General features: G+C 35.3%; 15 protein-coding genes and 1 pseudogene across 33 annotated transcripts; 5 read left to right on the top strand and 11 right to left on the bottom strand.

Annotated features, from left to right (window-relative positions):
* Window positions 1–2,180: 2,180 nt before the first annotated feature.
* Window positions 2,181–3,313, bottom strand: LOC113705465 (probable CCR4-associated factor 1 homolog 11). Its single transcript, XM_027227318.2, has one exon. The coding sequence runs from the start codon at window positions 3,121–3,123 to the stop codon at window positions 2,257–2,259; it is 867 nt and encodes a 288-aa protein (XP_027083119.1). The 5' UTR covers window positions 3,124–3,313; the 3' UTR covers window positions 2,181–2,256.
* A 6,923-nt stretch (window positions 3,314–10,236) lies between these two features.
* LOC113705470 (ubiquitin-conjugating enzyme E2 variant 1C) lies at window positions 10,237–14,843 on the bottom strand. 2 transcript variants are annotated; one of them, XM_072057176.1, is made up of 5 exons: window positions 14,657–14,813; window positions 13,678–13,839; window positions 12,520–12,659; window positions 11,059–11,184; window positions 10,237–10,500 (listed from the first exon to the last, which is right to left on the bottom strand). In XM_072057176.1, exons 2-5 carry the CDS (start codon window positions 13,694–13,696, stop codon window positions 10,360–10,362), a joined length of 426 nt encoding a protein of 141 aa, XP_071913277.1. In that variant the 5' UTR covers window positions 13,697–13,839; window positions 14,657–14,813; the 3' UTR covers window positions 10,237–10,359. The 2 variants fall into 2 exon arrangements, with proteins under 2 accessions (XP_071913277.1, XP_027083131.1); XM_027227330.2 differs by lacking the exon at window positions 13,678–13,839 and having other exon boundaries at window positions 14,657–14,843.
* Window positions 14,844–17,449: 2,606 nt separating this feature from the next.
* LOC113705483 (uncharacterized) lies at window positions 17,450–21,496 on the bottom strand. 2 transcript variants are annotated; one of them, XM_027227355.2, is made up of 3 exons: window positions 21,103–21,496; window positions 20,343–20,525; window positions 17,450–17,732 (listed from the first exon to the last, which is right to left on the bottom strand). In XM_027227355.2, exons 2-3 carry the CDS (start codon window positions 20,499–20,501, stop codon window positions 17,601–17,603), a joined length of 291 nt encoding a protein of 96 aa, XP_027083156.1. In that variant the 5' UTR covers window positions 20,502–20,525; window positions 21,103–21,496; the 3' UTR covers window positions 17,450–17,600. The 2 variants fall into 2 exon arrangements, with proteins under 2 accessions (XP_027083156.1, XP_027083148.1); XM_027227347.2 differs by having other exon boundaries at window positions 17,450–17,747; window positions 21,103–21,492.
* Window positions 21,497–28,200: 6,704 nt separating this feature from the next.
* Window positions 28,201–29,579, bottom strand: LOC113689426 (borneol dehydrogenase, mitochondrial). Its single transcript, XM_027207199.2, has 2 exons — window positions 29,401–29,579; window positions 28,201–29,241 (listed from the first exon to the last, which is right to left on the bottom strand). Exons 1-2 carry the CDS (start codon window positions 29,436–29,438, stop codon window positions 28,461–28,463), a joined length of 819 nt encoding a protein of 272 aa, XP_027063000.2. The 5' UTR covers window positions 29,439–29,579; the 3' UTR covers window positions 28,201–28,460.
* A 292-nt stretch (window positions 29,580–29,871) lies between these two features.
* LOC113695052 (uncharacterized) lies at window positions 29,872–30,603 on the top strand. Its single transcript, XM_027214012.1, has one exon. The coding sequence runs from the start codon at window positions 29,872–29,874 to the stop codon at window positions 30,601–30,603; it is 732 nt and encodes a 243-aa protein (XP_027069813.1).
* An 8,936-nt stretch (window positions 30,604–39,539) lies between these two features.
* On the bottom strand, window positions 39,540–40,936 carry LOC113689436 (borneol dehydrogenase, mitochondrial-like). Its single transcript, XM_027207209.2, has 2 exons — window positions 40,695–40,936; window positions 39,540–40,554 (listed from the first exon to the last, which is right to left on the bottom strand). Exons 1-2 carry the CDS (start codon window positions 40,730–40,732, stop codon window positions 39,774–39,776), a joined length of 819 nt encoding a protein of 272 aa, XP_027063010.1. The 5' UTR covers window positions 40,733–40,936; the 3' UTR covers window positions 39,540–39,773.
* A 2,834-nt stretch (window positions 40,937–43,770) lies between these two features.
* On the bottom strand, window positions 43,771–45,083 carry LOC113705498 (borneol dehydrogenase, mitochondrial-like). The gene is made up of 2 exons (XM_027227366.2): window positions 44,946–45,083; window positions 43,771–44,786 (listed from the first exon to the last, which is right to left on the bottom strand). Exons 1-2 carry the CDS (start codon window positions 44,981–44,983, stop codon window positions 44,006–44,008), a joined length of 819 nt encoding a protein of 272 aa, XP_027083167.1. The 5' UTR covers window positions 44,984–45,083; the 3' UTR covers window positions 43,771–44,005.
* Window positions 45,084–48,423: 3,340 nt separating this feature from the next.
* On the bottom strand, window positions 48,424–52,136 carry LOC113705503 (NAC domain-containing protein 60). Its single transcript, XM_027227380.2, has 4 exons — window positions 51,663–52,136; window positions 49,797–50,050; window positions 49,398–49,691; window positions 48,424–49,119 (listed from the first exon to the last, which is right to left on the bottom strand). The coding sequence occupies exons 1-4, from the start codon at window positions 51,886–51,888 to the stop codon at window positions 48,691–48,693; spliced, it is 1,203 nt and encodes a 400-aa protein (XP_027083181.1). The 5' UTR covers window positions 51,889–52,136; the 3' UTR covers window positions 48,424–48,690.
* Window positions 52,137–53,309: 1,173 nt separating this feature from the next.
* LOC140021510 (protein disulfide isomerase-like 2-1) lies at window positions 53,310–56,993 on the top strand. 4 transcript variants are annotated; one of them, XR_011825340.1, is made up of 6 exons: window positions 53,310–54,030; window positions 54,460–54,544; window positions 55,241–55,370; window positions 55,497–55,552; window positions 55,983–56,054; window positions 56,788–56,993. XR_011825340.1 is itself a non-coding variant. In XM_072072515.1 (5 exons), exons 1-4 carry the CDS (start codon window positions 54,008–54,010, stop codon window positions 55,538–55,540), a joined length of 282 nt encoding a protein of 93 aa, XP_071928616.1. In that variant the 5' UTR covers window positions 53,310–54,007; the 3' UTR covers window positions 55,541–55,552; window positions 56,788–56,993. The 4 variants fall into 4 exon arrangements, 1 of the variants encoding a protein (XP_071928616.1); XM_072072515.1 differs by lacking the exon at window positions 55,983–56,054; XR_011825341.1 differs by lacking the exon at window positions 55,241–55,370 and having other exon boundaries at window positions 53,311–54,030.
* Window positions 56,994–67,990: 10,997 nt separating this feature from the next.
* LOC113705511 (methyl-CpG-binding domain-containing protein 5-like) lies at window positions 67,991–73,408 on the bottom strand. 5 transcript variants are annotated; one of them, XM_072057223.1, is made up of 4 exons: window positions 72,973–73,403; window positions 70,057–70,236; window positions 68,601–68,729; window positions 67,991–68,466 (listed from the first exon to the last, which is right to left on the bottom strand). In XM_072057223.1, exons 1-4 carry the CDS (start codon window positions 73,336–73,338, stop codon window positions 68,179–68,181), a joined length of 963 nt encoding a protein of 320 aa, XP_071913324.1. In that variant the 5' UTR covers window positions 73,339–73,403; the 3' UTR covers window positions 67,991–68,178. The 5 variants fall into 5 exon arrangements, with proteins under 5 accessions (XP_071913324.1, XP_027083191.1, XP_071913331.1 ...); XM_027227390.2 differs by having other exon boundaries at window positions 68,619–68,729; window positions 72,973–73,395; XM_072057227.1 differs by having other exon boundaries at window positions 68,228–68,466; window positions 68,596–68,729; window positions 72,973–73,408.
* Window positions 73,409–75,681: 2,273 nt separating this feature from the next.
* On the top strand, window positions 75,682–78,278 carry LOC113705527 (uncharacterized). 3 transcript variants are annotated; one of them, XM_072057247.1, is made up of 2 exons: window positions 75,685–75,847; window positions 76,370–78,278. In XM_072057247.1, the coding sequence occupies exon 2, from the start codon at window positions 76,403–76,405 to the stop codon at window positions 78,068–78,070; it is 1,668 nt and encodes a 555-aa protein (XP_071913348.1). In that variant the 5' UTR covers window positions 75,685–75,847; window positions 76,370–76,402; the 3' UTR covers window positions 78,071–78,278. The 3 variants fall into 3 exon arrangements, with proteins under 3 accessions (XP_027083207.1, XP_071913348.1, XP_071913343.1); XM_072057242.1 differs by having other exon boundaries at window positions 75,686–75,847; window positions 76,295–78,278; XM_027227406.2 differs by having other exon boundaries at window positions 75,682–78,278.
* Window positions 78,279–80,638: 2,360 nt separating this feature from the next.
* On the top strand, window positions 80,639–86,486 carry LOC113705531 (bifunctional nitrilase/nitrile hydratase NIT4B). 4 transcript variants are annotated; one of them, XR_011817678.1, is made up of 6 exons: window positions 80,639–81,016; window positions 82,290–82,469; window positions 83,777–84,070; window positions 85,116–85,391; window positions 85,580–85,738; window positions 85,888–86,033. XR_011817678.1 is itself a non-coding variant. In XM_072057256.1 (5 exons), the coding sequence occupies exons 1-5, from the start codon at window positions 80,866–80,868 to the stop codon at window positions 85,645–85,647; spliced, it is 969 nt and encodes a 322-aa protein (XP_071913357.1). In that variant the 5' UTR covers window positions 80,639–80,865; the 3' UTR covers window positions 85,648–86,033. The 4 variants fall into 4 exon arrangements, 3 of the variants coding, with proteins under 3 accessions (XP_071913357.1, XP_027083222.1, XP_071913362.1); XM_072057256.1 differs by having other exon boundaries at window positions 85,580–86,033; XM_027227421.2 differs by lacking the exon at window positions 85,580–85,738 and having other exon boundaries at window positions 80,647–81,016; window positions 86,009–86,486.
* Window positions 86,487–88,170: 1,684 nt separating this feature from the next.
* On the bottom strand, window positions 88,171–91,961 carry LOC113705538 (uncharacterized). Of its 4 annotated transcripts, XM_072057273.1 has the most exons (4): window positions 91,452–91,959; window positions 90,621–91,278; window positions 90,368–90,490; window positions 88,171–89,814 (listed from the first exon to the last, which is right to left on the bottom strand). In XM_072057273.1, exons 2-4 carry the CDS (start codon window positions 91,095–91,097, stop codon window positions 88,456–88,458), a joined length of 1,959 nt encoding a protein of 652 aa, XP_071913374.1. In that variant the 5' UTR covers window positions 91,098–91,278; window positions 91,452–91,959; the 3' UTR covers window positions 88,171–88,455. The 4 variants fall into 4 exon arrangements, with proteins under 4 accessions (XP_071913374.1, XP_071913392.1, XP_027083235.1 ...); XM_072057291.1 differs by having other exon boundaries at window positions 88,171–89,796; window positions 90,621–91,961; XM_027227434.2 differs by having other exon boundaries at window positions 90,621–91,960.
* Window positions 91,962–96,209: 4,248 nt separating this feature from the next.
* LOC113705554 (photosystem I subunit O-like) lies at window positions 96,210–98,767 on the bottom strand. Its single transcript, XM_027227449.2, has 4 exons — window positions 98,596–98,767; window positions 98,401–98,473; window positions 98,086–98,265; window positions 96,210–96,443 (listed from the first exon to the last, which is right to left on the bottom strand). Exons 1-4 carry the CDS (start codon window positions 98,699–98,701, stop codon window positions 96,347–96,349), a joined length of 456 nt encoding a protein of 151 aa, XP_027083250.1. The 5' UTR covers window positions 98,702–98,767; the 3' UTR covers window positions 96,210–96,346.
* Window positions 98,768–101,802: 3,035 nt separating this feature from the next.
* On the bottom strand, window positions 101,803–103,840 carry LOC113705563 (F-box protein At2g27310-like). 2 transcript variants are annotated; one of them, XM_027227468.2, is made up of 2 exons: window positions 102,498–103,840; window positions 101,803–102,098 (listed from the first exon to the last, which is right to left on the bottom strand). In XM_027227468.2, the coding sequence occupies exons 1-2, from the start codon at window positions 103,506–103,508 to the stop codon at window positions 102,093–102,095; spliced, it is 1,017 nt and encodes a 338-aa protein (XP_027083269.1). In that variant the 5' UTR covers window positions 103,509–103,840; the 3' UTR covers window positions 101,803–102,092. The 2 variants fall into 2 exon arrangements, with proteins under 2 accessions (XP_027083269.1, XP_027083262.1); XM_027227461.2 differs by having other exon boundaries at window positions 101,803–102,106; window positions 102,498–103,839.
* Window positions 103,841–117,101: 13,261 nt separating this feature from the next.
* On the top strand, window positions 117,102–119,848 carry LOC113705574 (glucan endo-1,3-beta-glucosidase-like; annotated as a pseudogene).
* The last annotated feature ends 2,048 nt before the right edge of the window (window positions 119,849–121,896 follow it).

Here is a 121,896-nt window from a genome sequence, read left to right on the forward strand (position 1 = left end):
CAGAGCAAGACATCCTGAGCATTCATATACATGTGGGGCAACACACTGAAGAACTTAATATGGGAATTGGCATCACAGTAACAAATGCAATGAACCAGCTTGGTGCAGGGTGGATGCTCAGAGAAAGAAGTACTGGATCGCCTGTCCTGGACAAATTGGTGGCGATACAGCTGGCTCTTTGTAAGCTAAAGAAACGGGACTTGCAAAACATACAGGTTCATATTTCATGTAACCAGATTTTAAAGATGATACGCTGCCAAGGCCCAAGCAACATCCTTATAGCAGGCCATCTCGAATGTATCAATGATCTCAGCTTAATGTTTAGGACATGCTCATTTGTTTGCCAGCCTAGTAATGTTAGTACTAATACACTCAGTTATCAACCGAGTAAGCAAGCAATGCACATCTATTTTAATGAGGAGTTCGTTGATTCTCGGTGTCTTAGTACACCTTTGTAAACCAAAACTTGAGCCCTTGCTCATAAATTGTAATTTCTCTATTAGTAGAAATATATTAATCTATCGTTTCTGAAAAAAAAAAAAATAAGTTACTTCATATACCGGTTCCCTTGAGCCTAGCCTTCTGTGCTAATTAATTGAACGTGACAGCCAAAAGATACCGGCTATTACACAAAATACGATCCATGGATGTGCATTTATAGTTCACTAATTGGACACAATTAACTAAGCAACCAAAGAGACTTTGTCATTACTAATGATCAATACAAACTAACACTACTGTTTTAAAATCACTTATTGCCATTGTTGGAAAGGGGAAAAGAAAGGTGTAAACCTTTGTTTTGTCAACTCAACTAGAAAAGTCAACACAATTTTCATCACACCATCAGAAAAATTTCCTAAGGTTTCAAGTTCTACAACATCTACCGAAACTAAAACTAAGGATTTGTTTGGCACTCCTTTTTTTTTTGCGTGTTTTTAATAGAAAAAGTTTTATTATAATTAAGGACAGTCATGCACGATTCAGTTTGAATTGGGATCAAACTAAAATCGGACCGATCGAATTTAGAATTGGATTTTACAAACCAAAAGTGGGACCATAACCATGATTAAAGGTTCAAACTCAAGTTCACTAAAATTTTGTAACAGAATTGAAATTGGCAGTTTAGAATCAATTCAAACCATCTCAAAAACAACCCCATCTATACCTATTTGACCAGTTTATAGTTCAATATCAATAATCAGCACCTAACACTAACAACTCCAATTCTAACCCAACAACTCATTGTTCCATCTAATTAGTAAGACTGAACCTCACGACTAATATATATCCAAAACCAATCTAATCTAATCAATATTGAGATTTTTTTTTCATAAAATTAGATCGGTTTTTCTTTTGTCTTGTGCATGGTAATACAATAAAGTTTTTTTCTATATTCATTATCATATTTTCTTAGAATCAATTTTATAACAACAAGTATTTAAACATAATTAAAAGAATCGAAACTGTATTCGGAAGCAACCGGAGCTGTAATCAAAATAAAATCGAAACCGAAATCAGATCAAAATCGAAGGTTCAAGAACCGTAACCGCAACCATCCTTATAAGAGCTAATTTAGGCTCTACTTTTCAAAAGTTTTTAAACTTGATTCTAAGGTTTTAAACAGAAACTAACGATTCTGGAAATCAGGAAATGTTGCCTTGTCTAATTTCAAATTTAGCTATAATAACTTACTAACACATCTCAAATTTTATGAAAAAAAATACCATAAAATATCAAAAACATACCCAAAATACCAAAAACACACTTTCCTTTCCCTCTTCCATAACTACCCTCCCTCACTATAAACATACCCAACATACCAAACACGCACTTTCCTTTCCCTATTCCACCACGATCCTCCCTCACCATATCACCTCCCCATCTCCACCGCCACCTCTCCCCCTCACTTTTGCTGCCATCGCGCCACCCTTTCATCCACTCCGCCACCTTTCCTCGAAGTTCTACAACTATCCTACAAATAAACAAAAAGATTTTCTAAAAATTCTATAATAAACTACAATAAAATATTTCAGACAAACATCCAAAAAAAAAAAACATACTAGCCAACTGAATGCTAAAAGTTTACTTGACACTTTCAGAGTTAAGATGCTAATTTGAGTAGATTTAAAATTCCCGTACCTTGAAAACAAATAATTAAGCAAAGAATATTGTTTGAACCGTTATATTTCTAAAAAGAATCCACTAAATAATTGTCATTAAAATAATGATCAGCAAAACTAATTAACACATCCATGTTTAATACACCTCTAATCCATACAAGACACCGGCATATTTTTCCGGCCCTCCATCCTTTACAAAATATACATCTCTAATTTTTTGAAAAGCATGCCAAGTCAGCAAGCTATCGGACCCTGCTTGATGGCACCTTCCAACCGCCCGGTTCACTTCTAAAGTTTTAGCTACCCGGTCCAACCCACCGTACAAACTAGCACAAAACCGCATCAAATGCTTCACATCATACACCTTATTTCCAAAAAAGACCCTCATGTATTCCAAAAACTCATCCAAGTCCTCCGGCAACGCGCAGCGCGTGATGACCTTCACCAAGTACGCGAAGTCGTAAGCACTGTGAAACGTCACCCAACTCACCGAGTCATTGCACACCAAGCCCGAGCCCATCATCAACTCGGCGAACCGGGCCGAGTCAATCCCAAAATCCCGGTTTTTCTCGAAGTCAATGCCGTGGCGCGTGAGCAGGTCTATGGAGTCCGGGGCGTGAGCGTCACGCTCGTAGTCAAAATCGGAAAAGTTGAACTGCCAGATGAACTGACAATTCTCGTCGCAGCCCAGATCCGGCAAGTTGCCGTTCTCGTCAGAGAGAGTAAGACCCAACTGAATAAGCTCCAAAACGTCGACGTTCCTCTTCAAGAACTTGTAGTGATCGGAAGGCAGAAGCTTTTTCCGGTAACCAAAAGAAGCCTTTTCCGGCTTGAAGATCACGCCTGGAAATTCAGTATCCATTGAGATAAATGGGTATTTATCCACAACCCCACGGATTAATTCGAATTCGGACTCAAGGTTATCCGCCCAAACTTCTCTGATTTTTATCGGCTTATCAGGCTGGGTTAAGCCCACGTCATCGTTTTCCTGGATCAGCAGCATATTTCTGATAACAAGAATTAGTAATTTGAATTTTGAAGAGGAGAGAGACAGAGAGAGAGAGAGAAGAGAACTTCAAGAGAGAGAACTTGATGAATTTTTGGTGTGATTGAAGATAAATGCCATGGGTTTTTATAAAGGGGTTGTGGGATAAAAAGATGTTGCGTCGAAGGAGAGCAATGAATATGAAGGGAAAGTAGATAAATAACAAGGCAAGTTGGAGGTGCACGGTATCAGAGTTGTCCTCCAAATTCAACACGGGTTTAGGACTTGAGGAAGTCGACTGGGAGGGATGTTTCCAAATCCTACAGTTTTGACTCGCGTTTTCCTTCTGGGAAATACCGGCAGCTTGTACGTGGGTTGTATTATTATCACAAGCAGACCCCTTTGATTTGAAGAAATTTTTTGATTACCCCTCGAATTAGGAGGGGTGTAAATCAAATTGAGCATTCCAATTCGGTTCATTTGTGAGGTTGAAGATTGTGTTCAAACTTGATTAGATTGTTGTATGAGTTGTATTATGATGAGTTTTTGTAATGTCAAAAATCGAGTCAAAGCCAAATTATTTATTTCCTTACGTAGTTTGGCTATTTATAAAGTTCGGTTTTAGATCGAATTTTATTGGTTGGTGAGGAATCCAAATATGATTTATAGATGAATCACAAAGTATAAGGGGTATGGAATCGTGTTCAAACTTGATTTTGTCACTAGGTAACGTTTTGACGGTGAAATTTGATTTATTTGCGAGCCATTTTGACGGTGAAATGAGTCTGAAGATTGTATTCACACTTGACTTGATTATTATACGAGTTGGAATTACATGAGTTTTGTAGCATCAAAACCGACTCAAACCTAAATAATTCATTTCCTAACATGTAACTTGGCTATTTATTGAACTAGGTTTACATTTTATTTGTCCATAGAAAATCAAAACAACCTTTTGAAATAAGTCGTGACATACAAGGGATATTAAATTTTGTTTAAATTTGATTTGATTAATTGAGAATCAAATTCAATTCATTACCTCATATTTGTATGAGTTAAGGCGAGTATCAAATTTCTTAGTTGATCTTAATGCCCTTCTATGAGCAGACAATAAGATGTATTATGTGCTTTGTCTTAGTAGGTGATTTACATCAAGTTAATATAATTTTTCTAGTTAATAATTTGCAGACATGTACACTTTTCAAGATATCCTTAAGCCAAGTTACATATAGTACTTATTATTTTGTATCTCTTTTAACCAAAACAAAAAATTTAGTTGACCAAAATAAAGCAACACTAACACTAGCCCATCGACAAACCAACATATTTGACTTAATGTCACAATTCAATTCATACATTATCAACTAATTTGGTTTTTCTTTTCAATATTTTTGTCTTTTTGGTAGACAAATTAAAATTAGGTAAAGCCAAATACTTTGACATTTAGAAATAAGTTAGAGAGTAACATTATTTGGAATTAATCGAATCTAATATGAAAATATTGAAACTCACCTAAATAGTATGCAAAAGCATGAAAACTTCTGCTGCAAATTTAAGCTCATTCTACTTGTTGCAAAGAGCAAAGAGCAAAAAGAAATCTAGAAAATAAGTGTGGACAAAAAAGCAAGAAAGAATATGGTACAATAATGTTGTTTGGTCTTTTGGGAGAGGGATTGGGAAACTGAGAGAAAATACAAAAATCTATAACGATTCTATTAGTAACGGAGTTCTTTTATTTGTATCATCTTTAGCATTCTTTTCCTTTTCCTTGATGTAAATATTTTGTTATTGTTCAATTTCATGTAAAATTAATCCAATGTAGGTGGCGCAATATCATATGTATGAAGGTCTTAAACCTGTATGGGGCCAAAATGTTCATTTTATTAAATGCCGGGGACTAGCACAATTTTCCCTACTAATGAAGCGTAGTAAATTTTGTATACTGAGAAAACTCTCATCAACAAAAGGACTACGGACTTGGTCAAACTGTGAGTGCTGACCAGAGAATGGCCAAATTCAATGATTGCCACTTAGTAGTAGTAGTAGTAGTAGTAGTAGTAGAAGAGCACTAAAGCTTTCCTCTCTTTTTTTTTTTTTTGGGTTGGATGGTTAGTGGACCCAGGACTTTTTTATGTTTTTGTTTTTGTATTTGTTTTTTTTGAGGGTGGTAGGATTAGGCCTGTCAATCGGGCCTAATGAACCAGGCTTTTATAAGTTCAAACTCAACTCATTTAATTTGGAACAATTTCAGGTTTCGAGCTATGAGTTTCGGGTACATAAATGTGAAGCTTATACTCAACTTACATAATATTCGGGTTGTGAGTCTTAATCGGGTTTAGCCCTCCCTTATTACTCATTAATATTCTTAATATAATTACTATAACTATTAAGTTGTAAAACTAATTTAACATTTACAAGACTATAATATTAAAACTAAATATGAACAAATAATAGTTCTTAAAAAGTATACAAACCAAAATTTGTTCAACAATATTTATATTTAATTCGTTCAAAATGCATGAAAAATAGTAATAAAACATGCGATCATAAGTCAATACATCTTTATAAGTTGAAACTTTTTTTTATAATCTTGTGAGTTGAATCCAAACATGTTTGATGATTTGTGTTTGTAAATAAAAAAGAAATCAACCGATATTATGCCAACACAAAAATTTATTCAACCACTAAGAAAAGTTAGAGATTCAGTTATGCATAACTAATATTGGCTCTTAAGAAAGCTCATGGAAGAGTCTTTAGATGTATTTTTATATTTTGTAATATATATATATATATATATTTAGTATTAATAATAATATATTTGGATATATAATTATACATAATATCAAAATATAAATATTATATATATATACGGATAATTAAAGGGCCGGACCTATATCGGGTTTGAGCCTAATAGGGCTCAAGCTCGGCTCATATTTAATTCGGACTTAATATTTAGGCTCAATCTCAGACCGGCTCACTAAAATGTCGAGTTCATTGGGTTTTTTGTCGGGTCGAACGAGCCGAGTTCGAGCTGGCCCAACCCCATTGACAGTCCTAGGTGGGATGATGTGTATAGGAGAATTGTGGTCAATTTTTCTATCAAGTTGAGGTCCAAAGTGACCAATTTGTTGATGTTTATGCCTTGTGTGGGTGGATGAGGCTGATGATTCATTATCTCCGACAAGGACAGATTCATTCATAATTTCATATGTCCAGATTGGGAGGAAGATAATGAAGTGAGAAGGGATAAGTTCCCAGCACTGGTTTTGCTTTTTAGTTGGTTATTGGTCTACTTTGTACCTAAAGAAAAAAATTGAATTAATCTTGTTTACACTGTCAGTGTATATACTATTATCGTTAAATATATGACACGTGTTTACACAGGTGTCATTCATTCAACCGTGAAAGTATATACAATGACAATGTATATAAGATTTACTCAAAAAGAAATAAAGGAGAGTGATAGCCAAAAATTTTAGTTGATACATTTTTTGCGTTTAATACGATTTTCAAGAATTGATTCTTTTATTCCGTGTCCTAAGGACATAAAATAACGTGGGCTTTATTTAATTGCACTTACATAGGTATTTTCAATTGTAACGTAGTTGATAATGGTAGAATTTAACAGTGGGATCAATCCTCCTTTTTGGATGCTTATCATGCGCCTTTTGGAGATAGAACCAAAAAACCTGTCAAGAATCATTTTCTATTGTTCAACATTCTGAAACTAATTTGGTCAAAACAAAAGAAAAAGAACATTCTGAAACTAATAATATGGCATAATCTAGATAATTGACCCATAGATGGCCAAATTGTGATTGCTAATGTCACAGTTTCTATTTTATTTTTTTTGTGTTTTTTTAATATATATTTTGGAGGTTGGGCTTCTGATTGTAGTTGCATGCAACAGGTTCATGTTCCCTAATGTTGGTCTCCTACTTTCATGGGACAAATCCAACAAGAAAATTTGCCGACAAACCCAAAAAAAAAAAAAAAAAAAAAAAACAAAGAAACTAATCAAAACCCATGTTTTGATAAGCCGCAGATCAACTCAATGGAATCAAATGTACTTATAGTAGTTCTGAAAAACCAATACGACTTTCATAATGTATTGATAATTCCCCACGCGTGATTATTATACTGATTTTGATTAGAAAGTAATTAGCAGTATAATTCAAGACTGGAGAGTGAAGACCGGGTGGCAGCCGCCATGTTGAGCTGTTAAGACCAGTAATAACTAATAAGTCATATTATCAAAATTATAGTAAACTAAAATATTAGGTCTGGTTTGGATTACTATTTTCTAAAATTTTTATATAAAAAAAATATTATAACGATTTGATATATACGAGATAAAAAAATAATTAAAAAATTTATTCACAAAAAACTCAAAAAAAAAATTTTAAATGAAAATGGCTTTTTTTTTTTGTCAAACAACAAACTTTTTGTTATTAAAGAAACAACGCGCAAATTCTGCGTTCCTTCATTTGCAACTTTGCCGGCGGTGGCCTGTTTTCGTATTAGACTGGCTACATATGAGCGTGACTTCTTTACGTTGACGCATGAGTTAGTTAAGGCATTATTTGAGATTTGACCGGGTCTTCAACGTTGTACACAACCTTTGACCTGGTACAGTAGTGGACTGTCCCAAAAGTCTTTCCTTTTTAATTTTAAGGGGTTTTATTTTTTCACCCCTAAAAAAATCACTCGTATGAAGACCAAATAAATTGTTTTTGGCCAATCTGCATGTATATGAACGGTGGACTAACCGATCATTTTGTCTCGTAAAAACCATGCCCAAATTTCTATGAAAATGGTAGTAATTAGGTTGTGAATATATCACAAGAGACTAAAGTTGAAATTTATATTTAAATTTTTGAAAACCCGAATAATGTTATTCTAGAGAGGATAATTTAAAGGAAAAATCGTTTAAAACGTCCATTACATTTAATTAAATGAATCTTTCTGTCATTCATTTTTAAAATATTAACTTTATATCTCTTATAAATTCAAGTTGGTAAAAACTCATTCCAACATAAGTTTTTGACCACTTTTAGTTTGAAATTACTATGTGATATACATGCAATCATTTATATATATATATAAGGGTTGGATCTCACTTTTTCAGTGACAAAAGTAAATATAAATTTGATCAAATTTCACTTTCTTTTTATGAAAAAACGAATATGGTTTGAATCAGATCCTACTTTTTAAAGAAAAAAATGAATGTGGGAGCTAACATTTTTGTCCCTAAGAAATGATTTTTGTCCCTAACAAAAGTAAGCTGTTTTAAATGATTTTCTCTAATTTAAATTCGTAGGAGCCGCCACTACTAGCTTAGACCAGCGTGAGATGCATTTCTTTGCTTATGTTTACATTCAAGATTCTTGAGATGAAAAGGAACAAAGAAAAAAATTCAAGTCTCAACCACACAAAGATGAGACACATGGCAATTCAATGTCAACCTTGCAAAACATCAATCCCTTGAGAATTTTCCTCGCTTTTGATTCAGACAAACCGCCCAGTCAGTCGTGGTTTATCTTTTATGCCCAACTGTAGAAACATAGCCATGCCTTAGGCCATTGATAAATGATGGGGATAATTTTAGAAACCTCCCTTGAGGTTCATCATAATATTACTCGACTTTCTTCAAGTTTTTAAAATTTTACTTACCTCACTTATCAACTTGATAAGCTAAATATTCATATCAAAGATTACAAATTGATAACATTACTCTTGATCTTAATAACTATTTAACTAAAAAACCAAAACAAAATAAAATTTTAAAACAAAAAAATGTAAATTAAAAAAATAAATTGCTAGTTAATAATGGTCCATATTTCTTTACGTTAGGGTCGTAGTAGGATAGCAAAGGACGTGGATAAATTAAATCTAATCAAGGTCAACTACTTAAAGAAATTTGGTGAGTAATTAATATCTTAAAAAATTTTGTGCACAGTTAAATTACAATTAAGAAAGTCAGATATTTTTTTGGAGAAATATGTTTTAATTCATGGTATAGTTTAAATTGTATTGAAAACTAAAATAATCTTTTCATACATGTGAATTTTTCAAGGTGTAAATTTTGCTTTTATTCCAATACAATTAAAATAAATAGTTATGTAAAGAAATTTACACCTTCAAAAAATTTAACCTTATTTTATTTTTTTTATTGTTATAAATTTCATGAGTAGGATAACATAAGGGCAGTATTGGAACAAAAGTTTTATCTTTCTTGTATTTCTTCCAAAGGGGTTAAAATATTACAAGAAATGTCAATCCAAAGGAGGTAAGTGATATTTTAAAACCTCAGAGGAATTGAGTAATATTATGAGAAATCTCGAGAAAGGTTTCTGAAATTATCCCTAAATGATGTCCATAATCGGCCTATAACACTTCACATAGTCAGATAACAAGAAGGATAAACTACAAAACTAGAGGCTAATTGTGGCTCATTGTGAAGTACATTTCTCATAAACCTAGTTATGTTTATTTGCATTATATCTGTGAGCCTGGATATAGAGGTCAACATAGATTGAGTGTAGTACCTTTTGCAATTTGATATATAAAAGGTTGTTTGAAAAAGTTAAAAAGTGATTGAATATTATGCTTATGATGGAACAATTTTTTTTTCCTCACTTTGCTCCCACACTCAAATTAACTTCTTTCTGCAAAATGCTCCTAGCTAGTAAAGGGCACAAAACAGAACACATCTTGTATTTTTCTTCTCTCTTGTTGTTCCGTTAATTATTTGTCCAACAACTTTGCAACCCTTTTTTTTTATTCTGTCAATAGATTTGGTTGTTGTTTGAGTGAAGCAAAGAAATATGAGCAAAACAGTTTTGTTTCTCTTGAAAAAGATTTTAATGCTAGGTCTAGTAAATGAAGCACATGTATACAACGTTTTATATATATAATTTCTATCTTGTATGCGCAAGATTTATCACACAAAGACCAATTACACTGGCATATAACACAGCAGTTAAATTCTACTTTTTAGCCACTCTCAACCGCATCATCCTTAGAACTGAAGGCACATTTGACTTTCACGTATCACTTAGCAAAGGAAGCATGCATGGATGATCAATCAGAGGAATATGCAGAAATCAAGGCAGTCAAGCAGAGACAAGATTCACTCAGTCAAGATAACTGTCCATTGACATAAACAAGTTGGATACATTTACTCACATATCAGAAATATATAAGTTTACATGTCCTTTCCTTCTATTACAAGTCTTATTATGACACATCCAATTAGAAGAAGGTACCCTCAGGAGGTTGAACAAGCTTGCGGTTATGTGGAGCTGCCATTTCCTTCCTCAGCTGAGTCAGTATGTCTTCCATAGTGAACTCCCGCTGCCAATTTGTCAGCATGCCAAACTTCTTCCCTTCAACCTGTTACAGATTAATCTGTCAAAATCATGGTAATTACACATCATAGCTCCCTTTCACAACCACACAAACAGACCAATAAATTTGCTAAACAGACTTCTATGCAATGCGCCAATGCTTCTAATCACAGCAAGGATCTGTAAAATGATAGTCCAAGGAAAAGTTTGACTTGCACCCAAGTAGTGATGATAGATCCTCCTTTTGGGACGCTCCAACATTCAATTCTGAATCTAAACGGATAATAGTTTCTACTTACCAAATCATCTAAATTGTCCAAACACATTAAGCACAAGATCTAAATCTCTAAAGGACCTCTTGTCTAGAAACATATCAAGGGACAATTAAGCTATCTTTTCAGGATTGTAAGCATTCCATTGAGCCTAAGATCACTATCCCTCTACACAGGGAATCACTTCGTTAAACATAGAAGATTCCCAGGGCTATAATGGGGCTCTGGTCTGTATCATCTTATGAAACTTTTAGCTCAAACAGAAGTTTATCAAAGAATGTAAAAAGGCAAAATGGTAATGAACCAATACTGTCACACAATGCTAGCATTACCACTCCCGTCTCAGGATTTACACAAGTCATGTTGACGCGGGAATGGAAACGAACACTTGGAGGCTTGTCCGGATAGTCTTTGTCACAGAAGAGTTTCAGTTGATAAATACGGCCTTCATGCACAGTCTGGAAAATGACAAAGCATATAGTTGAGACAAATTAACATCAAAAAGTGCATAAAGATCTAAACTCTAATACTTTGTATATTGAGCTTTAGACTTTCGACTCCTTGCATCCACGCTTCTGGATATAGTGTTTAAACTGTGTAGATCTATATTACATACAGTTGTGGACAAAGTACATTTTCTCCAGTTTGTACATGGACAAATCTGTACCCTCTTCTCCTATATTGTATTAACATGACAACAGTTAACACTAACTACCATGCAGAAATGGAAGCTACCCGCCACCAACAATTTAATGTGTCACCCACCCCAAACTACGTTATTTGATAAACTAGAAGCACACATCACCAAAACTTGTAATGATCACCCATGTTTCACAGACTCAGCCTCAGGGTGTTGAGTGCAAACACGTATGATAGCATTAGAATTGGAAGTATGGTTATGGCACATCATCCAAAAATCAAATTACACATAAGTTTGCAAGATCTGTGAGTCAATGCCCACTTGCCACAAAGATAATTTCAAGGAATGAGTTATTCAACAACTACAGTTTATGTATCTGACAGCTGACAAGTTAAGCACAATTTGAAAATATGGTTCTGGGTCTCCTAAAAAGTTTGGCGAATTAAGGCTCTCAGATTTGATGTTGTCTGGAAAATGTAACAGGAGTAGCTCTTGCTGCTTCACGGAGCACTACTTCACATCTCATAGACAAAATGTCCTATTCTCTACTCTTTGGTTACTTTCACCAAATGAAACGCCAGCAGTTGCTAAATAGTTACTTGGTCCAGAATGTTCCATGCAACAAAAAGTGAAATAATGTCAAATTTACTTTACTTTCTCCTTGATATACAAGCCAAGATGTTGTCTAGTTTCTCCTTTGCCTATTACTGTTTTCAAGTCTCCTTTAATAATGCTAAGTCAAATTTGGGCATTCAATTTGAAAAGGCAGAAGGATATCTTTAGGGCACATCAAAACTGCAACATTTGGCCTTCTGCTTTAACAACCCACAGCTTTAATGCATATAATCTGCTTTTCCCTCTTTTCACTGTTATCAACAGGCTGCAACATAATTCCTCAAAGCAGCAATGTAGCAGAAGGATTTAATGACTAACACTGAAAATACATGATCAAGTAAGTGAAGTCACGATTCATGGTCCATTGCTATCAAACAAATCTAAAATAAAAAATAAAAAGAGGATACCCACACTACAAAATTGAGTGGTAGACAATCAAGGTGCATAACAGTAAAGAAGATTGGTTGACAGGAAGTCATACTTTTATCCCCGACCTTTATTGCCATTGATGATACAACAAGCTACACAATGCACTTACATTATGTGGACCAATTATGGTGCCGGTCCAAGAACGCATATATATGTCATCAGCATCATCCATTCCATAGCTGACAGAACCATCTCCAATACCCTTCTCCCCACGTTCAAGTTCCTCCAACAGCCTGAAGTTTCGAGGAACTGTAGACAAATAAAAAGGTGTCATACCATAAAAGCAACAAATTGACATAGTCCTGAAAAAGCAGTATCATCTTTCAAAACCAGCAAAAAACACACATCAGTCCTAAAGCCACGAAGACGTCAAACTTTATCCAATGCATAGCAACCATCCCTCTATTCATTAAGCAAGCGACTTATGGAAATTTCAGCAAAGATCTGTTGGATCTGACTCTAGTAAGTATGTAATACCACAAACCTGGACACTTTATCCAAACAACGAAGTAAACCCAAATAACCTCAAGCCTACATCAACTTTGTTTCTACCAGCAAATAGAATTCAACAGTTCTAATTCAACTAAAGATGTTGATGCAACTAAACAAATCTCACAGATGTTTAAATAGAAGCATGTTATATAATATTCATGGCAAAAAATGAGTTCAATCCAAAAGAACTGTGAGACAATCCAAATACATCAGTAGGATGAAACATGTATTTTAAACATAGAACACAGAGTATTTCTTGAACAGGTACTATCTTATGAGTGTTCTGTGCAGTACCTAAAAGACATTATCCTTAATCGTAATGGACCAAACTAGATTCTTCTCTTTATGCACACTAGGTTGTCGATGTGCTAGTTTTATATAGGTAAGTTTGCCATGAAAATGCAAATGGACATTCAAATCCCAATGGACCCCACAAAATTTATCTCTCTCACTTTGCATAGGTAATATCCAGCAAAAGAATCATATGCATCTAGCAAGTTATTCAAAAAAATTTACTGAGCTGATCAAACCGTAGTTAGAATAGAAATTCAAAAAATGAAAATTGTATACTTTGTAGAATGCACATATTTATATACGAGACTCGGACAGTTTACCTAGACAAGACTGAATCAAAATAGGGAGATTTCAAAATTGTTTCACACTTTTCAGTATTACCTAACTATCCCAAATAGGCCCCTCTCCCAAATATATCTCAACTGTATCCACGTCATTGCCAACAGACAAAAACATAAAAGCTCGCCATGTGAAGTCTTACGTGCAATTATATGACACATACGACAAATTTGCTCTACGCATTCATTAACCAGCCAATCCCTAAAAGGTCAGACGTCGTTCCAAGTCCCAACTTTTATTGAGCAAATCACTTCTTAGACACATAACTTGTCCGCAATCTCTTCCAATTCTCGCTTTCAGTTAACTGTTACATCATACAAAAATGCCATGTTGTTTGGCCAATTGAGCTCACTACAATATACATATCTATTATTGAGTCTAAAAACAATTGAACATGAGCTCAAATTCAGTTTCAGTTTGCTAACTATTGAATCTTTGCTATTTCGAAAACTACAAACTAACTCAAATAATCACATGAGAAACAATTTCTCCATACAACAAACAAAATTTGCGCTTCCTGTCACACATATTGAACGTATTAGCCATGCATCAGAATCCAGCCAGCACATACATCTAAACAGCTCATTTCAGATTCTCTATGACCTATCACTTTTAATTTACTCCCAAAATTGAAAAAAAGATCTTCAAAATTTTCCAATTATAAAAAGACCAACTTTGCAATACCACTTTAACATGTGACAAGCAAGAAAACAATAGTCAAACCAGGTAGAAAAATTACATAAAATGCTTCACAAAATTAAACTTACGCGCAACATGCAGGCACTAGATACATACAAACTACAGGAAGCCAAAGTCAGATAACAACTAACAATCAGTAACAAACAAAACCCATTTCAACAACTAACAAAAAGGGAAAAAAACAACTAACAATCAGTAACAAACAAAACCCATTTCAACATACTCAATTCAAATCAAATTCAGATAACTCTTAAAGAAGTCCAAGTCAAAATTTTGAAGAGGGTCACTAGAATAACTCAATCTAGGAACAATATATTTGCAAGATCCACCGACCCCGTAAAAAAATTTTTTTTTTTTAAGCAAACCCATCAAAATTTAGAGCACAATATAGATTAAAAAGTATGTGGAACAAGAAATTATACCAACAACGCTGGATCCTCCTGAGGCACCTAGAGCCATTGTTGTAGTTGTTGCTTTTGTCGGGGGGTGGCTTTGGGTTTTTGATGGAAGATTAGAACCGACCAAAGGTTAAAACGGTGGGCTTATTCAGCACATGAGCACAAGGGGAACTTTTGTAGCGGTATGACGAAAGAAGACCACGAAATAGAGGAATATTTTCTTGTTTGGTAATTGAAATAGAGGAATATATAAAAGGGGTAAATGGATAGGGAAAGGCAATAATTATTGTACAAGAGTTAAAAATTTTATAATACTTTTATTTAGTGGATGCTTTTGGAAAAATATTACTAAAACAAAAAAATATAACATAATAATTTTAATGCACTTTCTTTATTAAATTAGAGTACAAGGATAAAAGACAAAGAAAAGCAACTTTCGTGTAGAATAAAAAGAAAAGATAAAAAAGATAAATGAATGAATTTATTTCCTTCTACACGCATTGCGTTTATTCTATATATTCACTTAGATATTTGAATATAGTTATATAGATACTTAGATCTATATTAAGAATTTAAAATTGAATTAAATTAATAATAAAATATAAATTTAAAATTCATAAGAATTCAAGTTCTTTGTTATAATTATTATAAGATATTTTTATTTATAAATAATAATAACAGGTACAAATAATAAATCGAGACATCCATTCTATGATAAATTTTAGCTTTAGTGTATACAGGGTATAGATGCAACAATATAATCCAATTTCAAAATTGAAAATTCACTTTTTGTATATATAACATACATCTATACCTGCTATTGTAAAATGTTTTCTATTACACCAATAGTGGATAAAAAAACTTAATCCTTTATAGTTATGAATACTTTTACACTCTCTTTGTTTTTCTTTTTATTTTTTGGATTTTTGCCTTTTTTTTTTTTGCTTTCTTTTTGGGAAACAAATATCCAAGCTTCTTACTTTTTTCTCATAAACTAGTTTTTCATTTTCTATAAGGGGAAAAAAAAAAGGAGGCGTGGGTTTTTTTTTTTTGTTTTATTTGGCTTCTAATTTGTAGTAGCTAGATAGATTTTGCGCCTATAGACAAACATACCAAATATTGACATAAATATGAAGTATTTGCGTGCTCCTGCATTAACAGCCATCACTTATCTTCCCAATTACCCAAAAAAAAAAAAAATTATCTTCCCATACATAAAAGGTAAAGAAATTAACCCTTAGAAAAATGCTTTTACATTTGGAACATTCCTGAACGGTGCATAGGTAAAAAATCTCTCTGTTTGGTTTGCATTATTGCAAAAAGAATTTTATATCATATTTACAAAAGATTCTTTTAATTTAGGGAAAATCGTTCAAAATGTCACTTTCATTTTTAATCAAATGAATTTTTTTTTGTCCTTCACTTTTAAAATGTTAACTTTGTATTCTTTACAAGTTCAAGTTAACAAATTTTGATCTCAACCTAAGTTTTCAACCATTTTTAGCCTGAAATCATAATATTACCCACATACAATCATTTTTTTTTATATACAAAAAAGTCAGAACTCACTTTTTTAATGATAAAATGAATATGAATTGAATCAGATCTCACTTCTTTAGGAGAAAAATGAATATGATTCAGATCAGATTCTACTTTTTTTGGAAACAAAAATGAATATGGATCGGGTCATTTGTTCTAGTACAATTGACATTTGATCTTTTTGTCCTTCCAAAAAAATCATGTGCACGTCATGTGATGGATTCAGTGTAAAAAAGTGATAAAAAATTTAGGTTGTGACCAAGTTTTACCAATTTGATTTTGTAAAGAACATAAAATTACTATTTTAGAAGTAAATGATGAAAAAATTCATTTGATAAAATGTGAAGAAAATTTGAACGATTTTCCCTCTAATTTATTCTCCAACCACTTTTTGAATATAGTGTTACATTAATTTTTTTTATTAAAAAGTGAAGTTTAAAATGGTTATCATTAAACTCTATCCTAATACAGGTGGTGATGAGAAGCTAGGATAGTGAAAACTCAATTGCCAGAGGTTTTCGCTATCAAATTGTCATTTTCAAGGGGAGCGGACGTGACATATTAAGAGAACGAAAGATAGGATAAGAAAGTAGGCAAGAACATTATTGTCTATGGGTACAGGGTCAGTAACCTTATGATCATCAAATTTTGGACTGTTTGTACTTGGTGATATTTTGATCCAAAATACCTGCTGAACTATTAGAAGATAGGCATTAGTCTTCAGATATACCAAAATTGGATATTTCTTTAGAATATAAACGAAAGGGTCGGCAGATCAAGAACTGTTGATATAACAAATAAAATTGATGAATCTAATAACACATGCTTTACTCCCTCTCAATTTTTCCTAATTTAGTGCTGCAAAAATGAAGTTAGTGGCTGCAGACAACAGTTTCAAGTTGATCAGAACTTAAAAAGATTGAGGACAGTTGAAAGGGCTGCACCCCAGCACCCGGGAAATGGGAAAGAATTGCCAGATTTCAAAGGAGATCATGAGGAATTTGAAGTTCTTCCTCTCACATTCCATCCTCATGTAGCAATTACAAAACATAACTTCCTAATTTGCCCACAAAACAAGAGTGATGCATCCAACAGTCTTGAAAGAATCACCAATCTCATGTTCGTGCATTCTAAAGTACCTAATTTGTTCTGATGATTCAGGGTTTGCTGTCAAAGCGAATAGGAAATTTCGCAAGGACAAAGATGATGCCATCTTGATGGTGCAATCCATTACACTTAAATAGCTAATGACCTACTGCAATTATCAACAAAGAACAGTTAGAGATGAGACCACATGTTTGATTATCATGACAGAGTTTGCAAGTGTAAAAATTAGTGGGGAAACAGAAACAGATTTCAATAACTATTGCACAAATAATACATGCTGATATTCTTCAGAAGCCAGTGCCTAATCCTCCAGAATCGTGTGTCAGTCAAATTCAATAACATTCTCATTCAATGAACTTAGACTGCCATTTGTAGTCTCATTAGTACTCGTGCACTGTCGCAGTTGTTCCCTAAGACTTCTCACAAGCTCATTAAGTTTCTGAATGCTCTTCTCCTGAGATAAGATAATCTGCATTAAGCAATGGCATCTGTTACAAGAAACAATTTTTTGAAATGTACATTATATACACACAAAATTGTAGTAACTCTCGCGATAGATCTCATTTGGTATGTTCGAAAGACAGTATATGACCTTTGTCAATAATAAAGGCAGAATCAAATGGAAAACACATAAAAATCATAAACACCAGGGGATCGCTGATGTATAGAAGTAAAAGAAGATTAAACTAAATCAAACACCATGTCCATGACAAAAAAATGCATAACCAATAATCAAATTCGTGATTCACCGAAGACCATAAACACTCAAAACTGTAGGAAACATGCGACTAGTACTCCCTCCCCCTCTCCCAAAATAGAAATTTTTATTCTGTGACTGGAGTAGTACTACTGGTTGTTTTATATCAATCAATATTTGACTAAGCGCAGTCTTCAGCCATCAACATTTGGTGGTATCATCAACTGTAGTAGCTCTATAGAACCAAATGCAAGTTAATAATTATCCTGATACAATATCATGTGAGATGTTTATTTTTGTCTTCAGGATAATCCACAAAATGCTATTGTGTGTTAAACTAAGACATTCTATATGAACTGGATAGAGTAAATCAAGATAAATGGCTGATACAAGTGATGCTACAGCAATTATGTAAAGAAACCTAAGCCCTTTTAAAAGACCAACATTCAAAATCCCATAAACAACATCATCAATGAGCAGAATATCGCTGAAACAATCCCAACCTCCAACAAAAGTGAAAAAAGACATTGTCCAAAGATTAGTATAGCATTGGAAACCAGCTTCCATGTCAGTGGGTGATGAAAAGAGGCAGGCTTCATATATGGCAGGTGGCAAGGGGACAGGGCTCTGAAAGATGCATTGGGTTTGCCAGTAAATTTGGTTGCTTATATTACAGTAGTTTGTTGGATGAGTATAGCATCAAAACCATTTCAGGAAGACAGAGAACTTCAAAGTGGAGGCAGTGGACTATAGCTGCACAATTTTTGAACTTAAAGGAGAAGGTGATAACCTGACATCCTAATGGGGACAACACAGAAAACTCCCTCTCACATTGAATATCTAACAACAGCAGCGACCAGCAGAGTCACTTCCTCTTGATTTGAGAAAAGTACAAAAATTTAGCTGTTGTTTATGTAATTGGGGCCACCTATTATATGAAAATTTAGGTGGTGCTACAGGAAGTGAAAGAGCTGAAACTGTGAAAAGCTAGGAAAACTCAGCAAAAACAGTGAAGTTTAACATACTCCTTTTGTCAACCAAAAAGATTCCATCTTTCAGTATAGGTCTTACGTTTTTGCACTTTGAGCACCACATTTACAGGTAAAATAGTCATCCCACAATTCCAATGAGGGGCACATCTTGAGATACTAAGTGCCTGTTTGGGAGTACAGTGACTTCTGGTGAAATGCTCCTAAAATCTAAAAGGTCCGAATTTAAGCTTTAAAACAAGTACAACCAATTCCAGAAGTATTTACAAAATGTGACAGGACACCTTTTAAGGGTACTTTTTCTCAAACTAAAAATACTACCTAGAAGCACCACCTGCCAAAAGGGAACTTAGAATAAAGGAAAGCTGTAATACAACAAATCAACTTATCTTTAACCTAAAGATACCAAACTTAGAAGGAGTATACAACATGTTCTTCTAGACATGCACAGAAATTAACAATGCACCACTGCACGCTAATGTAGAAAATATCAGATAACCAAGGGGCACCACATGATCATCAATATTGCAGGTATGCGCCAAATTTCAATCTTAAATGTGGACTTTTAAATTGAGGTTTGACAACGCGCAAGAAAAGAGGCCATAGCCAGGAAGCTGGTTTTGAAGATAAAAGTAAGGTGCTTATGACCCCAATATATATATTTCCACCAAGGATCTCCAGAAGTACAAGCTTATGACTATCAACAATTTGTTTAAGCAATAGACTGGTGATTAATAATGTCAGCAGAGAAATTCTTACTGCAATGCTTTCAACAACCCAAACATATGATGCAGCTGAGTGGAAAACTATTTAACATAGACCTCTCTTCTTCTCCCAGTTCTCCAAACCACAGCCTAGAAAATTGTTTGGTTGGAAATTTAGAGACAGATTCCCAATGCAGATATCCTACCGATTAACCAAGGCACCTGCATCATCTTTCCACCAGAAGTAAATCACACTCTTTAAGATATATTTGCCCAAATAGGTACATAGTACAGTGTAACTCAATGTCTTCCTGAGCAATTCCAGTATCCAAATTGTACTTCATAATCTAATACAAACATTTTTGGTTCAGTATTGGTGATTCTTACCGAAGGACACGTCAAACATTCCTTAACGTTGTGATTCAGAAAATGAAAATCTCAACTTTTGACAATAGAATTTCTGCATAGTTAAAAAAAGGGAAATCCCATTGTGTTGAAGTTCAAAAAAAATACAAAGGAATCATGAACACCACACCGAGAATTCACTAACCGGTGGATAACGTAACTATGACTATGAGAGCAACAAACAGAAAGTCCAAACAAGAGCAAATTGAAGTAGCTCCTCAATGATCAAAAACAGCACACCAGAAATAGCAAAAAGAGATATCCATTACCTTCTCTTTTACAGCTTCTTCCCTTTTTGAAATCTGCTGCTGCTTCTGCGATATATTTGGACTCAACTCAACCTCACTCTTTACTTGTTCTCTCCATTCAAATTGGGATGTAATTATCAAAATAAGCAACAGAAACACAAGCAACATTGGTCTTGACATCTTTACTCTCTCCTCCTATAATCCCTGTACACATTCAGATCTTAAGCAAGGCTCATACTTACATCTTCAAATAACCAGCTCCAGTACAATCTAACTAACTTATACATGCATCACAAAACACAAACAAACGGAATTTAAATGCACATTTCACTCATACAACCTTAGAGACAAGAATTCTCTCTAAAGCTAATCCTTGTCTACATGAAATTCAGGGCTACAATTCAATAGGGTCTCCAAAATTCAAAAGCCAAAATTCAATGCCAAGCAATTCAATTTCAATGCTACTCTGCCCGAATCCCAACTTTAAAAGTCCAAAATGCCAAGCAATGAGAATAGGGTCTCCGTTTATACAGGTAATCCAAGTGTTTAGTGCATAAAACTAAACATTTAACTGATAAAGCAACAAACTTTATAACTATTTCTCTACAACACCTAAATGAGAAAGAACCACAACAAAAGTACATCAATAAAACCCCCATCTTAAAACCTCAACTGAAAGCATAGAATTGAAGTTAAAATAGCTAAAGTAAGAATCTTTTACTGAATAAATTAGCCCTTTTCCTTTTGGGCAGCCAAAAACTGTAAAGAAGAACGAACTTACAGATCAGACCGGATGATAACTCCACAAACACAAAATTTACGGATTGGAATCCTCTCCCATGTGGGTCCTGAAAAAAAATCAAGCGCTCTTTCAAACCACTCCTTTTTTCGTTTTTTCCTTCTGGTTAATTTTGGGTTGGACTCTGAGCAATTGAAGAAAGACCCAGTAATAGTAGATTGTACTGGTAGTGAAGGTAGCAGAAGTAGAATCCCAAAAAAGGGTAGTGGGAGAAGAAAATCAAGAAATGGTAAGCAGTAATAGGATTCTGGGAAAGAGGTGTGAAACTGGGAAAGTGAGAGTTTACTAATGGATGATGATTTTGATGTTTGATGACGATGATGGAAACTAATTTTGGGTTAACTTAGCAGGGAATCATGAATTATGCCTGCTAGGCTTCTGTGGTATTGTTTGTATTATTGAAATTTAATTACTATTTTATTTTTGGGATAATTTCAGAAATCTCCCTGAGGTTTCTAACAATTGCAAATTTGCAACCACTGCCCTAATATTTGAAAATGTATGGAAACCCCCGATAGAAAATCCATCTTGGTAACATTGATGATATAAATAAAAAATTTCAATATATATCCAATATTACCCTCTCTGTATGTAAACAAATTGAATGCTAAAAAGTCAGCTATCATCATTATTTGTTTGGTGAAAATTTTAAGTTGGTTTTTTTGTACGAAAATTTAAGCCATGTTTTGAAGGCTAATTTCTTAGATTATACGTTAAAAAAAAACAATCCGCCAAATGTACCTCTGACAGGTTGGTTTTCTGAAACTATACGGGCCGTGCTGAGTCAGCACGGCCGCATGATAATTTTTTTTTTTTTAAAAGCAGTCAGCTGGGTCAAAAAGCCTGTTGCAGCCGTGCTGATTGGGCACGGCTGCAGACAGCTTTTTGAAAAAAAAAAAGCGTCAGGCACCTAATAGTCAAAAGGCGTCAGGTGCCTGACATTTGACTGTCAGGCGCCTGACCAAGGCCGGCAAGGCCACGTGAAAAATTGAAAGTAGTACGTAAATTATTGAAAGCGTGGGAATCTATTGGTCGATGAGTACCGCGGCCGTATCCAATCAGCCCGGCCGCAGTGAGATTTTTCCAAAAAAAAATGCTAACCATTTTTGTAGCATAGGTGCTCAATATTGATTATTCCTAACAACTGCGCGATCATTTTTTTGTTCCAGATGGGTGCTATGCAACGTATTGGTCAGCAGACACAGGATATTTTGAATATTGATGATATCGCAGAAAGAGCACATCCACATATCTGGACCATCATGGATGGTGCATATGGTTCGATGCAATTCCTTAGACGGTTTGATCGTATGGTTGTAGGATAGTCCGATCCATTCGATTCTGGGCATCCTAGGACATCAAAGTCCCATTCCAGACACCTGGTCGACGAGTTCCATCTCATACAGGACCTTCGTCTAGTCGTGGTAGACAGAGGAGGCATGATCAGCACGATGGATCGACCGTTGTTGAACCTAGCGTTCAAGTCACGGGAATGGATACTGGTCATCCGCACACGCCTCCGATTCAGCAATTCACCACATTCGAACCTTCACCAGTGTCGGGAGTAGATCGGGGGATGGCTGCACAGCATCATGTATCTGGGGACATGTTTATTCCACAGCCAGCGTCGATGACCATTGGTGCACAAGCAACACCGTCGCAACAATTTCCTCCATTTGCTGCACCACCGATGCCAGTTGCTGACATGTATGGATTTGATCCACGATTTCCTTCTTCATCACAATTACCTCCGTATGAGCATGTCCCCATGACATGAGATTTTTCTTCCCATGCGGCATTACATCCTATATTCACTCTTCTCAGTGGAACGGGAGGCACTTCTTCATCGTTGGAGCTTCCAGATTATTACAGTCTCGGACAGCCATTGGTCTTCCCGTCTACCGACCAGCCGAGTTATGCATCCGGTCATGTATCGACAGGAGATTTTGTCACCTATCGTTCCACGAACGATTCTGAGAGCAGCGATACTTCTGATGCGTTAGAGACGGATGACGTTGACCCTGATAGTGGTTCCAGGGATGATCCATCGTCTCGTGATTATTCCAATCATCCTGGTGTCGTTATTGGCGAGTGTCAGAGACGACGACCGACGAGATTCTGCTGCCCTTCCACAACGCCGCAAAATGTTGGTAAGGGTAAGGGAAAGAGTAAAGGCAACATGCGCCCTAAGCATTGATCACGTGTAAATAATGGCTGTGTTAGGTAGTTATCTAATGAATGTTAATTTTCTAAAATGTATAATTTCATCTAGATTAATTTTATTTTTCCCCAAATCCTAATTACTTAAACCTTAAACCCTAAATACAAAAGTGTAACCCTACATACTTGATCGGATGTCATTAAAAAGAAACCCACTAACGTTGCAAAACAAATAATAAATTAAAGTTACAAACACGAATGATGGATTAAATAGTTTAGAACAATGTTATTGATAAGGGCAACAAAGATCCATGGGGGCTAAACTTAAAAATAAAAAATTGTGGGTAAAACCATGTATTTAAAAATCTAAGGGACCAAATGCAAATTCTTAAAACATCACTTTTTTTTACTAACCTTTTATTCATAATCTACTCAAATTTAGGTTAATTAGACTACAAAGTGATTAACAAATCTACAAACAAAAGATTATTCAGTCTAGTTTCTGAAGTTGTTAAATTAAAATCCTAAACTTAATAAATTTACTAAAACCCCTAATTATACCTAAAAGTCAGAATTAATTCACAAAAATACGCATTAACATCATAAAGAAAGGCCAGAACTCCAAACATGAGAAATTTATCCATTTTTGGCAAATGTTGAGACCCTAGCACTATCCAAGCAAAAGTTAGGGGACAAATTATAAATATAAATTATGGACTTAGATCAAAATCAGTGAACATAAGAATACATTGTATAATTTTCAGAAAATTATACAATGCCTAAAACATATAAAATATCTAAAGTTACATATTAAAAGAAAAACAAAGAAAAAATATTTTCAGAAAATTATACAATGCCTAAAACATATAAAATATCTAAAGCTACATATTAAAAGAAAAACAAAGGAAAAATAAAAATAAATATTATGGTCCACATTGTTTAACCCAACCTTTAACATAACAAATTTGGATATTTGGATGAGGCGTCTGATCCAAACAGAAATTACCTACATGACTTTAATACAATGAATGTAAGCCCAAATGAAATATACGAGTTAGTCCAACTCAAAACTAAAGTAATTAAATTTAAAATTTAAATTAAGTGTTGGCTTTTGTTCTTAATTTGAAATACTAAAAATTAGTCATTTTTTATTATAAACTTCGTATGTCTTGAAGGAAACATACAAAATCACATAATTCATAACTTAAATCCAATTATATTGCCCGCACAAAACCCTAAAATCTAAAACCCTAATTCTAAAACCTTAACGCAAAAACCCTAATGCTAAAAACCTAAAACCCTAATTCTAAAACATTAACTCAAAAACCGTAACACAAAAATCCCAAAACCTAACGCTAAAAACCAATATTCGTTGATTTTTTGCGTTAATGTCCGCGACTGACACAACAGACAGCATTGATTTTTTGTCGGCCGCGGACGTGCCCAGTCAGCACGTCCGCGCCTGACAGATGCGCAGACCAGCAGTGTGTTTCCTCAGGTGCGGACGTGCCCAGTCAGCACGTCCGCGCCTGACATTTGCGCAGACCAGCAGTCTGTTTGCTCAGGTGCGGATGTGCTGACTGGGCACGTCCGCACCTGACACTGCTGCGCAACTGAATTTTTTGCAGACGGTGGAATTTTTTATTCCAGCACGGCCGCTATAGAACAAGAAACACCCAATGTCAGAGGCGCATTTGGTGGATACTTTTTTTAAATACAAATATTCTAAGAAATTAGCCTGTTTTGAAAGCATTCGTTTTTGGTATTTTGGACTTTGTTTTTGGTTAAGCAATTTTTTGAGGATAATTATTGTAACAAATGCCTCCTTAATTAATTGGTCGACCTTTTGTAAATTGATTAATAGATCTAGTCAGAAAAATTGGGAATGAAGCATTATGTACTAGATTAGATGACGTTAAGAGTTTTAAAATAAAGAACTATTAATAAAAAGAATTTCTATTTTTCTCTTTTAAACCCATTTTCACTTAAAATCCATAAAAATTTGTGATGGCTATCATATTCTTTTTATAGTATCAAGGGAGGTAAGAGTAAATTTTTAAACTTTAGGGGAAGTGGCCACAATTGTCAGAAATCTAAGAGGAGGTTTCTCAAATTATCCCTTTATTTATTTTTATATTATGAGCCGACATTCCTCATGGCAGACAAATCTAGAGTAAACAACTACGTGTAAATTTCAACTAATCATGAGTGTTGAACCTTGGCACAAAAAAAATTTCTTGCAAAATTTTCCAAGCTCTCTATTTCTTTATTTTTCTATAAATACAATCTAAGACTCAAATCTTGCACTCAATTACCTAGAATTTGTAGTATTTAAATATCACTTTTTTTTTTTGGATAGTTGAATTGTCGTGAAGAGTTGGCAAAGAATAGAATTGGTCTAAAGAGTGTTTGGTGGCTTTTGCTAGGTTAGCTTTTTGTTTATTGTTTCTTTGTTGTCGATACTTTGTTTGGTTGCTGGTTAGTAGGAGATGTATATAAATATTTAAACTGTTCGAGACTAGCATTTGTCTATCGTCTAATTAGACGCATGCAGAAAATACACTTGCAGTAAATGAACTATCTATGCTAGAACATACACTTGCTGTATTTATTATGCTGCCACAGGGATTAGGCCAGCAAGGTTTACACTGATTATGCGTTCAAAATCGGATTATACCAGCATTGTTGAACATGATGTCTAGGTTCTCATACTTGGATTTTGTATATCAGATTCTTGAGTCATCACAACGAATAAATGAAGTTGAAGAAGGATCCAAATCTTGGCATACTTTTATCAGCCAAATCACCTCGAATGTCAGCAATGTCTACTTCTGCTCCGTGTTTAGCAGAAAGTCCAAGCAGCGGACTTGCCAATTCCACTAGCTGCACCAGTGACCAAAGCGACCTTGTCTTCAAGCAGGGAGCAAGAAATACAAGTTATCACTATCTGCAGATATCTAACCCCAGAAAATATAACAGAAAACAGAGAGCAGAAGAAATTTCATGTTGAATTGGTTGTAAGTAAAACTTAGCAAAGATGATCAGATGCAATCACTATTTAACGATGGGTAAGTGCTTTACCTTCTCAAAATACTTGAGGCCATTGACATGCCTGCCATGGTACTAATGCTAGTGCTGTCTGTGTAGTAGCACTACTAGTTCTCATGTGAGCCATGATTAGGCTTATATATATAGTTGCAAAATAATTGCAAGAATTATGTAAGTGGTCTCAAGATGGTAAAGAAGTAGGGTCTAAATCAAGTCCTGAAGTGATTATTGCTTGGACAGTCAAAGCTAAACTAATTGGAGAACAACAAATTCAAATACTTTCTCAGTAATCCAAACAACCTAGAGGAATTTAAGAGGATTTCAAATCTTTCGTTAAATTCCTCAATCCGATAGTAACCTCAGCAAATTTCAACCAAAAGAGTTGGCATCTGATCAAGGTAACTACTTACTAGTTACCAACCAAAATCAGGACATTTGCCAGAAACAGCAATCGTTATCTACTTTCTGTCAATATTCTTGAACAATCCACTCACTTGTCTTCTTCCTTCCTTTGTTCCTTTTTCACTCTATTTCATGTCATTTGGCCATTTCCTACTTCAGAAACTCCAAAGCTTAATAATTCACCTTCACTACCAAAGCTGCTAATAATGTTCAATCGAAAAATGCTCTCCCATATTATTACCTGAAAAGTAAGTTCAATTTATCCTGGCAATAGACAAGTACTTGTTTATTCCTCGGCTGTTGCAGCTCACTAGAACCTCAAAACCCAAGATCTGATTCTTTGCAAGAACTTAGTATTCACTCTTTTGAGCCAAGAAAGCTACAGCCTATGTGGAAGCTGACAAAATTAAGGGCTTGAGTTTTTAGCACAGTTTGTCTCTTACCAGTTTTTTAACAACTTTAATTACAATAATTTCAAAAAACTTCTCAAAAATTTTAAATTACACACTTTAAAATACCCAAAACACACAAAAAATTTCCCTTCCCCTTTTTTTCTTCCACCTCAAACAACCACCACCTCAACAGCCGGTCGGCGCCGGAGAGGGAGATGGAGAGGGAGAAGAGAAAGAAGGCACTAGCCACCTCTTTTTTTTGTACGTTTTATTTAATTACATGTTTTATAATAATAAGGAAAATTTAGCATATGTTTACACCCTCTTCTCGAGACCAGATCGGGTAGAGGGAGAGGGGGAGGGGGAGGGGGAGGGAGAGGGGGAGTGGGGAGGAAAGCGGGAGAAGAGGGGGAGAGAGAAAAAAGCAAAAAAAAAAAAAAAGTTTTTGTTGCTTGGTTCTAGCGGGAGGGAGAGGGGAGGGGGAAGGGAGAAGAAGAAGAGAGAAAAGAAAAAAAAAAGAAAAAGAAAAAAAAAGTTTTCATCAATTAAATGGATTTAATTGAGCACTCATTTAGACTCAATCAAAATTAATGAACGGGTTTGGACGAATTATTAATAGAAGAATTTGGAAGAGTCAACCTAGTTAGATTGGATTGTAATTAATACCCCCACTTAAAATATGCACCACATCGTACGTTTGTTTCAGATTTAGACCCATTCAAAATTAATGAACGAGTTTGGACCAATTATTCATAGAAGAATTTGGAAGAGTCAACCTAGTTAGATTGGATTGTAATTAATACGTCCACTTAATATATGCACCACATCGTACATTTGTTTCAGACTTCAGCCAATCTATGATTTCCTTTTTTGCCAATAAGAATGGAAATAGACATCAAAGAAAGTCATGTTTTCAAGACTTGCTAAAGGGACCATTGGCAACCAATGGAATGAGAATTTGTTGCAAATCAAACATTGGCAGGGGTTCTGGACTAACATTTAATCTCACGCTGAATCATCAAGCTTTGGAGGTGCAAATATTGAACCCATAGAGCAGGTTTTAAGATAAGAAAACAGATTTAAGGTCAAATCAGAGAGGGTATCTCTGTAATAAGACTAGAAATTTCCTTCTTCTTCACTTGTGAAAGTACAGAGCATATTGCTTCTGAGCATAGATTTTTTCTCAATCTAGTTACATCTTTGACTAATCGAATATCGTGACTGGAAATTCTTTAGTGGTACATGAGAAATTCAGAAGTACATATTTCAGACTTTTGCATAGATAAAGGATTCTTAGATCATTTCTCTGCATCCATTCTGCTAAATAATGAAAACTCCTCATTTTTGTGAGTTCTGAAACATACAGGTAGCTGAATTAACAATACTGTAGCCTCCATCAACCACAAGGTTGTGCCCACTGACATATTTGGAGTCATCACTTGCCAAGTAAAGAGCTGCATCAGCTACATCTTCTGCCTTCAGCACTGCACCATCCAGATACGTATATACTTTAGAAACTCCACCATAGATTCTTTCTATGAAATCCGCCGCCAAAGGCGTGGGAACATAGTAGGGCGACAGACAGTTCACGCGAATGCCATATCGTCCGAGATCAATAGCAGTATTTCTTGTTAGGCCTACCACAGCATGCTTTGAACTCACGTAAGCATGAGGAGCACCTCCGCCTAGGGTAGAACATACACTTGCTGTATTTATTATACTGCCACAGCGATTAGGAATCATCACTCTTGCAGCATGTTTTGCGCCTAAAAATACACCTACAAGGTTTACGCTGATTACGCGTTCAAAATCAGATTTTTTATCGTCAAGAATGTTGGATGTGCCTGATCCCGCTATACCAGCATTGTTGAACATGATGTCTAGCTTCCCATACTTAGAAACAGCAGTGTTCACTGCATTTTCTATATCAGATTCTTGAGTTGTATCACAGTGAACATGTGAAGCTGATGAAGGATCCAAATCTTGGCATACTTTCTTGGCCAAATCATCTTGAATGTCAGCAATGACTACTTTCGCTCCATGTTTGACAAAAAGTCTAGCGGTGGACTCGCCAATACCGCTAGCACCACCAGTTATCAGTGCAACCTTTCCTTGAAGCCTAGAGCAAGAAATACATGTCACTATTTGCAAATATCTTTAAAAACCCAGAAAATATTACAGAAAACAGAAAGAAGAAATTTCATGTTGGATTGATTATAAGTAAAACTTTACAAAGATGATCAAATTCAATTACTAGAAATGATTTGTAAGTGCTTACCTTTTCATAATATTTGAGGCGATTGCCATGTTTGCCATGGTACTAATGTCAGTGTTTGTCTATGTAGTACTAGTAATTCCCATATGAGCCACGATGATGAGGCTTATATAGTCACAAAACAATTGCAAGAGGTATGTAAGTAGTCAGGAGATGACAAAGAAGTGGTCTAAATCAAGTACTAAAGTGGTTATGGATTGGACAGCAAAAGGCTAAATCAATTTATAAGCGTGCTAGATGTGTTCACTTTCAAATCTTCAACAGAAAGATGAATGTAGAAGTGTATTACTATTGCATGGATCGTACTGAATTAACTGTGGACATGCATTCATAGTTTTCCTACATCCCCTTTAGTCGAATGAAGTCAAATCAAACACGTTTTAGTCTATGTGAAATGAACATGAACGTACGTATACTAATCGAACATGTTCCTTGTTTCTCTAGTTCAAGTAAATAAGAGCAGCCTTTAAAGCTATGGTGGGAGGAAGCCATAAAGCTACTTTAAAGGAATGTGGACCTGACCGAGTGAACCTCACCATTAATCTGTTTTGGCAAATCTGGAAAGCACGAAACAGAAGAGTTTTTGACAATGAAATCCAGAATTCACCCAACATTGTCTCCAAGGCGCAAGTGGAATGGCTGGAATATGAGCATGCAAGGGAGGAAGAAAAGGAGCAGACTGCAACGGCAAACATCAAGGAGCATCAAATGCGTGGCCAAACAGCAGGGGATGATGACGTTTGCTTATTCACGGATGCGGCGATATCATCAAGGATGATCAGGACGGGTCAAGGCATTGTTGCAAGGAAGTGGAACGGAATGATCATGAAAGCGAAGGCAATAGTCAATCAATATAAGGGGGAACCAAGTAAAGAAGAAGCTTTAGCAATTAGGAATGCAATGCTGATGGCTAAACAGGTAGGATGGACTAAAATTACAATCCATTCGGATAGCAAATCAGTTATTGACCAGATACATAGTGGCCATGAGTATGATAGTACCATTGCAACTATTCTGGAAGATGTGCAGGATTTGACTTCACATTTTGTAAGTAGTAGGTTTGTGTGCATATCTAGATCAGAAAATGAAATTAGCCATGCTCTAGCTCAGTTTGCTATTCAGCTAGTGAATGATATTGAATTCCCAGTTTGGCTGATGGATTTAGTGAGGAAGCAAATGAGGGTAGTTGCCCCTTTTTGTAATTAATTCTTGTATTTATCAAGGGTTTATCAAATATATATAACTGTTAACGTTTGTGGAAAAAAAAAAAGTAAATAAGAGCAGCCTTTCCCGATCTGGCAAGTTTCTCTGAGCTGGAGACACGAGGAAAACACGGAGAGGGAAGGTACAACTGAGTTGAAGTATGATTAACGCAACTGTGAGTTTCTCCTTTTACTGAAGCCGATGTACAAATTTTAACTCGACAGATTTAGTTTCTCACGTGAAAAGGGTCAAAAAAAGGGGAAAAAAAAAATACTATAAAGAGTTTCTTTTTTATGGGTTCTAGATATTGATAGAAATTGAACAAGGGTGTGAAAGTCGTGAGAATAAAATATGACATTGTGAGTGTGTCTCTGCATGAATGTATGTTGTAAAGTAGGAGTCTTGAAGGAGAAAGAGATCCTAGGGAAAGATTTTCTTTTGAAGAAAATGAAATACTAAATAAATAGATAGTTTTCAATTCTAGACAAGCTGACGTACTAGATCAAGTGGTTGAAAAAGAAAATACTATGTGGACAAATAGTTGTTTAATTCTAAAGTGGTTCAATATTACTCTATAATAACAAAGGAATACAAATCTAATTGTAATTCAAAGCTAGAATGTTGCGTTAGGTTCAATTCAATTTGTATCCAATTAAGGTGACTTCTCCACTTGTGCATTGTGTTAGTAAGGATTTGTAGGACAGTTTGTTTTTCCTCTGCTAAAAAATTAAAAAATATTTGGTTCTCAAAATTAGTTTGTTAAGTAAACCAATTTATATTAACCGAAGAAATACAAGTCTGTGTTAAACTTTACCATGACCTGCAATGCATGTGCTTTTTTCTAGTCAAATACAAATGTCTTAGTCTACGCCAAATGAACATGATGTTAGGCTAATTTAACGTGTTCCTTAATGCCTTTGCCGATCTGGTCAGTGTCTCTGGGCTGCTGATGCGAGGAAAACACAAAGAAGAAAGGTACAAATAAGACTGAAAAATGAACCCATAATACTCGAATTGATTTTGCCTTGATAAGAGCTCGTTTGAGTTTGATTCATCAAATCAAAATTGAACAGCGTTTTATACTTGATAACATTCAAACTCAATATAAAAGGGCGTTCAAATTCGGTTCGATAAATAAATAAGACAAGTTTGAATAAAATTTCAAATTTGTTAAATTAGCTGAACAAGTTTGAACACTTGAGCATTCGATTTGATTAGATTCATTTATACGCCTACAATTAAGAAAAGGTATGGTTAGTGCAATTGATATTTGCTTTCAGCCTGTTAGCGAATCTGATGTACTTATCAGTGCAATTTGAAAATTTTCTTTTGCGGAGTTTGATGCATAATTTTAAGGTAGCATTGGTCTCATACTCACATACAAAGTTAGTGTACATGAACAAAACTCACAAGTGCCATAAGATAAAATTCACCACTACCATATCGCGTAATTAGACATCAAAGCACAACCCGCAAGTGGAAAGTTTTTGCAGTTATTTTCACCCCTTTTGGTCATATTACGACAAGAATATTTGACCTTGTGAGCCAAGTCGATGGTCAAAAGTCAGAGTTTATCATATCTATACTCTCTATAATAGTATGAATAGTTGAAAGCAATTTTTGTCTTAGTTTTGACTATGCCCAGAGCACTATTTTCTCAAATAATTAAGGTTATTTCATTTTAGTTATGGTACTAATTAAATGGATGAAACGTCACAAATTGATTCGATAATATTAGTAATTAAAATGAAAATTGAAACATTACCAATTGATTAAATAACTTTTGTAATTAAGATGAGAATTTTTGTCATTCAAAACTATTTATCAACCTTTACACTCCATTTTCAATTATCTCTTGTGCCTAAAATTTATTGTTTAAAGCAAATGAGAAAATGTTAAATAGACACAGTTTAAGATTGTCGTCTATTAATGCCGAAATACACAAGCTCTTAGCACAAACCAAAAACATGCAAGGAAAAAAATCCTTTATTGACTTGAAAAATCTTTATAAGAAGATCATGAGTCGTGTACTTTATATAAATACGAAAAAAAGTACAACAGAAATCCCACGGATTATTTACACCCTTATCAACCGTAATAGTACTCAAATAAAGAGCAAATAGGAGGGCATGGAAGGATGGACTAGATGATTTGGAAGAAGGGAGTGTAAATGAGAAATTTAGATTCGAGTCCTCCCACTTATATTAAAAAAAATTAACAAAAAAAAATTGCAAATAGTCCAAGCTCTACAAACATTGCCTCTCAATTATTTTGATTTAAGTTCATCACAAGAAAGAAAAATTGACATGACAAACAACAAAAGGAAAACAAATGAAAAAAATAATTTAGTTTTAATTGAGATTATGGTTGAGCTTAGCCATATCCAATCAAATAACAAAAACTGTTCATATACTTCACTAGTAAACAAGTAACCAATTCTATTTCAATGCCATATTTCTTTTTCCTTTGAGAAAAAAAAAGATAAATTAGATGTATATGTATTAAAAATAAAAATATATAAAAATAAATTAAATTAAATAAAAAAAAGAAAATATAAACAATCACTCTAAATTTTTTTTTTTTATAATTTAAGTCTTTACTTTACTAATGTTTATCAATTTTGTTTGTCACTCCCAACTCGACATGTGCATGTACATTTCTCGTGGAGAATCAGTACTTTGTATGTTAAAGTATGAGACATGACTTATCTGGAAAAGAAGTAAAAAAAAAAAGTTCAAAAAAATTCCCACATAAGATTTCAAAATTTTAATATTTTTTTACAATAATTGAATAAATGAACTGAGATGTATAAGAATTACTAGGGAGGAGTGCCCACGCATCGCGCGGGTGTTTGGTGCCTATGGTTAAAGAGAATTATTCGGTAGGTGAAAAATAATAGCCAACTTAGATTAATAAAAAGTTATGTGCATTCAATATTTTTTGCAAGGTGAGAAAGTGAATGAAGATAATAGTAGGATAACAACGCATATTAAATAATATTAATAAAAGGAAAATGTTATTTACACTCTCTTTTTGTTATTTGCACTCCCATTATCATTTTTATTATATAGTTTTCATTTATTAGACTATATGATATAACAAATTATGGGAGTGTAAATAACAAAATATGGAGTACAAATAACATTTCCCTTAATAAAATTATTACAGATAATAATGCATATTAACCGAATCCTACTTAATATGAGTAGCAGGAAATGCATAGATAATAGAGTAGTCTAGAGGACATTAAGTGTGTCTATTTATTTAGAGATATTAATAGTAGAATATTTAGCCCCAGCAACAATCATCCATAGGCCCATTACAGGAAGAAACTCCTTGTACACTCAAGGAATACCTTATGCTAAACTATTATTACTATCCCATTACTACGAGTCGAAGCACACAAATCGAACAAAAAGAAGAACCTCCGATCACTGCAGGGAGATCACAACCCATATAGTGCTTTATAATATTTTAATATACCATATAGTTGTATTTCTTCCTCTTTCATATACCATTGGCTCCAATCTAGGGATCCACTATTTATTGGTGCTTGGTCTTTTTCTTTTGGTAGCCTCTGTAGCTACTATCCATTAGTATTGTTCGTTTCCTATCACATCATAAGCACACAAGTCAAATTACCCAGATAGCATAAAGAGGAAGTTAATTAAGATGAACAATGAAAAAGAAACCCAAAAAATAGCAAGTAAACTGGCAAATTTAGAAATCTCTCCCAAGGTTTCTAACAATTGCAAATTTGCAACCACCTCCCTAATATTTGAAAATGTATGGAAACCCTGTTAGAAATTATGTCTTGGTAACAATTGATGATATAAATAAAAAAATTCAATAAATATCCAATATTACCCTCTTTGATATGTAAACAAATTGAATGCTAAAAAGTCAGCTATCATCATTATTTGTTAGGTGAAAATTTTAAGATGATTTTTTTTGCACGAAAATTTATGCCATGTTTTGAAAGCATTCTTTTTTGGTACTTAGGACTTTGTTTTTGGTTAAGCAATTTTTTGAGGGTAATTATTTTAACAAATGCCTCCCTAATTAATTGGTCGACCTTTTGTAAATTGATTAATAGATCTAGTCAAAAAAAGAGAAAAATGCAGTTTTAGTACCTAAACTTTGACGCACGAGCGGTTTTAGTCCCCAAATTTTGGACGAAAGCAAATTTGGTACCCGAACTTTTAAATTTTGAGCACATTAAGTACCCTTGATGATTTTTTCCCAAATTGCTACCGGAAAAAGCCATGTGACAGTCTCGTGTCCAGCCAAAATGGAATAAAAAAAGACCAAAAATGCAGTTTTGGTACCTAAACTTTGACGCATGAGCGATTTTAGTCCCCAAATTTTGGACGAAAACAAATTTGGTACCGGGACTTTCAAATTTTGATCACATTAAGTACCCTTGATGAATTTTTCCCAAATTGTTACTGAAAAAACCCATATGACAGTCACGTGTCCAGCCACAATTGTATAAAAAAAAGGCCAAAAAAATGTCAAATGCCATTCTAATACTAAGTATTAAATTTAAGGACTAATAGCATAACAAAGAAAAAATCCAAGGACTAAATAACATCACATGAGTCAACAAAACCCAAGAACCGATACAAATGAGCTCCAATTCCCAATCTAAGAATCAAGTCACAAAGGTGTAAATAATGATGCGTAATCCTTTATTTCTCTTGCCTAAGTTGACTTGAAGAAACTTGAACTGGTAATGTATTCTGCTACCTAACTTGATACAAGAAACTTGAACTAGTCCTCGGGACAAAGCAGCAAGCAGCTGATTCGGAAAAATTTACAGAAGAACAATTACAAATGGGTCATCCAATAGGGAAGCGATCAAAGGTGTATGATGATCATTTGGAACTCAAGTATGGACCAAAAATAGATGTTTGGTCTCAAATTAATGCCTTGAGGTGCTTTTACTTCGGCTCATCTTCTCTATGACATTGTGTAATAACGGGACACAAAGCCCCTGAGATGTTTCTACCCCAGGATTTCTAGAGACCTCTACATTTGATCTTCCACTAGATAAACTCCTATGCTGTCTGAAGTCATTTGTACTCGGGAACTGCAAACTTCCTCGGCTCGCAGGTCTTATTCCTATAAGCCGTCCCAGCGGCACACTCCGATCTTGGAAGAATGATGCTGTGGACTAGTTTATATTGAGAAAAGAAACAATACCAGCCAAGAAACTACAAAATGAGAAGGGGATACTGACACAATGAAAAAACAGTTGGGATTAATGTACTGGAATTGGAGCTCATTTGTATGGGTTCTTGGGTTTTTTTGACTCATGTGATGTTATTTAGTCCTTGGATTTTTTCTTTATTACGCTATTAGTCCTTAAATTTAATACTTAGTATTAGAATGGCATTTGACATTTTTTTTATACAATTGTGGCCGGACACGTAACGGTCATATGGTTTTTTTCGGTAACAATTTGGGAAAAAATCGTCAAGGGTACTTAATGTGCTCAAAATTTGAAAGTTCGGGTACCAAATTTGTTTTCGTCCAAAATTTGGAGATTAAAACCGCTCGTGCGTCAAAGTTTAGGTACCAAAACTGCTTTTTTGGCCTTTTTTTATTCCATTTTGGCCAGACACGAGACTGTCACATGGCTTTTTCCAGTAGCAATTTGGAAAAAAATCATCAAGGGTACTTAATGTTCTCAAAATTTGAAAGTTCGGGTATCAAATTTACTTTCGTCCAACATTTGGGGACTAAAATTGCTCGTGCGTCAAAGTTTAGGTACCAAAACTGCATTTTTCTCTCAAAAAAATTGGGAATGAAGTATAATGTACTAAGTTAGATAACGTTAAGAGTTTTAAAATAAAGAAGTATTAACAAAAAAGAATTTCTATTTTTCTCTTTTAAACTCATTTTCACTTAAAATTTGTAAAAATTTGTGTTGGCTATCATTGTGTCTTTATTGCATCAAGGGAGGTAAGCATAATTTTTTTAAACCTTAGGGAAAGTGGCCACAATTGTTAGAAATCTAAGAGGAGGTTTCTCAAATTATCCCTTTATTTATTTTTATATTATGAGCCCACATTCCTCATGGCAGACAAATCTAGAGTAAACAACTACGTGTAAATTTCCACTAATCATGAGTGTTGAACCTTAAGAATGGGCACACAAAAAAATATCTTGCAAAATTTTCTAAGCTCTCTATTTCTTTATTTTTCTATCAATACAGTCGAAAACTCAAATCTAGCACTCAATCACCCAGAATTTGTAGTATTTAAATATCATTTTTTTTTGGATAGTTGAATTGTTGTGAAGAGTTGGCAAAGAATAGAATTGGTCTAAAGAGTGTTTGGTGGCTTTTGCTAGGTTAGCTTTTTATTTATTGTTTCTTTGTCGTCGATACTTTGTTTGGTTGCTGGTTAGTAGGAGATGTACATAAATATTTAAACTGTTCAAGACTAGCATTTGGCTATCGTCTAATTAGACGCAAGCAGAAAATACACTTGCCATAAATGAACTATCTATGCTAGAACATACGCTTGCTGTATTTATTATGCTGCCACAGGGATTAGGCCCGCAAGGTTTACACTGATTATGCGTTCAAATTCGGATTATACCAAGCGTTGTTGAACATGATGTCTAGGTTCTCATACTTGGATTTTGTATATCAGATTCTTGAGTTACATCACAACGAATAAATGAAGTTGAAGAAGGATCCAAATCTTGGCATACTTTATCAGTCAAATCACCACAACGAATAAATGTCTAAGTATGAGAAGGATAAATGAAGTTGAAGAAGGATCCAAATCTTGGCATACTTTATCAGTCAAATCACCTCGAATATCAGCAATGTCTACTTCTGCTCCATGTGTAGCAGAAAGTCTAGCAGCGGACTTGCCAATTCCACTAGCTGCACCAGTGACCAAACCAACCCTATCTTCAAGCCTGGAGCAAGAAATACAAGTTATCACTATATGCAGATATCTAACCCCAGAAAATATAACAGAAAACAGAGCAGAAGAAATTTCATGTTGAATTGGTTGTAAGTAAAACTTAGCAAAGATGATCAGATGCTATCACTATTTAACGATGGGTAAGGGCTTTACCTTCTCAAAATATTTGAGGCCATTGGCATGCCTGCCATGGTACTAATGCTAGTGCTGTCTATGTAGAAGCACTACTAGTTCTCATGTGAGCCATGTTTAGGCTTATATATATAGTTGCAAAATAATTGCGAGAATTATGTAAGTGGTCTGAAGATGGTAAAGAAGTAGGGTCTGAATCAAGTCCTAAAGTGATTATTGATTGGACGGCCAAAGCTAAACTAATTCAAATACTTTCTCAGTAATCCAAACAATCTAGGAATTTAAGAGAATTTCAAGTCCTTCGTTAAATTCCTCAATCCGATCGTAACCTCGGCAAATTTCAACCAAAGAGTTGGCATCTGATCAAGGTAACTACTTACTAGTTACCAACCAAAATCAGGACATTTGCCAGAAACAGCAATCGTTATCTATTTTCTGTCAATATTTTTGAACAATCCACTCACTTGTCTTCTTCCTTCCTTTGTTCCTTCTTCACTCCATTTCATGTCATTTGGCCATTTCCTACTTCAGAAACTCCAAAGCTTAATAATTCACCTTCACTACCAAAGCTGCCAATAATGTTCAATCGAAAAATGGTCTCCCATATTATTACCTGAAAAGTAAGTTCAATTTATGCTGGCAATAGACAAGCACTTATTTATTCCTCAGCTGTTGCAGCTCACTAGAACCTCAAAACCCAAGATCTGATTCTTTGCAAGAACTTAGTATTCACTCTTTTGAGCCAAGTTGTGATTTAATTGTAAAAGCTACAGCCTATGTGGAAGCTGACAAAATTAAGGGCCTAAGTTTTTAGCACAGTTTGTCCTTTACTAGTTTTTTAACAACTTTAACTACAATAATTTCAAAAAACTCCTAAAAATTTTTAAATTACACATTTTAAAATACCCAAAACACACAAAAATTTTTTTCCTTCCCCCTGTTTTCTTCCACCTCAATAGCTAGTCGGCGTAGGAGAGGGAGAGGGAGGAGAAAGAAGGCGCTGGTGCCGGCCACCTCTTTTTTTTTTTTGGACGTTTTAAAAAAATTTCCCTTCCCCCTTTTTTCTTCCACCTCAAACCACCACCACCTCAACAGCCGGTCGGCGTCGGAGAGGGAGATGGAGAAGAGAAAGAAGGTGCTGGCCACCTCTTCCGGTGGCCGGCGGTGCCAGTTTTGGTGCCAGCCACCTCTTTTTTTTGGACGTTTTACTTTATTTATATGTTTTATAATAATAAGGAAAATTTAGCATATGTTTACACTCTCTTCTTGAGACCAGATCAGGTAGAGGGGGAGGGAGAGGGGGAGTAGGGAGGAGAGCAGGAGAAGAGGGGGAGAGAGAAAAAAGCGAAAAAAAAAAGTTTTTGTTGCTTGGTTCCGGCAGGAGGGAGAGAGGGAGGGGGAAGGGAGAAGAAGAAGAGAGGAAAGAAAAAAAAAAGTTTTCCATCAATTAAATGGATTTAATTGAGCACCCATTTAGACTCATTGAAAATTAATGAATGGACATATTATTCATGGACGGATTTGAAAGAGTCAACATAATTGGATTGGATTGTGATTGATACCTCCACTTAAAAAATGCACCACATCGTACATTTGTTTCAGACTTCAGCCAATCTATGATTTCCTTTTTTGCCAATAAGAATGGAAATAGACATCAAAGAAAGTCACGTTTTCAAGACTTGCTAAAGGGACCATTGGCAACCAATGGAATGAGAATTTATTGCAAATCAAACATTGGCAGGGGTTCTGGACTAACATTTAATCTCACGCAGAATCAAGAAGCTTTGGAGGTGCAAATATTGGACCCATAGGGCAGGTTTTAAGATAAGAAAACAGATTTAAGGTCAAATCAGAGAGGATATCTTTGAAATAAAACTAGAAATTTCCTTCTTATTCACTTGTGAAAGTACAGAGCATATTGCTTCTGAACATAGATTTTTTCTCAATCTAGTTACATCTTTGACTAATCGAATATCGTGACTGGAAATTCTTTATTGGTTCATGAGAAATTCAGAAGTACATATTTCAGACTTTTGCATAGATAAAGGATTCTTAGATCATTTCTCTGCATCCATTCTGCTAAATAATGAAAACTCCTCATTTTTGTGAGTTCTGAAACATACACATAGCTGAATTAACAATACTGTAGCCTCCATCAACCACAAGGTTGTGCCCACTGACATATTTGGAGTCATCACTTGCCAAGTAAAGAGCTGCATCAGCTACATCTTCTGCCTTCAGTTCTGCACCATCCAGATACGTATATATTTTAGAAACTCCACCATAGATTCTTTCGACGAAATCCGCGGCTGCAGGCGTGGAAACAAAGTAGGGCGACAGACAGTTCACGCGAATGCCATATCGTCCGAAATCAACAGCAGTATTTCTTGTTAGGCCTACCACAGCATGCTTTGAACTCACGTAAGCATGAGGAGCAGATCCAACTATGGTAGAACATGAACTTGCTGTATTTATTATACAGCCACAGCGATTAGGAATCATCACTCTTGCAGCATGTTTTGCGCCTAAAAATACACCTACAAGGTTTACGCTGATTACGCGTTCAAAATCAGATTTTTTATCGTCAAGAATGTTGGATGTGCCTGATCCCCCTATACCAGCATTGTTGAACATGATGTCTAGCTTCCCATACTTAGAAACAGCAATGTTCACTGCATTTTCTATATCAGATTCTTGAGCTGCATCACAGTGAACATGTGAAGCTGATGAAGGATCCAAATCTTGGCATACTTTCTTGGCCAAATCATCTTGAATGTCAGCAATGACTACTTTCGCTCCATGTTTGACAAAAAGTCTAGCGGTGGACTCACCAATACCACTAGCAGCACCAGTTATCAGTGCAACCTTGCCTTGAAGCCTAAGGCCAGAAAATATCTTTAAAAACCCAGAAAATATTACAGAAGACAGAAAGAAGAAATTTCATGTTGGATTGATTATAAGTAAAACTTTACAAAGATGATCAAATTCAATTACTAGAAATGATTTGTAAGTGATTACCTTTTCATAATATTTGAGGCGACTGCCATGTTTGCCATGGTACTAATGTCAGTAGTGTTTGTCTATGTAGTGCTAGTAATTCCCATATGAGCCAAGATGATGAGGCTTATATAGTCACAAAACAATTGCAACAGGTATGTAAGTAATCAGGAGATGACAAAGAAGTGGTCAAAAAAAGTGGTTATGGATTGGACAGCAAAGGCTAGTTAAATTAATTTATAAGCGTTCTAGAAGTGTTCATTTTCAAATCTTCAACAGAAAGATGTGTATTACGATTGGATGGATCGTACTGAATTGACCGTGGATATGTCATTCATAGTTTTCCTCGTAGTTTTTAGTCTATGCCAAATGAACATGAACGTATACTAATTTAACATGTTCCTTGTTTCATTAGTTCAAGTAATTAAGAGCAGCCTTTCCCGATCTGGCAAGTTTTTCTGAGCTGCAGACACGAGGAAAACACGAAGAAGGAAGGTACGACCGAGTTGAAGTATGATTAACGCAATTGGCATGCTTTTACTGAAGCTGATGTACAAATTTTAACTCAACAGAGTTTCTCAAGTGAAAAGGGTAAAAAAAAAAGGAAAAAAAATACTATGGAGAGTTTCTTTTTTATGGGTTCTGGATATTGATAGGAATTGAATAAGGGTGTGGAAAGTCGTGAGAATAAAATATGAGTGTGTCTCTGCATGAATATATGCTGCAAAGTAGAAGTCTTGAAGGAGAAGGAGATCCTAGGGAAAGATTTTCTTTTGAAGAAAATGAAATACTAAATGAATAGATAGTTTTCAATTCTAGACAAGAAAGAGATGTATATCAGATTCTTGAGTTACATCACAATGAATAAATGAAGTTGAAGAAGGATCCAAATCTTGGCATACTTTTATCAGCCAAATCACCTCGAATGTCAGCAAGGACTACTTCTGCTCCATGTTTAGCAAAAAGTCTAGCAGCGGACTTGCCAATTCCACTAGCTGCACCAGTGACCAAACCAACCTTGTCTTCAAGCCTGGAGCAAGAAATACATGTTATCACTATATGCAGATATCTAACCCCAGAAAATATAACAGAAAACAGAGAGCAGAAGAAATTTCATGTTGAATTGGTTGTAAGTAAAACTTAGGAAAGATGATCAGATGCAATCACTATTTAACGATGGGTAAGTGCTTACCTTCTCAAAATATTTGAGGCCATTGACATGCCTGCCATGGTACGAATGCTATGCTGTCTATGTAGTACTACTAGTTCTCATGTGAGCCATGATTAGGCTTATATATATATATAGTTAACACAAGGAGTATTCCAACTTTGTCGAACTAATTTTCATGTTCTTGTGCACCCCGCCCTTTAAGAATACACAAGCGGTAGAGAGGTGATTCGAACTCGAGACCTAAAGAGGTTACTCCGAGATCATTCGAGCCAACCCGAAGAGGCTGATTAGGCTTATATAGTAGCAAAATAATTGCAAGAAGTATGTAAGTGGTCTCAAGATGGTAAAGAAGTAGGGTCCAAATCAAGTCCTAAAGTGATTATTGGTTGGACAGCCAAATCTAAACTAATTGGAGAACAACAAATTCAAATACTTTTTCAGTAATCCAAACAACCTAGAGGAATTTAAGAGGATTTCAAATCCTTCGTTAAATTCCTCAATCCGATCGTAACCTCGGCAAATTTCAACCAAAAGAGTTGGCATCTGATCAAGGTAACTACTTACTTGTTACCAACCAAAATCAGGACATTCGCCAGAAACAGCAATCGTTGTCTACTTTCTGTCAATATTCTTGAACAATCCACTCACTTGTCTTCTTCCTTCCTTTGTTCCTTTTTCATTCTATTTCATGTCATTTGGCCATTTCCTACTTCAGAAACTCCAAAGCTTAATAATTCACCTTCACTACCAAAGCTGCCAATAATGTTCAATCAAAAAATGCTCTCCCATATTATTACCTGAAAAGTAAAGTTCAATTTATGCTGGCAATAGACAAGTACTTATTTATTCCTCAGCTGTTGCAGCTCACTAGAACCTCAAAACCCAAGATCCGATTCTTTGCAAGAACTTAGTATTGAGCCAAGTTATGATTTAATAGTAAAAGCTACAGCCTATGTGGAAGCTGACAAAATTAAGGGCCTGAGTTTTTAGCACAGTTTGTCTCTTACCAGTTTTTTAACAACTTTAACTACAGTAATATAAAAAAACTCCTCAAAATTTTTAAATTACACACTTTAAAATATTCAAAACACAAAAAAAAAAAAAAAAAATTTCCCCTTCCCCCTTTTTTCTTCCACCACCACCTTAACAGCCGGTCGGTGCCAGAGAGGGAGAGGGAGAAGAGAAAGAAGGCGCTGGCCACCTCTTCCGGTGGCCAGCGGTGCCAGTTCGGTGCCGGCAACCTCTTTTTTTTTTGGACGTTTTATTTTATTTACATGTTTTATAAAAATAAGGAAAATTTAGCACATCGGGTAGAGGGGGAGGGGGAGTGGGGAGGAGAGCAGGAGAAGATGGGAAGAGAGAAAAAAGCAAAAAAAAAAAAAAAAATTTCTGTTGCTTGGTTTCGGCAGGAGGGAGAGGGGGAGGGGGAAGGGAGAAGAAGAAGAAAGGTAAGAAAAGAAAAAAGAAAGAAAGAAAATGAAAAGAAAAAAAGTTTTTCATCAATATATGGATTTAATTGAGCATCCATTTAGACTCATTCAAAATTAATGAACGGATGTGGACAGATTTTTAATAGACGGATTTGAAAGAGTCAACATAGTTGGATTAGATTGTGATCGATACCTCCACTTAAAATATGCACCACATCTTACATTTGTTTCAGATTTCAGCCAATCTATGATTTCCTTTGTTGCCAATAAGAATGGAAATAGACATCAAAGAAAGTCACGTTTTCAAGACTTGCTAAAGGAACCATTGGCAACCAATGGAATGAGAATTGTTGCAAATCAAACATTGGCAGGGGTTCTGGACTAACATCTAATCTCACTCTGAATGAATCATCAAGCTCTGGAGGTGCAGATATCGGGCCCATAGAGCAGGTTTAAGATGAGAAAACAGATTTAAGGTCAAATCAGAGAGGATAGCTTTGTAATAAAACTAGAAATTTCCTTCTTATTCACTTGTGAAAGTACAGAGCATATTGCTTCTGAGCATAGATTTTTTTCTCAATCTAGTTACATCTTTGACTAATCGAATATCGTGACTGGAAATTCTTCAGTGGTTCATCAGAAATTCAGAAGTACATATTTCTGACTTTTGCATAGATAAAGGATTCTTAAATCATTTCTTTGTATCCATTCTGCAAAATAATGAAAACTCCTCATTTTTTTGAGTTCTCATACATACACATAGCTGAATTAACAATACTGTGGCCTCCATCAACCACAAGGTTGTGCCCACTGACATATTTGGAGTCATCACTTGCCAAGTAAAGGGCTGCATCAGCTACATCTTCTGCCTTCAGTTCTGCACCATCCAGATACGTATATACTTTAGAAACTCCACCATAGATTCTTTCGACGAAATCCGCTGCCGAAGGCGTGGAAACAAAGTAGGGCGACAGACAGTTCACGCGAATGCCATATCGTCCGAGATCAACCGCAGTATTTCTTGTTAGGCCTACCACAGCATGTTTTGAACTCACGTAAGCATGAGGAGCACCTCCGCCTAGGGTAGAACATACACTTGCTGTATTTATTATACTGCCACAGCGATTAGGAATCATCACTCTTGCAGCATGTTTTGCGCCTAAAAATATACCTACAAGGTTTACACTGATTACGCGTTCAAAATCAGATTTTTTATCGTCAAGAATGTTGGATGTGGCTGATCCCCCTATACCAGCATTGTTGAACATGATGTCTAGCTTCCCATACTTAGAAACAGCAGTGTTCACTGCATTTTCTATATCAGATTCTTCAGTTACATCACAGTGAACATGTGAAGCTGATGAAGGATCCAAATCTTGGCATACTTTCTTGGCCGAATCATCTTGAATGTCAGCAATGACTACTTTCGCTCCATGTTTGACAAAAAGTCTAGCGGTGGACTCACCAATACCACTAGCAGCACCAGTTATCAGTGCAACCTTGCCTTGAAGCCTAGAGCAAGAAATACATGTTACTATTTGCAAATATCTTTAAAAACCCAGAAAATATCACAGAAAACAGAAAGAAGAAGTTTCATGTTGGATTGATTAGAAGTAAAACTTTAGAAAGATGATCAAATTCAATTACTAGAAATGACTTGTAAGTGCTTACCTTTTCATAACATTTGAGGCGACTGCCATGTTTGCCATGGTACTAATGTCAGTGTTTGTCTATGTAGTACTATTAATTCCCATATGAGCCATGATGATGAGGCTTATATAGTCACAAAACAATTGGTCAAAGAAGTGGTTATGGATTGGACGGCAAAAGCTAATTAAATTAATTTATAAGCGTGCTAGATGTGTTCATTTTCAAATCTTCAACAGCTATTACGATTGCATGGATCGTACTGAATTGACTTGTACTAATTTAAGAGCAGCCTTTTACGACCTGGCCAGTTTCTCTGAGATGCAGACACGAGATAAAGACGAAGAGGGAAGGTACGACTGAGCTGAAGTATGATTAACGCAATTGACGTACTTTTACTGAAGCTGATGTACAAATTTTAACTCAACAGATTTAGGCCCCGTTTGGTAAGTGAGTCTTTTATGTGTTTGTCTAAAATTTTACTGTAATTTATTGTAGAAGTTTTTTAAAAAATTTTTGAAGTGTGTAAATTTTTGAATATTTTGAAATGTATAGTTTAAAAATTTTGAGAGATTTTTTGAGGTTACTATAGTTAAAATTTTTAAAAAACTGGTTGCAGATAAACTTGGCAAAAAACTTGTCTGTCAAATAAGGCTTTAGTTTCTCAAGTGAAAAGGGTCAAAAAAAAAAAAGGAAAAAAAACACTGTACAGAGTTTCTTTTTTATGGGTTCTAGATATTGATAGAAATTGAATAAGGATGTGGAAAGTCGTGAGAATAAAATATGACATTGTGAGTGTGTCTCTGCATGAATATATGCTGCAAAGTAGAAGTCTTGAAGGAGATCCTAGGGAAAGATTTTCTTTTGAAGAAAATGTGATACCAAATGAATAGGTAGTTTTTAATTCTAGACAAGCTGACGTACTAGATCGAGTGGTTGAAAAAGAAAAATACTATGTAAACAAATAGTTGTTTAATTCTAAAGTGGTTCAATATTACTCTATAATAACAAAGGAATACAAATCTAATTGTAATTCAAAGCTAGAATTTTGCGTTAGGTTCAGTTAAATTTGTATCCAATTAAGATGACTTCTCTACTTGTGCATTGTGTTAGTAAGGATTTGTAGGACAGTTTGTTTTTCCTCTGCTAAAAAATTAAAAAATATTTGGTTCTCAAAATTAGTTTGTTAAGTAAACCAATTTATATTAACCGAAGAAATACAAGTCTGTGTTAAACTTTACCATGACCTGCAATGCATGTGCTTTTTTCTAGTCAAATACAAATGTCTTAGTCTACGCCAAATGAACATGATGTTAGGCTAATTTAACGTGTTCCTTAATGCCTTTGCCGATCTGGTCAGTGTCTCTGGGCTGCTGATGCGAGGAAAACACAAAGAAGAAAGGTACAAATAAGACTAAAAGCTAAAAAGTGAACCCAATTATTCGATTTTTGAATTGACTTTGCCTTGATAAGAGTTTGTTCGAGTTTAGTTCACCAATTAATCAAACTAAAATTGAACAGCGTTTTATGTTTGAAAACATTCAAATTCAATATAAAAGGTCATTCAAATTTGGTTCGATAAATAAGTAAGACAAGTTTGAATAAAATTTTAAATTCGTTAAATTAACTGAACAAGTTTGAACACATGAGTGTTCGATTTGATTAGACTCATTTACACGCCTACAATTAAGAAAAGATATGATTAGTGCAATTGATATTTGCTTTTAGCCTATTAGCGAACCTGATAGTGCAATTTGAAATTTTTTTTTTTACAGATTTTGATGCATAATTTTAACGTAGCGTTGGTCTCATACTCACATGAACAAAATTCACAAGTGCCATAAGATAAAATTCACCACTACCATATCGCATAATTGGACATCAAAGCACAAACCGCAAGTGGCAAGTTTTTGAAGTCATTTTCACCCATTTCGGTCCTATTACGACAAGAATGTTTGACCTTTTGAGCCAAGTCGATAGTCAAAAGTCAGAGTTTATATCTATAAAAGTATGAATAGTCTATAGGTATGTCGAATCCAAACAAATTTTGTCTTAGTTTTGACCATGCCCAAATCAGTCTTTTCTCAAATAATTAGGGTTATTTCATTTTAGTTATGGTACTAATTAAATGGATGAAACATCAGAAATTGATTCGATAATATTAGTAATTAAAATGAAAATGGAAACATTACCAATTGATTAAATAACTTTATTAATTAAGATGAGAATTTTTGTCATTTAAAACAATTTATCAACTTTTACACTCCATTTTCAATTATCTCTTGTGCCTAAAATTTATTGTTTAAAGCAAATGAGAAAATCTTAAATAACCACAATTTAATATTGTCGTATATTAATGCCAAAATACACAAACTCATAGCACAAATAAAAACCATGCAAGGAAAAGAAATCCTTTATTGTCTTGAAAAATCTTTATAAAAAGATCATGAGTCGTGTACTTTTATATAAATGTGAAAAAAAGCACAACAGAAATCCCACGGACTATTTACATCCTTATCAACCATAATAGTACTCAAATAAAGAGCAAATAGGAGGGTGTGGAAGGATGGGTTAGATGATTTGGGAGAAGAGAGTATAAGTGAGAAATTCATATTCGAGTCCTCCACTTACATTAAAAAAAAGCAAATAGTCCGTGCTCTATGAACATTGCCTCTCAATTATTGTGATTTAAGTTCATCATAAGAAAAGAAAAATTGACATGACAAACAACAAAAAGAAAAACAAAACAAATGAAAAAATGATTTAGTTTTAATTGAGATTATGGTTGAGCTTAGCCATATCCAATCAAATAACGAAAAATGTTCATATACTTCACCAGTAAACAAGTAACCAATTCTATTTCATTGCCATAATTCTTTTTCCTTGGAGAACAAAAAGGATAAATTAGATGTATATGTATTCAAAATAAAAATATATATGACAATTAATTAAACCAAATTAAATAAGAAAATAATTCCACAGTTAAAAAGAAAATATGAACAATTAGCTAGAAATAATTAAATGTGGTACATCATCAACACCCCTCTAAAAATTATTTTTATAATTGAAGTCTTTACTTTACTATGTTTATCAATTTTGTTTGTCACTCCCAACTCCACATGTGCATGTACATTTCTCGTGGAGAATCAATACTTGTACGTTAAAGTATGAGTCATGATTTATCTGGAAAACAAGTAAAAAAAAAAGGTTCAAAAAAATTCCGATATAAGAGTTCAAAATTTTAAAATGTTTTTACAATAATTGATTAAATGAACTGAAATGTATAAGAATTATTCTTTCTAAAACTAATAATCGAAATTTCACAAAGAATTTTAATATCTCAAAAGTGCTATACTTTGAATTAATACAATCATCACGTACAAAGCGCATGAGATATTACCAGCGATCATAAGTTGCCTGCGAATGTGCACCACACATTCTCATTTGATATCCGAAAGTGAGGCAATCATAAAATTGTCATTGTCACATGGAAAATAAGGGATTAATAAACAAAGATATATTTTTTCAAAGGAGCTATCTGTTGTTTTACATCTACTACAATTCTGTACAGCCCTGTACATTTGTCTATATAGACAGCTGAGAATATACGCTAGTAGGAATCTATTCTAATGGTAATGCAAGCTTCTTGATCTATCTATTGCCTCCATAAAGTGGAAGGACATGTACGTACATGCATCCCAGTTTCTATACAGACTATTTTACAGGAGCTCCTTTGTACAAAGAAAGTGCTGCAATTGCTTTTCAGGAACTATCCAACTTGCACATACATGAAGAGCGCAGCCAGGATTATGAGAGCGATGAAGAATATGGATAAACGCTCAGACCCCACGTTAGAGAATAATCTAACCAACAATTTTGGCGGCTGCTGCAAATCTGGGTGACTGACGAGCTTGGGAGGGAGGTTAGCTTTGTCGACTCTGTACCTGTTAAGTGGATGAGCTTCATTGTATTCAAGTTTTTGCCTTCCCAATCTGAGCCTTCGATTTGCTGTGCCCTGGAAAGGAAGGCTGCAGGATGGGGTATCTTCGGCTGGCTGCTTAGACTTATTCTGCGACTCAGGTTCTGGTGCAACCGTTTGCAGGTGTTGTGGACTCGCGTAGATTGCAGAATCATCTAGCTGGATGATATCATCTTTCATAATGTCAGCAAAATAATCCTCTTCAATGCTGTCACAATCCTGGATCTCAAAGACACAGATAGCTAATAAGGGTATTGAAGACTGAATAAGCATCTGGGCACCAATTAAAATAAAAATAAACATACTGCTAATGGAATAGCTCTTTTTTCTACTGCTTTATCAGCACATGACACCAACTGAAATTTCGACCAGTTAAACAATGATATTATAGGAACCCGAGAGTAGGGTATATTATGTAACACAGAACAAACAACCCATTTATTGTGGTATAAATCATTAGATGCATCCCTCGGCAAAAAAGACACGCAACAGCATACCTTCTGGTGGCTGGAAGACGCGTAAGGAGACAATTCGTTGGGTACTTTATCATCACATTCAAATCCAGATTCAATCTGCTCAGTTGAATGCGAATTGTTGCTGCTACTACATTCCTTTGACCAGCAGTCGCCTAACAGGGCTCCTTCAGAAGCATCAGTTTGCTCAATTCCGGATGAAGCAGCAGCATTGTTGTTTGCAGCTGATGGATGTCTGCCTTCTTGAGGTTTCCTTCGTGGTGAGTCATCTAAATGGAACTCAGTGTTCTTTCTAAGGCGGCACACAACCATGAAATCCTGCACCAAGAAAGAAGAAACCCATAGAGTATTTAAGGTGCTTCATCCTATAAAAGGTACTTAAGGCAATCAGGAAAAAATGCTACATCAAAAGCACCATTTAACCTGTGACTTTCCACTCATGCAATATTCGTGCATTATCCATTCGGTCCTTTGTCCTTTTGGTGCCCTACCAGTGTGAAACACCAAAGTTCTCTTTGTGCCAATTATAGTCGAACCTGACTTTATATTACGTTCTTTTCCAGTGGCTTTCCAGTATCCAAGATCAGTTGCCCTCTTACTTTGGGAGCCATTCGGGTATTTTCTTCCACGAGGAGAAAAAAAGAACCACTCTTTATCTGATTGAATGACAGATTTACCTACAGAGGCAAGCATGAGAAGCAATCAACTATAAAAACCATGCTAATAAAAATAAAAGGACTTTGAAAGAACTACTGCATAGAGCAATTAGTCACATCAATTACCCGTTAGCAGTTAATAAATTCATTTGAGATGAAGTACTAACCAAATGTCAGGTGGCCTCAGATTTTTATGGACATTGTGTTTCCATTTGACAAGAAGTTCACCTTGTTATGCTCTTTGTTTCATCTCTGTTTCTCCATTCACTCTAAACAGCTTAGACTTACGCCAATGGATCATCAATATCCACTTAATCCTTCACTTTGCACAGGTGACAAATCAGAATGTTCTGACATAGTTTTCTTGAAGTTGCTCTGATTTTGGCTTATTTAGCAATTTGGAAGTTTTCTACAACTGATAATGCCTCCAGCTGATTCATATTAGGGTACTTATAAGACTTGAAACTAATTCAAATTATGTGGTGCTCCAGCTACCTTCCTGCCTTAGAAATCACCTGTACTAGACACTAAAGTTATTCCTGAAAGCAGCTACTCAAAGTCCAGCTGATACTTTCTTTTCAACTCCTAGGAGCCTTAATCTTCGAAGTCCAGCTCATACTTTCATTTCAACCCTAGTAACCTCAATTTTCCATATCAAGAAGAAAAGGCTTGTGTTTTTTGACTCTTTGGTTCCATGAACTTCTCTTTACTAAACTAAAATTAGGGGAGCAAAAAAAGGTAATTTGGGCATAGGAAAGCCTGAAACGAGCAATTTTTGAACAGGTTATGCTAAACAGGACTTCCAAGATTTCAACAAACTTCACGCATCAGCCATATCTGACCTTCATAGCAAGGAATTAAACTCATCAAATGAAGAAACCGTACCGATACCTAAGTATCCAAATTCTCAAAAAAAAGATTTACAATGCTTTTCCAAGTAAGGAACTCGTTCCTTTGGTTTATACTTACTCCTTCCTTTTCCTTTCCCTTCCCCTGCAAGGATTTAATCAACAGCATTCGTCTTCAAGAGTATTCAGGCCAAATAATGGCCATATCACATCCAGATCCAATATCTTACAAACATGCCAATGCATTTTTCCAATTGACTCTCCTCTGCTGTCTCATGTCCTTCATAAGGAATTTCACAATTTCTAAAGCCCCCTCCCTTCAAAAAAGCGCTTTCAGAACCGAATTTTTACCACAATAACAGAGTAACTAGACCAATGGTCCAACAAAAACGAGGGACCTATCTAGCTAAATAATTCCCACTAACCCCCCCCCCCCAAAACAAAAAAAGGAAATATAAAGGAAGAGAAAACATTTGTAAGGTTACAAGTCCAAATATTATAAGCATTCATAATTTATGTCATCTCTCTAAACAATTGAAATTTAGAGAGGAAAGGCGCAAATTATGTAAATGAAATCTACCTACACACAAATTACAAAATCATCCCAACTTATGTTCTAATGATGCTTGCTAATAGAAACATTTATATGCTTAATTCTTTACAGCATTGCAAACCATTTACCCCTTCATTCTTCTTCTCCAAATAATGGGAAACAATAGGACAAAGTGGAAGAGAAACAAATAAATCAACTAGCTATCATACGATTGTAACTGAAAAACAAGAACCTGGTAAGTCCCAGGGCTCGAATCTACAAATATCAACTTCGGGAATGACATCAACAGAGTTATCTAGCCCTTCAACCTTCTTCTTCAAGTAAAAACATATTAACTCTTCATCTGTAGGAGAAAACCGAAACCCGGGAAACATAGATGATGCTTCAGCCATTGAAATCTCCATATTCTTCTTTGTCGAAGAAGAACTAGTAATCTCATTTTCCTGTTGGTCCCCCATATCGTCTGAACCCCACGTACATTTAAAAAACCATAGAAAACATAATTTATATGCTAATAGGAAAAGATACCAATTTAGAAGTCTTGGAGAGAAGGAACAGAATCTGTTGATCAGAAGATGAACAAGTTTTCTAGGATTCTGATTCTCCTTTTTCTTGCTGGAAATCTCTACTTTTCCTTTTTCTTTTTCTTTTTTTTTCTAGTGTCAATGTGCTTTTGGTTGCTTTAACGTTGGAAAAGTGGTTTAATTAAAATGCATATTGACTCAGCGTTTTGGCAGCCATTTGCAGCCGGGAGGCAATGCTACGTGGCAATGCTTTTTCCTAGTTGTGGTATACAATTCAGCGGACAATTATTTTATTCATTCATCGGTTTAGAGACATTAGTCAAAGTTAAGTCAAAGCAAAAGTATTAGTAAATGTTTATGATTCTTTTCTGTAGAAGTGTTGTTGGTGATTTCAGCATGGCCGAAAGCTAATCCACTTGCTTGTCTTGATTCGTCGTTTTGACGTTCATTTTTTTTTTTTTTTTTTTGTGAGTGGAAGGCCTTGGAGGCTTTTTACTTGCACCCCCAGCTCCCGTGATTTTGACATTTGAATGCTCGATCGATCGGGTTGTTTCTCGGTTACAATCTCATCTTCCGTGCACATCACACAAGAAATATTGTTCTTTTTTATTTTTTAAAGATTTAAAAACTTTTGAATACTAGATCGAGGGTTTAATTTCAGTACACCTCTTTCTCCTGTCATTTTGACTTTTGAATACTAGGCTTGGGGTTCAACCCACCGCCTAATGCATCACACAAAAAACATAGCGTTTCTTATTTTTTGAAAATCCAAAGGGGTTTTGAATACTAAATCGGGGGTTCAATCCCATCCATCCAGTGCATCACAAAAAAAAAAAATAGTGCTTCTTATTTTTAAAAAAAATTCAAAGAGTGGAATAGTGCATTTATTTAATTTATTTAATCTGATGATTTACTTCCCAACTTTCATTGAAACCCCTTAGGGTGCGTTTGGTATCCCATAGAATTGGGGTTTAGAATTGGAATTGGAACCCCAATTCTAATTCTTGTGTTTGGACGCTGCATTTTCCATAGAATTAGCATTGAATTCTAATTCCAAGAGATTCCAATTCCACAATCTCAATTCTTTGTCGGACCAAAAGAATTCTAATTTCAATTCCACAGCTGAATTCCTAATCGGGTCGACACGCGGGTCTTGTACGAGTAAAAACTCAAAAATGGGTCAACTATAAAACGGATGGAAAAAACGCAAACCTCTCTCCTTCCCTTTCAACATAAGTAGAATAAGAGCCGAAGAGTGTTGATGACCTGGATGGTTTTCGTCGTCCTCTCACGTGCGCTGTGCGTGGTTCGTGACGACGTCGTTTTGTGTTGTTTGCTAATGTGTTCCTCGCGCATGACTCTTCGAACTCTAACCCTAGGTCAGACCAAAACGCCGCCTCTCTTCCCTTCCCTTTCTTCTCCCCGTCTCTCTCCTCAACCTTTCTCTCTGATCATTCTTCTTCCTCTCTCTCTCTCACTCGATCTTGACCTCTTTATTTTCTCCTCTGACTTTCTCCACCACACCGTCTCCCTCTCCTCTAAGAGCTCCTGCTACCCCCAACATCACGAGTCCCCCTTCTCCCACCTCCCTGTGATTTCCTTTCCACCTCCCTGCGCTTCAAGTTCATCGTCGTTGGATCCTCTTCCAGCCTTTGGGAGGACTTTCGATCCCACCACAAGATCCTCGCAGTCATCAGCATTTTTTACTACTCTTCCTCCCTCAATCACCATTCTCTCGCCCTTCAATTTTATTTTTAAATTTTTTGCTCCTCATTTTTTTTGCAGCCTGAATATCAATATTGGGCAGTATTTCGGTGTTTTTGGCTTTTCGATTATTTTCCTGTTTCCCAGTCTACATGCGAAGATGCCTTTGCTTTTTTGTGATGTTTTGCTTTGGTTTTCCAAAACATCTTGAAATTCTATGGCTTAAGAGATGGTCATTTAGTGGTTTTTTTTTTGTATCTTGGCTGATTGTATTCTTTTTATTTTTCAGGGGATTTTTCTTCAACAGCTTCAACAACAGGGTGCAACACCATCTGGGACGAACAACCCTATGAAGAGAATTTTGAGAAAGAGGTGGGTCAAGATGATTGCCCGTGATTTCATTCATTTGTTATTTTTTAGAGGTTTTTTTTGGTCATGGTGAATTGGATGTAAGTTTTTTGATGGTTTTGATGAATTGGAGTCCTATGTGTTTAATTGCTTTTAGATCCGTGACTTTTCTTTTCTTTTGGTTGTAATAGTCGAATTCGGATCTTTGTTGTGCTTTTGCTCTATTGTATATTTGTGTATGGATTCGTGTGCACTGTCAGTTTTTCGTCTATTGCCGTGTATGCTATTTAGGAGATAGGTGGACTAGCATGGAAAACTACTATGTTGGAATGCGAAATTGATTTTTGACATCATTATGTTTGCTGATTTGAAGTGATTTTGAGCTATTCTTGTAAGGGAAGATGTAAAGAAGTTTTTTTTTTTCTTTTTCTTTTCCCCATGATGAATTTGTAGGTGTGGGCACTGTAAGAAGCTTGCTCCAGAGTACGAGAAGGTTGGTGCAAGTTTCACGAAAGTTAAATCTGTTTTGATTGGAAAGGTTAGCCTTTCAGCTCTTTTATGATCCATTGACCCTTTCAGATATGGTAGGAAAAGTCTCATTTTTACTCTAGGTTCGTAGTGTTGCTATATCAATTAGGACATTTGCCATGGGTTATTAAGTAGTTTAGCTAAAGTTGGTACAATCTAAAGCTTGAAACTTCTGGGAATGTTACTATTGCATTGCTGTAGAGAACTCATATATGATACAAAATTCATGGTTTTTGCCATGCTATCGTGGTGGGCTTGTTTTAATGAATTTTGGAGTTGTACATTATTAAGGGTTTTGTCATTGTTTGAATCATCTATCTTTGTGCTTTTTCTGATCACCTTAGGAGTTGCCATCCTTGGAAGTTACATTAATATAGAGCAAGATGCTACGGCAAAACTCTCTCAGACAAACTATACGGTTATTTCGTGTTGAAAAAGTGCTTACATTTTTCTTTTTATCCTTGCAAACTGGATATGCTCTATTTGATTTCCATCACTGAAATCTTGAGAAAGTGGAACCTGAGGTCCATTGCTATCTGGTTGCTTGTTGGCATCAACATCAGTTTAACTGTCTTAGCTATTGTGAATCTTCTATTTTGCATCTGATTTAATGTCAATACTTAAAAGATTAATCAACGATTTAGCTGTGAATTATAGCAAAATAAGTTTAATTTTTGAACTTATTATCAAATTATATTTGTTGTAGGTGAACTGCAATGAGCATAAGAGCGTTGCAGCAAATATAGTGTTTGTGGTTACCCTATATCCAATGGTTTCCAAAAGGTTCTTTGGAGCCCAAAAAGTTAGTTTATGTGAAATGCTGGAGTTTTCAAAAGGTCTTTGTTTTTCCGTACTTGCTCTGTTGAAATGATATCTATCCTGGTGTTGACTCTATGTAAATATAACTTACATGCCTTCAGTTCATACAATTGTATTCCTCATGAATCTATTTTTATTCTCAGGTATGAAGGTGCACGACCTGCAGAAGCCCTTACTGAGTTTGTGAATAGTGAAGGAGGTAATGTTATTGTCTAGCTGGCTTGTGTTTTGTGGTCCATAAGTGTAATCCATGCTAACAAGTTTGGTAGATTTATGTTAAACTATATTTTGGTAGAAGTGTTGAATAATCCACAAGGTTGTTAAAATCCAATCCATATTACTTACGAAGATTAGAAATTTACTTCACCTTAAGATATCACCAAACTCTTTTGGATTCATTGTGCTGAAATATCACCTTAAATACTTGATACTGGAACTTTGGCGTTAATTCTTCTTGATCTTGAGCATACATGAACTGTACACTTCCATCCATTGTTGAAGACCTGACCTTACTTGGTTTCATTTCCAATGAGGTTTCTTCTCCATCATTTTTCATTATGAAAAATTTTTATTTTCCAAAGATTAGATTTAATCTTAATGAATTTGTTGCTTTTTCCTATTTGAATCAGATGAGATGAGCTTTGCAAGACATTTCTTATCATTTTGCCATTGCAATAGTTTCTGGAAAATGCAGAGCCAAGGTACATTCATGTAAAAAAAAAAATGAATATTCTGGAATATTTTCAAAGTGAGACTCATTTTGGCTAATGAATACTTATTAGCAGGTTTACAATGTTGTTAAGTTACCAGAACTTTATTGTGCCAGCAATACACTATATAATCTGCCTACCCTACCGCCAAAGGTGTTTCTATTACATTTTAGGCAAGAATAATGAGTGTTCTGGTAAATGGTGAGGTTGAGTATGATAAAATTCAGCCCTTGAGAAAAAATGCCACATTCACATTTTTACATGAAAAATGCAAGTTTTTCGTTTTGTTAGTTGTGTACATTGATGGCCTATATCTGGTACCATGAAATAATTGCTTAGAATAATGGTTTATGCAAATTGATGGGGTCTGATGCCAAGTTTAAGAGGGATAGAGTAGTGTAATGCAAGTGTTTGTTCCTCAAGTGAGCTGACTTCAATTAATGAGCTATTTTTATTTACTTGATGATAATGTAAACAGTGAGTTACATAATGCTATAGGGGTTGGTTAAAGGGGAAAGGAATTATATTATAATGAGGTGTATGTTTGGTAACGGTAGATTTTTGGATATGAAAATGATAATAATGCATAATGTTTTTGCCCGAAAAGGTGATAGTAGTTATTATTTTTTTGTTAAGTTTGGTGCATGATGACATGTAGTCCTTAGTTTGCTTTAATTATGGTTGATTCCATTCAAATTTGAGATTGTTTGTATGTAATTTGCAGGTTGATGGCGCTAAAATTTTCTTGTGGATTTGAACAAGGTGCTTAAATGAGCTGACTTTTCTTCAAATTGGGAATGGTTTATGGATGGTAGTTTTCATAGTCATGTCATAATGGAATCCAATAATAATGCTTAGTTCATAATTACCAAAATATGTAGTTTGTACGAGTGTAGATTCTATTTTTTCACAATCTATTTTTGGTTCATATATTGTTTCCACTTACTTTTTTTAAGCTGTACATGAATACACATTTTTTCCATATATCATTGTCGGCTATTGAGCGAATTGTTGAATGTTATCGGGAAGTTGGGTTCCATGAAATTGCCAAATTGTGCCATGCAGAAATTGAATTGAAGTTGATTTTGGCATATTCATATTTTGCTTTCATGTACATTTCCAAATTTGTAATCTGCTACCGCCTACAATTCTGGAATTACGTCCGAAGATGATATTTTGGATTATGTTATGACGTTGATTATAACATTCTATTGAATTCAAGACCAAGTTTCTGCCTGCCAAGTCACCTGCACAAGCAGGTTGATTATAACATTCTATTGAATTCAAGACCAAGTTTCTGCCTGCCAAGTCACCTGCACAAGCAGGCCGTTGGCTCTGAGTTCTGCAAAAATCTTAAAACCTCTTATAGAGAGCATACTCTCTCTCTCTCTCCAATGACCAACTTAAGATTTGAATATTCCTTTCGATGAATGCTTTATCCTTGTAAGTTCTATGTGTTGAACATAGATGATCTAGATTATTCCTCCTCCCAAAATTGCTGTATTCTTGGTGTAATAAAAAAATTTAATTCTAATTCAATTGAAATGTATTCTTTTGAATTTATATATAATAGAAGTAACAAAGAGACACCCATCATCTCTCACACACAGATATGCAAGGCAAAAATCACACTGTAGTATTCTAACCAAAAAAATATTAAACCGATTTTCACTGTTATTGGATTCCGCACTTCAGTTTTAGCATTAGTTCAGCTTATGAAACTGTTTCCTTGCAAATGCCGTTTCTCCCTCTCATTAACAGCTTCTTTAGCAATCCTCCACTTCCCCTTTTTTCAACGGTACTTTTTTTCTCTTATAACGTACGACTTATGACGTACGATATATGCAAATCATCATGTTCTATGCTTCTACATGTCATGAAAAATGCTGAACTTTATTCTCATGCTAAACGAGCAATAGAGTAAAGATAAGACAAGAATTCACTTTCAAGCTAAAAAAATATTAGCTTTAAATCTCAGCAGTACCTTTATCTAAATCTAAATAAATATTCATACTATTTTCGTGAAGCGATTGTACCTTTTATTTATTCATGTATATTTATGTTTAACTGCGTACATAAAATTATTAACCGATAAATATTTTTGTTCTATGACTCCATATATTTAAGAGGGCATGTTTTATATTTATCCCAACGCGCAACGCGCGTTTTATGCCTCCTAGTCAATTATCGATCGCCATATCAGAAGCTCTGATGGAGCATTCTTCGTCGCCGCCGCCTCCTCCTCCAATTACGTTGATAGAGGCACTTTTGCTGCCGCCTCCACCCTTCCATGCCCCACTCCCTGCCTTTTGCACAACTCAAGTTGAAATTATGGGGTTCCAATTAGTTTCTATCAGTTTTTTCCTTCCCCTCTTTGTGTTGACTTGTGCCTCCACCTCCGCTGGCCTGGTGTTGCCCACATTTGTCGTCACCGTGCATTCTCTCATGCTTCCTCTCCTGGATCGCTAATTACTCTCTCCCTACTATTCCAGATTTTCCAGATAGATTTAGAGCTTACGAAGGTAACATCAAAATTTAATTTTTGCCAATTAAACATTTTTTTAGGGGTTTTTTTTTTATAATTTGTGGTATTGATTCTATACGGTTATTATTATTATATTAAGCTTATAATTTACACTGTTATGTGAACAAAAGAACAAGTTGGTCTTTGGTTTCGAGTGTCTTGTTTGTTTGAGTCTTAGTTAATTAGTCAAAGTTTGGCTTGGAACCTTTTCGGAATAATGCCTGAATGTTTAGGATTTGAGGGTACTTATGTACAAGTTAGCTGCTAAAATTTGTCAGTTTACCTTGCAATTAAATAAATGTAGAAAGTAGAAGGTGATGCTGATGTTGTGGAAAAAATCTATTATAGTGAATTATATCTCATCCAATATATTTGTGTGTTTACGTCTTTCAATTTGATTATTGTTGCTCTAAACATTTCTTTCTTTCTCTTACATGTGGAGTTGCAGAAGAAATTTATATTGATGTTTGTACTTCTAAGAATCAAGATTGCTTCTTTGAACTGTAAAATGATCTGCTTACCGCATTTCTTTGGGTACTTGGGCATTTTTTTATTGATTATGAGGCTTTTGGAAAAACCACCTTTGGTTGGAAGTAAACTAATAATACTACTAGTACTATCATTTTATTCATCTCTTGATTTTCTATCTCTTGCTTTTAGCTTGATTCCCAATACTAACTAGTAGTACTCCTTAATTGCCTCTGCTTCTGGCGTTTAAACATCTCCTATCCCAGTAATTCCTCAGCCTATCATGTTTAATTACAGGTTAGTGCCATCTTCTCGCTATTGATGGGACCATTAGCTTACACCAATATATAACTAAGTCCGGACTCCACAGATGGACAAGAATTTAAAAGAATAGTTTCACTAGCCATGCTTGTCAAGATAGATTTCTGGAGAATGCTAACATAGATCTAAATGACTAACTTGTAATACATTTATGATGCAGTTTAGAGTTATGCCATGATCCTCACACATGCACAGACAGGGAGAGGGGAAGTTGGCAGCCCTGTAATTCCAATGGTGTGAATATTGAATGCTGACCATATTTGCCAAGACAGAAACTGTTGTCTTGGAGACGAGCTTGGCCGTAGGTTTGTACACCACATTGCGTTTCCCGTCTGCTTTTAAGTCCTTAGCAGAGGGAGAAGAAACAGCAGCCCCGCATAGATTAGCCTGGAATCAGAAGACATGTAACAGTAAGATATCTACGTCTTGGGGGGAAAATGCAGGAGAAATTTCTAATTTTGTGATGAATTTTAAAAAAATTCTACAAAAGGGGTGATTTTGATTGGGTATTCCGTAGGGGGGGTCTTCGCATTTTGCGAATGCGAGCTCTGCTTATTGAGCTCACATTCCACGAATGCGAGCTCAATAGAGCTCACCCTGATATTTTTTTTTTTTTTTTTGGGCTCTCATTAAATTTTTTCCAGAAAATAGTAAGAGCTAAATAAAATTTTTCAAATAGCTCGCATTTGATAAATTTGACCTCCAAAAATTGTATTTATCAAATAAATTTTTGGGCCCTCAATAAATTTTTTTTATCAAATTCTAATTTTCCTTTGTTATTAATGAATCGTATTTATTTGTTGACACCGACGAATTTTAGTTATAAGAATCTAATAGTTAATAGTCATTAATATCTGTTACAATTTCAACTGTAATTTTAGAAATTTCATAACGCAATGTTATTTAAAAAAATTATATAAGTTATTTTTATGAAGTGCATGTTATTTATTTTCTTTGTTTTGCTGTTCGACAATTCCGAAATCTTTGTTTTGATGTTCGGCAGCTATGTTTCGATATTGCGTTCTGCTTCTCCCACTCACTTTTGTCTTTTTTTTTTCGAAATGGGTCTTGGCGGTATGTAGTGCGAGGATGCGAGCTCAATGTGAGCGCATTCCGGGAATGCGAGCTCAGTGAGCTCGCATTTTCAGAATGCGAGCTCAATGAGCTCGCATTTCCAGAATGCGAAGACCCTCTTTTGTGGAAACAAACCCAAGAACCGCCCTCGTTGTAGAATTCTTTTTTTTTTTCCATCATAAACTGAGAATTCACCCAAAATGCAGTGAATGGGAGGAGAATTACACTCGATTGCTCGAAATGTGATTGAAAGGACATTTGGTTTGTCCAAGAAGCGATGGGCCATTTTGAGAGATGCATCTTTTTTTGATATCAATACTCATGTCATGATAATTAATGAATGCGCCATCTTCATAATCTTATTCGAGTAGAAGAACCAAATGATCCTTACTTGGATGAGGTTGATGCTGAGATGTGAAGAGTACAACATGAGATTGATGATGAAGAAGAAGATGAAATGGAAAATGAAGATGAGGAAGATGGAATGGAAGATAATGGTCCAAATAATGATGGTGGCATAAGAATGTCCATTCTGCTTGTAAACATGTGATTGTTGACTTTTACATTTTTGCTGGACTGATCGTGACCTATACTTTCTTTAGGTGGATTGTGAGGTAATTTGCTTTTATCATTTGAATCTTGCTTTCAGGTCTCTGAGTTTGCAACTTAAAGGTGCAAAACATGTTGTATATGGCTTGATGTTTGTTTGGTGTCGATAGACAACTAGACCCTTAAATATATCAACAAGTTGTGAGAATATAAGATCTTCAGCATTCTTTGCAAAAGGTCGAAAACGCTCTCTTGCAGGGACTGGAGCAACTTCACTTGTGCAACCATGAACCATGTGATTAATATCAGATTATTTCACTGGATTTACATATGGGTTTATGCATGCATAATATCTGTTTATGCATGTGGATTTGTGTACGTTTGGCAACACACCTTTCTGCTGATAATTTTCTCTTTAAAAATCAACGAATTGCACAAGATGAGATATTTATGGTTTGTTGGTAACAAGTGATGCAGGTTTTTGTTCAAAACTGTTCTTGAAGTTTTGGGTCAAACGTGTCTGCATGAAAAGGCATGTTAATGTGGTCTTGTTAAGAGATACTTTAGACTTCATACTTTCTTGTTTTCATTTTGTGAATAGTTACTTTCTTGTTCATCCTTATGCAGAAGCTTTACTTACATACACAATGAACTTTATCTTGTTGTCTTACATACCCCAATTAGTTTTTTATCTAATATAATTTAATTAAGAATAAAGGAAACAAGAGTAATACTATATTTTTTTTCTAGAAAAGGAACTAATTGGTTTTTTTCTTTAAAGCTTTAATAACAATTGGTTAAATGCAAGAAAAATAAATTATTAAAGGCACTAATTGATTTTTTCCTTGAAACTTTAGTAACAATTAGCTAAATGTTTAAAAAATTATTCCATATGAAAAAGAAAAAAATAAAATTTTTATGTAAGCAAATGTTAGATGGAAACAATTCTAATTCTTAATGAATTCTTCTCGCATCCAAATTAACAAAGAATTTGGAATTCCAAATGAATTCTGTATCAATTCTATGCATTTCCCAAACAAAAGAATTCCAACGTTTTGGAATTCCAATTCCTAGAATTCTAATTCTACAAAATTGGAATTGAAATTCTATAGAATTAGATGTGAGCTCACTGAAAATGCGAGCTCACTGAGCTCGCATTCTGAAAATACGAGCTCACTGAGCTCGCATTCCCGGAATGCGCTCACATTGAGCTCGCATCCTCGCACTACATACCGCCAAGACCCATTTCGAAAAAAAAAAAAGACAAAAGTGAGTGGGAGAAGCAGAACGCAATATCGAAACATAGCTGCCGAACATCAAAACAAAGATTTCGGAATTGTCGAACAGCAAAACAAAGAAAATAAATAACATGCACTTCATAAAAATAACTTATATAATTTTTTTAAATAACATTGCGTTGTGAAATTTCTAAAATTACAGTTGAAATTGTAACAGATATTAATGACTATTAACTATTAGATTCTTATAACTAAAATTCGTCGGTGTCAACAAATAAATACGATTCATTAATAACAAAGGAAAATTAGAATTTGATAAAAAAAATTTATTGAGGGCCCAAAAATTTATTTGATAAATACAATTTTTGGAGGTCAAATTTATCAAATGCGAGCTATTTGAAAAATTTTATTTAGCTCTTACTATTTTCTGGAAAAAATTTAATGAGAGCCCAAAAAAAAAAAAAATATCAGGGTGAGCTCTATTGAGCTCGCATTTGTGGAATGCGAGCTCAATAAGCAGAGCTCGCATTCGCAAAATGCGAAGACCCCCCCTACGGAATACCCAATCAAAATCACCCCTTTTGTAGAATTTTTTTAAAATTCATCACAAAATTAGAAATTTCTCCTGCATTTTCCCCCCAAGACGTAGATATCTTACTGTTACATGTCTTCTGATTCCAGGCTAATCTATGCGGGGCTGCTGTTTCTTCTCCCTCTGCTAAGGACTTAAAAGCAGACGGGAAACGCAATGTGGTGTACAAACCTACGGCCAAGCTCGTCTCCAAGACAACAGTTTCTGTCTTGGCAAATATGGTCAGCATTCAATATTCACACCATTGGAATTACAGGGCTGCCAACTTCCCCTCTCCCTGTCTGTGCATGTGTGAGGATCATGGCATAACTCTAAACTGCATCATAAATGTATTACAAGTTAGTCATTTAGATCTATGTTAGCATTCTCCAGAAATCTATCTTGACAAGCATGGCTAGTGAAACTATTCTTTTAAATTCTTGTCCATCTGTGGAGTCCGGACTTAGTTATATATTGGTGTAAGCTAATGGTCCCATCAATAGCGAGAAGATGGCACTAACCTGTAATTAAACATGATAGGCTGAGGAATTACTGGGATAGGAGATGTTTAAACGCCAGAAGCAGAGGCAATTAAGGAGTACTACTAGTTAGTATTGGGAATCAAGCTAAAAGCAAGAGATAGAAAATCAAGAGATGAATAAAATGATAGTACTAGTAGTATTATTAGTTTACTTCCAACCAAAGGTGGTTTTTCCAAAAGCCTCATAATCAATAAAAAAATGCCCAAGTACCCAAAGAAATGCGGTAAGCAGATCATTTTACAGTTCAAAGAAGCAATCTTGATTCTTAGAAGTACAAACATCAATATAAATTTCTTCTGCAACTCCACATGTAAGAGAAAGAAAGAAATGTTTAGAGCAACAATAATCAAATTGAAAGACGTAAACACACAAATATATTGGATGAGATATAATTCACTATAATAGATTTTTTCCACAACATCAGCATCACCTTCTACTTTCTACATTTATTTAATTGCAAGGTAAACTGACAAATTTTAGCAGCTAACTTGTACATAAGTACCCTCAAATCCTAAACATTCAGGCATTATTCCGAAAAGGTTCCAAGCCAAACTTTGACTAATTAACTAAGACTCAAACAAACAAGACACTCGAAACCAAAGACCAACTTGTTCTTTTGTTCACATAACAGTGTAAATTATAAGCTTAATATAATAATAATAACCGTATAGAATCAATACCACAAATTATAAAAAAAAAAACCCCTAAAAAAATGTTTAATTGGCAAAAATTAAATTTTGATGTTACCTTCGTAAGCTCTAAATCTATCTGGAAAATCTGGAATAGTAGGGAGAGAGTAATTAGCGATCCAGGAGAGGAAGCATGAGAGAATGCACGGTGACGACAAATGTGGGCAACACCAGGCCAGCGGAGGTGGAGGCACAAGTCAACACAAAGAGGGGAAGGAAAAAACTGATAGAAACTAATTGGAACCCCATAATTTCAACTTGAGTTGTGCAAAAGGCAGGGAGTGGGGCATGGAAGGGTGGAGGCGGCAGCAAAAGTGCCTCTATCAACGTAATTGGAGGAGGAGGCGGCGGCGACGAAGAATGCTCCATCAGAGCTTCTGATATGGCGATCGATAATTGAAAGGGAAGGAGAGAGGTTTGCGTTTTTTCCATCCGTTTTATAGTTGACCCATTTTTGAGTTTTTACTCGTACAAGACCCGCGTGTCGACCCGATTAGGAATTCAGCTATGGAATTGGAATTATAATTCTTTTGGTCCGGCAAAGAATTGAGATTGTGGAATTGGAACCTCTTGGAATTAGAATTCAATGCTAATTCTATGGAAAATGCAGCGTCCAAATACAAGAATTAGAATTGGGGTTCCAATTCCAATTCTAAACCCCAATTCTATGGGATACCAAACGCACCCTTAGAGTCTTTCGTAGAATCTATATCTATATAAATTTGAGAAGGAATTTTTAGCAACAAACCTTCACAAACCTTCTCACTCTCAACTCTATTTTTCTAGCATTTTACATTTAATTTATTTCGTAAAAAAATATCATGGGCACGTTACACCCCTCACGTTTCCCTCAAACAAGAAGTTAACTCCAACTAACACTCCCACGTTTCCCTCAAACAAGAAGTTAACTCCCACCAATACTCCTTACACACCTTACTCCAACTAACACTCCTCACCCACTTTCCCACTACAATAAACATTTTCACAGATCATCTCCATGAAGGCAAGGTATACTGGTTTCAAAATATATATGTAATTCCGGCAAATCTTAAATATCGGCTTGCATCACATCAGTACCAATTATCATTTGGAAACGATATGAAGATAGTGAATATTTTAGATGATTGTGGAACCATACCCCGTTTCAAGTTTAATCTGGTCAAACTATGAGATACAGAACAACACATGGACAATGATTTACAATTGATAGGTATTTCATTCTTCATTAACCATACTTCTATTTAAGTTGCATATTTGAACTGGTATTACTTATACTTTTTGATCTTTTGCAAATGTAATTGGTTTAGTTGTATCTGTTGGTTCACACTATCAAACATCTATCAATAACAAAACTAAGTGTGACATACTTTTACTTGACAAAAGGTTAGTTAATAGATTCAATATCTTTAAAATATTTTATATTCTGCAAATTTTGATTGATACTTACCAAAATTCTCTAAATGAAGTTTGACAGTAGTTCGGTTGACTTTATGTGATAAATTTGCAACTAATGATGGTGAACACTTGCATCAAACTGTTATAAAAAATAATATTTTGCTAGCCTGTGGTATTTGTGTGAGAAATTATAAAGGTAATTCAATTTATTTTCACTTTATTTTATTTTATTTTATAGTTTATCAATAATATAGCACATTGTGCAGGACCGTCACTTTATACTATTCGAGCAAGCAAATTGTATGTCAATTACTACTTAGATTTTGCTCAATACCTATACAGTTGGTAAATTTTACAAATACCAAAATATTAAATTATTAATAATATTTCATACCCTTACGAATATGTATTTGAAAAATTTGCAGGTTTGAGAATGATAAATGTGCTCAGAAATTAGTGACGTGGTTGCGGTCATGCAAATTTACAATGTCCCAAGCATCGTTGATATCAAATGCTAAGAGAATATGGATATTCGAATATACAGTTCTACTTACGATACAATTCCTCTCAATTAATTAAGTGATGAACAAGTATCTATATGTAGTTTCGAATTAATAATTGTAATCTATACATTCTTTGGATGGTTTTAGGTTAAATATTTTCGGATACTTGCTTACATTCAAAGTATCAATATGGATAATATGTTCCATGAGTTATGCAAAAATTGTGGACAATCATGTCAATCTCATTTTGCAAAAATGGTGTGTATCCATTGTTATAATGTAGTCGACATTATTGTCAGGTAATTATTTTCATATATTTTAAATTTTAATATAATTTTTTGCATGATACATCATAATTTCTTCTTAACAGATACAATGTTAACATAGAAGTTAGAAATTCCAGTGGTAACCTATACCTCACTCTTCAAGACAAGCATGCACGATTCATATTTCGTTGTGATGCTTCTTATCTTAGAGATTTAAAAACAAAGGTATACATTATTTATATGTATATATTTTTATATAATATTATTTACAAACTGTCTAAAACAAAATATAATTTTGAATTATGTATGCTTTTAATTGTCAGGAAAATAGAGGTGCATTGTTTGACCAACACATTAATTCATGCAAAAATCGTGAATTCTCATTTATAGTACGAACTCCACAAAAATCAACAAAATTAATTAAATCCCCAATACTGGCGTTCGTACTCAGAGGTGATTGGTGTGAAAAATGTTTACACCTTCGTAGAAGATTATCAAATCAGAGGCAAAATATTTGTAAGTATTTCATTTACTTATCAAATTAAATATTCAATTATATTTAATTGGACCCTTATGTCACTCAATCTATGATATAGACTTCTATTTTTTTTTTCAGGATCCAACATTTATCAAAGTGATAGTTTATAAATAATGGAGATGTTTTTATCATATATTGAACTATTGTTACAAAGTTTCATTTTTTAAATATACTTTCATATGCCCGTGATTATTATATTTTACTTTTTTTTTAAAATTTCTCTATAGATTGTAATTTTTTTTCAAAAATATAATCTACTGTGCATAGCACGGGTATTTATACTAGTAAGAGTAAATTAGATGGTTATTGTTATAGGCAAAAAAAAAAAAAAAGAGCTAATCAACTTGCTACTCAATCACTTTATCATTAGGGAGTATTGATTCTTCGTTTTGACTTTTGACATTTTGAGTACTCAATTCTTGAATTTTGACATTTGTCTCTTGAATTTCGACATTACTCAAGCATTACCAAAAGTAAAAGTTTAGACACTTGCATTACCTTCAAGCTCTCTTATTTCAACTTTCTGCCCATACAACATGAAATCTCCCAAAGGAAAAAATAAGAAAAAAGAGAGAAAAAAAAACCAACCTTATTAAAATGCAATAGCTCAAGAACCTACATTAAATTCTTATCTCACTCTAATTACACATTGTTCGCTTCTTTTTTTTTTTCCTGTCATTAAAATTATTGGATATTTAGTTTATTTTTTGCTACTAGTTTATTATTTGCTCACGTGCAAATGTCAAACAAATGCTTCGCCCAATAGGGCTTAATTGAAAAAAAAAACACTAAAATAAAGAAAGAAGTGAAAGAAAGAGATTTAAAATGTAAAGAAATGTGGATGCTCAAATGTTTTCTTCTTGTGCCAAATTCAATAATTGGCCGATGCTTGCAGAAAACATCTGAAAGGGATGAGCATCCTCCATCGATTTCACCTGCATAAAACAAAACAATGGATAAACACAAGGTAAAACGCATTCCTAAATCCTAGAGAATTCTGTACTGATTAAATTATCTGCATGAACCTGCAGTCTACGGTCTGGTTTCTGCCTAGCAAAAGGTGGAGAACCCTAAATCTCCATTCTCTACTTTCATGGAAGGGCCACCAACAGTCACTGCCACAGGTCAGATATTTACACCAAGCATGCAATTTAGGACACATTTTCAACATAAAGCAGAAGCTCGATATTTCCCTACAATATTCCACAAGCAGAACCCCAAGAAAACCAGCAACAAATGTGACAGGTAATGAATCACAAACAGCCTTTCAAGTAGGCAGTAAAATTTTGAATAATGTATCAAAGATTATCCCCAGAATTCAATGCAGAAAAGAAAAATGAAAGGTCTGTAGTTGATCACTGCCAGTTTTCTGCACTTGTTCTAAAACATTAAACAAAGAAGAAACAATCATGTGTAAACTTCAGTCCACTGCATACGTCAAGAAGCACCGTTGGTTTTGTCTAGCTGTGTGACACGCGAATAAACATTTCCCCATTCAGTCCTTTCAGATTTGGGTACAGTTGCATTGCTGAAAGTAGGTAGCCAATCATCAGGGCAATCATTTGCCTGAACCCACGTGAGAGACCGTGGTGGGTTTCGGAAGTCAAAGTTCATATCAGAAAAGTCTCTAATGTTTGATTTGGATTTCTTTTTCTGGTGATCTGAAGGGTTACCAGAAGCCTGCTTGGATGTCTTTTTCCTTTGATCGGAAGGGCCATCAGAAGGCTGCAAAACAAATCAAACAGTTTCATTTTCTTCATAAAAGCACACACATGTATGCCAAATTATGATGAGATAATTTAGTGTTTTGAGGGCTGTGGTATACTATCAATATGACTGAAGGAAGATTGTCACCAAACCAAACATTTATGCCTGACCGTAGCATTAGCATCAGATTTCAACTTTTTCTTGCGCCTGCTTCCTGTCTCCAGGAATTCGAGGACCTCGACCTTTGATCGGAATTTTAGCCCTGATGGCGAAAAGAAATACTGCACAATAAAAACCACAAATTGGTATTATTAAAGCGCCATAGATCAACTTCCAGGCACTTTGCTGAATAGGCATAATACAATTTGCATATTTGTACAGAATCATCAGAGCGCCAGGAAAGGCAGTAAAACAAACTAATGACAAAGTCAACAACAAAATTGACATCCCCTACAATGCAAACTCCTGAGATGTTATTGCAGAAAAACTATGAATATGTAAAAACTCCACTTAACTTAGTGCAGAAAAACTATGAGTGCTCAATCAAACTGCTAAAAATAAGAATACCCATACTTCACTCAATATAGCAGACACACAAACAACTTTATTTGCAGATGCGGTTGACCAAGATTGACTACAACAATCAACAGCCTATAACTAGCTGAATCTAGCTAACATTTTAAAATAGCCTGGATGCACAGAGATATATGCCAATGTTCAGAGAAACAAATGAGAAGAGTATGCAATTGGCCACCCAGCAGGCATTCGTGTGAAACCATTACTATCTTCTAGGAACACCACATGGGGATCTATCGTTGCATGAAAAATATCTTCTCACAAATAAAAGATTAAGAGCATATTCAAAGATTTTGAGCAAATATTCCCACAAATTTTAACTACTAAATCGCATGTTAAAAAAAACCAATAGCAGATCTAATGCCATAAACCTCTTCCGTTGCATGACTGTTAATGCAATTTATATGTCCAAAGTATTTTAATACACACCGTTTAGCCACCCAAGTCACTTGGCCTTCAAAAGTTGCATGCTGCCACAATGAAATGCTCATGTCAACCGTGAATTATTGACCAAAATGAATGTGCAAATAATTTAACAGGTAAAGCCGATAGCCAAACAGGAGAAACTCTCAACACCAATGATGGGAAACTAGAAAAACACGATAGCCACTACTAAGACAAGAAAGAATAAAGGAAAGGAAGGAAACCGTAAAGCTCACATCAACAACCCTATCAGAATTATCTTAGGAAAAAACAGTGGAAGTATTCCATATAGAAGACAACCTCCAAAACCATAACCCTGCCTTTCTAATCAATTTTGGAGGGAAAATCACAAGCATATCCTTTCAAAACTTTTATAAATTTTGATCAAGGTCATTTATTTTCTAGATGCAGAGCCAGTCTTCACATCGCTAAACAGTTAAAAACAGAAAGAGTCTTGAGCAGAACTTACATATAAGTCCTCCTAAACAGTTACCAATGAGGTGGAACTGATCTCCTACTTTCACTTGACGACACCCACCAGAATTAGAAATGAACAACCTAAAGATAACATGTATCTACATATAGAAGTCAACTAACAGAAGAAATTACTTTGTCAGTGTTGCCAGCAGTTTTACCGGCAGTACGGACTTTCCATGTGAACCCCCAGTCCAGCGGCAGCCAGTCTGGTCTCACCACCAATGCAGTGCAACCCTTCCTAGCTTGAGGACCCATCTTTGTTAGCTGTTGCAACATCAGAGTTGCAGGTGCAGTTTCCAACATAGAACCAATCTTCATTTGCCCCTCAGCATGGTACAAAGTTTCATTATACATGCCATTATCACCAACAGATTCATGACCGACAAATTCATGAGACCCACCTTGGTTTAGTTTAAGATTACTTTCTTTATCATCATGAGATTTTTCCCTAGGTAACTCGATCTGCTCCTCGGGAGAAGCATTGAGGTCAATCAAGGCCTTATCATTCAAGGGAGGTGCTACAAAATGGTAGCTGTGTGAAAAGCGGTCAGCCATGTTGGAGAGTTGTGAAGCTCTAAATCTATCAGAAACTTAGAGATGGGTTCCAGAAAGCGATGAGTTTGATTGACAGCTACAGGATCAGAATGGCAACTCTTGGACCAAGCACAATGCAGTGAATTAAAGATATGCGATAAATGGGCATTTATGTTGCAATAAAAAGAGAATCTAGGACTGGATATCGGTCGGAATACAATGACTTCATGATTTTTGCTTGTCATCCATCACAGCACATCAATAACCATGAAAAACATACGTATACAAGCGAGTGTAAAAAGAAAAACAGTCAATGAGAAAATTTTCACAAAGAAATCAGTCATCTTTCATCTTCTTACCATATTTATTCAGTTAATGCTTACCTTAATGCAACTTCAACTTTTATGCTTATTTCAATCTTATCATATTCAATGTGTCCTAAAATCTTGCAAGCCTGATGAAAAGTATCCAGTAACCTCATAATGGGAGTGATTTTTCTCTTTATTGCGATCAGTATTCTCATACTTACCCCATATTTTGCAAGGGACTCTAAAATGTTAATAACGAGTTGTGGATAATCCATAACTCATCAAGAAATTTAAAAAAAAAATGTATATAACAAGATCTCAATAATTTCAACTATCACAAGTAAGAACATTCTAGTTGTCTCAGCAAAGAACTCAAGTATGAGTCTTCTTTCACTTTTTCTTAGGCACATTTTACATCTAACCAGAGATTGCAACAACAACTAAACCTGAAGACAAATTTTTTGTGCAATTTAACCTCCTAGATAGAAACTTGCAAGGGAAGAAACAAAAAAACATGAAGGCAAAAGGGGGAGAACAAGAAGCTTTCAACCAAAGGAACTACCTTAAAAAAAGAAGTTCAAATAAACCAAATACTCAGGAGATTTCTTCAGCTTCTGGAAATAGATAAATCTATGGCTTAATGATATCCACAAGTATTCTAGAACAGCTTTACCAAAGTCACATTAAGTTTAGTGTGGCAGCTTTTTAACCCCTCGAAGTCAAAAAGTTTAAAGGACTTATGGCTTCAATAATAAATTTCCTCCACAAATAGATTTGAGGTATTTTACTTCAAATGACAAGGTTACAAGTATTCCACTGAGCTAGATATATTTATTTATGGTTTGTCTTACATTCTTATCAAATAGATTTCAAAGATTTCTTGACAGGATTGTAGAACAAATGACATTTCAGTTGATATTCAGCTATTTAAAAAGATATAATCACTTGTAAAGCATTTTGGTTGGCCTTAACTACTTCTTACATACATATACCCAAATACAGGAAGAAAGGGAGTATCAAAGAGAGATTGCATCCTAGGTTCTATAAGATACCACAAAGAAAGTCTTTGGATTAAAGTAACTGTGATCATCCTTGTAAGTTAGTAGTAAGTATGCCATCAACTCTGCTTTTTAAACAGAGATATCTTGCAAAATCCCATTAAGTAATGATTTTGAGAATGGTTGAGCACCATAGTAATAAAAGGCACCAAAATTAGCACAAAAATCAGCAAATTGCAAAGTGATAATGTTGAGAAAAAAATGTATGCATTTTGAACTAGATGTATACAACAGAGTTTCATAGCTTCACTTCATATTATGAGTTTAAAAATACTAAAAAAAAAAAAAACAAAGGCACAGGTGGAAGGAAATGGATAAATCCTTTGCTACCAGATTTAACATTAACAAGAACTTAGTTCACAGGAAAAATAAGTTTGACTATCTTTCAATCTCCTATGCTGCTATGCATCAAACATATCAAGAAATTGCGGTCAACCTTTGCAGCTGCAAAACACAAGTGCATTCCACTAAAACTCTTCCAAGTTCTAATATAAAAATAATTGGCTTCATTCAATGGCAAATTAGGTAAAATTTGCAGTGTTATATGCAATGTCATTAACATTTGTGTGAATTTAAAATAATAAACTACATTGACAGTGACCACAGATGGTCACAAAGAACAAAATTTATCAGCAATAATTGGTAATAGATAAAGAAGTATGCACTTAATGGCTAACTAGCAAAAAACACCAAAATCACATCTCTTAACTACTCCAAGAAAAGTCCCCCCCCCCCCCCCCCCCCCAACCAAAACACACACACCAAAAAAAAAAGGTCATTGATGCGAGCCCGCCTAGCACAAAATTTGCAGTTATGAAGGCTTACAGATGAGTCCTAAGATTCCTGATTACACCTTATTTCTCGCAGGTTCTTGTGTCAACTAAAACACCAAAAATAACACGCTACTACTAAAGTTCAAAGAGAGAGAGAGAGAGAAGTCCAAAAATTAACTCAACAGTGACCATTGCAATTAACTGCAATGTTATGGAGGCAAAAATTTCCATCCTCAATATCCACAATACAACTATCGATACAAAGCTACTACATTTCACCTAAAACACAAACACAACCAAAAAAAAACAAATTTAATAATAGCTTCTAAACAAAAGTGAAAGATATTGTCTGGAGAGAGAGAGAGAGAGAATTACTCTGTCAGATGTTCCAGCAGTGGCGCCGGAGGTTCGGACTCTCACTTCTATCTTCCAATCGTCCGGCAACCAGTCAGGCCGCTCCGCCATCTCCTCTACTGGTCTTCTCGGCCGCCGTTGTGACAGTGGAGTTACTTCTATAGCAACAGAGGCCATAGGAGTGGCTGAAGGTTTGGTACTGGTTTCCGCCGGGGCAGGCTTTTCCTCTGCTGATGCTGCGTCGTCGACCTTCTGGTCGGGGTCGATAAACCAACCGGTTTCTAGCAGCGGGTCGGGAAGTATTTGATCGTTCAAGGCTATGTCCGGGTCGACCAGGTTGGAGCCTTGAACCGGATTTTGTAGGCCCGAGAAAATGGGCTCGGACATTTGGGTCGAAAGAGTTGTATGCCGGGAGGGAAGACGGGCGTGAGAATTTAAATCAAATTCCGCCTACCGGCTGATTAAAAAAAAAAAAAAAAAAAAAATTGGCTAAGGTTTGTTTAATAGATGAATGGTTTTTTCTAGCTAAGGTTAAAACAAACTAACTAAGCTTCATTAAATAATGATTTTTTCAAAATATCCGTTTGAATTGCTATTTCCTAGAGTTTTCGTAGATGAATGTATTGTAATAATTTGATGTATATGAGGAATAAAGATAATTGAAATATGTGTTGATGAAGAATTGTAAAAACTTTTTGAAAAAAAAAAGACTTTCCAAACATATGATTTATGTGTCATAAAACTTTGATCTTATCGCCACTCTTAAATAGTGATCACTTCAACCTCTAGTATATTTATACATTTTTAGACAAGAAAATATAAGATCCTCATCCGCAAGACTCAAAATTGTTGATGAATAAATAGTATATATTTAGAACTAAACTCTTTCGCAAAATATTGAAAATTTTAGAGAATTGTAGAAGGGCATACCATGTTTGAAGCTATGATGTCGAAATTTGAGTTGTTCCTGTTCGTACTTTGTAGGCCTCAAGATTTTGGAGGTGATTGTCGAAAACAAATTATTTGCTGACAAATTCAAGCAAATCAGGAAATCAAAAATCTCGTTAAATTTTAGCTTTGCTGCAAATTTTCGCTCTTTTGATGACTTTGCTGGCTTCACAACTTCTCTCTTTTCCTTCTCTCTGACGGAGTTTTTCAAAATACAATGAATGGGTTATTCTGTAACCTTTCCTTTTCCTACTCTAATTTTTTTTCAAAATATGACAGAAGGGCATTTTCCTATTTCCCTATTTATGAGTTTCTTTTTTTTTTTTTTTGGCCTAGAATGACATTGTTCCAATTAAACTTTTCATGGCTTCATTTACATCATCCAGTTGGTAGATTTTATCTGAACATTAAACTTTTCGTGGCTTTATTTACATCGTCCAGTTGGCAGATTTAATCTGAACGGTAAGCTTTTCATGGCTTCATTTGCATCATCCAGTTGGTAAATTTAATCTGAACGGTAAGCTTTTCGTGAAATTGTCTGAAAGGAGAAGCGAACCAAATTATGCGGTTATATTGAATTGGATTACAATGGTAGAATTTTTTAACTTCATTCACCTGGATGATATTCAAATCATGAATTGACATATTATTGTTTTATACAAATGACAATTACACACCAAAATCCTATTGCATGCTAGGAGGAGTGCCGAAATTATTTTTAAAGTGAAGTTCATGCTAGCAGGAAAGTGAAAACTTCACTTGCCTTATTTAATGACGATTTTATTTGCAGTAGATTAGGTAATTATCACTCTATGGATTGTAAATTATTTGAGATAATTTTGTAAAAAAAGTACTGTAGCACTTTTTTGATATGATATATGTGAGATAAAAAGGTGATTGGAAAATGTGTTGATTATACAAGCAAATCAGTATGTGTCAATAAGGTGTAAATAAAATGTAAGTTTTTACTATCCAAACACGGTGTTGAATTTATGGCTTGGGCCTTGGTGCTATAGTCCCAAAACCAAAAAAAAAAAAACCGTATAACACTGAAATTATTACATTTGGTCACTCACATTTTAAAGCCATTGTATCTTGATCTCAAACTTTAAACAAAAAAAAAAAAAAAAAGTTAATATTGAGCTCAATACTCTAAAATACTTAAAATCTCAATTTTATTGAGGTTTCCACAGTATAAAATCTATTACTGTGATCATAATGGTCGCATAAAGTACTCAGCCTAAGTATATAATATTTTGAAATATCATTGAACTTTTCTTGTGTTTAAACGCTATATGTTTAAATACACGCTATCCAACGCAAACATGTATCTCTGTTCCTTTTTCTGTGTCAAAACACAAAAACATATCCCTTTTTGCAAATTCTAATGAATATTCAATTGATAGTTTACCAACTATATATTGGATCTTGCTCCTAGTAATATTAGGGCTTTTATATTGTGCCACAAAGGCATAAATTAAAGAGTGGATTACTTTGTTGGAAATGATTTTTGTGCTAAAGTGTATGTTACTCGGAGGTGGGCAATAATCTCTACTTTATAATGGACTCACTTCTTCTTCTTCTTTTTCTGTAATTAACCCTTTGTCTAGGAAACAAAAACCATACTAGTATCATTCACACAAAAAAGAAGAAAAATAAAAAAAAAAAAGAAGAAAGGCCAATTAATCTTCTTAAGGTATTAGTTTTCATTTTCAGTTTAAACTTTAAAGTATTTCCTGATTTTTCATGAAGACTATAAACTAGTATTCTTTATAATAATAAAAAAAAAAAAAGAAATTGCATACAGACTATAGTTTCAAAAAAAAAAAAAAAAACTAGTGTTCTTATCGATTTTGTTTGGCTTAGTAAATAAGTTTTCCTTACTCCGTCAACCCCATCAAGTCGAACTCCAGAGACCTCTTCATTCACATTCGTACATCAGAATCAGGTAAAATTATAACTCAATAAACCCATAGTTATTATTTTTTTTAAAATGTATACAAGTCAAAATACAGAGAAACGATCACCGTATTTGCAGTTCTTGATTCATACATAAAAAGATTATTGTGTTTAACTTGACTGGATTACATAAAAATCCCAACTTGGATCGGTTTATTTCTGGGTTTGGCTGAATTCAGTGATGTTTTGATGGGTTTTTGGTTTAGTTGATAAAATATTATGTAGGGTTTTGTAATTTGTTGATTATTGTTCGATTATGGCCACGGTTGTGTTGAGTTATGTGCAAAATTTATGGCCTTTTTCTATCTTGAAAGATGATTTGAGGGTTTCAAATAGTTTAGTGAAGAAATTGCCAATACCCGAAAGCACAAAAAGGTTTGTTTATGCTATCCAAGAGCCTGAATCAGGGGCCGTGATATATGTTCTCTGTGTTCAGAATTTATCAGAAAGGTCAGCTTTAGATGCTGAATGCCTTATTAAAGTGGTTAAACCTGATGCCGTGCTCGCCCAGGTTGGTCCCTCGATCGAGGGGAATGAGTTTTCTATGGAGAAAATTGCATCTGAAGCTTGTAGTAGCCCAGATAGTTATTTTAGTGCTAAGAGTGATGATAGGAGGGGTAATGAGTTTCTGTTGCCAACATCGGCATTTGAGGTATTAAGGAGGTGTTTTTTGCATAAAATTAATAAGGAGAAGTATGAGAATGTGGCTGGGAGTTTGGTATTGAGGGAGATTTTCGGGGTCAGTTTTAATGGTCATTTCTTCTCGGCTAAGAGGGCTGCTGAGGAAGTTGGTGCGGCATTCTTTTTGCTGGAGTCACCTTTTGTGAAATGTAGTGGTGATGGTAAATGCTCTTCGGAGATGGACAACGAGGAGGAGGAGGTGGTGGAGGTTGGGTTGGGAACTGGTCTTCGTGGCTTTGGTATACAACCTAATAGTTTGGTTCCTCAGAAAGGGATCTCAATGGCGTCAATGAGTTTAAGGCGGTTTTCTGCTATGAATGATGTTCAATCCTGGATGGTGAAGTCCTTGTCCAGAGAATTGAGTAACTTAAGTTCTGTTCTAAAGGTGGGTTCTGAAGATGTTCAACCCAGGGTTGATTATGAGGCCCCACAGTTTTCACAATCCATCTATCCCTTACTCGTTGATTTACATGATATTTTTGTTGACATCCCATATATGGGCAGTGCTCTAGCTCATGCTCAAAAGATGCTTTCTGCTATTAATAAGGGAGAAGCTGTTGATGGCCAGCTCCTTTCAGAAGTTCATGTATTTCGGATTGCTGTTGAGGGATTGCGGATTGCTTTGAATGATGCAGCTCGGCTCCCTATTAACAAATTGGGGAACCCTCTCCCCTCTAAATGTGAGTTTTCGGAGCTTCCAGTTCAGGAAAAGTCCCATGCACTCATTGCACAAGCTCTTCAAAGCCAGACTACAAAGTTCAAATCAATTGTAGCACTAGTTGATGCTAATGGCTTAGCAGGCTTGAGAAAACACTGGAATACTCCTGTTCCAGTGGAAATTAAGAACATGGTTCAACAGCTGGTTACTAATTGTGAGAATGACAGGAAAATACTCAGCGACAAGAAGGCGTTGCTCTCAGCAAAACCAATATTAGCAGTTGGGGCAGGTGCAACAGCAGTGTTAGGAGCATCTTCCCTCTCCAAAGTCGTTCCAGCATCATCTTTGGTCAAGATTTTGACCTTCAATGTTCCTGCTTCGCTCAAACTTATGGTGACTCAAACCTATAAGGTTGTTGCTCTTACATTTGGTAAAAGTGTTGGTCCTTCAAAAGTGATCGCACCTGGAGTGGCAAGTGGAGTCAAAACGTCTTTTCTGAAGGCAGCTGCTTCTGCTGAGAAAATTCGTGCTGTAGCTCATAGCATTATAGCTTCTGTTGAGAAAACTAGCCTTTCTGCCACAAGAACTGCATTCTATGAAATAATGAGGAAACGGCACGTTCAGCCGGTTGGCTTTCTGCCATGGGCTACCTTTGGATGTAGTATTGCTACTTGTGCAGGATTGCTTATGTATGGAGATGGAATAGAATGTGCAGTTGAATCTGTTCCTGCCGCTCCTTCAATTGCCAGTTTAGGGCGTGGCGTCCAAAGTCTACACCTGGCATCTCAGGCAGTCCGGCAAGCTGAAAGCTCCAAAATACAAAAGTCAATAGAATCCCTTCTTGATAGATTTAGGAAGATGAAGGTTCAATGATGACAATTTAACAATAATCTAAAGTTGCAAATTGTTCCGACTTTAATTTATCCTATAATGGAATACATTAAAACGTATGGTGTAAATACAGTTCAGGAAGAGGTGTTTAGCAACTTGTTTTTGTAATTCTTGTTGATATGTTGTCTGTATACGAGATTCTTATTTGTGATTGTGGATGAATAAAAGTTGGCACAAAGCTTGCACCCGAGTTCCTTGTCTCTTGATCTTTCAAGCAGAAACTAGGATAAGAGTTTCAGAAATCTGTGTCACCATTGTCAGCAAGCATTTATGCCAGTGTTTTTCATTTTTGTCTTATACGTAGCATTTTGGTAAACACATCATAAGCTGTATTACCAACTATTTGCTTCATCTTTCTCTCCTTTCGCTCTTCTTTTCTGCTGTGCAGTTTAACGACATTCTGTAACGATTACCCTGCTGCCTCATGATGTATTTAGCTTGTTTCTGCCAGTAACTCCCCGTACTCTTGTCGCACTTCTTGTTTGGTTATGGTTCTGTTTAAGTATTTAAAGAGTATTTTAATCCTGATATATTTCTTTCTGCAAAGATGTACCTATGTTATTCCTAGGATCTATATCGTAATGTTGAAACTACAATGGGTTTTGTATAAAAATCAGCAGCTTTGATCATGTAACAGAATTATGTGGTCACAAAGCAGATCAACCTCCTGATTAGAGTCACTGAGAACTCGAATCATGTAAGATTTTAGGTATATCTGGAACATTTTAGTTTTCAGACTTGATGGTTTCGTCCCTTGTTTTTGGCTTTTCAGCTAAATTATCTTTGAGCTGGATTTTACTTATCTAGCGGTGAGATGTCTTTTTTGGATACATAATGCTCCTTCTTGATCAACCCTGCTAAATTGTGTTCCTTTATTGCTACGTGGAAGTAGCTTGTCGGGCAAAAATATAACAAGTAGAGAAGAAGAAAAGCTAAGCAATACCTTATGGCTTTGTTGTTAGTGGGAGCCGTAATCATCCCCTTGGCCCTGTTCTGTCTTCACCTCCTGCTTCATACAGCAATGGTCTTGTCTGATGGTTAGGTATTCTTTTTGTGCACACTTTCAGATATTTTGTCATTGCTTTGATGACAATCCTAGGTAAGGTGGAGGTTCTAAAGACCTGAACTTTATCTTGACAACATCTTTTGCATCTGTGGTTTGGGGTGTTTTGTTAGAAACTGCAAGGATTTTCTTTGAATCCTCATCCGTCTGTATCGGAGCTCAACTCCAAGACCACTTATACAGATGTCATGGAATGCTGCTTTATTTGGCATTTCAGAACTTATCCTGTTAATGGTCTTTCTGAACTGGATTGTTGCATGAGGTACTTTTTGACCTCACCTCGTACAATTCTAGATGGAGAATATACAACAGTTTATCTTTGTGAATCCCAGGTATGCTGAAATTTCTGGACAATCAGTAGAGTTATACCCACTTGTGGAAGATAGATGGTACTTCTGATTGGGGGATTTCCTGATGAAATTAATCATCTTGAACCTTAAAATTTGCATTATCTAGCCATGTTTCTTATTAGAAGTTTCATGGAAGTTATTTGGTTGTTTGAAAATAGTTATCGCATTAACTTAACGCTATCAAAGTTGATTATCATTTTCAGGTTATTGTTGGGAAGCTGCTGAACTCAAGATGGAAATTGTCTTTCCTTTCTTCTCCTCTTTTCTTTGTAGCTCAAAAGCTCTCTCTTCGTTTCATTCCTCTACGTAACTCCCAAACTAGGCCTAATGAAGTTCCGTTTAGAACAGCCCCTCGTCATTAATCGCTATCCGTTGGTGGTTCTAGAAATATGATGAAATACTACTAGTTTGGCAATGTAATTGATGTGAACTGGTGATAGACCTTTTTGCTACCATTTGCTTAGGTATAATTGGAATCCGTACAGATGCACAATTGTCTATAGTTAGATACAAAAAATTCACTTTCAATTTCTAAACTTTGAGTTGGAAGATACATTTCGTTTCCAAATTTTTCAACAGGACGCATTTAATACATAAATTAACAATTTCTAGTCACGTTTAGTTCAAAAACAGTAAATTGCTGTTTAATCTCCAGAGCATGATCTTTTTATTTGCACTCCGGAGTATGCTCTTTTTAATCTTCAAATTGTATGCCACGTGGCAGATTTTGCTTAGTCACTCCATTTCCTTCTCCAAACCACAAAGCACACCTTAATACCTTGTCCCATCACTTCCCAATCAATATAAAAAGTAAAAAAGAGAATCTAGAAAACTCTAGAGTTTATTACAGCAACAACAAATTAAGGCTTCGTCTGGGAGTGGAGGATTTGGACAGAAAAGAAAGAAAAAGAAGAGAAAGTTAAAATGGAAGAATTTAGCAGGAAAGAAAGGAAAAGAAATGGAAGGATTTAAAAGGATGAATTATAGTCAAAATTTTTCCTCCCAAAAACAAATGAGAAGAAAGTTTAAGGAAGCTTGTTAAATTTTTTTAAATACCTATTTTATTCTTAAAAAAGTTTTGAACAAATATTTAATAACTTTTATATCTAAAATCATTCTACTAATTTTTAAAACTCCCAAATAACATAACAGTCTCTTCTCTTCTCTTTTATCATAACTTAAGTTTTCCATTCTTTTCTTTTCTATCCTAAACTCCCAAACTAAGCCTAAGATAATATTTTGTTTAGTCCAAGGTACCATATGCAAAGCACCGGACTAAAATCATCATCTTCAACATCAGCAGCAGAATCAGTTTCTCTGGACAATCAAGACACTGAAAAAACAACTGAAAAAGGCCAAAGAATATGGCTTTAATTCCCACAAATTCCCATTCCCAGGTCAATGAAGGACCCTTGTTTGCAGAAGTGGACATGGGTGCTGACTCCTCTGCAACCTCTGTTCGTGCCACCGTGGTCCAGGCCTCTACCATTTTCTATGATACCCCTGCCACCCTGGGTTAGTCCAATTACTGCTTTTTCAATGGCCCTTTTGCTAAGTATGTTTTGTTTCTTGAATATCTACTGTATCTGGAGCTTTAATGGTGACTGAAATCTTGGGTTTTAGTTTGTTTTCTGAGTGACCCTTTTGATAAGTATCTAAATTTGTTCATAATCGACCCCTTCTTCTTTTGGGTTTTAGCGAATCTCCGGGTATTGTGAAGTCCTGAATGATTGGTGTAGCAGCATAGGGTGCTTTAGGGCCCTAAAAAATCTCATTGTTAGTTGAAGAACTCAATAATTTGAACCTACAACATCCTGCATGCTGATATATTGGATCTCAGATTGATACTTGTCAGAGAATTACATAATTCAAATGCATTTAATTAATTGCCTGCAGATTTTGGTATGCACGAAAGTATGTCCCCATTTTAAAGTTTTATAATCTAAAATCTTTTAAATTCTTCAGCATCTGGACTGAATAAAGTGGAAGCTGCATCTGCTACTTCTTTGGGTTCAAGTTGATGATTGGAGGCCATAGGAAGTCACAAGTCAACTAGCATTGCAATAATTGACAGAAAATTTGTATATAAACTTGAGAAACCTCTGTCAACTTAGTATGCATGGGAACAATTAAGAACATTTTTCTACATTAATCTCATGTATCAGGACCAAGCATTCTAAACTGCACTGTGCAAATGACAGGGATGTAGTTTCCCACACTCACATACATACCTGTATGTTGCAGAAGAATGATGAAAAGCATGGCAAAAGAGCAGCTTACAAAGCAATCTCTCTTATCCGCTGACTAAATGGTCAATGTGACTGCCTAGTAAAATTAGGATCTCAATAGCTTTCTAGAAGTAGTACAGATAGACAAATGCGAATGGTACTGCTTGGTGTGTGTCTGCACATGCATAAGCTTGAGTCTTACCATGAATAAAGCTGTTATTTTGATGAATGACACTTCCATACAAACTGAAAAGTTTATTTCTGCATTTATAATTATTGCTGCAGAGGGAACTTTTGTATTTACTGGTTGTGATAGGATATGCACTCTCAATCACAATAGCTCAAAAATAAAAAGAAGAAGAAAGGCATTATCTGGGGCCTTTATAACAGTCACTGGCTATGATTTTCAGCTTCCAGAACTGGTACATGAATTAGAGAGTTAGTTATACAATTCAAGAATCTCTTAGAAAAGGATGCAAGCTTCATAAGCTTAGATCTTTTTAAATGAGCGACATCATATCTTACTTGTAATTAGTTACAATTTTTCTGTCTATCTTCAGATAAAGCTGAAAGGCTGCTCGCTGAAGCAGCCTCTTATGGTGCCCAATTGGTTGTATTTCCTGAAGCGTTTATTGGTGGCTATCCTCGTGGATCAAATTTTGGTGTTACAGTTGGTAATCGTACAGCAAAGGGTAAGGAAGACTTCCGGAAATATCATGCTGCAGCCATAGATGTGCCTGGTAAGAGCTTATGCCTATTTTTCTTCTGCAAGCAGATGATTAGAATAAAGAAATAAAACAACAGAAGATAAAAACATAAAAAGATATAAAAAAGGAGATGACAGTTTTTTCTTTCTTGCTTCCCTTTGCCTCAATGCGCGCATTTGATTTTTTTAACAAGCAGTGTCGTAAGCAGGACTTTCTTTCTGGTCAAGAGTTAAAAGAGCATTCTTCATGCTCCTTCTTGATGATGCTGGATTTACTTTTAGTAGATGGGATACAAGTGAAGAGCAAGGGATACTCTTATCAATGCTAGAGGAAATAAATGTATATTTTGCCCTCATATTGTTGTGTGCTGCGGAATATAGCTGTCAAGAAGACATGGAAAGTCTAATTTTCACCTATACTGCACTCATAACTTCAAAGTGCACCAGCACTTAAATGAGATATATGTTACTTCTGATAGATATCACTGAGGGGCATTTGATTGCAGGATTGTGGCTGCAAGAACTGACCATTTTAGGATTAATAGTGGCAGAAGCATCTTGCATTCAAGTTTAACATGTTTGAGGGATATTAATTGCCACATGTTGAGCTGTGGGATACTTGGTTGGAGCCTCTAATTGGTTATGTTTTTAACAAGTCATAGTGCCCACTCTGTTCCAAGGACTAAAGGGTGGTTGATAAGAAAATAATCATCCTATTTCGAGTTCAGCTTGATTTTGTTTGGATCATATTCATGGGCTGAAGAAGCATGTTTGCTTCCGTTTTCTGTTTGGCTGTCATTTTGCTTTGCTATACTATTAGAAGAATTTGTTCTGCTCTTCTTGGTCCACCATTCTTTGCATAATCCTAACATTGGCTCCATATACCAAAAAGTTCCAGTATCCTCTCAAGCCATGTTGCTAGTGATGCTAGATGGTTTGATCTATCTTACTGGATCCATTATTGTGTCAAGTACATTATTAAAAACACAAAACTTTGTCTTTTTCTTGCATGTTGACTCTTCAATTTCGTTGTTTTATATTTTTCAGAGGGAAACCACAGGTAAGGAGAATTAATTTGATGACTGACATTACCAAAATAAGCTATTTTTGGAAGAACCAATTTCCGCGTACAGAACTTATGTTGATAATATTGAGATACTAAAGTAGTGGCCTTAATTGACAAAATTGGACAATTCTATGGAAATTGATTCAGAAGCATAAAGTTTGTGATTGTGTTTCTTGTTCTTATATACTTTTTGACTGTCAGTTTCTTAGTGATTGTTCTATAAGATAGAAGTTAGGTTATCTTCATGTTAATAGAACTTGTTTTTTGTGATTCAGGTCCTGAAGTTGATCGTTTGGCTGCCATGGCTGGAAAATATAAAGTGTATTTAGTGATGGGTGTGATTGAGAGAGAGGGATACACACTCTACTGTACAGTACTGTTTTTTGACTCTCAAGGTCGTTACCTTGGAAAGCACCGTAAAGTCATGCCAACAGCTTTGGAAAGAGTAATCTGGGGATTTGGAGATGGATCTACAATTCCAGTTTTTGAGACACCAATTGGAAAAATAGGTGCTGCAATATGTTGGGAAAATAAAATGCCACTACTAAGGATGGCAATGTATGCTAAAGGTAATTTGCCTTTCAATCTTAGTATAAACAGAAAATAGTAGATTTTATCCTTTCTGGCACTTTGCATGTCTGTCCTTACAGTGCAGTCAGGATTTCTTGTCTAACTTTTTGTGGTTTAGGATCATCCTTTCGGCAATATAACGTAAAAAACTGAATGTCATGTTTCGACATCTTCCAGGCTGAGCGTGTTATTCTATTGTACATTTATTTCTTTAAAATTATACTTTTCTCTTTCTTTCTTTTTCTTATTAAAATGAGAACTTGGTTCAAATTACATCCATCTTCCAATCTGTTTCAAGTAATTTTCCAGTTAGCATATTGAGAGAGAGGGAGAGAGAGGGAGAGGTGTTAAATGAGCTTGTGCAGATGCGGCAGTTGAAGGATTTCATTTGTCTAGCTTTTTGTGTACATGAGCATGGCATGTTGTGCTTTTTCAAGTAATTTTCCAGATGCATGCATTGTACAAAATCCTCTTTTGGAGTCCACTTGGACTCTTGTCATTTCTTATCTAAAAGTTGGTCCTGATATTCTCTGGACTTGTAAGGTGGGTTGAATAAGCCCTATTATCATATGGGTCAATTAAATGTCATTTCGCTACTACTGTTGTTGGTGTACACCGCAACTTTTACTTCTGGACTTCCATAGTTGAGATGATAGTCATTGACTGTTAATTTCTACTGCTCTTTCGCGAATTTGAATCTAATCATTTCTCTGTTTGCATTTGAAATTCTTAGATTGTTTCTTGTACTAGATGTTCCAAATGTTTGTTTAGTGTCATCTGCTATCTCTAGTAACATCAGGTTCACTATTAAATCCACGATATTGGAATAATGGAATATTTTACATCTGATCACAACCACTGGAAATTTGTGATGCTATGTACATTTTTTGTGAAAGATAATTGACTACAGCTTAATCTGTCAAATTTCTACTGTAATCACTAATGTTTTCTTTTGTGGGATTGGTTCAAGTTCTACCCCTGCTTAATCAACACATTTCCGTTGGATTGTTGATGCGATTGCTGATGTTCTTCCATTGCTTATAGGCATTGAAATATATTGTGCACCTACTGCTGATTCGAGAGATGTATGGCAAGCATCAATGACTCATATTGCTCTTGAGGGTGGATGTTTTGTTTTATCTGCCAACCAGTTCTGCCGAAGGAAAGATTACCCACCTCCGCCTGAATATCTCTTTTTAGGCACTGAAGAAGATCCTGACTCTGTTGTTTGTGCTGGTGGAAGTGTTATAATTTCACCATCAGGGACTGTGCTTGCTGGACCAAACTATGAAGGGGAAGCACTCATCTCTGCAGATCTGGGTATGTTATGGTTTGTTGAACTTCTAACCGAATGCAAAAGCTCTATTTTATGTGGGGTAAAAATGAATATGAATTTCTTACCACCTTGTGTCCTTTTTAGGTTTCATTTGTTTTCCCTGTATGTGAACTCAAACAAGTAACCTTCATACTATGTGAAGTGACATTTGCTTTCTTATATACTTTTTCAGTGGCTGAATTTCCCTTTCTCTACAACTTTAGGACCGCTTCCCATTGTGAAATAAATGTTTGTATCTGACAAAAGGTTTAATGTTCCCCTTCCTCAAAGCTTGTATTACTAGTGGTGAAATGCTACCTGTTATGCAGAAGTCTTCCGTTCTCTTAGCCATGTAAATAACATTCTCTTCTTGCAGTTATACTACAAAGCTTTAGTTTGGATTAGTTTGCAGTTATTCTCCTCTGATTCATACATCATAAAGTAGTTTGGATTATTTTGGTGAAGCGCTCAGCTCATTTAACGCACATTCTCTTCTTGCAGTTATACTACAAAGCTTTAGTGTGACTACAAAATCTTGATGTAGTGGCTTTCTCTTCTAATCTTCTTGTTTTTTACTTGGAGCATATTAATCTCACCTTTTCTTTGGTTACACAATTCGTAGATCTCGGAGCAATAGCGCGGGCAAAGTTTGATTTCGATGTAGTTGGGCATTATTCAAGGCCTGAAGTGCTTAGCCTAGTCGTTAGAGACCATCCTACAAGACCAGTAACTTTCACTTCAGAATCGGAAAAAGGGGAAGGCACACAGAAGTAGCGATGGTTTTATTGCAGATTAACTACTTGTTTACCTCTTGATTTGGTGGCAACTTCACTGCTTATCTGAAGTGGTCCCTGGTAAATATATCCGTCTGCATCCCCCTGATGTTTGATGGTTTGGCTTATTTTTGTCCATCTATCGAAGAGCGACAATAACATTAAATTCTGGTTAACCAAAAATCATGTTAGTATCCCTGTCAACTAATCACTGTCAGGTTACAGTAATGCTGCTTGAGTTCGACCTGATTCTTAGTGGTACAGGGGACTACTATCCTGTATACTTTATTTTTGGCAAATCAGTGACTCATATTATAGTGGTCCAAAGATTTTTGCAGTCTCCCTCCTCCCCCATTTCTCCCCCACACCCCGTCTCTTTCATAGACAGACAACTTCAACATGATAGATGCTGCCTCTTTTCTACTGAGAGCACAACTAGATATAGTCTTGATTCTCTTGGGGCCAGGATCAGTATACTACAGATCCTAAATGCCCTGCAGAAAGCTGCAGAAGAAACCTGTCAAGGAATTATGATTCTATCCAAGGTTTGAAATGGGGCAAAAACTTGGGTAGACCATGGTGCCCCAAATTTTGCCCGGTCTACCCAAGTGTTGGCCTTGAAATAAAATAAGACTGTTCTGTGTACGAGCAACTAAAAATAACTCTAGTATCAGCTACCTGGGTGATAGTAATGGCCTTATGAACAGTTTAAAATAACTCTAGTATCAGCCAAAAATATGACTGTTCTGTTGGCCTTGCAGTGATAGTAATGGCCCTATGAACAGTTTGTAATTGTTCAGAAAGACTACCTTTAGCCCCTATCCAAATTATATCATCTCTTGCCCAAAGAAAGATAAAAATGAATTGAAGAAAAATGGGACACAGATAAATTGTGAAACAAGTGATTTGAAGGTCAACTGATTAATGTTCTTTAACTGTTAAACTACTGGGTTTTGGGGACAAATGTACCTTGAACTATGTGAGAATAGGGCATTGTCAACATTCCCTGGCCAAAACATTGAAAGTCTAAAGATAGAGGTGGCAACCACCTAAAATAATAAGAACCACACATGCCTATTATCACAATGCAATCGATGGTTCTGTGTATGAATCTTGAATGTCTCACAAACCCCAATTTCAAACTATAGCTGGCAATTATATGAGTGCATGTGGTCTAAATAGTCCAAAACAAGTTTTATAATTGCGAGGGAATTATTGAGACATGATCCCTACTTTATTTCTACTGTGTCAGACAGAACATAGTCAAGACGCTTTTCCTGATGTAATCCATGCTGGATTGTACGAATGGATTAACAATTTGATGCTATGATAGATTCAATAATGTGGGGGCAAGAAGACGACTCTTGTGCTTTGTACATTGTTTTTCCAGGCTCAGATTCAGCATAACCATCCCACATTGCATTCCATTACGTATACATCATGTCTGATCAAATTGTAAATTGTATTGGGTGCATTCTCTGAGCTAAGTGACATAATTTGACTCTTAACAACCAATGTTCCATGTACCCAAATGCAATGAGCAACAAAAAAAAGTTTGATGTATATATAAGCATTATCACATGGATTAATCTTTCCCATACTGACAGTGTATACACTGTCATGGATCTAACGGTGTTAGTGTTTGCACCGTCAGTGTATACAAGATTTACTCCATATCATATTTCAAGCACCGTACAGAGTCTTAGAGGGCATCTTATGATTCTTGATAAGCATGGTGCACATGGGTGGAGCATATACAATCCAAGAATGGGTTTTCTAGTAATGATTAATTAGAAGAAATACGTACGGGTTTAGTGTTAAGCATGTGATTGGTGGCAACTCCTTATTAGAAAAAGACTAAAATCATGTTTCGAAGTTTGGAGAGTGTAATGCATATTTCTGCTCATTAGGTGTATTGTGAAATGCTGAAACAACGTCATTTCTTCAACCTCACAAGCTAGTGCAGATTGATAACTCAAAACAAAACATGGGAATGGAGTGACTAAGGGAAGACATTCCAAGCTGTAACTTCAGCATCTTTATTGCCATTGACAAAGAAAAAAGTATTGTACACTTTTTTTATCTTACACAACCTGCAGATCACAAAATTCTTTGTTTACCATTCAAGTTCCCTCACTTTTTAAACAACTCATTGAGGCAAATGCAGCCATCATTAGGAACATTTGCCCATCTCTATGAAGTACGTGTAGAAAATATGCACTATGCAATAAAAGTAAACCACAACATAACGAAGCCATTTTCTGATACTGTTGAAATCAGATCTTTAGCTTTGCTTTCAAAGTGCTCGTTGCAATACTGCAAATGCTTCCGATACCACCCTGCTAGGATCTTGAGATGGCAACTTTTTTTGGGGGCTAGCAACTTCATGAGATGATGATATTCTTGTACCAGAAACGATATGGTCTCTAAGGTCCTTGATCATGTTGTATCTCTCAATTTCATCTTCACATTCTTTTTTCCAAGCTTTGGAAGGAAATTCGAACAATTTCCCCCCTGCAAGCGTATCAGAATTTCTGTGTCGTGTGGGAGAAAATTCCCACTCAATCCCATCAGGAGTTTGCCTTTCTATGGAAATGCTTTGCCTTTGTCTCTTTTCAGAGGTGGACTTCCTTCCTGTAGTTTTACCATTGATTGCCATCTTCTTCGAGCCATCTTGAACAACATCACTCCATTTGTGACTCTTGCTATTATCATCCATGTTCAATTCAATCGAGTGAAGATCACTATCACCTGAATCTTCTGCTTCCTCTACCTCCTCCTTGTACGCAACTTCCACATCATTCTTCTCTTGATCTTGATATTGACTTGAAACTGGAAGGGTCTCTCTTAAATATTTCTGAAGTTCCTTTATCCTTTCATAGTTTGGAGAGCTGGCCTCTTGCTCTTCGTCTACCTTGGTTTTTAAGCAGGCCTCAAGCTCAGTCCTCAATTCATCAACAGCAGCATTTTTCTCTTCAAATTCATACTTGGCTTCCAAAAGTTTCATTTGGACCCTTTCCTCTCGCAGCACATCAGCCAGATGAAGCATTTCCCTCTCTTTTTCCACCTCTTCACGAACTTTAGCAGATTCTTTTTTAAGTCCTTCCACAACAGCTCTATCTTCTCCAATTCCTCTAGCTAATTCATCGCATACTTGCTCTAAAATCTCTCTTGCCCTCTTCTCACTTTCGAGTTCCTTGTTAGCCCTCGCCAAAGCTTTTTTTGTGTCTGCTAATTCTCTTCCTAGTTTCTTGTTCAGTCTCTCTGTTTGACGCTTCAGCTTCTTCTCTATCTCAAGCTCCCCTGCAATTGCTTTAACAGCACTACGTATCCGTTCTTTCTCTTTCATTTTCCAAGTGGCTCTCTCTTCCTCAAACTGATGCAACAGAAAATCAATCTCGTGCTGACTTGATTTTTGCTCATGAATCACCTTATTAACCTGAATATAAGCTCGTTCGAGCTCAACTTTTAAGGCTGAAAGCAGGGACAAGCTAGCAGGTGGTTGTTCTTCAAGACGCCATATGTGATTCAATACTTTCAACAGATCCTTGGATGTGGTAAGAGCACCTAGTAAATCTTTCAACCGGTGCTTAACTTTGTTCCCGCGGGGAGTTCGGCTATGAACATGTAACTGATTCTGATCCACCTGCATAACCTGAGAATCTGATCACCAATATCCCTCGTACTATAGATAGAAACAGGTTAGGGGGGGGGGGGTGGGGGAACATAAAATTACTGTAGGCTGTGAACATTCATTAATGATTACTGCTCAAAATTCTTGAACTCTAATTTGATAATGACAATCCATAATGTTTGCACTTAATGCGCATACATGAAGATGTTACACCACATATGGGCAAGAAACAAGCCACAAGACATGTTTGTATCTGGTGGACCCAAAATAGAATCAAATCATGTTCTCTGCCGCTCTGATCCAATAGAAGGGTTTGTCCATTTCCTAAGATATGTTTTAAACAATCCAAATAGCCACAAGTACCATGAATGCAATATAAAGCTGCAAGGCAAAAGCTGCAATTACACTAGGCAAATAGCCAGTGAAAAGACACATCCTCTGGTTAAAAAAGAAATAGAAAATGCTATTAACAGTTTGAACTGTAGCAACTGAAAATACATAGCTTAAATGTACACATCATATTAATTTTTTGACGAGAAACCCACGTGTTTTCTGGCAATTAAGTATGAACTACCTCCATTAAGCTGGCATTATGAAGAGAGGTAAAGCCACCCAAGTTGCAGTCAGATGGCAGAAGTTTCTGAGAACCAACTGAAGCTCTTCTTCGATGAGAGCCCGCATTAGGCTGATCCATTTTCTGCAAGTTAGATAAGGAAAAATTATCAGAACCTAAACCGAGAAATATATTCAGACTAAGATTTCATGATTTTCATGCATGAATTATTTGATGGTGTGTATATATATATGTCAAAAAACTTTCACCCCACCTCAGATAAAGGACTAAAAGATGGATCAGAACAATAAAATGGCACTGAACCACCTTTGGATGACTTCAAAATTCTATCTTTCCTATCACCCCCTTGATCAATTTCACTTTTTCTATCTTCCACATGGCTTTTCATTTTAGCAGTAGAAACCACCCCATTAATCTCCCACAAGGTAGCAGCCAGTTTTCGAGCCGACACCGACAATTCTTTCCCTCTATCACCACCACCACCGCCACCACCCTTTGGTGCCAGCAGAATATTCTTGACATTTTTCAGAGAAGGTGATCTTGAACTACTACTCATCTTCCAAGTTGGAACAGGAGTGCTTGAACCTGCTTTCTTTCCAACCAAAATTGCCCTTTTCAACCGATAATTTCGAACTAATGAAGACGAAGATGATGATGAACTTCCCCTCTTTCTCACCTTGCTCTGCCCTCCAACAAGTCCTCCATCCACATTTAAGTTTTTCCTCAGCATTTATCTTCTCTATGTCGTAAAACCTCAATATTAATCTATATATGGCTGGTAGCCTTAACCGTACTCGGACTCAAGAATCTTCCTCTAGTTATATGAATCCAAATGATCACTTTTGTTCAAACTCAGGAATCATTAAGTACAGCAATCATAAGATTTCCTAGTACTTTGAACTTGTGCAGATCTAAAGCAACACACAAGATATCACCATCATACACTTTTGAACACTTTAGAATAAGAAAAAAAAGGAAAAGAAAACTACTCTTGAAACAGTTTTGGAAGTGGAAGAACTGTCAGAGATTGTTCTAACATGCTTTACAGTCAAAAAGAGCAAAAACCAAAGAAATTTGAACTTACCCTTTTTGATTTTTTGCACCTTAAGAACACTAGTTAGAAGAAGAACAAGTCCAGTTTGTCTTTTGGGAAATGATGATGGGGTAGTGTACTAGTGTATCCAATTTAGTGCCTAAAGTGGGCTTTGTTTCAAACTTCCATAGAGGGAAAAGAACACATGAAAGTGTGTGTTTGAGAGAGTGAGAGACAGGGCCAAAAAACAAAAAAACAAAGATAGCAGCTGGCAAAAGGAAATGGATGGAAATGAAAGGAAGTTATGAAGCAAACTGTGAAAGTAAGGAAGATTGATGATCAAGTCTGAGTTGGAAAAGTAATGTAAAGCAATGCAAGAAGTTGGAGGGAATTAAACTTAAAGGGCTAGTGAATCTGATCTCTTCTTCACTCTTTTCATACCAACAGAAAAAGTCCCTAAGTGGGATAGGTCTTATTTAGGAGGATCAGAGATCGGTAGTTGTGCAGGGATAAAAAGCAAGAGAGAAGGACGTGGCATACACGTGAGCAAGAAGCAATTAAGGACGTGGCTGTATAAACTGGACGGTTACTACATTTGACTAGGTTCCATGCATTTCTGGCCTGCTCTGCTTCCTATCGTCCATATTTTAAGCCGTTGTGTGTGAAGGAATGGGGGTGCACAGTGGAGTTGCTGATTTTTTAGCAATCAGCCCTTTGAAGTATCTTGCATTTTGAAACCATGGCCTCTACTTTTGAGATTTCAGGTTTCAAGACCAACCAAATGGTTTTCTTGCCCTAATTCTACTTCGAGTGCTATAGGTTACTTATTCGTTACTGACCAAATGGGAAACCGAGCACTTAAAAAATCTTTAATTTTTGTTTATTCTCAAGTCCGTAATCTAATTGGAAATGAGGTTTGCTACATATCTCGAACTCTGTCTTCAATCAATAGAAATTTGTTACATATCTTGAGTTCTGTTTTCAATCAATAGATGTCTTATAGTAAAAACATCGAAAACTAGTAAATACTTATTCAATCGAATGAGGGTGCAAAATGAGGGTTTATCATATAGAGTTTTAATTGATGTTAGTTACTAATAATATAGGAATTACTGCACAGTATGAGTAACCTCTTTCAAGTCTTCCAAAATAACGAGATGTACAAGTTAATTTAAGGTAAACAAAGGGGTATCATACGCAAATATCCCAATAGATTACTAGTATAAGGTAAGTAAGGAATGTAAGAAGAAATCTTGCCAACATTTTAGCTGCTAACGTTACATTTGCAGAGGATCATAATATCCTCCAATCAATCAAAAGGGGAGGAAAACTCAGAGAAACAGGAGGGATTCCTGCAGCCACGAGGTCGGGCCCCATTCACGGCTAAAAATTTTCTATTTTTTTTCTTACAGGGATTTCACTGCTGTACTGAGGAATCATATTTTTCCAAATTGTATAAAAACAACCACGTCCTGATAAGATATAGTTATATTGGGACCCCGCCAAGATGCCCCTACCACATGATCAGTTCATCATTATGAAGAATTTCTCAAGATGATCATATAAATATAATAATATGCATGCATATTACTAGGGAAGGGATACGTGTGATAAGCTGTATTTAGAATATACTAGGGAAGTAACGTTGAGAAATTATGATCACAAGTTCTTTTTCTTTTTTTCTTTTATTTTTGGTCAATTATGATCACAAATTGTAATTGGAAAACACTGGGAGAAGAGAACATCTTTTTTGCTTTCTTAATTCGGCAAGAAATAAACCTTTTATTAGGATTTGAATTTTGATTGCCTTTGGTCAATGTTTGGGATCTAGAAAAGAATCATCAAATGATTAAAGGCCAAGGTACCCTGTCAATTTTGGTAAAAGGTGAAGATTCTCTCCTTTTCTTTTTATTCCCGATTAAGTTGTCTTCCCTTTGAATAGAACTTTGATTTATGCTTTGTTGTAATTGAAAGCACTAGCTAGCTGAAACCTTTTTCCAGACGTTTATAATCTTGTTAACTTGTGATCTTCCTAGCTTGATTCGTAGGATATCATTTTGAAGTTAAAAAACTACTAAAACTATGGTGGTAGGATAATAAATTCCCAAGAATAATCTAGGTGTGGGTGCAGTCCAAAGAATAATTTTAGGAATGGATGTAATTTCTTGAGACTTTCTAGGATTCTTTCTTTTGTATCACTTACATTCTTTTTCCTATGGCTTTTTAACAACTATCTTGCCAGATGCAGCAGCTTGGGGGCCGAGCCTAAGATGAGAATTCAACGGTTCAAATAACTTCCTTTAAAAAAAGATTCAGAGTACTGAGATTAATCACCTTTTTATCTCACATATAAATTGGCACGAGGGTTTCTTCTATAGTACGTATCAGCACCCTAGTTTCAACAGCTTTATGGAAAATAGAAGAGTGACGCAAAGTAGTTAGCATGGTCGATATCATATGATTGAAGTTAAGGCCTTTTTCTAAGTGTCATTTTCTGGTTTTGCTTAAAAAGGGGCTGGTGAAGAAGCAATGGACCACAATTGGATTCAACTGTACTAATTAATCACTTAATCAAGCCTGCCTTGTGCTGCATGAAAATTGTCAAAACATCCGTACTTTCTTCCACGAGTGTTTGCAGGGACCATCCTATTTCCATCTCTTATTATCACACTGTAGAACTTGATTGTGATTACAATGTAGGGTGGTCTACAGTAAATAGAGTTCCCCAACTACTACTGAGCTGATTCATGACCAATAAAAAGAACAATTCCTGAATTTGTAATTCTTTTTCACGTTGTTTCTTTAACACTTAATATTGAAGTGATCTACATTGATGAGAATGAACTGAGAAAGGGCTTCTTCTTCTTCTTTTTTTTCATCCTTTAAACGTTGTAGTTCCACATCTACTTAATTTTCACCCAATTCGATGATTAAGAAGCAAGGATCGATTATAAGAATTTTCTGAGACATTTTGATTTGGATTAAGTTTTTATATGCTGTTGGTATAGAGAAAAAAAAATTTTACACTTACTAACAGGTGCAGATGTATGTTACTTAGAAATTATATTACGTGACATATATCTATATTTACTTATACATATACTGACAGTGCATAAAAAAATTATCCGACTGATTGTGTAAAGATCTTTTGCAGGTTAAGCATGGAGCTGATGCCTCCCCTTTGGATCAATTGAAATTGCATCGAATCTACCACAATAATGCATAAGGTGAAACACTCAAAAGTAGATGTACATAGACGTTGAGAAAATGACAAAAGCAATAAAAGATATGCATCGATATGTAAAAACATTGTGAACGTTAGCAGTATGGTCCATCTGGATATTGTTGGGACTATTGAATGTACAACCATGAAATCTCAAATATTTGGAGCTGTCAGAAAGACAAATTGGAAAAGAATTGGAAATCTACAAGTTGAAAATTAGAAGTTCAATTAAAAACTGGAACTGGAAATAGAAAGTTTTTGTTTTTCTTAGGATTATTATCACTTTATCCCCTTAAACTATATCACTACTATTAATTTACCCCATAATGTTATCTTTTAGTCACTTTACCCCTATAAGTAATTCAACTCAACATGTTAAGAAATTTTGGACAAAAATATCCTTTTATTTTATAGCATTACTACATTGTTATTATCACTTTATTCGTTTAGATTATAGTTATATAATCACTTTAGTTCCTAACGTTATTTTCTAGACATTTTTTACCTCATCGTTAATGTAACTAGTATGGTCAAAAAATTTAAATATATTTGCCCTTTTTTATATATAATTAAAAATAAAAAAGTTGGAATGGTTATTCTTCCTTTTCTTTTCACTTTAAGAGATCGAAAGACATAAAAATAAAAGAATTTTCTCAAATTTCTTTTTTTCACACTTATTAATACTTAGAAAAGAAAAAGACACAGGAAAGAAGGAGACAAAAAATTAGATTTTGCAAAGAAAGAAAATAAAGAAAAATCTAATATTATCGTATTACTTTAAGGTTGTCGAGATTAGGATTGGAATTTGGTAGTAAACAGAAAAGTGAAATAACTTTAAAATAATAAAAGTATTCAATTCTTTCTTATTTGTAATTTTTTAAAAAAGAATTGAGCTCTCTCTCTCTCTCTCCCCTCCCCATTTCCATCTTTCTATTTTTTTCAATATTAATAAGATTGTCAAGAAGAAAGAAATTAATTTTTTGACTTTTTTTCTTGATACTAAAAAGGATAAGAGCCACTCTAAACTTTTTATTCTTTTTATTATGCAAAGAGGAGGCTTTTTGCTTCTCAAGTTTTTTTAACTTGCTAAGTTGGTTTAATGATAGGATAAATTGTCTAAAAAATAAATTTAGGGGATGAATTGATAATGAGACTATAGTTTATAGGGGTAAAGTGATAATAATTTTAAGGGTTAAACATGTCTTTTCACTTCAATTAACAAACTCCGTTAAGTTTGACCGTTAGTCTTGGGGGTAAAGTGAGTAAAAGATAACGTTAAGGGGGAAATTGATAGTGGCACCAAACGTTAAGGGGGTAAAGTGATAATAACCCTTTTTCTTAATTCCTATTTTATTTTACTACAGTTGCCCACTTGCTGATAACTTTGGTGGGAGAAAATTATTTGGTGATTGATAGGCATTAATTAAGACATTTCCTTGAAATTTTTTAGTTATATCTGAGGAAAGCTAAAGTTTAGCAGCTCTTTTGATTTTGAACGTTTTGTCATGGAACATATGCTTCAGTTTCTTTTTTTTTTTTTTTAATGAACTTTGCAGCAAAAATAATTATGTACATGGGCACAAGAGTACAAACACCACGAATTCATATTCACTAACAAAGGGAGTCAAGACTTGGGAACTAAAAGAAATGAAAGTTAAAAGAAAGAAGCAAACTTTAGATACTTAATTCATGGGTCATATTATACACATTAATAACATGTAAATCATTTGTCAAAATAGCCCTCAGTCCTCCCCTTGAATCCAATTTGTCCAAAAGTAAGGGTGATAAACAACCCCAAATGCCAAGTGACCATCCACAACCTGCCCGATCATCAAGAAAAACATTATGCCCAAGTGAGAAAGAAAAGTATATACATAATCTAATTAGTATGAACTAATGAACTAATCATATAATGAGTTAAGCAAAATAATCAAATCCTCTAGTTATCCAAGTAGGCTAGCAAGGGTTGAGGAGACGTTAGTCTAATTGCTAAAGTTTATATCCAAAAAAATCAGAAGTTTTGTGTTTAAATCCCCTTGTCCTCTTCTTGTTTTTTTAAATCTCATCTCTCCTCTGCCGAAATAAATTTAGAAAAAAAAAAAAGAGTTGGCGAGCAAGGCATATAGTAATGTTATTGGAATGTACTTCGATTATGGTAATCCCACTAATATAGATTGAGTTGATTGTAATCATATGGTGCTATCAAAAACTTAAGCAAAATTATTTGTTGATTCGCACTTAATATTTCCCCAAGTTGCCTCATCTAGACAATCTAACATGGAAAATTTTGTATGATCAAGAGGTGGAAATTAATCATTTGCCTCCATGTTGATCGAATTGAACGATGGCCTTCGATTATCCAAATTAGACAGTCCCCATATGCTTTGGGAATTGAAATTCATACCTCACTAGATAATTTTAGTATTCCCAAATTTCGAAGTTCTACTTTTGGGCATGGGCCAAGGGCCGTTAATTGATGATATTTATGCTTGTAGTCACTTTGCAGGGCATGCCCGAAATCCTTTGTCCGGTTGCTTTGCTTACATCATCAGTTGGACTATATGAAGATGTTACCACACTTAATGTTGGAAAAGTAATATGTAGCACATTTATGAAGATAATACCTCAGGTAGATTCTACCTAAAAACTTAAGCAATTAATTTACCGGCTAGTGTTTATATGTCATGAGCATATTGTCAAATGATTGAATGTTCTTCGAGATTATAATGCTTTTTTTTAGGAGGAAAATGATGAGATTTAAGAAGTGAGAAAGATGGCAGAAGAATTTGAACCCAACATCCAACGTCTCTAATTCATTGGACTTCATGAACTAAGGATCAATTATAGTACCTTAGTTGGTGTTTGCTCGTCTTGGTTTATGACAAATTATTACTTTAGTTTAACACAAATTCCATCACTTTTTCGGAGTCTCATGACCAAATTCAGGGTTCATGCATGTAGAACAAGATGGTTATTAATTAGTACACAAGTGAATCCAATTCTAAGCCAAAAGCAAGGGCATCAAATTTAGTGTCGACTATTTTGACTATTATTATTTAGAGAGTATATTTCATCAATCTATTTAAATTTTCTATACTTATTTCGGTAGGGAAGGATCACTACTTTAAAAAAAAAAAGTATTAAAAAAAAGAAAAAGAAAAAATACTGTAACCATAAGTCAACAAGGCTTCTGAACATGGACGACCGCCCAATTATTTGAGTGAAGCATATCAAAACTAAGATTTCATCTACCAAAATATCAATGGACTCTATCCTGGCAGGCCCAATATGTAAATGAATCCATCCGAGTGAATGGAAAGATCATTGCTACTCTTTTAAAGGATCCGTTATTTATTTACTACGTTTTTTTGCCTTACAGTTTTGGCAGATGTAATTTCCATATGGGGAAGCTTATGTAGTTGAAAAACTAAAATTGAATTGGGAAATGGGTTATATGCTTACCAGAATGGAGAAGTGAGAGGAGGACCAGTAGGGAAGTGAGCCAGCTCAGTTCCAATACTCTCAAAGAGGAGCCCTGTCAAGCTTTTCCCATTAATTACTGGAATGCTGGAAGGTGCAATCCAACCAATTAATCCAAATCCAATCACATTGAAGTCTGTCCTCAGCCAGTCTCTCTCAAAGCTTCAATCAGTTAGTATAAGACACGTTAATGAGGCAAAACCAAATTAAGGAAATCACCCTGATGAATTACATAGCAGCATAATAGTACTTAAGAGACATGATTGTTATGGAATTTTTGGCCTTAGAGATGATTACCAAGTAAACTTCCCTCCTGATATTTGTGCTAGGCTCAAAGGATTCCTAGTCGTTACGGGAGATTTTAGGAAGCCTAGAGAAAGAGATCATACACTAAAAAAAATTAGAAAACGCTATAATTTGTATATCCGAACATGTTATTGAACCATCTGTCACGCAATACATTGTCAGTGTAAAAAATAAACAGGGTTTTACCTGAGTTCAAGCATACTTTCTTTGGTGAAGATGCCCGAGAAGGCGATGACAAAGAAGATGTTCCCAAGCCTACCACGGTTGAGGCAGTAGCAAATGTGGTAGCCATAGTTTTCTGTGCTTGGGTTTCAATAGAGGAAAGGCTTGGGTTTGATCTGATGAAGCAAAAATAGTGGGGAAATTTGGATGGTTATTTACAGATATTTGGCAATACATGTTGCAACACAAGTGGATTTGAGCGAGTAATGGATTGCATGGATTGGCTGCTAAGCAATGCTATCTTGCCATGTGGAGTTGTATGGATAAAATGGACCCTGATTTGGATTGACTGGATGTACAGTAACCCTTCTCTCCTTGGTTGCCACAGGTGTTGGGTACACTTAAAACGGGACCAATTTTGGGTCGTGGCATTGATCCTGCAAAATTTTTATGGAGATTAAACCTTGGTTCGTTTAGGAAAAATAGTTATTCTAAGGTAAAAAACTTGCAGCAGAGTACAAATATCTTGTTTGTCCTGAGTATTGATTGTAATGATTCTTTGAAGAATTTAGCAATATTATGGTCAGGGATTTTTCATATTCGGTCAATTGTGTTGAGTATAAGAAGCTTGCTTTTGGATATGCAACAGCTAAACCAACATGTTTCTTGTCCATGGAAGTTGCAGAGACATTCTTGGGGTAATTTTCCAAAGATAACATAGCTTGTCGAAATACTTGACAGACTATAATTTTGTTTTTGACAATGTCCCTATAGTCATGTTAGTGATTGCATCGTAATTAGATCCATTTAGACTATCTTGTTTTTTTTAATTTAAGACGAGATTCCAAAACCTTCAAGAGGAAAGGAAAACGTAGAAGATTTGAAGTCGAATCAGAACTGCAGGCTAATGAATTCTATACTTGTTCGTTCTGAAACTATCCACCACTTTAGAGCTAAGAACTCATAAGGATGTATGACCTATAATTAATGGATTGAACAAATACAACTTGTTTAGCTTGATTTGCCATATTTGCAGGTAAATTGGATGTCATAATTCTTAAATGCATATGAAGCACGAAGTATTCTACAGTTCATGAACTTATTTCCCTTCATTGCCTCAGCCATTATTTTGTGTAGATTTCAATTATATTCTTGATTATTACCTCCTAATGTTATTCTTAACAATCCATTAAGTCAACCTAAAGTTAGCAAAGTACTGTTCAAATTAGACTTTGATGAAAAGTCCTGTGCCAATCATCACATCACGCACATATATCTGTGCAATACTTATCACGTCTGTGTTCCTGGTTTAATCTTGCCAATGATCAAATTAATATAAGATCTGGGCTCCAGTCTGAAAGATGCATGTCGAATTAAATACAAACAAGATGAAAATAATAACGTAATTGACTCAACTTACTTAAATTTTTTTTAAGGTCTTAGTATTAACGTAGTAGTAAATCTTTTTTCTTTCTAGGGACAATTGAAGCTGTGATATGGTCGGTGTTTAACGTGAAGGGGTAGGTGAGAATGGCATGTGTCTTTGGAAAATGAAATCAAAACATGCATCTTTAGTTGATTTTTCAATCACTTTTTGCATTTTTCTCGTGGGAAACAAAGGAGGCTTCATATTTATGCCAAGAATGTGTAACAAATGTTACCTTAATCCCATGAGAACAAATGTTACCTTAATCGCATGGTAAATATAACACAGCTATAACAACAAGATGTGTAACAAACGCACTTTCTCTATGCCAAGAATTATGCAATTTATTATGGATTAATCTTGTATATGCTAACAGTGTATTCATTATCAGCGTTGAATGAATGACAACTATGTAAAATTTAAATTTGAAATCTAATTTTTTTTTTTTACATATATCATAGATCCAACGATAATAATGTACACATTGTCGATATATAAAAAATTACTCATTTATTATGTTGTCAAATTAGCTTCAACTAAAATATATATTCTTGTAATTCACATTACAATCTGAACGAAATCTTTCAAGATATTTGGTGGCCCAAGTAATGAATTTTCTATTGTCAAGAAATAAAAGTAATGAATCTACTAGCATAGACACTGTGCAACCAGGGGGCTTTGTAAATTTTTGTATTTACAACCATCATCTGCTGAAAGATCAAATAAATGGAGGAACAATATAAGCAATAAATATAAATCCCAGATTTGAAGTCTAGTGGGTCCTTTGTTCGAAGTTTTAGGCAGATTTATCAATACAAATGGTACTAATGACATTGTATTAGCCCTTATTGAGTTGATTATATTGACTTAAAAGCATTTCTCAATAAATTCAAATTGAAGTTTTATGATGTTAGGACCACTTAGCCGAAAAACACAGCTCCCCCACTACGCAGCACCAGAAATGAGGCAAATTTAGAGAACATTTCTTCGAAAACATGCCAAACCGGCAGATCGTCTGTTTTCCTTCTTGCATTTGTTAATGACAAAGTGGGAATGTTAAAGTAAAACATAAGTTAAAATCCTGTCATTAGGGGAACAATGCAAATAATTAAGAGGACCTCGCGCACTATTAGTGAATCTCCCGATCTTAATTGCTTCTACAAGCCAATGACAACTTTTTTTCGTGACCGTGTGCATGAGATAAAAAAGTGATTAAAAAATAATAAAAGAGATTTGTAATAACCATCTCGAGACCGAACTCATGTAACGAAATTGGAGGTACAACATAAGTCGAACAGTGCACCTTGTAAATTAGAATAGCTGCTGCTAATGTAGTAGGGTAGGTTTAGGAATGCTGATATCCTAGGGTTTTTTTATTCAAAAGGGAATCTAGCTATTGCTCTTCGATAGCATCTTTTGGTAAAGAAAAAGGGAAGTGCTGTTGTTGTCAATCTTAATTAATGTTGTTGTTTTCTTGCAAGAAAACAGTTGTGCGAATTTGGCTCCTTTCCAGCGGATTCTTTATCCATTCTCCATTTTTGATAATGTATATCTGGATGCATGACATGCGTCTACATATCATACATTTGCACGCACGCACGTTGTGAGAAACAACGAGAAAATTCACCGGCCAGAAGCCGAAACGAAGAGAAAATTCACCGGCAAGAAGCCGAATCCTGTGCTTGGCGGCTGAAATGGAAGGTTATTTCGTAGAAATTGAATTTGGCCTACTAAAATCTCTTGAGATTCATTGTACGTGGAATGTTTCTAGAATTCTATAATGTTTGAATGAAAATGTAGATTGGTTAGATAAGAGTGTACCTACAGCATTCAAGGATGTACCATATCGCTTTAAAATGGTTTCAAGTGATCAGCCTTACTTCAATCCTATCCTAGAGTGCAATAATTTTAATTACCTGAAGCCAATGTGTGCTTAAACTGTAATTACATTAATATCAAATTTAAAACTGGAATTTCTGCCATTTGAGTCCCCAAAATGGTTATGGTCAGTACCCAGTATACTTGAAAATATCTTATGCAGATCAACTTGTTCAATTTTACCATTTAATCCTTTGGATCCTCCTCTCTGATGCCTTCATGCCTTCACTTCTTCATAAGATTCAAAACAAGCAATTAATGAAATGGACCAATAACAAGTAAAAAAGAATCAAAATTGAATCTAGACATTAAACTTATTTGAACTTCTGTACGCACTGTAAATATTTCATTATTCTTGGAGTGGATGGATGAATAAACCTTACAAATATCATATAGCAATGAAATAATCCATTGCTTCTCTAATTTCCTATAGACACTTAATCTTCACGTATCTGAAAAAGAATAAATATAATAGGAGAAAAATCTCTCCACATATTTCTATGTATTTTCCTATAACCTAAAAAAGTAATCTGTCCACGAAAGTAAATTTAAGGGCTAATATAATGATCATCAATCATCATCTAAACAAAACAAACGCCCAGAAAGCCATGAAAATACTAACCCCAGTGGCTATGCACACCATATCCAACCTCCTTTCTCTGTTTTGCCTTCTCTCCCTCCATTCTCTCCTAAGCTCCAAGAACACTTCATACATCCTTTTCTCCTCTCCAGCTTCACCTTTTCTCCTGTTCCCATCCATGGCTTCCTGTAAAATTACCAAAGTGTCCTCCCCGCTAATTATTTTCCCCTCCAAGTCCTCCACCTGCATGCTTATCTCCCTCACTTGCAAGTCCCCTCCTTCCTTCCCTCCACAAGTAACCACAGCTTTACAGATAACGAACTCTCTGCCAGCACGGCCGCCGCAACCTCCGGTAGCCATCACCGTCGCGTAAGAGGCCTGAATTTCTCCTGTTAACCAATGGCGCCGGACATCCACCGGAGTCAAACTCGACAAGTTAACAGCCCGTTTTTTCGCGGGGTCGATGACTATCCAGCTCAGCCTCATGTTCTCCTCCACTCTAGCCATGCACTTGTCGTCCTCGCCGTCGAACTTCACCAGTGCCGGAACTATCTCTTTGGGGTCTAGCAGGTCAACCCTGAAGGGTGAACACATGAACCAGCCGGAGGACGTCTCCGTCACGGCGACTTTGGAGTAAACAAGCTCATTTCCATAATGAATGTCAACAGCAGAAATCAATTCTGATGAGTGACTATCATTGGACTTGGGCCGGCGGTGGGCCGGCGGCTGCCGGTGGTGGTGGTGGATGTTGGGGAAAGAATCCGAATAGAACGAACGGTGGCCGGAAGGAAAGCTCGATATTGCTTGCTGAATGCATGGATGGGCTGTTGACGGCCAGTTCGAATTGCAAATTGTCTTCCAAAGATTTTCCTCCGTGCAAAGGCTGTGTAAATCTGAAGAAGCACAGCTTGTAGAAGCAAGAGTTGGGCCATCAAGCCTAGTCAAGATATGTGTTTGGATGATGTCCGGATGGACAGCGGTGATCGTGGTGGCTCCGCCACCGTCGGCGGAGGTCGCTGCGGCGGAAGTGGAGCAGCTAGAAGACATATTCATTGGTCGGTCTTGGTTTTAAGTGTTGAATATTGATCAAAATCTTGAAATTGGACTTTGAAGGAAGCAAATATTCTATTCTATATTTCTATATACCAGCTTCAATTGTTTGAGAGAAAAGATGAGGAGTAGTTGTTTCTTGCTTCAGGAGCGAGAAGCATGAAGAATTGAAGATTGAGGGGTGGTATATGTACACTTCATGGAGGATGGAAAAAGTGGTTTGATTTTATCAAAATGGGAGAGTCAACACTGGCATGTTTAACATTTGAAATAAAATAGTTATAAGATAGTGGTAGTACTACTACTTATGGTACAGTGGAATTAGGGAGAATTAATGAGTTGGGGCTCTTAAAAGAAGCCGTATTTGACTTTGAGATAACGTTCAAACTTCCCAATGTCTCCCAAGGTGCCAAGTGAGATAACGAAAGGCTAAAGCTTACAAAATGAAATTTACTTTTAAAATTTTTTATACTAAATATTCATGTGATTTTTTTCTTCTAGAATTCAAGTTCATTGGGAATAATTAAGTGAGATAAATAAAAAGTACTATGCAAAATGTTTACCTAAAACTAAAATATTCTGGGACATGACGTAATTTTTCGCGTCATTTTTATCCTCAATTATCAAATATAGGATTCAAATCTTGAATTTGATATGAAAGAGACTCTAATTGTTGGCTAGTAGCCAGTGGGGCAACCCCAGTAGTCGGTATCAAACCAAGAAAGTCACTCATGAAGAATCTTTTCCTTTTAACATGTGCCACAAATTCAAATATTTTTGTAACTGTTTTTAGGAATTACTTCAAAGATTCGTCATATGTTTCATTTGTAACACTGAGTATATATGTTACTATATTTATATTCATGTTGGATAATTAAATAACTTGCATATCTGATTCAATAATGCAAATTATTCTATCATAAAACATATTTACTAAAAAAAAGTATATAACACCTATGTATTTTGAAGTATATAATGATATATATATATATTTTTGTCTTTCTCTATCTTAGAAGTCTCTCTTCACTTTGGGATTCTTCTTCCTCTTTTTTTTTTTTTTTCTTCTGATCCCTTTCATTTTACACTGGATGGAGTTGTAAGTAATAACTCTTATATTTTACACAAACAAGTCAATATGCTTTGGACCTATAGTGCATGTTATTTTGGTTATTTTGGGCTTCTAGTCGAGCGTGTAAAGCTGTCTTCGTCATTTACCACTTGAGGGGCGAGAAGTCACAAGTGCCATACCACCGGTTTTATATCTTATAACTTGCTACATAGTCCACAAAAGTCAATTTTAGCATAACAAAATGTTGTTCCAAAAAAACAAACTAGTCGGTAGCACTCCAAAGTAAAATCCAACAAATTAGTTAGGTACAGACTATGATCTTTGGCTTTGTATGGATCAAGCGTTTTTCACGATAATTTTTGAATGATTTTAACATAGCGACGTATATGAGAAACTTTTATTGTACATGATTAGACGTTTATGGTCTTTGGTTTTGTATGAATCAAGCGTTTTTTTATAATATTTTTGAAAAATTTTAACGGAGTGACGTGTGTAAAAATTTTTTACTGTAGATGACTGAACGTTTTTAAACGTGTACAAATAGCTATCGTTTAGCTATTTTCGAACGGTAGCTACTTGATAGGACGAAGTCAATATTGGATGACTGAGGCTGGCTAAGAAGGTGATGAAACTTGGCAGCACATTGCCAAATTGTCCAGTTCTGGTAAGTGATCTTATCCAAATTAATACGGAAAAGAAAACCCACAACTTGGGAGACTTTTGAGGTAGTTTCCAGCTTTATTTTTCAAGATTGATAAATGAATTTGATAACCACGAGCCTAAGACCACTTTTTTTTCTTGGTAATAAATGCTCTCACAATCTTTAATACTACTATATAATAAGTTGGATATTTTGCATCGTATATATGCGTGTATTTAGAGTATAGACGCGTGCATGATGACTGGTATGAAAGTTTCAGCAAAATGGCCTTTCAGCAGATTTCTTGGGCACCTTCAAGACGTGTCATAGTCCTCAAGTGATGACTCAATAAGTTCTGGCCAAGTCTCAGCAGTTTATTACTAGTTATCCTTTGGCTCAGGTAGTTGCTGGGATGGTCGCTGCCTCTGATTAGTCGTACATTTCTGAAATGTTTTTGGTAGTTTTTTTTTTAATAGGAAATTTGTATCTTTTGGGAAATGAAAAGGTCAAAATATGTAGTCAAGTACCCTGAGCTCTGATAATTAATGCACATATCCACATTATTGAGTGCACTTTGGTAGTTTTCTTAGAGGATGCTGTAGGGTTCTTGCAATTCTCCTCTTAAATTCTGACATATCTTCATATTTGCCGAGTTTTACAGTAGTATCTTTTGGGTATCATATCGTTACGTAACAATTCATTGTTAGATGTATAAAAAGAGATATCAATCTTAGATAATTTCAAGTTTTTTTTTTTTTTTTTTTTGAAAAACAGGTTTTAAAAGTTTAAATTATTGACTGCTGGGGTAAGAGTTTTTAAGTAAGGTTTTTTGGTAGAATTTTTCCAATATAGTGTACCAAACGTGAAAATTATTGATATCACAAAGGTTGACACTAAACCACTAACGTGCGAAAAATACAACACATCTTGTCACTCTTTGAAAGTTGTATCCCTATATACCTACCCTACCGTTGAAAGGCCATAAAATTGAGGCTCTGAGGAGCCATCCAAGAATTTGGCAAGCGGTTTAACAAGCATAAAAGTCTTTGAACTGCAGGTATATATATGTGTGTATATATATATATTCCGACTATGGTAGTATCAACAAGCTATAAGTGGTTTCTGAAGTAAACCACAACTGGAATAAATAAATTAAAAGGGAAAAGATCAAAAGAACTACCATTTTCAACCAAGGAACTAATCATTTATAATCATTTCTTAGTTCTGCAACCTTGATATAATCCCAATCTTACAAGGAACTAATTGCGTGTTCGGCAACCTTGGATCCTTAAGTTTTTCAAAAATTAATTTTTCAAATACTATAAAAATTTTTAAAAAATACTCTAAAAGGTAGTCTAAATTTTTTTTAATGTTTAAAAAATATCTCAAAATATATTTTAAAAACTCTACTACTTTTAAATATTTAAAAATATTTTGAAATATATTCTAAAAACTCTGTTACAGTAAAAGTTTTCAAAAATATCTCCAAAAACAACTAATCCAAACAGAGCCATATTTATTTACAGAAAGCATCCTTTTTGGTGTCGTACCATGATGGTGCACATCAGATATTGCCCACTGATGCATATCAAATCATGTGTAACTTCTAACAGCACTCTTAAAGGAAAAGGGGCCACCTTCAATATTCTATTGGATGGCTTTCTCCCAGCCCAAAAAAAAAAAAAGTATTTCTGTGCTTGGATCAGAATATTTAAGATTGATTTTTGATCTTCAAAAAAAAAAAAAAGAAAAAAGAAAAAATTGAACTGCACCTGAATTGCGTAGATAACTCTAAAGTACTTGAATCTTATTATGCTTTTAATAAATGCTTTGGTTCGTATGTCATCTGTTCTAATTTATAACCTATTCTTGGGATTCATCTCATTTCTGGGAGAATTACATTAATCATCCCTCAGGTTTTGACTCTATAAGTTTTTCACCTCTTAGATTAAAATGAAGCATTTGGTCCTTTATATATCCTAGAAAAGCAGCATATTCTAGTCCCAGAGTTCATTTGCCAAGAAAGAACGTGGACAAATCAAGTGAGTGACATGGGCAATGAGGAAGCATAATAAGGGAAAAAGTTAGGGTCCTCCATGGGTTTGAGTAAGCTTTGTTGTGCATGTGTGTGTGTTCTCTCTCCCCCCCCCCCCCCCCCCCCTCCTCTCTCTCTTATGTTCTTCCTAAAATGTTGTTCAAGAGATGTACTCTGGTGAAAAATAGACTATAAATGAAGTTTTGGACTATATCACAATACTTATAAAATCTGAGGGACTAAAATGCCTATTTTAAGTGTGAGGGACTATAGAAGTATAAAATACCAAAAATATGAGGGATTACTTTAATAATTTATCCTTCAACTTTTTAAAATTGCAAATGATTACATGATTAGGTGTTGGTACAACAACCAGCTATTCAAATAATTGAGCCTTAATTACAAATAAATTACTCCCTCCGTTCCTTATTAGATGGCCTGAATAACTAATTCTCTTAGATTAAGAAAGTTGGTTATTTTCTAAAAGTCAACAAAAGTTTTACTTTACTTCTCAAAATTACCCTTTATCTCTCTTCAGCTATACCTAATTAATACTACCTGTCATTTACTCTCTCTCACATTTCTCAATCAATAGATTAAATCTGAAAATCTGAATAGTTCCCACCAAATTTGTTTTCATAGATCTCAAAATTTGAATATTAATGGAGTTGGTCAATCCCAATTTATAGACACATTTCAATTTAATTCTTCATCTCTTCAACTACTTCTATTGTTAATGCTACAAATACTGCATTTAATTATTTAGAGTTCCAATTCAAGAAAGTTGAAAGGGTAAGCAAGGGTAAATTTGGAAAAAAGTTCATAAATGCTTTCTTGATATCATAAAATGACAGATAAAAAGAAACAATGGATTAGGACATCTAATAAGGAACAGAGGGAGTACAATCCAATAAAATTGATCAAGGACAAAACTAGAATTCGAGATTTGCCAAATCCCATTATTAGTTCAGAAGGGCCATCTTAAAGTATATAATTACAAACATTTCGTGTCTCTTTCCCAGCATATCATGTACTCTCCATGGCCTTAATGTCCTAAGTACATAAAGAAATATACAAAAACATGCGAAAAAGATTGATCATTAATGGCTTTTTATTGGCTTGTCATGTTCTAGACTACAGCCCTTTTTTGGTCTTTCTGCCATCAAAGTGTTTTGAGCTTTCGTCTCAAATATATATTATCTTGAAGGGAATTAATCACTATAAATTAGTTTATCGATTATCAGTATTAAGATTGTTCCAACAATTAAAGCAGCTTAATTACCATTAGAGACAAATGCCGCTCTTTAATATTCTATTGAGCCGCCCCCTTATTGATCGAGAAAATGCCATTTGCTCATGATTCTTACATGCTTTTATAGTATTTCAATAGTAAGTGAACAAATGCACATATTTTATGTATTTATTCATGTGTGTAAACATCAAGAAGATTAGTCTTATTGATAAGGAAATATTACCCATAAGGAATATTAATTTGTCTTTAGCAGTAAAGATGGACAGGTTAAGCAGTTCTTATTACGCTAGTAGCTACGATAGATTGAATTTTAGTCTTAATCTTAGCTATTGGTGTTTTAATTAAGCTTTGCTTGTCTTGTACTGGTGACTACTAGGAAAAGTCTTATGCACTGGATAAATAGTATGATCCATCTATATTATTGCACTAATCTTTTGGTCTTCCTCATAAGTCATGAGAATGATATAAGACCTAATCTTCTTCATGAAGCACAAACTACCATAGTACAGATTCATTCATTTCTATTATGTCAGCACAAAATCATATAGTATTAGAACATCAAAAAGGGGTGTCATCAATGGTAGTGTTTTTTCTAAAAATAGACGCCTGTATTTTTAAGTCTAATCCACTGGGAGGAGGTATCTTATAATTGATCTTTATCTGCAGTCTGAAGAACACAAGGTTTAAGCTAGTTTCAAATTTTTTTTTTTAAATGGAGCTTGAAAATGTTGCTATGTCAGGGATTCTTTATTATTCAATATTGATACCTTGCACACAAGGCAAATGAACGTCAAAGTTCAGATTTTTTTTCCCCACTTTGTTTAAAAAAATGTTACTAATTTTAGCTCAAATTAAGTCTTCAATAGCATAATTTAAGTTCCAACTGGAGTTAGGATTAGGACATAGAAGATGTCTGTCCTGTCAATAAACAAGTCATTAGGGGAGGATTGAGTTGGATGGTCTAGGCGGAAGAATTGTAAATAGGAAATACAGGAATCAAGACCTCCCACTTACTAAAAAAAATGAAAAGAAAAAGGTTCTTTAAAAATTCAAATTTTAAAAAGGTATTTTCACTGAAAAATGAAATAAAATAATGCGTGGTTTTTTATTAAAAAAAGTCATTTTCACAAAAGAAAATGAAACAAAATAATGCATGGTTTATTTTATTAAAAAAAAGGTCATTTCCACAAAAGAAAAAGAAACAAAATAATGCGTGGTTTTAATAAAAAAAAACAAGGAGGGGCAACATCTATTTTGATCATGATATCAAACTAAAACCTTGCTAATAATAATTAGGTAATGGGTTGCGGACAAGGACTCGGTGGCCTTTCAGTTTCAGTCTCCCACCAGAAATACCTTGGCAACCTCACAAGTAACTTCGAGTTGGGTGGTGAATTGTGACATCCATAAACCACAATCGCGGATTACCTAATCAATTAAATGCTTTTTATTGCTTGCCATTAAGTAAATTTGGTAGAAGGTCATTACCATTGGATTAGGCCATGCTTGCATTTGATCCCCATATAATATTTACTTAACAATCAAGCAATTTCATTCCAAAAATAACCTGAACGTAGTATAAATTGGACAAAATTATCCAATCATAATTACTCTTATGCTTCAACAAAAACATGAAAAGTTAATTTATAAATCATCAACTGTCTTGTCTTTTTTTTTTTTCCTTTTTTTTTTGAGTTGAGAATCTTTAGAAATCTTTTCTACATTTCAATAAAACAAATATTACAAGTTAGTAACTAAAATTTCACAATGATAGTGATTCTCCTGTTTACATGGAGTGATCTATACCTAGACTCGTGTGTACAAACAAGTAGCGAAAGGCCTCGTGCTAGCCATGAAAGAAATTTTCTGCTTGCTTACTCCATGGGATCCATCAACTATTGGAAACAATTCAACAGAAGTACTAATTCTGATAAGTTTTAGACAACTACAGATCTAAACACACAAAAAAAAAAAGGAGGAGAAATTAAAAAGTAGCAAAAAAAAAAATGTAAAATTTAACCAGCTTTGACAAAGATAAACAAGTACATATAACGAAGAGTACAAAGCAAGGAAAAAACGTATCACGTAGTGCCAAACTTATTAAAATGTTTACCTTAACAAAGAATCCTCATTTTTTTTTTTTGTCAAATTTATACTTTACTCTTAGCAGAAAAAAACTCCTGTTATAGCCTATGAAACTTGTTCAGTACTTTGTTCTAAATTTTTATCAATATAGAAGTTTTTATTGTCAACTTTGAAAGCCTAATTTCCTTGGATATGGGATTTTGAGCATTAACTAAAGAAATATATTGCAATTTTGGGTAGCCTTTAAGAAGATGAGGATGAAATTAGTATCACAAAATGACATTATGTTCAAATTTCATTCGTTACTCTCTTGATCCTTTTTCCCTTCATCTTTTAATATTGTTTAATTAGTTACTCTCAAGTTTGCTAAACTAATCTTATTTTGTCCCTAAATTCATTTGTTAACAACCTTAATAGCTCAAGGTACACAAGTAAATTCGTCATATTTTAAGTCAACCGTATCCCCAAAACATTATCAGGGAGGTCGGTATAATTTTAAAAATCTCAAAAAAGGTCAGTGCAAGTGTCAGAAACCTCAGGACTCCTCCCAAGAGAGACGAGTACATATAATGAATATAAAAATACTCGATGTGGCCATTGTCTTGAGTATTTGAGCCAATGAAGAGTGCAAAGCGAGAAAAAAAAACCTATAACGCAGTGCCAAACCAACTAATATTAGAACATTTATCTCGTGCGCGAGGAAATTGAAGAATCCAGCAGCCACATTGGACTATAAATCTGTCAATATCTGTAAGCATCCCTTATCTGAAATTGGCTAAATGACTATTTCCATTTCTGTTATCAGAGTCAGCTGCATTATGCTATATTTGTGACTGAGCACTCAAATTTCTTGGTAACTAGAAAGGGTGATAGCGAAAGTGAGTGAACGAGTCTCCGGTCGACTGATTAGTCGGTGATGCAATGGAGCAATAAGACTTTTGGCTTAGCAGACATTTCAGTTTAATTTTCTAAAGCTAGAAAGAAAGAAATGTTTTTCATGGTTAATTTATTACACCCTTTTAATTCTCCAAAGTCAAATCTGTTGACTTATAGATAAATAGAGCTTGTGGTTGGTAAAACTTTTAAATTTACGTTAATTAACCTAACAAGTGCTACCACTAGCTTTAGTCAACTTCATGTGTGAATATAAGATTTCACACAACAAGTGTTATATTAAAAAATGTTCGTATGGTCTTTCTTTGACATTGAGTTGTAGATTTCTGCTTTAACTAATCAACTTTTGATGATTGAGGGATGATTTCTCTAACCTTTGTTAGCCCTTATTTGACTCAAACATGTATTAGTTTTTGGGATTTATATTCGCTCTCGGATTCAGTACCAGAGGAGGGAAAGAGGAAAAATTCCTTCTTTTTCTTCCTAACAAGTAATTTTGCATGGTGAATTAAGTTCATCAAGCCCGTGTGTAGGTGGACATTGTTTTGCATACTGTACTTCGTTGTACATACAAACGTAGACTTAAACAGGGGACCAAAAAAAAGAAACAAGTAAGGCCTGGACCAATTAATAATAGAACAAAAAATAAAGAGGGATTACTCATAAAGCTGTTGATGAAATTAAAAATTAAAGGTTGGATTGAAAATAGAAGAAAAAGGAAGAAAAAAACCAATAATTAACAGTTAATTTCAACACAGATGTTACTAATAGTGAAGTGTATATCATAACATGGATTGACTGGAAAATATAGGAGACGACAACTTTATAACAGATTTATATACCAATTTTTTTTACCTTTCAATTCTTTTTACATCCTATTCGCCCTCAACTGTCAAGTTCAGAATTTGAATTGTAAACTTGACAGCGGGCCAACTCCAGTAATTGGATTTTATATGCCTATACAAAGAAGAAAAGTGAAGAAAATGTAAATTAGTTCCTTTTACATCCTTCGTTTGTCGAATTGACACATTTTACATCACAAAGTAAAATTTGTGGTAAATTAACTCTCAAAATGCCTTTATTCATCAAAGTGACAAATATCTGTACGATCATTTGAATATGGTACTATACAATCATGGACATGAAGTTTCAACTGTTCTATGAAGAATTTGAAAGTTATCTGTTGAGTGTTACGTGTAATAATTTGTTGCAAAGTTTCTACATCAAAGTGGGACTACTTAGCACGAGTGCTTCAAATTTAAACCAACATTGGTATTATTACGAGACAAATAATCACGAGCCAGGGTGACAAAAACACGTTCCAGTTTTCTTGATCTGTCGATATGGTTCCAATCTTTTGGAATAGTCTTAATGGCCTACACTGATCAACTCGGAGGATGTCCATAATAATATGTAATCGTGCATTACGCTGCAGAATAAGAAATTCACCAGTTTTATGAGAAGAGAGAAGTGGAAAAGTTGCTGTTTTTTTTTCCCTTCTCAATAGAAAGAAAAAAATTGCTTCACCTACCTCTAGTGCTTGAAGATTTTTGTGGCCGCCAAAGTTTTATGTACTAGGAATTTTATAGTAACTTGGGCCCTGCAACTTTTCTGCTTTTCATTCTAGAATCAGTTACATCCCAGATGTACCAAGTTAATGGAGAATAGGATATGATTCTCAAGATCATAGAAATAGAACTATAACTCATACTTAGTTGTTTGATGCCTTCGAGCCTTTGTTAAGCAGAGTCTTAAAGCCAAGTTTAAATGAAAGTTCTGTCCATAGGGCACCAATAATTTTCGATGCCAGTTTTTGGCGATGAACTGCATAAAACATTGACATTAAGGATTCTCCAACAGAAAACTCCTAAAAAGAATTGCAACTTCATCCAGATTGTGGTGGATACAGGTAATTTTAAAATTGAAAACTTGTAAACCTGAGGTCATTGCAGCTTCAACCAGATTGTGTTGAATGCAGGTAATTCTGATGTGCCTCTAACAGTTACAATATGCTAGCCTTCTAAAAGTGAACGTTTTCAGCACCACTACCCCAGAATCAGTCAGAGCTGCTCTAAGTTTAGTTACAGTGAATTGTCTCCTTGGAACAAAGGATAGATCAAGGAGAAAGTCTTCGTGGATCACGAGGGAAAAGCGATATTTTGCGGATGTTGTTCAAGGCACAGAAATGTATAACCACACACGCTCCAATCCTGCTCCAAAGTCCATAGCCACCGAGCTGAAGAATTGAGGTTCTTGAGTACGCTGAGCTGCAGATGATGATGGAAGTATCGATGCAGGTGATGATATTCAAGTAGATCTATTGGTGTAAACTGATGCATCTACTTGTCACCATACAGGTTTATTGTATCTAAAGCTTTCAGGTAGCTCATACTTCAAAAAAAAGTCGAAAATTTTGATTGTCTTTGTCTAGCTGTGCTGCAAAAATTATAATTTCCAGCATGTTATTGACTGTTAAAATTTTCAGATTCTTACAAGCTAGAGTGGAAGGAGAGAATAAAAAGAATCAAAGTTGTGAATATTTATTTCCTTCTTGTCTTAATCATTAGCTGTTTATGGAGCCTATGTCTCTGCATATCTCTCCAAAAATCTGTTCAATCAGGCAAGAAATTTAACTTCTGCAAAAATATCTATTACATTGTGCCCTCATGTCTGCGACTGATAGGGTTTGTTTAATCAGACCAAATGCCATCCAATGGATATGCAAAATTTGATGAAGGATTTCGTTCTTTGTTAAACAAGCCAGCTGAGGCTTGATTTCTGCGTGTAACTATTTTTGTTATGGACTAAATCAGCTTAGGGTGCTAAGCTTAATTCTTGTTTTAGAGCAGTGTTACATGGCTGTAGTTTGATTGGACTATATAAAGCTTCACAAATTCATTTTTGTCGAAAGGCCAGATGAATTGGCGACTCATGGCATGTTTAAAAGAGACTTTCTTTCACGAGGGTGCTGATGCCATTTAATGCTTGATGGTTGTATTTGATCACTTACTGTTCAATTCTCAATCCCATTTCATGCTAGCATAGTTTAGCTTGACTACACAAATTCAGATACACTGGTTGTACTTCTGTCCAAAAAAAAGTTTAATAATAAATGTATTGTAAGTCCTTTTTGTGGTAGGAAAAAAGTTTGGATGGATTCGATTTCGATCACTATCACGTGGCAGTTTAAGTTGTGGTAGGAAAAAAGTTTGGATGGATTCGATTTCGATCACTATCACGTGGCAGTGTAAGTCTAGAGATGCATATGAAATCACCACCACGCCCAGTGTAAGTTTAGAGGTGCATACGAAGTGCTGCTCTCTCTCTCTTGCGTTTTCATCCAAAGAATTAGAAGAGTGTGTATGAAGTTATGAACAGACAATTTATTTTCCCCCACTGTATGCAGCAATGCATCACGAGGGCAATAAATGATTTATTCTCTCTCCAAGCCATGAGCTACCACTATTTTCTGGAGGCCAAATGCAGCACAGCAGCAAAACTTGTAGCATTGAAAATTTTGGGAGACAAACTGATATTCATAACAACTTGTTCTTGTGACAAACACAATGTACCTGATTAAAACCATAATGACCTATGTTGCAGCTGGTTTTTTTCCGGTTTAGTTTGAAAAGACTTTGAGATACCACAACATCTGAAGTCCTAATACGCTCAGAAAATTGGTCTCAACCCTATAACAGAATGGGCACGGACAGTTGTCAATGACAATCATCCGGAACAGTGTGAGGATTTTTGAACTGATTGTAATTCAAATTGAATTACTTATACATCCTTATAACCGAGGATGTAATATTATGCATGGAACTCAAATGAACAGTAACACAATGTTACACTTTAGTTATAAGAATGTATAAATTATTCAATTTGAATTACGACCCATTTAAAAATCCTTATACCGTTCCGGATGGTTATCACACACAATCGTCCGTGCCTCTGGTCCAAACATTCCCAATTGCTGGTGATGCGAAAATGATAAAATCATACCCAATTCATCACTTTTAATAGGCCTATTTCTTGACAGAGAAAAAAAAAAAGGTGCTGGTAGAACACTAGTCTTACTTATATAACTTAAACTAACAAAGGTTCAAGATTTAGAGCTGATTTGGATTGTAAATTTTTGGAGTTTTTTAAGTAGAAAAATATACTGTAGCAGCAATGTAATAATCCAAATAGGCTCTTAATATTTTGCCCTTCTAAATTCGGGTTCGACCATCATTTTTGCAACTTAGATGTATACTGCAACAAGTTTCAGGAGTTAAAAGAAGCGGGAACATGAACAAACATAACTGCCAGACCAAAAAAGGGATGGAATTAACTGAAAATATGAAGAAAAAGAAAAATAAATTTTACAGCTTGAATTTACAAGTACCAAAGACCGGCCATGGACAAAATCACAAAATACAGAAGGGAAAAGGGACTCACCAAAACCAAAATACAAAGTCCAAACCAGAGCTCCAACCCAAACCCCCACGTCTGTGTTGCCTCTGCCTCACGAAGCTCCATCATTTGCGTAGCCTCAATTGCTTTGCATGCCGCCCAAAACTCACTTGAGATCCTCGGTGACATATTTTGAGTGCCAATCCAATGCCACCTCTAATATTGTGCCAAGTGTCATAGTAATTCTTGGTCATTTGAAGCAGTACAAATAATAACAAGACACTTGGCGCAATATTAGAGGTGGCATTGGATTGGCACTCAAAATATGTCACCGAGGATCTCAAGTGAAAAAAACTAGCCAACTTCAATTCCCACGTACTACCACTGGGCTCCATCCCCGACCCCACCAACACTTTCCATCTCCCCAACCAAAGAATAATATTTATAGGTTAATCACAATTAATCGCCTTAAAGTATACCTCATTTTTTATTTTACCCCCTAACCATTTTTTGGTCTCACTTTATCCGTAATTGGACAAAATTATCCCTCTATTATTCTAAACTCTTATTTTTCTCTTTTATTTTTTTTCCTTTACCCTTGTGTGCTCTTTCATTTTCTTTGCTTCTTTCTTTAATTCTTTTTCTTTCTCACAAAAATCTTCATCTTAATGATTAAAATTAAAAAGAGGAATTGCAATGATCTCTCTTCTCCTTAAATGTTTAAAAAAATTCAAATCACTTTCCTAAAATACAATTTTTTTTTGCTTTTCAATTCTTTTAATTTTGATTTTTCCTTTTTCCTTTCTAGTTTCTCATTTTATTCTAAAGAAAATATGATAAGATATAATTGTGACCTGATTAATAATCATCAATTGAAATTTGTGACACGTGACATCATACAAAAAATTAAAATTAGTTTTTAATTCCTTTTAAATTTTCATCCAAAATTGCAATAACAAACTCAAAATAAAAATTTTCGTTGAGATGGAGTTTTCTATTGAGAAGGATGAAAGAGAGAAGAAAAAGAAAAAGAAATAAAAGAGAGGAAAAAAGGTAATTGAAAAGTCAAAATAATGGAAGGATAATTTTGTCCTATAGGAGGTTAAGTGAGTAAAATTAAAAGTTAGGGGATAAAGTAAAAAATAAGGTATACCTTAAAAGGGATTAATTGTGATTAATCCTAATATTTAAAGATAAAACTTCCGGAACAGGTAAAAGAACCGTTTACATAAGCCTATGAAGGTTTTGCATTCATACACGATAGTACAACGTTGTACTCTTCCAGTCTCCTCAATAGCAGCTACAGTACTACTGTTACTTGCCAACTATGGCAACTCATTCATGCTCTCCAGCTAAGCCCTTTCTTTTCTCCATTTTCTTCGTTATCTTCCTCCATCATTTCCTTCACCACTGGGCCGTGGCGGCGGCCTACGCCATCGGAGTTAACTACGGCACTGTCGCTGACAACCTTCCTCCACCAGCCCAAGTTGCATCCTTCATCAAAGACCAAACCTCCATCGACAAGATCAAAATCTTCGACGCCAACCCGGACATTATTCGAGCCTTTGCCAACTCCAACGTCTCCCTTACCATCACCGTCGGAAACGGCGACGTCTTGGCGGTCTCCAAGCTCCCCGCCGCCCGGTCATGGGTCTCCGCCAACGTCTTACCTTACTACCCACAGACAAAAATCCACCGTATCGCCGTCGGCAACGAAGTCATCGCCACCGGCGACAGGATTCTCATAGCCCACCTCGTTCCCGCCATGAAATCCGTGCACGAAGCCCTGAGGCTGGCCGGAATTTCCGATATCCAAGTCTCCACGCCGCATTCCATGGGTATAATGTCAAGGTCCGAGCCTCCTAGTTCGGGTCGGTTCAGGCGTGGGTATGATCGCGTCATTTTTGCTCCGATGCTGGAGTTTCATCGCCGAACCGGGTCGCCTTTTATGGTTTGCCCGTACCCGTTTTTCGGGTTCACCAGCTAGACTTTGGACTACGCTTTGTTTAAGCCAAACGACGGCGTTTTTGATAACGTAACTGGCGTGAATTACACTAACATGTTCGATGCCCAGATGGACGCCGTTTTCTCTGCGATGAAGAGGCTCGGGTATGATGACGTGGACATCGTTGTCGCAGAAACGGGTTGGCCTTCTGCGGGTGACCCGAATCAGCGGGGCGTGAGCTTGGACAATGCCATATCTTATAATGCTAATCTTGTCAGGCACGTGAATTCGGGTTTGGGTACTCCTTTGATGCCGAATCGGACCTTTGATACTTACATTTTCTCGCTGTTCAATGAAGATCTCAAACCCGGCATCTCGGAGCAGAATTTCGGGTTGTTCCGACCCGATTTCTCACCCGTCTACGACGTGGGTATTCTGCGGAACCAACAGGTACTAATTGTTGAAAATTATGTAGAAGTCCAAATGGTCTTAATGACGACTTAATCAAATCGAAAACTTTAGTAATTCAATTTTGATTGTTTATCGACCCAAATTTAACGAGTATTTTTTAAGTCGAAAACTTTAGTGTTTAATTTCGATTGTGTATCGAGCCAAATTCAACAAGTTTTTATCAAATCGAGCTTTAGGCGAATTTGAAAACTACAAATTTAGTCCAATTTTTTTGCAAGTAAATTTTAGGATTTATGCTTATTGACCTAAAAGCCAGCTGAATTTACAACTTTGGCAAATACAATAATGGTCAATTTACAATTTCATGTTTTCCTTTATTAAGTGGATGAATTAAAAATTCTATGCGTTCTTATGAGTTTATTTCAGTATCAAATAATTTGGTTTGATTTTTGATTCTAAAATTTGTGACTTGTTGAATTGCTGCTTTTTTTAAAATTTTTTTTACGTTTGTTATCAATATATTTTTTAATTTCATATATATATAATTATTATAATATATTTTTTTAAAATTTTCTAAAAAATAGCAATTCAAACGAGTTGATCCGCAATTGGCAAGTTTTTTAAATTCTTTTCTTCTCCACGCGGGAAAAAATCTGACAATTTTGACTTTCTAAGACTTCTCCTCGTCCTGGCAAATATTCTCTGTTGCCAAATGGAAGCAAAGAACTTACATCACGACCGTTGATCACAGGGCGTGGGGCCTGCACCAGTAACGCCAACAGCACCAGATGATAAAAAGTGGTGCGTCCCAAAAGATGATGCTAGCGATGGGGCTCTGCAGTCCAACATAGACTATGTTTGTGGGTCCGGAGTGGATTGTCAGCCCATTCAAAACGGTGGGCCTTGTTTTGAGCCCAATACTGTCAGGTCCCATGCAGCCTACGCCATGAACGCTTATTATCAAGCCCATGGCCGGAATGATTATAATTGTGACTTCATTGGTACAGGGGCCATCACCACAACTAATCCTAGTAAGTTTATAATACCACTATAGATTTTCTTGATATAATTTATTTATTTATTTATCCTATTCAGGGAAAGTTTTCAATGATAATATTTTAATTGCAATTGCGTAGTTATTCTAGTATCATGGGAGAATTAAAGGGTACATTGTTGCAGGTTATCAAGAATGCACCTATGTGGCTTAGGAGGAAGGAAGAGACAATGGCACAATGCCTCGGTCTTCTCTACTGCTGTTCCCATGCTGGGCAGTTGTTATATATAGCCAATTCTTTAGGTATTTTATAATTATAGAGAAGGCTATTTGTTATAATATTTTGAGTAGGGATTTGAACTTTTGATCTGCTGGGCAGTTGGGTGGCACTAGGGAGGGGTGTAATTGAGAGGTTTTGGGTACGGGGATGGGAGCGTAAGGATGGGTTGGGTGGCACTAGGGAGGGGTGTAGGTGAGAGATTTTGGGTACGAGAAAGGGAGCGTAAGTGGGGGACCAAAGCCAAATCGAGAACAAGAATGTGATAATTTATTTCTGCCTTGAAAATAGATCTAAGCATGTAATATGTATCTACATGCGTGGGAATAAATGAATATCTTCATTACCTAGGAGCTTCACTTGGAGTGATGATGAATAATTTCTTTGGATAAGAGCAAAAGAGGACATAAATGTAGACCAAATCCTCAATTAGTCCCCTAACAAAGTGGTCAATTGTTATTTGTCAAAGCAAGAATGTACAAGTTTATCCTTTAACAAATTGCCATCTACTAAGGCAATTTATAATGGTAATACCTCGCATCCTTCCTTGTAGTCATCGTTAAATACACAAAATTTATAATCAAAAGAAAATTCCGTATTGGGATTGAGATTTCACATCTTGAAAAAAAAAGAAGTAGATGATTCGAATATTACAAATTTAATATGAAATTCATCTAGAGCCAATAATCTATTTCTTTGGTTGAGAGAAATCAAGAACAAGAAGCAGAGAATTAATATATATTAATAAAAATAAAAACAATCGATCAATCTATGGTTATATGTACAGCTTACAACCAATGGTATCAAAATTAGGTTACCAGCTTTGGTTAAAGAATTTGATTATATACAACTTACAAGTTTTTCCAAGATAAGACTCCTAGCTACAAAGAACTTTTAATATTTATCTCTAATTAAGAAAAAACCCTAGTGATTAATCACGTAACATAAACACTCTGGCGACATATTGGACAGGTTGCATTAGTCTTTAACCATTTATAAATGCAAACTGCATGAAATCCATGCTTGCACCTTGGAAGAACCCTCCACAAGTATGGCAAATCATCTCTGCAACCAGACAAACAGATTCTGCATTGATCATCATCAGATCCCTGGAAACTATTATCTCCTGATTCAGAAACATCCCTTTTCTTCTTGTTTATTTTTCGTTTTTCTTTTCCTCCAAAGATGTTATCTTGAGCGCCATCGGCTGCGACTTGGGTTGAGGCCCGGCAGAAGCATTGGCAACGCATCAATAGAATCTGTATATACTATACTGGGGAAAGCTTTCGGCAGAACAAATCGAGGGATTGAATTTTTTACGGTTCATTGAAATGTAATGGACTCTAAGGAAGAGAGAGATCGAAGGCAAATCTGCCGATCAGCTTCTCAGAAGGAGATATTGCAAGCAAAGAGAACGAATTACCCATGTTTCTTTTATCTTTTTCTGTTAAGCAGGAATATTTATCCTTGTTTCACTAAATATATAAACCAAAACAAGTGCCCTAATGCTTTTTGGTTTAGGGTTCTCTTCCAGGCTAATCGGCCCATGTTTGCTAATACTAACTTGACTTGGGGATATTCAATTATCTATAGGCCCACGATCTCCGAGGATTAATGGAATTTTATTAATTATGATTTTCTCTTGTAATCTCAAGTTTTCAACTAAATACGTATTTTTAATGAAGAATTAGTGAAAAATACAAATAAAAAGTACGTATAGGGATTTAAGAAAATTTTGCAAAGACTAATTCTTTATTTGATAATGTTCAACAAATGTGTACGATTACAAGTATTTCCAAGAATATGGTAATTTTTCACAAGTCGATCCAACATTTACTTTTTAATGCTAAAAGAAAACCATGAATTAGTTAGCTAAAACGAGTTCTTAATGCTTGGTCCTGAATCCAAATTATTTATGTCCACAAACTCTTGATTTTGTGTAGCCATAATAGAAGCCATGAACACGACTCAAGGGTTGGCTTACCATTCCCTGTGCTTGTAATTTGGTGCATGAAACCATACACTCGAAGAAAAGCATAGAGAAAATGGGTAACATTCCCACGCAAATTATAAAAAGGCTTAGTGTGGCTTCTGGTCGTAATTTATATGGGGAGAGATGTAGATCTAAAGGGGACAAAAAATTTTGAGGAAGTATGTTATGTTTTTTAATTGGTGAAAGACAAAAAAAATATTATAGTATACGATGATTTGACTTTGGAAGGAAAGAATTTATAGAATTTAAAGTGTCTTCAGGATGATCCTAATGCACTTAAGGTTTGGTTGGCATCTGAGAAATACAATTACAGAAAAATATTTAGACAGAAAAATAAGGTTTCCTCACATATATTAAATGGTTACAATACATTTTTTTACAAAAAAAAAAATCTTAAAAAT

Source organism: Coffea arabica, chromosome 1e (genome assembly GCF_036785885.1).
Source record: "Coffea arabica cultivar ET-39 chromosome 1e, Coffea Arabica ET-39 HiFi, whole genome shotgun sequence".
Classification (NCBI taxonomy): Eukaryota; Viridiplantae; Streptophyta; class Magnoliopsida; order Gentianales; family Rubiaceae; genus Coffea; species Coffea arabica.

Coding starts and splice junctions, on each gene's coding strand:
- LOC113705465 (XM_027227318.2), bottom strand. CDS start 3,123: ATGCTGCTGATCCAGGAAAACGATGACGTGGGCTTAACCCAGCCTGAT.
- LOC113705470 (XM_027227330.2), bottom strand. CDS start 14,693: ATGGCTCTAGGTGCCTCAGGAGGATCCAGCGTTGTTG. Junction 12,660..14,656: donor AGGAGGATCCAGCGTTGTTG/GTATAATTTCTT, acceptor ATTTGTCTACAG/TTCCTCGAAACTTCAGGCTG. Junction 10,501..11,058: donor TAAATCCTGAGACGGGAGTG/GTAATGCTAGCA, acceptor AATCTGTAACAG/GTTGAAGGGAAGAAGTTTGG.
- LOC113705483 (XM_027227347.2), bottom strand. CDS start 20,501: ATGTCAAGACCAATGTTGCTTGTGTTTCTGTTGCTTATTTTGATAATT. Junction 17,748..20,342: donor AAGAAGCTGTAAAAGAGAAG/GTAATGGATATC, acceptor TGCTTAATGCAG/ATTATCTTATCTCAGGAGAA.
- LOC113689426 (XM_027207199.2), bottom strand. CDS start 29,438: ATGGCAAACATGGCAATCGCCTCAAATATTATGAAAAG. Junction 29,242..29,400: donor GCCTCAAATATTATGAAAAG/GTAAGCACTTAC, acceptor TTCTTGCTCTAG/GCTTCAAGGAAAGGTTGCAC.
- LOC113695052 (XM_027214012.1), top strand. CDS start 29,872: ATGGTGGGAGGAAGCCATAAAGCTACTTTAAAGGAATGTGGACCTGAC.
- LOC113689436 (XM_027207209.2), bottom strand. CDS start 40,732: ATGGCAAACATGGCAGTCGCCTCAAATATTATGAAAAG. Junction 40,555..40,694: donor GCCTCAAATATTATGAAAAG/GTAATCACTTAC, acceptor TTCTGGCCTTAG/GCTTCAAGGCAAGGTTGCAC.
- LOC113705498 (XM_027227366.2), bottom strand. CDS start 44,983: ATGGCAAACATGGCAGTCGCCTCAAATGTTATGAAAAG. Junction 44,787..44,945: donor GCCTCAAATGTTATGAAAAG/GTAAGCACTTAC, acceptor TTCTTGCTCTAG/GCTTCAAGGCAAGGTTGCAC.
- LOC113705503 (XM_027227380.2), bottom strand. CDS start 51,888: ATGGGGGACCAACAGGAAAATGAGATTACTAGTTCTTCTTCGACAAAG. Junction 50,051..51,662: donor CGAGCCCTGGGACTTACCAG/GTTCTTGTTTTT, acceptor TTGCCTCTGTAG/GTAAATCTGTCATTCAATCA. Junction 49,120..49,397: donor CGTCTTCCAGCCACCAGAAG/GTATGCTGTTGC, acceptor TTTGAGATCCAG/GATTGTGACAGCATTGAAGA.
- LOC140021510 (XM_072072515.1), top strand. CDS start 54,008: ATGAAGAGAATTTTGAGAAAGAG. Junction 54,031..54,459: donor AAGAGAATTTTGAGAAAGAG/GTGGGTCAAGAT, acceptor ATGAATTTGTAG/GTGTGGGCACTGTAAGAAGC. Junction 54,545..55,240: donor AATCTGTTTTGATTGGAAAG/GTTAGCCTTTCA, acceptor TATTTGTTGTAG/GTGAACTGCAATGAGCATAA.
- LOC113705511 (XM_072057223.1), bottom strand. CDS start 73,338: ATGTCCGAGCCCATTTTCTCGGGCCTACAAAATCCGGTTCAAGGCTCC. Junction 70,237..72,972: donor CTGCTGGAACATCTGACAGA/GTAATTCTCTCT, acceptor GGGCAAATGAAG/ATTGGTTCTATGTTGGAAAC. Junction 68,467..68,600: donor CGGTCAGGCATAAATGTTTG/GTTTGGTGACAA, acceptor TTTGTTTTGCAG/CCTTCTGATGGCCCTTCCGA.
- LOC113705527 (XM_027227406.2), top strand. CDS start 76,115: ATGGCCACGGTTGTGTTGAGTTATGTGCAAAATTTATGGCCTTTTTCT.
- LOC113705531 (XM_027227421.2), top strand. CDS start 80,866: ATGGCTTTAATTCCCACAAATTCCCATTCCCAGGTCAATGAAGGACCC. Junction 81,017..82,289: donor TGATACCCCTGCCACCCTGG/GTTAGTCCAATT, acceptor GTCTATCTTCAG/ATAAAGCTGAAAGGCTGCTC. Junction 85,392..86,008: donor ACTCATCTCTGCAGATCTGG/GTATGTTATGGT, acceptor CACAATTCGTAG/ATCTCGGAGCAATAGCGCGG.
- LOC113705538 (XM_027227434.2), bottom strand. CDS start 91,097: ATGCTGAGGAAAAACTTAAATGTGGATGGAGGACTTGTTGGAGGGCAG. Junction 90,491..90,620: donor CTTTTAGTCCTTTATCTGAG/GTGGGGTGAAAG, acceptor TCTAACTTGCAG/AAAATGGATCAGCCTAATGC. Junction 89,815..90,367: donor ATAATGCCAGCTTAATGGAG/GTAGTTCATACT, acceptor TCAGATTCTCAG/GTTATGCAGGTGGATCAGAA.
- LOC113705554 (XM_027227449.2), bottom strand. CDS start 98,701: ATGGCTACCACATTTGCTACTGCCTCAACCGTGGTAGGCTTGGGAACA. Junction 98,474..98,595: donor GAAAGTATGCTTGAACTCAG/GTAAAACCCTGT, acceptor CTCTTTCTCTAG/GCTTCCTAAAATCTCCCGTA. Junction 96,444..98,085: donor CCTCTCACTTCTCCATTCTG/GTAAGCATATAA, acceptor ATGATCGGGCAG/GTTGTGGATGGTCACTTGGC.
- LOC113705563 (XM_027227468.2), bottom strand. CDS start 103,508: ATGAATATGTCTTCTAGCTGCTCCACTTCCGCCGCAGCGACCTCCGCC.